At 40.4% G+C, this 144,179-nt stretch overlaps 1 protein-coding gene across 4 annotated transcripts; it reads left to right on the top strand.

Moving 5' to 3' along the window:
- The first annotated feature begins 55,187 nt into the window (after positions 1–55,187).
- On the top strand, positions 55,188–142,806 carry shisa6a (shisa family member 6a). Of its 4 annotated transcripts, XM_084925122.1 has the most exons (9): positions 55,189–55,446; positions 55,884–56,822; positions 62,005–62,162; positions 68,908–69,003; positions 69,431–69,499; positions 129,154–129,216; positions 130,121–130,141; positions 132,514–132,642; positions 138,998–142,806. In XM_084925122.1, exons 2-9 carry the CDS (start codon positions 56,254–56,256, stop codon positions 139,627–139,629), a joined length of 1,737 nt encoding a protein of 578 aa, XP_084781248.1. In that variant the 5' UTR covers positions 55,189–55,446; positions 55,884–56,253; the 3' UTR covers positions 139,630–142,806. The 4 variants fall into 4 exon arrangements, with proteins under 4 accessions (XP_084781249.1, XP_084781250.1, XP_084781251.1 ...); XM_084925123.1 differs by lacking the exon at positions 130,121–130,141 and having other exon boundaries at positions 55,188–55,446; XM_084925124.1 differs by lacking the exon at positions 132,514–132,642 and having other exon boundaries at positions 55,188–55,446.
- Positions 142,807–144,179: the final 1,373 nt, after the last annotated feature.

Here is a 144,179-nt window from a genome sequence, read left to right as displayed (position 1 = left end):
TTAAGTCTAGGGTTGTTTTTAAGATGGGGTAAGGTCAACATTTTCACCACAAAAGTTTAGAGAATTCCAAAAGAACAAATTCCAAAAACTATTGCGACTGCACATTTTAGGGAGTGAGTGGCACTAACAGAAGGTGTAAGCAGCTGGTAGTTATCTGCATTAAACACTCAAGATCGCTGGTCCATTAAAAGAGACTGTCATTTGAACGTTAACATACAGTAAATCGTTCTGGGGAATTGGTTTTGATGAATCATGCTGTTTATCGTGAAATGATTGTGTTATGTTTCAGTTTGGACTGCTCTAATAAAAAGAAGTAACTTGAGTTCAGTAGTTTGGCTCTGTTCTGGAACCACCAGTGAGATACCAGCATAGCGGGCATCAGCAATGGCTGACAGTGATGTCAGATACAGTGTGATAGAAGGGGTTGGAATGGGAGAGGGTTGCAAAGCGGTTTGTAGATCTGCAGCAATTGCGGTTGTGCTAAAGCAGCAGAGAGCACATGTTGTGTAAGATCACCTAATCTGCTGGGAATGTGCAGTTCCTCTAATGGTCAGTTAGGGTTGGTAGTAAAAGCGAGTCAGCCTCACCGTGTGTTTGTGTGAAGCCAGCGTGGAATGCCTTCAACCTTCCAGTAGGAAGCATCTTCTCTGTTTCCAAAAAGTTCAACTACATGGGAAAACAGCCTGCTTCATTTCTGTTCAGACTCTGTAAGAAGGTTTCTGATTGCTAGTAGTCAAACCAAGTCCATTGCACTACTTTTAAGCACTTTGCAACCTGTTCTCTAATCTGTGCCTTCCTCCTGTTTTGTATATACACCTCATCTCTGTTATTTATTCTTGCTGTCCTACTATTTATGTTTTTATACCATGCACAGTTGGTGTGGAGCACCCACAATTGTACAAAGACTTCTCTATTCTTTTCTATTCTATTTCAGGTAATATTAAATTAAACCACGAGTTCCTGTTGTAAATTATCATCACTATTAGAGTTACCAATTCCATTGTATCTTCACTTTTTACTGATAAGTTGCCAGCCAATAAGAATGAGGTGTCCACACAATCAGATCCCCCTCAGCTCTGTCTGGTTTGTTGTGGTTTTAACTCTCTACAAGTCCACGATAGCCAATCAGACATTGTTTCTGCTTTTCAGCCAGATCACCTGCGTTGCATCAGCTTCATCAGCTTCATCAGCAACAGTACTAAAGGACTGTCTCCAAAGTATGGTAAAATCCTGAGCTCTTTGGTGAAATCTCTTCCTCGCTGTGTAAAGGTGTTTTCATACCTGCAGTGTTTAGTCTGTTTAAATCGAACTCTTGTTCATTTCCCCCTTGGTGCCGTTCGTTTGTGCAGGTGTGAACGTAGTAACTTGGGTGCAACCCAAAACAACCACACGGAGACCCTTTTGAGGAGATGGTCTTGGGGCCTCGATCCAACCAAACTACCAGGTGTACGTTGCAAGTTTGAGTTAAAAAATTTAGCAGTGAAATGAACGTAAATTCTCAGTGTTCTCCTATAGTCCAGAACTGAACACCTTCTTCCTGTGTTTACTTTTGTTTCTCGTTCCTCAGACACATCTGGCCAACAAGTGGATTGAATGGTCACACGTCGTTTGTAGTGGCACATTTTGGTTCGCTTGCCGTTGACTTGGAATTTTTCTCGGAGTGAAAACAATCAAGCCTTGCAAAAAACTGCAAGTTTACAAACTCATCAACTGATTTGGACGAGAGTAAGTGCCTCGTTCTAGTGCCTCACAGCTGGCTGTAAGAGTGGGTCCCGTTTCTCTCAAAGCCCTCCTCTGGAATACTCACCTTCTCTTCCTCACCTGCCTGCTCACCCTCCGATGGCCATCACCTCCTGAAACAAACCACTGGACCCCCTCCTCATTTTAAACTCCACCTGTAACTCAAGAAAGTGCACTAAATCAACCCCTTTTTGTCTATGTAGAAATTCTCTGTGGATTCATTGGAAATAGGCTCACGTGTCTCCTTTCCCTCAGAAAGCTTATATACAGATTCCTTGTGTCTGTTAAACCTCACTTGTTTTTCTTATTCATTCTGCCTTTCAGTCCACCAGTAACTGGACTAATCATTCGTGACATGCTCATCATGTCCAAAAATACCAAGAAGGTGATGACAAAAATGTTAACAAGGCTTTATTAAATGATGGTGATGTCATGGTGGCTGTACCCATCTTTTATACGGTTTATGGAGCTAAAACTAAGGCTGAACAAAATCTGAGGCAGTTTCACAGAATTGAGGCCTTTACATGTGTTTATTGTGTGATCATTGTTATACGTGAAAAAGAAGTAATATGCTACAAGTCAGTGATCAAAAACGTAACGCCATGTCTCACAGTCCTCATAATTAATCCTCTTTAGTAATATTAATGAACCTGCACAGACATTAACTTCTCAATTTACTGTAGCTTGCCTTCACCAGTGTATGAATGTGAGAGTGAATGAATAGTGGTATTGTATAGCACTTTGAGGGGTCCCGAAAAGCGCTATATAAATGCAATCCATTATTAATTTACCCAGTCTTATTTCCTTGTTCTGCTAAATGTTATACCTGGGGTGAATATTTTAGCTCACAGCTGTGCCTCCTGCGGTCTGTTGATGCTCTTTTTGCTGTAATTTCAAACCAAAAATGCAATAAAGTTAATAAAGCTGAGGTTAGCAAAAGTTCTTTAACTGCACTTCTCACACTGTTTTTATCTTATCTATCTCATCACTGACTCCTGCAACAGCACTAGAGAAGATAAAGTGCACTGATGCTGTGTTTTTTGTACTTCACTGGTACACTGAAGAGTTAGTAACTAAATTGTGGGGAGCTAATTGCTCCGCGAGGTCCAAGGAATAATGGCTGCTTCAGCACACACCGCCTCAAAAGCTCTAATAGGCTCTTTTGATGTGGATTAGAAACAAGCATTTATTAATTACAGCAGAAATACTGCAGGCAGTTGTCGTTTTTTTAAACACATTTCTTGATTATTTTCTCTTCGTCTTCTCTTCATTAACCATTTTCACTGCTTCAGACCCCGTCACACGTTTTCCTAACAGTTTCCTCTTCAAGTGTGCAAGTTCCTTTTGACAGCAGCCACATATTTAATTTAACACAAGTCTCTGGGGAGCAGTTAAGAAAGCTGAAGAAAAAGGTGTTTGTTTACACATGCTGAGGCTGAAACAGCTGTTGGCAGGGTAAATAAAGTGTCAGCAACCAGTGACAAGCCAATTCAAATAAGAAAAGAAGCTAATTAAGCTAATGTCATTTCAATAGCTCGATTGCTCCGGGTTTAGCTGCTTTTCAATAAATTCCCGACCCTGTTGAAATAACATGAACCCTATTTAAAAACTCAATAATAATCAAACTAAATGAGCTTTCTGGAATAGCCATTAATCACACAGCCAATTAGCAAACATTACATCCACTTTCACTTTGCACAGAACTATTTATTATTAAATGATCCAATTTAGTGAAATTAACTCTCAAAAGGAGTCAGGTGCTTTTCCACTGATGTCGGAGACAAACGTGCAATAAACTAGATAGAAATTTCACACATCAGCGCTCAAAAATATCTCGAAAAACTTTTCTGTGTGTTTGGATGACGAGAGGAAAGAGAGGAGTTACTGTATGTCTCAAACAGAGCCAGAAAAAGCTGTTTCAGTGCAGCTGAAATGGCCTGTTTGTGTCAGAGATATTTGCTGTCCTTCAGCTGATTGCACCTCTGTTTTTTGGTTTTGCAATGTGCTCCAGCTCTGATGTTTCTCAGGTCGCCTGCTGTGCCTCCTGCTCTGATTTGGTGTCACTGGGAGAGGATCCCAATATTACAAGAGCCTTTATTTATTTATTTGTCACTGTGTGTCTACCTGCCCTTTCTTCCATGCTGCTGCTTTGTTTCCCAAACTGACAAACGTATTACGGCTAATTGAATATGACCCGCTGACAGCTGTCTGAAATAATGAAGCCTCTTTTCCCTTGCATTTTCTCCCCCAGGATGGCCTCTCTCTTCAGCACTTCAGTCCACATCAAAGTGCCTAATCAGTGTGGAATCTGGGGCTGAAGGAAATATTGATCACACTGAGAGCCCGAGCGTCCATATTTACTGCTTCTGCACTGAGGGAGAGGTGGCATTATGGAGCCCAAAGCTACGCTTTCAGACTCGGGAGACGATATTATTTGGTGTAAAGATGCTTTTTGGTTTGTTTGTTAGAAACAAAGTTGAATTTAAACATCGGGGTGTCTGAAAAGGGGCTCCAAAAGTAATCCACAACCTGTGGGCGATAATAGAATATTTTGACTGAAAACGACTCAACCTTAGAGCTCTTTAGTTTTGTGAAGTGATTTTTGTTTGGCTTCTGTTCTTGGTTCCTTTTGAAAATCAGCAGCTGTTTATATTTTTTGTGTTTCTCAGTATGCCTCCCCAGGGGCACTTTTTGCTAATTAGTCAAGCCTTGGATTGTAGGTTATCTTTGTTTTTTGGGGGTTTCTGTGTGTTTTGGTCGGTGTTTAGTTTTCTATTATAAAATATGTTTCATTCTCTTCCTCCTGTAGCATCTCTGGTTATCTTTCGTCTTTTGGTGTTTCTCAGGCTTTAGTGTGAGTGTCCTTATGTCACATTCAGTCTTTCTCCTTGTCGCACTCGTATTGTCTGTGTCTGGTCCAAAGGGGGGGCATCGGGGCTACACATAATTACAAACATACATGCATAGTACAGTCACAGAAAAATGTAGCCACAGCAATGAAAGTGTAAAAATATCTGCATTAGACTGTGGAGGAAAAGCAAGAGACAAAGAGGAGAGACATTTTCTCTCTGTGGACATCAAAGAACTCCCCACACGACGACAGTTGACATATTTTCATGTGTTTTGCAGTTTTTGAGTAGGATACGATCCTGCATGTGTCCATCGCCTCGGTGTCCTCCTCATTCATGCTGGTGACCATGACTGCTGCAGAAGCACTACGCTACCGAAAAATTAAACCGACTTAATAATAACATTTTTGCTGACAAACTGTATGAATTTGTCTAAACTATAACTGAAGTATATCAGCTGAGTGTTTACAATGACTTCACTGATTGGTTCTGCTTTCCTCCTTGTTTTGTTGTTTCACTTCCTTTTTCCGCTGTCCCTGATTTCCTGATTGTTTTTAGCTGCGTTTAGTTCCTCACTTGTGTATATATGCTCTCAGTTGTCTCTTGTCCTTTTGTCAAATCATCTGCATATTTGTGTGTCCTCTTGGGTATTTAACAATATATTTAGCTGAAGAATCAGTAACTGCCTAAAATGAAATAAGTATTCTTTGGTAATGACACACTAAAATGTTAATCATTAGGAGTCTTTTTCATCCACAAATTCACCCAGTGACTCACAATGCTGCTCACAGACTACTTGTATACTTAAACAGCAGCTGCTGTGAAATGTATGTCTGCACATATAATGTGAACTTACACAGGTGACAGAGCACGCAAGAAATGACAATGCAGACACATTTTAGGGCGAAGTAGAGACGGTTGTCTACCAATCGGAGCGCTGGCAGTTTGGAAGGTCAGAGTGTCCTTGGGAAAGAGCTCCACTGGACTCTTGTGGACCGTGTGTGTGTGTGTGTGTGTGCGTGTGAATGTTAGGATAAAAGCATTTTGTATAAATGTGCATGTGAATGAGTGAATGAGGCTTATAGTAAGAAAGTGGTTTGAGTGTTAAAATAGAATAGAAAAGGGCTTTATGAGTGTGAGGCTATTTACCATAAAACAGCAGCTGTGCATCAATATTTCAGTTTAAGTACTTAATTAGAAGATTTTTCCAGACAAAATATACCTTTTAAATTTGTTACGATTATTTATTTCATCTTAAATCAAGTTTGATCTCCAGTTAACGATGCAACTGTCAGAAGCTTGGGAAGTGACTAAAGATACATAATAAACTTGATTCACACAAAACTAGTTACAAAGTGTTACACGTATGGAGTCCCTATTTATGGTTAAGGACACAGAACCTGAAGTTGATTCTGTAAATGAGAACAGCCAGAATTTCTAATGCTCTCCTAAGATGAAGGGCAAGCAGGGTCAAAAAACAAGAGTGTAAACTCGCATAAAGGTTTTCACTTGAAAAAGCAGCTAGTTGTGTTTATTGTGTAGAGCTGACATTTGGCAGTTTCAGTGTGGAAGGAGTTGACACTATTAAACACCGTTAATGACTCTAGAGAAAATAAAACATCAATAAAACAACATCTGTGAGCTCTTAATGAAGATCTGAAGACAACATGCTCCTAATGTGGCTTATGCTATCAAACAGACGTTCAATAATTAACAGATAATCCAGCGTGGTGATGAATGGTCGTCGCTGCTTGATAAAAAAGGACGAGAAAAAAAAAATACAAAAATGTTAAAACATTTCTGCACAACCAACTCTCGGTATTTTAAAACCAAATGACCAGACTTGTAGATAATTTGCATTAATTAATTGAATATTCATGGCCTCAAGAGGACAACTCATGACGTTTGGTCAACCCTCTGACCTTTTCCTCATGACTGTGGTCTGCAGCTCATTCAAACTTCCTCGCAAACTCATCAAAATTAAAATGACATATTGCAGTAACACATTCATGATCCCACGTGGTTAAACCATCTTTTGTGAGCACTTCATTTAATTCCTAATTTCAGCACCTCTAGTCTGGCCCAGACTAATGAATCCATTTCAGTATGAGCGGCTCTTTAAGGCAGAGCGACCCCCATCTATTCAGTGGCAGGAATACTCTGGGGATAAAGCGCTGCCTCTAAATGGGAATTTAACTTGGATGTATAAAATCAAATTAACCGATGAAAGCATTTAATGCTATATTTGTAATCTAGAGACCACTTGGCAAAGTTCACAATGCAGATATGTATTCATTAATCATTTGGCCAAGGATCTCTACTTGCCAAATAGGGGTCAGTGAATTGTCTGTATTCTTAATGATACTAATCAATGTGTACGTTTATATTCAGGATCAGCTTACTGTTTACCAGCAGAGATTCACACAAGAGGCCCTTGACAGTGTAATGAAAATGTAAAGCTGCACATGATTATCCATACTATGTGCTGACATGGTATTATAATGGCCTTTGGGCAATAATGAGGTTGTGTTAATAGACTCAAGTAAAGCAACAAAGGGACCGATACTAAAGATTTGTTTTGCTATAGTATCCCAGTGCAATCAGAGAAACAGTTCTTTTCCCAAAACAATAAAAATGTAAATGTATTTACATTTTGTATTTTATTTATGATAAAACACTTAATTATTAGAGTTTATAGAAAACTGCCATATATCACTTCACAAAGCAGTTATTACGCATATAAAAAAGGTCAAACTATGAATCCTGATTTTACTAATCTAGTACTGTTTGTATTATGAATCATACAGAAAAAAAGAGGCTAAAAGTCAAATGAAGCAAAACTAAATCTAGTTCTAATAAAATGTGCCACAAACTTAAATCACACAGCCTGACTAAACTAATAACAGCCACACATTTCTTTAGTAGCAGCAGCTTCCACTACAGGACTGAGGAAGCTATGTGGGGTTGTTCCTGCCTGGACATTCACAGTCCATTTATATTTCTTAACTGACCCTAACTCAACTCTGAGTGAAGCTACAGCATGCAAACCTTTTGTCAACCCTTCAGTTGTCTGTTAACTTTGTGTTTTGGGTCATTTGAAATGCCTTGATACTGCTTAGAAATGAGTGTCCCCTGAAAGTTTGCAAGATGTTCAGAATCTGAGGAAGCGAAGCAGCTTTAAACTGTGCACAGTTGGGCAAAGGGTTTCTTCAAACATAGCATTGTGCAGGTGTGGCCTGGGTGAATCCAGGAGGTAGCAAACTTTAAAGTCTCATTATATTTGTTGTAGAGCAGTTGGTTCCTTTGTGCTGTCCTTCCATTAGCACTATACTTATTCAGTGTTTTCCTCTTTGGATGCATGAACACAGATTGATTTCTAAATGTTGTATCGTTTTGAGCTCTTTTTGACATCATCATTAGCATATTGCACTTTTTCAGGATTCCCACTCTTATAGGAGCAGCAGTACTCCTGAAATTCTTGATCATTTGTCTCATGTGGACTGAAGAAGCTCAGACTCCTTAGATTTGCTATAATGGGTCATGTTGTGATACCAGCTTATCATTCTGAAGTGAAACAGATTGTTAGTAGTTCGCTACACTCTCATGTCCTTAGCATAAAACACCTGACTCCATTCAGCTTTTGGAGAAGGTTTATTTCCACTTTCCAGTCTGGGTTGTGATGATTCAACTCGTCCTGTTTTGGCCTGTCATAGCTCATATTCTGTAAATGAAAACTATCTTCAAAATAATCATCAACAGTAATCTCCAGACCAAAGACGAGGACTTGTGCTTTTAGATATTTGAGACCATATCATATAAGATGATGTATTTATGTAGTGTTTTATTGGATTATGTTGTCGAATATGTTGGATTGTTTGTGTTTTCTCCTCAATATTTATAAAATATTTGATTATGACATTGTTTTTCCATCCAAAAATTCATAATCCTTGCATTTTTAATATTAGGTTTTAAGTTTTGTGTTCTTCCATCTATCTTTTTAACCTTATTATTCTTCATATTGACCTCGCTTCATAAAGTTTTAATGTCACCGTGAGAAAACACACAATACATATACATGCCAGACACTCGTCTAACCCAAGGCCGGCACACGCTCACCCTCCACCTTGCTGTTTCAATGCCAAACTAGTTCCCGTCTCTAGCTGTGCTGTCTCTCACTTTCTGTGGACAGAACATGTATTTGCATCTTAAGATGTGCTTATTCCATCAAACATTCATGAGTCTAGACTGACTGTTCACACAGAATTCAGAGGACTTTGGCTCAGACAGACATTAACAGTCCCAGACATTTTGTCCACATAATATGACATCTTTTAATAAGGGATGGGATCCATATTGGAAACAGGGGAATTTGAGTCAGGATAGCACGGTGTTTAAAAAAGAACATCAGGAAAAAATATCACGCAGCATTTCGCCCTCATTTTTTCTCTGTTGTGTAGAAGTATTTTATTTATGGCCACTCTGGGTGAGAGAGAAAAAACATACAAGCTCATTCATTACCCGTAAAACGTGAGAAATTTCCTCTGCCGTGCAGCAGAATTACAGCGCTACAGAGCATGAACAGTGTCAGAACGAACAGCAGACGGTTTCTCACACTGTAGCTTATTTTATTGATATACAATAAGACAAATCATTGGACAATCAACTTGCCTTTCCACTGCCTTCATGCCTTGTGTGCTCAATAGGACAAACCTCGCATCAGTCCAGATAATAGTCCCAAAATATCATCATGTTCCCCTTGTAACTCACTTTGCTTTCCACCCAAATTATTTTCCTCCCCAGATGATAACTTGTGCAGAGGGAAAGCAGGGAGGCAGGAGCATTCTCTGAAGCACATGTCAGCAAACATGGCAGTGAACTTTAAAAGTAATTTATTCAGCAGACGGGAGCTGAGGAAGATTGATGTTCATATTTCATCCATCAATGGTTTTCATAATTCACTAGCCTGGTGGACGGGTGCTAGTCAGAACTTGTCAAGCAAGCTATGGCAAGTACATTCTCAATTCAGCCAGCTTATTGATAATCAAATCTTGCCAGTGAGCATGTCTTGTTTTACATGATGATCAGAGCAAACGTTGCTCTCCGGAGACCGCAGAGGGGAAAAGGCAGCAATGCCGGCCCTGCAGTCAGTGACTGCACAACAGCCGAATCGGGAGGCTGAGACATCAAACTCCACAAACCTGTCACAAGTCACAGAATAAGTTTTCTTTAAAGATAGGGGCCGTGTTATGCTGGGAGACCCTCTTCAGAAAATCTCTTCTGTTCCTGAACTCTAGTGATTTTTTTAATGCAGAACCAAATTTAATTTACATCTTATTAAGTGAAGATAAATCAATGAAGGGATGTAATAAACAAAATGAATGGGATAGCTTGATGTTGATCTTAAAGCCAGAGTTTTCAGTGTCACAAAAAAGTCACTTTATAGGACAGCAACCTCTTTGCAACTAGTAAAAAATCATTAGTTGCCTGGTGACTGAATTTAATTCTTTTGCATTCAGTGACAAATTGCAAGTAGCAACTGGTCATCCTTTTATTTGCTGTTGACTGCACAGGTCACCTGGTGGGAGTCAACATGTCTCCAGACAATCTAACCTGACAGACTGCAATCACTCAGTGCAGCTTTGAAAATCAGTGGCTAATTTGTCTAATGTCTATGTTGGGTCTGTGTTTCCACAAGCACCGCTAGTTTAGAAAATTATTCTCGTTAACGACAAAAACAAGACGAACATCTTTTACTTGCTAGCAAGGGCGGCCCCGGCCGGTGTCTCAGAAAGCACTCTGAATCCTACTGCAGACTGACCCCAACGACGGCCTCCGCTTGCTGCCTTTTATTGGGAAAACAGTTACCACAATACACATCACAGCAAAAGCACCTCCCACCGTAAAACCCCCAAATGCTTCTAAGACAAGGCACTATGTGTGTGTGTGTGTAAACATCTGTATGCATGTGAGAATCTCCAGCTGCCTCCCTCTTCCCGCTCCACCACAATCACCCACACATGCAGGGCCTTGGGGTAAAGGTGTGTCACCAGGGTGCAGGGGAGGCATCCCCCCCTCTGTCCCCTTCTGGCTGCCTGTGCCTCAATTTTATCCCACAACTTAGATATTCACATTACTCACACTCTCATAACACATACATATAGGATCTTGGGGGTGGGCACGCTACACGGACTCCAAAAGACCATCAGGGTGTACACCTCACCCCTGGCGTCGTTGCCCACCTCTCAATTTTAAATACACGTAGACATTGAGGGCTATCAGGAGGGGCTATGCGCTTACCTGCTGCTCTCTGGCAGGTAGCTCCATGCCCTCCTGGGTTTTAAATGCACCTTAGAACACACATGCATCAACACTACATATGAGCGGGCGGAGGGAGGTTTGGAGTCTTCACACACCCCCGTTCTCTGCGACCTGCTGGAGCAGGGGGGCCAGGAGGAGGAGTTGGCCGTCCGATTGGGGTCTGGAGTGTGGGGCCTCCCTGCTGCTGCGGAGTCGGGACGGTCTGCTTCTCCCCACCGCAGGGAAAAGGGTAACACCACCTGGGTCTGGGTGCAGTTTCCCCCTCCAGGGGCAAGGGTACCTAGACCCGCTTCTTAGAGTACGCTTGGGGAGTGTGATTGTGTGTACAGTGTCTCTCTATGTCTGTCTCCACGCTGGTTGAGTGTTGAGTAATTGCATATGAGAGCATGAGGGTGGGAATGGATGTTTGTATCTATGTGTGCCTGTATGTCTGTGTCTATATGTCAGGTTGGGTACCAGACGCCACCTCTCTGGGGACATCTCAGGCCCTCTAAGGTATGGAGGCCTATCTCCCCCTGCCAGTGGCAGACGCCCTCAGACATCGGTGCGTTGGTGGTTCTTTGTGTCCGGGGATGGGCACCCAGGTACACACCGGCTCACTCCTTGGTGGCTGCTTATCGGGGCTTGGAGCCTGGGGCTCGCTCGGGCCACTTCGGGGGTGGGGTGCCCTCGGCCTCTCGGCCTGGGGCTCGGTCACTCTGGCGCAGCTGGCTGCCGACGGAGCTCACGGGCACGACACTGCAACCCCCCCTGGCTTCTGCTCCGCGGCTGCTGAGTGACCCCTCATCTGGGGCTCTCCTCACCTCCTTCTGGGATAGTGGCGCAGCTGCCCCTCTGTTGGTCTTCCTTGGTCTCTTGTGTTCTGGGGGCCTCTGGATGTCTGGAGTCTTGATCTCCGCCATACCTGCTTCATGCCCTGGAGGACGGGGCTGTGGCTCCCCACACCCTCTAGCAGATCATTACATGAAGGAACCTTTTAAAAACAAGCGCGTCCATGCTCACAGGTGTACACACGGGTGCTCACACACACAAACTACACCCTTTTTGGCTCCTACCTCAAAGCACACTGTGCGCTGTCGATATTACATGCTGCACAATAATATTTAGTATTTACTGTTATATTCCCATAGATCATCGTGATGTTGTTTATTATATTGCTCTCGTTTTCTTCTGCTTGTTTTCTTTTTTCTTTCTCAACAGGTGATTGATATATGTATTTTTTTTTTGTCTGCTTATTTAGTTGGTTTTAGTTTTTTTGCCCTTTATCCCCGTCCCTCTTCTCCGCTGTTTTTCCCCCTCTTCCTTTCTCCCTTTTCTTTTCCTCATTCAAGTCTGTCCCGTATCTAGCAAGTGAAAATAAAAAATAAATAAAATAAACAATAAAAGGTGAATCAAATAGACCATTACGGCCTGGGATGGTCAATTTGGTAAAGTAAATCCGTTGGGCATCTTTCCTCGCCTTTAGACAATAATTCTGACGGCAAAAGAACCAAACGGGACAGGCAAAAAAAAAAAAAAAAAAAAAAGAGAATGTGTGTGTGTTTGAGTGAGTGTGTGAGAATGTGTGTCTCTCTGTGTCCATGTGTCTCTGTATGCATGATAACTATCCGCTGATAGCTGCCAACATCTGCAAACAAATATAATTCTGTAAAGTGGTTCTATATATTGTGTATATTGTGTTCATACAGAGCGTTATTAAATTTATTGCTAATGCAATCATATGCCACACTGACTTCTGAGGAAATTTTAAGTGGCACTCGCCATCAGAAAGGTTGCCTACCCCTGCTATAGATTGAACTCAGACGGTACTAATTTAAGAAGCACAATGACAACATTCAACAATTAGACTTTAACAGTCTAATTTATAGATGCCAACAAATTGCCAACACATTTCTCTTTAAAATACAGAATTTGATTCAGCTGGCTTCTACATGGTTGCATTTATAATCTTATATAAAAACACATGCCATTTCCCTTTTCAATTGCCCTCCAGTAGCAAACACGTCACTATGTGCAGAGGAATTTCTGAATTTCACTGTATTTTTTCTTTCAGATCTTAGGTTCTGGCTAGTCTGTAGCTTATTGCAGAAGATTCACAATAAGCAGCGACAGATTGCTGATTTTTCACAGTTAACACATTGTATTCCCATCACAAACAGATCGAATGTAACTGCCAACTCGGACCCCGTTCAATCCCAGACTGATTGCATGCTGACTCTGTGTTATTGCTCTTTTATCGCCATCTTGACACAGCAGAGTCACTTTGTAGATGGTTGCAGATGTGGTCCCCGTCTTCAAAGCAACTGTTTCAAAAGCAAAGTTAATTACCCACAATCAGTCGGTAATTGTGGTCACGCTGTGGTCTCCAGGATAACTGTTTTCTTTAGTTTGACTGCATTAGCCTGGCTAAAGATTACTATGGTACGTTATTCTTTAATTATAACCTGGTCTGAAGGTACTTGTGTCAAAGTTTCAGTTTAAAGTTGTCAGTAAGTGCCATATTTTCATTAATTACTTTGATGAAAATATTCTCCAAGGGCATTATAATTTGTCCGCCGAGGGAGAGAGAAAGCCTGGCAATGCCATAACAGTTCATATGTTATAATATATTGCATTAAGTCTCTTAAGTATTGCTCTCAAAAGATTATCACCGTGGCTGTGTTTGCCATGGTGTTGTTTTTTTTCTAAGTATTTGTAGAAATCCCTTTTCCCTGTGCATCTTTTGTTTACTTACTTTCCGTCCTTGTCTGTTTCCCTCATTGGATTCACCTGTGTGAAATGCTACGCTAACGAAGACTTCCAGCGCATTCAACCGTGGTGGAAGGTGGTGGAGAAAGCAGGAGAAATATGAGACTGCAGAGGGCACAGGCTAAACCAAAACTGACCGGAGGGAATCATAGCAGGGTTTGCATGCAGATAGTAGGGTTAGAATCTGGCATCAGCAACACGAATCCATGAACCCAATCTGCCTTGTGTCTACAGGGCAGGCTGCTGGTGACACATGGTACTTATGCAGAAATGTGTGGCTGTGGAAAGAAACCCACTAAAACCAGTAACTGACTTTTCCTCCACTTTTTTCAAAGACATTTCTGATTCAGAAATAGTTGCATCAAAATCTGTTTGATGCAACGCCACAAAGTCAAATATGTACAAAGCAAAACAATCTTATCTGTGCATCCTATTCAATGCTAATCAGCTAATTATGCTAACATACTGAACAAGGAAAGTGAATATTGTACCCACTAAGCATCTGCATATTAAAATTGTCATTGCGAACATAAGATCCAAACCTTTTATGTATTCATGGGTGACAAAACAGTTTCAGCTCTGTTAGATTGTCATTCTCTTCAGTTTTCAACCGGAAAAATTAGAAAACTGAAAAATGTGTTGGGAAACACTGGGGTAATGTTTTACATTTGAATAATTGAGTTCGGGATATTATTTATTTAATTATCAGTTTGACTAATCAGAACTAAATGGATGCCAACTGAAGGACTTCGTACTACCTACAGCCCTGACTACATCTTTTAGTCAAAAAGGAATAGTTTTAGGTCGACTTATTGTAATCTTTTAATATTGAGGGAAAGAAATCTCATTAGATGTTCTTAGCTTTCCAATTTGCATCAGGTGAAATGCTCTTATTGAAATTCTCTCAACTGTCTTAACCTGTCAGCCATAAATAATTATATATAGATATGTAAAAAAAAAATCCCAATCAAAATGCAAGGAAGTGCATGCCTGTCAGTTAATATTTAATGAGCAATATGCAGTTTGCGATGAGGGAAATGGAATTACTGATGGAATTGTTTTCCTCGCTCTAATTTCATAAAGGGCATAGAAAGGAGGCAGGAAATGGCTCCCCTCTGCTGAACCTGGATGCTGTAAAAATTATAAAACTTTCCAGGTAACTTTTTCCACACAACAGTGACGCAGAGGTAATCAGAGGTTACTGTTCAAACTCGAGCTGTCATTGTTTTGGCAGTGTCACGGCAGAGGCAGCCTGGACTTCAGCTTCATATGTTCACCATCGGCCTGTTTGCAACAACCAGCAGGTTTCCAGCTGCCTGGGGAGTCTCGCACATAAAGCCGCCTTGATGCAATTCTCCCTGACGTTACATGACTAATTGCTTCCCAAATGTTCTGCCTAGACGCTTGTTTCGATTTGTAACAGGCCTGATAAATTCTCTCTCAATGGTCGTCTCAGACAGAGCACTACCTCTAGATGACCATGGCTGACAGCTTATCATGGCCCACGAGTTTTGTTTTCTTCATTGTTTGGAGTTTCGACAGGGATGGATGTCTCAGTAAGGCATGGAAGACAAATGATGACAAATCCTGTACACAACACTGAATATCCTGGATGCTGCCTGGGACTCTGTGGAGTTCCTACTGAGCCATTTTATTTTATTTTATTTATTTTCTCTGCTTGCAGACATTTTATCTCTGCGTTCTTTTTAATTTATTTGATACATGGAGATGTCAACTGTGGATAAAGAGTGGTGGAAGCAGTATTGATATACTTTGGTAAAAACTGCCAATATGACGGCGTAAAAATACCACAGTGTAAAAATGAATACAGATTAGTTCCCTTATTGTGTTCCCTTTAAATTACAATGTACTCATAAATATAAAAGCATTTGCTTTGCGGGGGGGGGGGGGAGGAGTATTCCCAGCACTAAATAATAGGGAGTTCTAACACTAATAGGGCCATTTGAAATAATATAGCAGTCACATTGGATTTTAAGTGTTTTGTGTAGTTACAGAAGCAAAATCTAGAGCTTCCCAACCTATTTGTTAAGACCCTAACAAAGGCATTTAAGATAAATGTGAGGTGTCCTGATGGGGGAATAACCAAACATATTCTGCTTCACTCTTTTTAATCTTATATTCATACTTAAAGCAGCTGATATAGCTGCTTACAGTCCAGCAGTGGCAACTAAGAGGCCAACAGGAGCTATTTCTCATCACTGAAAACCAGTAAGTTTCATTCTTTGACTCGTCAGCTTGATCTGTCTTTCTAAAGGACATTATTGATTATTTAAATAAACTTTATAAACTGTAGGTGTAGAGAGTGTGTGAGAGTTTCCCCTTCATTTGATAAGATTTCACTATTTTGAGTAGGACTAAAACGATCAGCCTGCTGAGGACATCTTCTGTTTCTTGCCATTTGTTTTGTTTTGCAAAGGGCCTGAAGGACAGCTAAGCTACATCGTGATAACACAGACTGCATACAAATGATAGAAGTCGTCACCTCAGTGTTACTCACTGGTTTTTTGGACTCTGCGGGTTGAAGCTTTCGTCATTTAGCCACTGCCAGGCTAGATTTTTAGAGCCAGCCGTTGCCATATTTGGATGAGAGGGTGGAGTGCTACGCTGTTAGCTAATGCTATCAAGCTTGGTTAGCAATAACTCATAAGTAGCCTAAGAAAATAATTAATTAAATAACAAATTAACAGTTAGTAAGTTTTCTTCAGTCATCTAGGCTGTTTAGTTCCCCCTTAAGATCATGTATGTTTTCACAATGTTCCCTTAATTTTTTTTGCAGTGTATATTTTGGCTTTGGTGAATTTATATCTTTGATGAACTCTACTTTGTGACAGGCTAAATTATTTTTAAGATAAGCCCATTAGCCCAAAGACTTCAAAATGGGCCTTGAGTTGTGATGAAAGGGTAAATAACACAGTTCTTGTGCCAAGCAAAGTTCTGCTTTTTTAACACCTTAGTCTATGGAGACAACTGCAGTTCCACTAGTGGAACTGCAGTTCTTGAGCGAGATTGCCACTCTGTTAAAAGTACAGTTCTCTTATACCTATGGTAATACTGACTAAAACACATGTATATATTTGACACTTTTAATTTGTGTCTGCTGAAAGATGAGGAACAAGCTTTACTAACCTCATTAAGGTTAGAAAGGTAACCTCACTTTACTTCTGCCATTTCTGTCTCTGGCACACAGCCTGTGTTGTATCTAAAAAGTTTAAAAACAAAATCTGTCTTGCAACATTTCAAATGTTTAAAATATAAGATCATAATTTAATAAATGTGTAATTTTTCCATTTGAAAGCTAAAGTAAAAGCAAGAAGGAGTGGTAATAGCCAAGTAAAGTGGAGATGTCATTGCAACATTCCTTCCCATGTTTACTTGTGTTTACTAAAGTGTAAAAAAAAAAAAGCCGTTTATTTTGTTGTAGCCCAAATCTTCTTCAGCACTAAATCTGCTGCAAGCCGGCTGTGATAACAAAGGGGTCCAGGCTGAGGGCATGATGAGTTTCAGCTGCAGTGTGATTGTGCTCGTTCTGGACGGAGAGCCTCTGTTACAATGCACCCAAGAGCATTTTGCATTAGACCTGTGAAAGAAGCCTAAAGCAACTTCTCAACGCTTAATTTGCACATTAATTCTTGCTGACAGGCGTTCAGATAGCCGACGAGAAATGGCTCTGAAAATTAACCTGGTGAATTTCTTAATGGCCCACGAGTGTGTAAAAATATTACAAGTTAATAGGACATTACTGCTGTGATTTGTGTTCCTTTTAGATATCCCAAAGACTTATAGCTATGCAGAGTTTTAGCAGTATATCGTCGTGAACATGTCAAAATCGATAAGTTGCTTTTGTCTAACATCATAATAGTTACTAAAGTTTATTCCTCACCTATTTTTAAGGCTTTAAGTACTGTGCCAGCAAATAAAAGGTGAAATTTGTTTATTTCACAAATAATATTCTCAAATTGTGACATGTTATTTTTGGCCTTTCCTTTATTTTTACCTGTATTCTTTAATCTGTTTCATTCTCATTGCCGATAGTGAAACTGATGGAGCCTGCAGTAGCAGGTTGATGGTGGCAGCATGTGTCAGATTAGAAGACTTTAACTCAGGAAACTTTTTTGAAGTTAAGTTGTTCACTTTCTCTTTATTCAGGCCAATTTTCTGAAGGTTAGTTTTTTCCAGGCAGTTTTAAGTGTTTTCACTTCCTGCCTTTGTTCTTTTCTCCTTCTTGTTACTGTGGACGTTCATGTGTTCCTTATCCGTCTTCATGAAGTGTATTTAGTCTTTGTTCCCTCTGTTTCTCTGTGTTTCTGAATTTACCCAAGTTGCCAATTTGACAAGTTTTTTCTTGCCATCACTGTACAGAGCTTTGTGTTTGTTTTAAGTTGTTAATTAAAGTTCTTAAAGAGTTTTTCACTCTCTGCAAATATAACCTAATTTTGTGTGACAGTTTTAACCTTTCTTATAAAAAAATGCATTGTTTTTGTGCAGCAGTGGACAAAAATACCTATTGCACAGTTTGCTAAGTGGCCATAATCATTACCTTACATTTTGCCATTTAGTTTTTACTGCCTATACTAAATCTCATAAATAACAGCAACTGCTCAGAACATTGTAACGCACTAATAATCATGTTTTTCAAGGCAATCGCATTTTCTTCCTTTCTTCCTTAGTGATTCGATTGAAAGACTTGGAAAAACAATCAATCTAGACTCTTGGATTTGTCTGTTTTCGAACTTCTAAGCTTCGATGAAAACATATTTCCTTCAACTGACAGAAAAAGTAAATAAAAAAATAAACCAGCATGATTAAGTCTTCATGTGCCCAACAGAAGTTAGCTACAGCTTCCTAACTTGCAGCTAAAGTTAAAAGCTGCTGAATATCTTGTTTTTTTTTGCTCACCCTGCTGCATGATGCATGAGTACTCCAGTTCAGATGCTGGTCAGAGGCAAAACACTGCTCTTTAGCATGCTAGGAAAAACATGAAAAAGTAATTGACAATCTCATGCGGGCTTTTTATAAAATCTATACTATAATCATTTTATCTCTAAAGTACTGTTGAAAAGTTGTTACTCCAAACAGGTGTGTGTGGAAAAGGACTTTGACAGTGTTATTTAAATGCTAATTCAGTGCAAGTTAAGGACATTTTAAACTACATAGTTTATGTAATATTTCTTCAGCAAACAATTACTGTTAGCTGCTTTTATTTTGGAATCAAATTGGTTGCAAATTGATAAAATAAATATAATTTTCGTACTCTAAATGTCTGAGAGCTCATTTTACACATTTAATTTTAATTTTATGGATTAATTAATTATGAAAGTCTTTACAAAAAAAGATAAATTACATTTATCTAATATTACTCTCTTCCACCTACCACCATAATCTGAATCAGCTGCAGTTGCTTTTATTTATGTGTTAACACAGTGACTGGCCGACTCGTGACCTGCAGAAAGGTAATAAAACTATTGTTTCATGCTGAATGTGTAATGTAGTGTTTTTTCTTTTTCTTTTCAAATTGAAACTAATTCATACAGGGAGGCACATACTGTGCAAAAAGTCATTGTATTAGCTATGCTTATTACACCCACACATTGCTCATTCATAATTAAACTGCATATCTTAATAGCTCCAGCTGAATTGTCTCACTTTACCGTGTGGATTTTTTATGAGCAGGGTTTGTGGGCTTCCTTCATGTTTCATCCGTTATTTGTGTATTTGATAACTTCTATTAGCTGGGATAAAAAATTAGAAAAGACAGTGGTTAATAGAGTTAGAAAAATAAACAGAATTGCGCGTGAATGCAACAAAAAAATCACTTTACTTACTCAAAATAATAGTTGTTAAAAAATCATTCTTCAGTTGGTTGAACTGTTAAATAAATCAAGATGTTTTTTTCCTCCCTGGTGCTCTGAATTCTGTGCTGCACACAAAAAAGTCAAAACCCCTATTGTAAATATGAGGCATTTAGGAAATCCTCCTTTTATTTCCTTCTGGTTAAAAATTTATCCAGTGCTTGTTTGTGCTTCTACCTCCAAAGTCACCCCAAACAGGCTCTACTTCAGCCTGGCAGCTTCAGATGCTTCAAGGCAGCAGCGCATAAATGCAATGAATGAAGTCGGGAGAGGAGTAATGGTGTTAAGAGGAGGGGGGGAGCACCTCGGGCCCTCGTCCCGGCATTCATCTGCCTGCTATCAGTCTGAGGAAGTTGCCCTTCAAAGCTCTCAGAGGGTGAAGCTTGGAAGACATGCCGATAGATAAAGCCGGCAGCTCTATTGCGCCTGTCATCCAACGCCCATCACCATGTGCTTCCTGGAGCAGCGATAAAGATGGATGAGGTTGCCGTGCGATCCCAGCCAGCCAAATCGCACATCGGAATGACGCTGATGGAGCGCTTGTTAAGGAGGATAGGAATTCTCTCTGTCTTACTCAGGTGCGTTTTACTTACCCAGTTCTCCATATGGATCCTTTACCAGGTTGGAAATAGCACTACACCTTACACAACGCTTTCTCACTCCCAGCTCTTATTGATGATTGATCAAGATCCATTCTCATCATTCTTTAACCTTCGGAGAGCTAAGGTTGATAACAGCAAAATAACACAATACAGAGAAGGTCAAAATCTTGGAAATGTCCATCACGCTGGTGATTACTTTATATTGTTTTGCTGTTGGAGACCAATTGCAAGTAGCTGAAACAACCGCTTTTTATCACAAGACATCTCCAAACATTTGGATCGACTTCAATCACTCTCAGAAAATTCGGTGAAGACTTGCAAATAACTGGCATCTAATTTCTAAATGCAGATTGCCAACATGGTGCAATCTGAGTCTGTCTGTGCAGACGGCAGCAACCATACTTTAAGGTGTCTCTTTGCAATAGAGGAGTCACTTTGAAGATGGCAACTGACTGGTCACAGACCTGGTCTGACTTTTAAAGGCAACCAGGCAAGTTCAGTGCACCATAGTTTTGTTCTTGCTGTGGTCTCGAACACACAGGAATACCCCTATATGGTCTGTTTCCACCACAAGGTAAAAAAAGGTTTATGCTAAAACTACCTGCTGCAGTTTAAAATTGTTAAACATTAAAAGGCAAAATTCTATCTGCAACAACTTCTGCCTCTCTGACATGTCCTTGCACCAAAGTAGTTCCAGTATGATCGTGTCATTTCTACTTTGGCTGCCAAAGGCTCATTGGTGAAAATGAGGTACATCTTTACAGACTCAATACATGCAACAAGATGTTCCTCTCTGCTGCAGCACCAATTTGAGGTGTAATTTCACATAAATGTCCTAGTGCACCTGTAATTGACCATACTATTTTTCTGAGGCCTTCTGAGGCAGCCCCTGGTTTCCATTCATTCAATTATTGGTACAAATGGTAATGCACAACAATGAGCCTCATTTCTGCTAAAACATTATGAAACATCACTGTGCTGCAGGGTTCGGACTTTGACCAGAAAACTATTAGTGGGAAAGGCAAGTATGGTAAATGTGGTTTCTACTGGTCTCCAGTTATAGACAGTATTCATTGAAATTTCTTGACATATAGATGCTGGTAATACACAGTTGTTATTGTACAGTCAAGACCTCTGCCCACTATCTTTTTTATTACTGTGGCTGTCAGTGTGGACAGCTCGGCCAGCTAACTAAACATCTTCACATCGAAGAGGTGACTGCATGCTATTAACGCTAAATATGAAAAATCCTTCCCTCTTCACGGTGTTGTTTGTCTTCAGCTTATCAGTAATCTAGTTTAACACAATAAACCTTCATCAACCTCTCAGCTTAATTGTTAGTTGATTAACTGAGCCAGCAGTAATTTTCCACTTTTACTGTCATCTGTAAAATTACCTCCCAGAGCACCAAGTGGGTCTAGAAGTGCTGAACGACTCCAGTGTGGGCGTTAAAATGTGTTCTGACATCGTCAGGACAAATATTTTGAATATGATTTTATAGAATTAAGCCAAAGAATAACAGTTTAAACTTATTCCTTTACATTTGGGAGTTGGCCAGCACGCTCACACATCTTTGTAATGGAATTAGTTTGTTTACATTGTGGTGCTACTATACGCAATCTTTACACCACTTGCTCACAGCCTCATTAAAACACAGAACTGCTACTGTTAACTTGACCCAACTGACAACCCCCACACATTATTTCATTTACGAATTATTAAAATGATTCTTCTCGCTTTGTGTACAGAAATATAGCTACGCATATGTGCTTTGCTGTAACGTCAAGGAAGATAAATTCAAGTTTTTACTATGAATTTTCTTTTGGAAATATTTTCTAGAGTGCATAACATGAACAAAAAGAGATTAATATTCAGTTTGCTGACGACATGGCCTGGTGTGTGTGTGCGTGCGTGCCCAGCACATTTCTGCCTAATAATGAGGGTGCAACAGTATTTATAAGCTGCTTTCTGTCCACAGAACATCTGGCCTAACCTTGTATTGCAGAGCCAACCAAATAAGACTGAGTGTTAATGATGTTTTTACTGGCCCCAGCGCCCACATTAATCTCTATGAGCAGGTGTCCACAAAGGCAGGCCTGTGTTTACCTTTGGTTTGTTAGCATTGTGCTAGTCATCTAACTGCTGTCATGGGAAAGCACTGTTTATTCTCCTCAGATAATATGCTGTGAAAGCTGCAGTGTGGCCCTTTGCAACAAGCAGGATAGAAGTTTATTCCTCATATATCTTCATCACATCCAAAACGTTAAAGAACCTCAAACCTAGTTTTGTTTTTGTTTTGTTTTTTCAAGGGAAGGGTAGCCATTAAAAAAAGCGATTAATAATAATAATAATGGATTGCATTTATATAGCGCTTTTCGAGACCCTCAAACCGCTTTACAATTCCACTATTCATTCACTCTCACATTCACACACTGGTGGAGGCAGCTACAGTTGTAGCCACAGCCACCCTGGGGCAGACTGACAGAGGCGAGGCTGCCATATCGCGCCATCGGCCCCTCTGGCCATCACCAGTAGGCAGTAGGTGAAGTGTCTTGCCCAAGGACAAAACGACCGAGACTGTCCGAGCCGGGGCTCGAACCGGCAACCTTCCGGTTACAAGACGAACTCCCAACTCTTTGAGCCACGATCGCCCAAAAAAAAAAACAAAAGCAGAAACAATTTGGACAAATAGGTTTTGGAAGATTTCCCAGCTCATAACCACTTCTATTTGCATGTCACAAAAGTTCTTTTTCTTGTTCATTATCTCAGCAGTTTTCATGACGTACAGTAAACAAACACAGACCAGAGGGTGCATTTCAGTACATCAACATTCATGAGGTGCTTTGCATTAAGCACAGGCAGCATTGTTTACAGATGTATGTGTGCGAAAGCTGTTAGTCATTTGTCATATTTGCTGAAGTAAAAATCCCATCCATATTCTTCAGGGATTTTGATTATGAGCTTTAATGTTATCACCATCCATCATTGTGAAATGAAGGCATGTGCTCCTGTAGAAGCCACAAGTCTGTATGATACCAACCTCGTTTTAACAAAATAAAGCATTTTATTCATGATGTCTACCTGCAATCGTAAACTGAAACAGCAATGTTTGCGATTGGTGGAGGTCACTGTTACGATGGAAATGTTAAAATCTGTCAGATTGGTTATTGAGAACAAAACTTCAGAAACCATGGGAGCAGTAATTGCAGTGAGGAGGAGCAAAGTTTACTGAAGCCATACTGATAACTATGCAACGCTTTGCTACACAAGCTAAACAAAAACAACAGTCATGGAAAACAACAATCATCACTTTGAGAAAGTTGGATATTGTTTGCTGTGGAATCTGGAGTTTGCAATACTTTGTGGAATGAACTGTTATTCAATTCAGTTTAATTCAGTTTATTTATATTGCACCAAATCACAACACAGTTGCCTCGAGGCACTTTATACTGTACAGTAAAGACCCTACAATAAAACAGAGAACACCCCAACTATAGATAACCCGCTTTTAAAGGGAGGAAAACTTCCAGCAGAACCAGGCTCATGGAGTGGAAGAGAGCCAGAGATTATAATTCACTGCGAAAACTATTTATTAGTGCTGTCTCGTTAAAATGACGTTAACGCCATAACCGCATTAACCCGGCAAATCTCCGTTAGCAGGTTAACACGGAGTCAATGCGTTAGCACAGTTAGCTTGTTTACACAATTTCCCTAGTGATTACTAAAGTATTCTGATTCTGATTAACGTGTTAGCACTGTGCAGCCCCATGCATGGGGCGAGCCGCGTTAACTCGCTAACAGAGATTTGCTGCGTTAATGCGGTTATGGCGTTAACGTCATTTTAACGAGATTAACGCTGACAGCACTGCTATTTATGTATGCAGTTTTGTAGCTTTGTACCTTATTTTTTTATCCAAATCATCTTGTGATTCTTCTTGTAGCTATGTTATGTTATGTTATGTTATGTTATGTTATGTTATGTTATGTTATGTTTGCTATTTGTTCTGAAATGCTAATGGGGAAAATTTAACTTGAACCAGTGTTACTGGGCCACAGTGGTCTTTTGTGTGGAGCCATTTCCCTCATTCCTGGCTTTCAAAAATGACGGGTTTGATTTTTGTAAGGAGTCGCTCTCATGTCTTATCGAGTGACGCCACTGACTGACTAGTTCGTGGCGGGCAGTCTTTTGACGTCATATTTTCAGATTGACCCAGATTGCTTTGAACTCTGGCCAAGTATATGCTACAATTACCCTATACCACCTAATGGAAAAGCCTAAAAACCGAGTTGAGTGGAGATGAGTAGTCGAGGAAAAGAGCTACAGGGGACCCAAAGTCGCTTTTCAACTGTAAGGGTTGCCCCTGGTGGCTATTAAAAGAATGCAGGTTTTAGGCTCATGTTCAATTCAATTCAATTTTATTTATATAGCGCCAAATCACAACAAAAGTCGCCTCAAGGCGCTTCATAGATACAGAGAAAAACCCAACAATCATATGACCCCCTATGAGCAAGCACTTTGGCGACAGTGGGAAGGAAAAACTCCCTTTTAACAGGAAGAAACCTCCGGCACCTCATTGGTGTCACTTTGCAGACTGGACATTACGCCCATCTTTCATGACTGAAATCTGGCTGTTTGTTGACTTTGATGGTGTGGCTTACATTTCTAAGCTTACTTTAGCCAGTGTTTTTCACTGTCACACTGTGGGCCCTTGGTAATGAGCTCAAATGTCACATCCTTTCAATGTTTGTTGCACATATTAAGTATTTCAGAAAGAAACCCGTGCAGAAACTGAAAAGGACAACTGCAGAGTCTCTGGAATTTCCAAATTGTGTTCCAATCTGTTGACCCATCAACACTAAGTGTTCATAATGCATGAACAAAGCAGAAGATTTTATTATTGCACAACATACCTACTCTCTCTTTGACTTCTCACTGTTTCTTATAACTGCTTACAGTCCACATATTGTCATTCATATTTTTGTTTCTGTTGTCATGACAACTGAAAAACCAGATCTCACAGCTGCTGAGAAGTGAGAGCAGGGTGGAAATCTGTGCCTGTCCTGGTTCTGCCAGCTCACTGTGACGAGGAGCCACATTAATCAACCCCATCCAGTGGACAAGGGGAGAGTCCAAAATTAACATGTCACCAATTTTAGCCTGTTTTGATGACAAAGAGGTTACCGCCCCCCTCCACAGGAATACCCTGGCCCAAATATCCGTCTCTTTGTCAGCAAAGAAGCTAGAAATCTTTCACCGATGTTAAAGGTTGAGCGATAATAAAAAAAATAATCAGGCTGCAGAGAATTGTTTGGGCTATTTCAATTGAAACATATTGCTGAGCTTGTATAATTTTAGGAAGGTCAAATTAATCTATTATGGAAAGCTAATTAAACTGACATTAATCTCTTATAGGCAGTTTTACTGACTGGTTGCTTCAGGCAGATAAGAGCCAGACACCTCTGCAGGAAAAAAAGGCTTCTTTTCATACGAGACTATGGAGCTCGCCATATTGATTGGGTATTGATTCAAGGTTCAAGACACAGAGAGATCTCCACCCTCAGCTCCATGCTTTTTTATTTCTGGGAGAGAATTGCAGCAAATCAGATAACACTGTTAGAGAGCGAGACGGGAAGATAACCCAGTTAGAATGCAGGGAGGCAGTATTTTGTACCGGCGATGCTGTGATTTGGCTCTCATCTGCAGGCCCCTGCTCTCATCCCACTGGCCAATATGAGATGTAATTTGGTCACACCAGATTGAGCACCTCTCCGTCGACCCTGAGGGCAGCAGGCACTCTGTTAGTTATGGTGACAGAGAGTGCGGCTATTTATCAGCCCGGGCGATTTCTTAAATGAGGACGTATTGGCAGGTGCCCAAGCAGGATGAGAGGGGACGAGGGCTTCAGGACGGCTGCAGCCAAGAGTGCTGAGGTGACAGCGGACGTCTTCTCTAGTTTTAAAGTGGCAAAGAAGCTGAGCGCCGGTGGTCGCAGACAGGAAGTCGATTATTTGCATTCACTGCATTGTCGCAACGCTCGATGCATTTTAATTGGACACAAAAACGAGGCTGTGAGTTGCAGACACAGTAGAAATACAAATGATAAACAAGCACTGCGGTGTAGAAATATTTCAGAGGCTGTCTGTTTAAATAAGATAACAAGACATTTTTCTGTATAAATCAATAAGCTTGGCCTGCTATCAATTATCTTTTTTTTTTTTTTTTTTTTGCTAAGAATGCAGTTTAGCTGCAGTCAGATGCCACCACGTAGGCTGCATAATGAGAAATGGGACAAGCTCACTGATTAATTTATAACAAAAGAGTCAACAAAGGAAGGAGTATTGTATATCACCTGGTGCAGACAAGATAAGTGCAGGGTCTAAATTATATTTGTTCAGATACAAACATAGATGGATTACCTCCGTGCCCAAACAGTAAATTAAAATGCAGCACCTTCACCTCAGCAGGCGTCTCGTCCTGCTGCAAAAACTTTTTTTTCTTCTTTTAATTTATTTGCTTATTTATTTATTTTTCATTTAAGTGGGCAGCAGGATGGAATAATAAATCCTCCTCTTTGGTGACTGGTTAAGACTCATTAAAAATCGCTATAAAGCATCGCAGCCAACTGTGGCTCTGTACCATGTGAATTGCTTGCAAAGTAAATATTATGCCTCGGCCATACTTTCTTTCAGGGATTTACATTAATAAGATAGTGGGTGTGCAGTAATCAGCTAATGGCAAGCCTGGCCACGCAGGGCTAATAGCAGCGAGGTTGTGCTACAATTAGCCAGTGATTGCAGGCAACAGCTGAGACGCCGTGTTTCTTCTGGGGGAAAAAAGAAGAAGTTTCCTTAACGAGAAAGCTTTTTTTTAAGGATTGCTTTGTTTTAAAATGTAACGCTTTCCCCAATTTGTAAGCAAAATGCGGCACAATCTGCAATTACTATAATCCCCGACAGCTCAGTTTCTCAACAGCAACGACTCTATTAAATCCAGAAACAAGATATCCAAGAATCTCCTTTGTTTTCCAGACTATCACAAAAGAACACGCTGCGCAGTTGCTTTTCTTTACAGCTACTTGCTCATCCCTTTAACGCAGCAGATGAAGAACCTAAATGTGAACAGAGGACCTGACCTCTATTCAAAAGAACGTAATGTAACCTCTGCAAGAGAACCGAGGGTAAAAATAGCAGCCTCCTGGTTTAGAAGTTTTTAATCTCACAGTGCTGCATTTCCACACAAGTTTAACTGGAGACGGATGGAGAAAGGGATGAAAACCAAAGCAGGAATGTCACTGAGCTTACTGCTGACCTGGTTGCCAGTGTTTAGCAGGGATGTCCCTGGCGAACAAAAACAAAATCAGAAAATGCTCCGAAATGAGCACAATCAAATGAGAAACGTCAAACGCGTTTATACCAATATTGTGTTTAAGAGGCATCCCAACTCAGTAATCGTGTGCATTTTAAAGAGTCATGTGACAGACCTGGACAGATCAGACTCTTTAAGCAGTGTCTCTCAGTTACTTGGTTTTTGGGAAGCTTTCAGTACACACCGATACCATGAAGGGCTGTAGTCACTTTCATTGATATTGTTTACGTCACCTGTCTCTTGTCATCTCCTCTCCACATGCGCTCCATGTGTGTGAGCAGGTGGACTCACAGCAAGCTCAATGTGAAATAAATGAGCTGAATAATGCATTTTTTTAATTTCTTTTTTTTAATTTTTATCTTGGCCCTGTTGTCATTTATCTTACTATTATATAAATAATCCTCAGGAAAAGTACTTTTGAGAGGTCCATTTTTCTTATCAAGCTGGTGTAGTAAATACATTACCCAGAGAAATGAGGAGTACTATTACTTTCTTTCTCTATATTTATGACACAGTCGTTACTGAATACTCAAACATGTTGTCATGATTGAAAGTTGTGCCTCTGAAAGTCGTTGATTCTAGTGTTTTTTTTGCCCTGTATGCTTATTCTCCTAAGACCTGAACTCTTCCATGGCAAACATTTTTAATTTCTCTTTGATATTTGGACATATTTGTACCCGATGAATGTAAAAACAAAGAATTACCCAGGACCCTGAGCAGTTATGAATTATATTGTTATTGTATGTATATTTGGTGTTGCTGTCCCTCTTCTCCCTGTTTGCGGATGTGTGTGTGTGTATATGTGTTTCTGTGAGCGCTGGTTTGCGGGCGCCTTCAGGCCTGGTGGGTGTGGCCCTGCTGGCGGACTGGACACACCCGAAGCCACACACCTGCTGCTGATCAGGCCTCGTCTGGGGAGCTACTTAGGAGAGTCTTGGAGCTCCAACCGACGTGGGATCATTGCGTTAGACTCCCAAGTCAGTGTGCGTTTAGGAAGTGCAGATCGTGTGTGCCCGCGGGGGTCAGTGATTAACGGCTGCCTCTATTGTTTTCCTACAGGAGGAACGTGGAGAGGAAGGACAGCACGCACAGGGTGTGCAGAGTCTCGAAAGCGGGGAGCACGAATACGGACGCCACTAGAAGACACACACGGGAGTCTTGGGGAGCACGGGGATCAACTGTGCATCAATATTTACCTTCACTGTAAATAAACGCACTGTCTTAATTCAGAGCTCTGCCACATCCCCACGGTCTGCCACCCAGACCGTGACAACTGGAGATGAAAATTATCATGTGCAGCTAACTCTGGCAAACTTGCTTGATGAATTTAAGTGCTCGTGTTAATTAATATGCATTGTCCCTTTTTAAAGAAACATAAATGTTGCAAAAGAAAACAAAGTGGAGCAGGATCTTATGAATAAATAAAGAATACAGCTTTTTATTTTAATAATGCCATCAGACTAAAACTTAGTATCAGCAGAAGCAAATACCTGATATATCAGAAATGTTAATGATTCTTAACATTTTTTATAAATGGAGGTTCATTTTTATACCTTTTCAAGATTTCATGAACTCTCAAGAACTACAGCTGTGACTTCAAGTCTGTGAAGGTTTAGTGGTTGGAGCTCAGTGTGGATGTGTGTCCTTGTAGTAGCCTTGAAGCTCGAGGTTTTTGTGAGAGGAGAGAAGCTGCCACACTTATTGCATTTCAATTTTCATACATTTCTTTGCATGTTGAGTAGGTTTGTATTATTGATGCAGTATTTGGGTTAGAGTGGCCAGAAAGACATGCTGGCTTGCATACTGCAAAATGCGACCTCACGCAGTAAAACACTGAGGTACTTTGGCTGTATTTGAAATACAATGGTAGTATGAGTATTGTAACCACATCCAGTCTCGCTCAGCTCCTCCGTGATGTCTTATTGTTGTTTATTTTTCTGCTTTTCCTTTGGTGGTTTTCAGCATTCTTCACTCGTCCAGGCGCACATCTACACGGCTAATTTCACCCCTTTGTTTTCCCAACCTAGGAGGGCTGAAATTTATCTTATCTAATTTCAAGGTCCAAGTACAGAGAGTGTCCGTCTTAGATAAATTTATGATACTGGGCCGTAAAAACATAACCAAGAGTAGATGAATCAAAACAAGCCCTGCAGGTGTGTGGAAATGAGAAACCAAGAAAGAAGGACAAACCAGATAAAGAGAAAACATGCACAAGATAAATAAGGATGCACCTTTTGGTAAAATGAAGCTGAATCACATTGCAGGAGGATGTCACAGCAGGACTCTACCTCCTGCCAGCAGGGAGGCAAACTGATTCCCATCTTTTCAAATCTTCAATTTGACTTCAAAGACCTTTTGGACCTGACCTTTTTAGACCCTCGCATTAATACCAGACATGAAGATCTCTAAAAACTTTGCAGGTATGCAGTCGGGCTTTATTACAATGAACGCATGAGAGCGTGTTTTAATGACAGCGTGTGCCAACAGAGTTATAGATTATACAAATTTATAACCTGGGCATCTGCGTTGCTTCTGCTCTGATTCAGTGATCTTTTTTCCCTTTGGTAATCGAGGGCAAGACAAAGTCATTTAATGCCAGACCTTTAATTCACAAGAGTCGAGGCTGAAAGGGAATTAAATCTAAGAATTTTGCATGTATGAATTAATACATTGTTAAATTCACCTTATCAGGATTTAATGTTAATTTTTTAAATGTTTTTCTGCTTAAAAATGCCTTTTTTTTTAGAAATACACAATGAATGTGCAGCAGAAGGTTTCTGATCAAACTCCAGTGCTTAAAGAAACAACGATTAGAAGGTGTTCAGTTTAGCCTTCCTCAGCTCTTCGAAAACTATTTTGTTGTTACTGCTGATCTCCAGACTGTGTTTTCTTGTTTCTGTCTTTCTCCAGAAGGCCGTAGCGTAGCCGTAGCGAGGTGGCAGACGTACAGGCTGCGCTGCCATACATCCACATCGCTTTTAAAAGACAGAGAGAGGTTGCCTTTCTCCCAACTGCCTTTATGGTGAATTAATGATTTATTGCTTCGGCTTCTTGCTCTTCTCATCTTACTTGGAGGGGGGGGGGCAGTTTAACAAGCATGCTCATTTTCACTCCCAGCCTTCACAACGTCCTCACTCACAGAGAAATGTGCCACGGTGCTGCTGTGTGCTGCACAGCTGTGACCCAGTTCAGACACTTTTTCACCACAACAACCTCAGCGGGGAACAAGAAAACCCAAACCCGGCGGCACGGCTCACGGTGCACGCTGCTCCAAAAACTCAAACCGGCTTCTCTGCATATCAGGCAGCCACGTTCACCACGACGGGCAATCTGATGCACCCACTGCGTAGGAGTGGACTTCATTACAGCACACTTTGTAATGTCTGAGCTTAAAGCTGCTTTCCAATTACTGTCTGCAAACGTAAGGAGAAAATAATTTTCTTACCTGTTATCCAGCAGCAGGATGCATCTTCAAAAGTAGTTTTAAGGTCCAACAGGTGTCTGAGGGTGGGTTGAAAAAAAAGATAGGCAAAAAATAAATAAATAAATAAATAAATAAAACAGGAGCCAATACCCCCCCCCCCCGCGGTATGCATGGACTGCATTCATAAAGCACCTTTTCTACTTTAACTTAGCAAACGCTGTGTTTTTAACTCATGATGGCACTTTGAATAAGTTTGTGATTACTGTGCAGCAGCTCAATAGCTGCTATCTTGTTGCTAAACTCCTAGTGTTTTGAAGCATTTAATTGTAAATATTTGATAAACAAAATAGATTGATTTGTAGTTAATATCTCTTTAAAGCTTGTTTAAGATATCTGTGCTCCAGTTTTGCTCCTAATCACTAATTAGCATCCATGAATGTGCTTCGCTAACCAAGCTCGCTAGTATTAGCTGATAGTTTAGCACCAGGGTTATTATAGTTAACTAAACTAAAAACTTAAAGTAGATGTGAAAAAATGTAGTTAACTAAAATAAAAATTGGTAAAAAAAATAAATGAAAAGAAAAAAAGAAACACATAATGAGAGTTTGATGGATGTGTTTATTGAGACTCTGGATATCTGCAGGATGTCTTCAAAAAGTTCATTTTCTTTTTTTACATTTTAAATACCTGTCCTAATTTTCCTAAATCGTGCCTCTGGCCTAAAGCCCTCCACAAAACAATAATAAAATATAAAAAGACTAAAGCTAATACTGAAACTCAAAACTAAACTGAAGTAAGAAAAACTACAGTCAAAATGAAATAAAAATCAAAACATATTAGTAAATACAAAACCCCAGTGGATGATTTCTAAGTGGATATGTCCCTCTTTTATACACGATCTTGTTTAAGGACACTTGGACGTGTAGAAAGCTGTAGTTGGAGATTGAACCAACAACCTTGTGATTAGATAAGTTGCTTTGTTCAGCTTCACCTTCTACTTTAAACCGAGGGAAAAATAAATGGAAAAGGACTTTCAGGACAGTTTCATGAGAGAAACTGTTAAATATATGAGCTGAAAGCTGGTAGGACAGAGACAGAAACATGATTTTTAGTTGATGTGGAGGAACAGTGTAGATTTAACAGTTCTCTTCATCCATGGAAAGCTGTTATATCTGTCCGCTCAGACCACAAAGGTGAATTTGGTATAAAATGCATTTAGAGAGCCAAAAAAGTACTTTGTGGGATGTGTTCTCTTGCTAGCTTTCCTATGTTTATATGACATCTACTTGTGACTTTATTTTTATATGTTTACTACTTAGGAGAAAACTTTTTAGAGCACACTCAGACTTCTCCCACCATTGTATTAAAGCTGCAATAACCTTCAGGATGTTCTCTGTGATTATGGTGCTGCACCAGCATCCTCGCCATAATCCCAGGCAAGAACACCCTCCTGGGTATTTTTGCTAGAGGCATAGCAAACTCATAATCAATACACCTTGAGTTTACACCACTTAGTTGCCTGACGATAATGGAAGGGAAAAAAAGTATATACATCTACTTTTAGATAGGGCGAATATCTGGTCTGTACTGCCATTCAAATGGGCATGTTTAGGTGACGGAGCTCAGCCATGTTACTTCTATCCTCCACCCTGATTCTGTGAAGAAACTAGAAATTCATAACAGAAGCATCATTTTTAAGTGTTTTTATTTTTCAACTTTTATCATTTATACAACAGCAAAATAAACAAGCACATCAGAATGTGAGGTGATGTACAAACACAGAGCACCTTTAACTGTAACACTTGATAACCACCATTTTTTTCTTCAAAGCCAGCGGGCTGTTTTACATTTCACGTTTTGCCCCCTTATTTTTCTCTGGCTCTGTATGTTGGCATGCAGTTTTTATGTCTTTCTGCAACATTACAGGCTCTGACGTTTCTGTAAGTTTTATTTCTTCTATTATCGTGTTGATTGAACCTACGATAACCTCCACACGTCGACACATCGGCCTTAAATTGTTACTTATGTGAAAAAATGTAGTTTTGATAGATTTTGCCATCAGTGCCTTAATTTGCAAAGTCATTTTACTCCTCATGCGTCCCAGTTATAAAGACTCCTACTACTGAATGTTCAGCAGTGCTTTACAATTGGGTTCAGAAAAATACAAGCAGTTTCCTTTCTAGCCATGTGAAATAAATATATAATAAAACGTAAAAATGAAGCCGTGTTATATATGTACATCTACAGAACTGTTATTTAAAGAACTGTTGTAAGGTTTGAGAAGTAGTCTGGACAACTATCGGGTGCGGTGAAATGACATTTTTGGAGCACACAAGATCTCCTCTATCTCCGCCATCTTCGGGAAGAGTTACATTTACAGAGATGTTTTTTAGTTTTACTGGCTGTATTCACATTATTTCTGAAAATATTCATCGCTTAGCCTAAAAATAAATAAATAATGGAGTCCTGCTATATGACTCTGTCCAAGAAATAACTATCAGCAGTGTTGCTTTAAGAAGTAATGAGCAGTATTGCTTTGTGAGAAAAGTGAAATTAGAGCGCTATTAGTCTGTGCTTGCTGTGTATATCTTTCAAAAACTTGTATTTTGGTGTATAAATACTTCTGAATGACACTGAGTCATTTAATAGTGACCATCATATAACCAGAGTAATCTGGTAGTTTCAGCCACATTAAAAGCTTGCTGTTGCTGTTTGGGTGAATTATTTCCTCCTCAGAAGCGACATCAGTATCCTTGAGCTGCTGTGCTAAGCTAACAGGTGCTTCTTCAGATGTGAAGAAGAGCTTGCAGCTGATAGGTTGAAAAACACAAGAAAAGGATCACAATGGAATGCAAACTATGCTTGAGTCCATAGTTTGCATTCCATTGTGATCCTTTTCTTGTGTTTTTCAACCAGAAATTAGGAACACTATGCAATTTTTATGATGTCTGAGTTGTCCTTTGTGCTATAAAGTTTAAATTTCTATTATTTTGTGTTATTTTGAAGAAAAAAAAGGAACAGGAATTTGTACATTAACATTTTAAAATGTAACAGACGGATCATTTGAAAAGCAGCTAAATAATAAAGTGGGTTTTTTTCTCCTTTTATTTTTTTTCGGCATCACATTATTTATCCACAAGAACTAAAGTCTAGAAACTACCTTCAGCTGCTCCCTTATTCACAAGGGTCACCACAGCGGGTAGCTCTGCATGTTTGATTTGGCAGATTTTTATGCCGGATGCCCTCGCTGATGCAGTCCCCAAAGGATTTGTGTTTCCTCTCTGGATTAAATCTTCCACTTGTTAGGCAAACGTGCAAACCACTACACTATGGAGCCACTCCACAAGAAATCGAAACAATATAAACATAACTAAACATTAAAATTTTACAACTTTGTCCCACGAGTCTTTGTGCTTTCCAGCTCAAAAGTGTCAAGTATAGTAGACCCTTACTGCTTCCATTTCAGAGTGTAAGCAGCAGCAAGGTGCTGCTAATCAGATGCACTTAATTAGCTAATCATCATGAAGTGAAAGCACTTCTTTAAAAGCAGAAAGCTTTGGCAGTTTGCTGGTCTGGAGCATTTATGTGTGTGTTAACAGAATAACTTAATATCCCTGGAGTGTAGCACATTCACCCCATGGTCAGACCGTGCAACGAGCCAAAGAGCTCAGACCTCAGATAACATGTTAAATCTCAGAGTTTATGACAGTACAAACAGAAAAAGCTTATTCAGTTGCCTGGAGAAAGCCTCGCAGGTTTGCAAAGTTGCATCTGAACAAACCACAAGTCTTGTGGTTTGCCCAACACGGGCATCTCCACTTCTACAACATGCCCGTGTTGTAGAAGTGGAGATGTTTGGCCATATTTAGACAAAACCAAACACAGCATATCAGCACAAACAACTGTCAGCACAGTGGTGGAGGGTCATGATTTTGGCTTGTTTTCAGTCGTAGGACCTGGAAAGTTGCAGTACTTGAGTCAACCATGAGCTAAAGTATTTTAGAGTCAAGCGTGAAGACATCTGTCTGACAGCTAAAGCTTGGACCAAGACAGGAAACCTCCAACAGAATGGCTGAAACAGCCCAGTTAAAGTCCGGACCCACTACAGCATCTCAAGATGACTGAAAGAGGTTTAAAGAGATGTGTTGCTGTAGTCACACTACTGAATGATGGGTTGTACACGGGACTTTGGAAAACTTTTTCACAAGTAAACTTCAAAAACTAATATAAATGAATGTAAAAATATGAGTAAAACAATTTTAGTAAAATATCCTTTGAATCACCAACATATCTGAGGCCATTTTTGGGACTGGCGAAAGCCCACCGGGGATGTGAGCTTAGCTGAACCAAGCTGGTCAAATAAAAGGGTAAAAAAAACCTTCCCTTGCTGATAGACCTGTTTGTGACTGTCACACGTCCAGCCCACCTGGGAATGAAGCCATCAGCGGGGGATGTCCTGGTTAGGATTCTTGTTCAATCTCTGCTCCTGGCCGCCGCTCGTGTTGCCTGTGGCATTTTGATTGAATGTTTTCTATTCACACACAGAGCTCCCTTTAATGGCCCTCTTCATGTGACAGTGATCTATATGCAGGTAATTACAATTGGCTATGATGGATAGTGCTGTCAGATTTACCATGATTATCCTGAGATTAAACGTGTTTCAGAAATTCCAAATGTCAAAAACTATTACAAGGTCACTGGAAGAGTTGGTTTTCCAGTTCTTCAGATAATTTATGTGAAATTATATGGTGGGCACACTCACCGTGAGATCATGCATGCTCTGTGTTATATAATCAGACCATTCGCTGTATAGGTTTGTTTTCAAGTTTATGCAGAAAAGATATAAAGAATCATTTTTTAATTCATTCAATCATTATTTCATCCGAGTCCTATTTTTAGCCCTTTTTTCTGCACTTGGACCATGTATCTTTTAATGAGGAGTATTAAACTCTTAAAAATTACAAAAGGCACAAAGTGGAGAAAGTCATGCCAATTTTTGTGAGTGATTTAATCGCCTTGCTGGCATACACCTCTCTTATGAGTTCTTTTGTTTTACCCCAAGTCCCTTTTAGAGCCCCAAGAGACATTTATCTTCGCTGTCATCGTGAGAAACAATTTGTTGTTAATTGACCTCCCTTGTTAAATAAAGGTTATGTAGAATATAAAACTGCTCAAGGTTGTTCTCTGGAAGCTCGGTTGGGAATCTGCCAGACAGGCAGGAGGAAGCCAAAAGAGTTTCCTGAACTAAGAGGACACTCGCCAGAAAGACAAGTCCTTAAACTATAATTGGTCTGATTAGAGGGTCTCCTAAGCCAGCACTTCTGATTAAGTGGAGTGATGGAGGTTATAAAGGCTGACTGGCAGGTGGCGCTGGACCATTAAGTGGGCAAAATGAAGCAAAGTTCTTGCCAGGTTGGACGGGGATCCTTTCCTTATATTTTATCCTTTTGTGAGCAGCGAGATGTGACCGTATCAGTCATCATCTTATGCCGGTGCCGTCTCCATGCATCTTCCTGCCGCAGCCATTCATAGACTGACACATGCTCAGAGTGTGAACAAAAGCAAGGGCACAGGCAGAAACATTTCTGCTTCAAGAGTTTTACATTTTCCTCCTCAGTCGAGGTTTAATCATCTCATTCTTTGTCTTTTCTTCCTCTGTTTGTGCTGCTGGACCCAAACATTTCTTTGCACCTTCTTCAATATGCACAATTCAATGTTTGTACTTACTGTGTGTGTGTATATGTGTAATAAGCAGATTAGATTTCATTTTCCCTCTGAGACACACCAACAAGTTAAAATTTAGTTTAAAAACAATAACTGGGGAAAGGAGAACGCACGGCCCATAACTCAGTTTGCAAACCACAGGAAAAAAATTGCTCTTTTCTTCCATTCTTGGTGACTTATGGCTTTTTTGTTCCCCACAAAGGTGGCAGGTGCCTCCGTTTGTTCACACTGGTATCTTGAATGAACACACTTTACTACTGTCAACGTGTTGCTGAATGCATACAGTGATATATGCAGGGCTAAATATGAAAAAGAAGGAATGCAGCCCTTTGCTCACAAGTGCATTTGTTGGAAATTTTTGCTCGTGCCCTGGAGCGAGCATAGCCTTTTCCTTTTGCTTTGTTTATTTGTGTGGGACTGCAACAAGTTCATCTCAAGGATATCAGAAAAATAGGGAAAGCTGCTCAAAAACCAGATAATTCAGATTCAGATTATACCTGCCCAACAGTCAGAACTCAAAATATATTATCTCCAAAAAATGACAAAAAGCATTAACCATCAATCATTGCAGCTTAACCTTTGATGCCAGGTTAGTCTTTCTGTCTGCTAATCCACTGGTGAGTCTCAGGTGATGACAACATTTCAGATCTTTTGTTGTAACAAGTGGTTATCGGGTGTAAGAATTCCTATTCCAACCCTTGGTTATCATTTATGAATGCAGCTGAAAGAAAAAAAAGTCATCAGATGATAGGTGGTGGTTTAAAGGTTGAGTTTTTCTAACACTTTGTGCTCTGTGCATGGACTGTTTACCTGCATGCAACCAAAGCCTGTTCAAACATCAGCCTGGAATAGCGGACTACAAACGATAACCAGAAAGCTTCCTGTACCAAAAATCTTGTCCCTTGCCTACAGATTACATTTAAATGCAGATATCTGTTTATAGAGATTACCAGGCTTTTATCTGGTCAGTTACACCAGGCTCAGCACAGCAGGGGCTGGCTCTGATAACATACTTGGCAGAGGAGACGGGCAGATGTGAGGTGGAGTACAACGCAGGTTTTTGCAGTTGTGTTTCGGTGAACTTTGTAAGGGGATGAACAAATGAGTCAAAGACAGCAAAGGGATTTTTTCAGTCAGTTTTTATATGTTTGTTATTTTCTCTTCTTTTGCAGATAAGAAGTCTGTTATTTTTAAAAAAAAAAAAATGCAATTCACTGTTCCTTTATAATACCCAAAATTCATGCAGCTTTGCTAGTGAGGTAGTAGAGAGGTCAGACTTTACATTATTATGAGTTTGTGAATAAAAAAAGAAAAGAGCATCACAGTGAAATTGCAAAATGGATCTTAATCATAAGTATTTCCAAAGAGTTCTGCTTCAAATTTGTGGAAGTACCTGCTAGGTAAGCAAAGTAGCTCCAGAACACTGGTGGCCCATTGAAGAGGGAAATTATGCTGGCGATAAGCTCTGAGTCAGCATTTTTTAGGTTTAGTTTGGCTTAAAGTGTTGCGAGAGTCAGCTCTCTTTGATGGAACCAGGCAGAACACTCCTAACACTACATGTGTGTGATTTTTACCATTTAGCAAGTTCTGATCTGGTCATCGCTTGCAAGGATGAACTAAGCAGGGTACAGTACAGCAGGGAACTGGGAGTGACCAGCAGACTGCAAGACCCTGCATAACATAAAACACAGTAAGAACAGCTGCAATGGGAGCAGCAGAGCTTGGAGAATGAAAGTGGTGAATTCTGTACCGTAGTGCCTGCAGAATTACACACTACAGCATCTCCGTGTAGGGAAAAACCTCTGAGCCAAACGTCTCCCACCTCTCCTTACACGGGGTTTCTTAATGAATCCACTGTGATGTCCTGAAGTGACATTACAGAATGGTGCACTTAAGCTATATGCTGTCAGCACAAGAAATGTTTGCAGAGATGTTTAAGAGAAGAGCATAGCACTGCCTGAACGGGACACAGTTATGCAGCGGGTGCCTGGAATACAGTACGTGTTGGGTATGACAACATGTGTTTGTGTTGCGTAAAAAAGACACAACCACAAAACCCTGGAAGATCCAGGAGCTGCACAGCTACATGGCATTATAGTAAGATAAGGCTGACAGGCCTTCATTTCTGATTCAGAGAAATGACTCTTAGACTGAGCCTAAGCCTGGTCTGTTTAAAAAAAAAAACTGGCCACTAACCAGAAAGAAGGCTTAAGAGATTCCTCTTCTCATAATACACGTCAAGTCCTTATTGCCTCCAGGTTATTAAAAGTAAATGTTATATTGACATTTCAATCACTCAGCCTTATTGCTTTCTCCAAGACACTGACAGCGAACACTTGCATCTGAGGACATTTTCTTTTGGACTTTTGTTTCGGCTACAAGCAAACCTTATGCTGTCTAAGCAAAGGTCACGTGCAGAGTTGCAAATGTTGTTGTGGTCCACCTTTGCTGCGGATAACAGGGTCTTCACAACGACGACTAGAGCGCTCCCTTCAGAGTGTCTTTTCGGGTTAAAGCAGCCTACTGTAAATTCCAGCTGGTGGTTTTCCTGCACACGCACAGTGTTGAAGAGTTTAATGCAACAATGCGACCAGCGATATTTTTCATTTCCTATTTTCGCAACATATCCAAGTGTAAGATGATAGTTTAATTGAAAATATGTCACTTTTTTCACCAGCAAGAATGTGTTTATGAAACCCTGAGCATCTATGCCATCCGTAATAAACCAGCAGTTCCTTTCAGTCTGTGCCCAGTGACAGTTTCCAAAGCTGTGACATTTATATCCAAATGGTAATTGATTCAGAGGAAGCTGTTAGTATGCAGCTACAATTTAACAATTCTCCTCTTGAGGGGGGAGGGGATCAAGGCCCGGAAAGCAAAGAAAGGATTCTCTCTTTTCTTTTTTTCCTTTTTGCCATTGGAGGTTGTTGTTTTCTGTGTTTAAGACAGCCCACCCAGCCCCCTCCATCCCCACCCAGCCCCCTCCATCCCCACCCAGACCCCCTGAGAAGGCAGAGACGACTGGAAAGAGAGAGGTGGCTTGTTTTCCACATTTTGCTTCCTAACTTGACACACACACACACACACACACAGAGCTTGTATGGAGGGATGCTGCTGAGGTTGTTATTGATTGGATGCCACTGACAGAATGGACTTTGTCACAGGCAGTCCTCCCCACTCGGGCTGCAGGCTGTGTTTACTGGTGCGTCTTACCGGCGAAGTCGAGGCACCACCACCAACAACAACAACAGCAACACAAGGGACAGACAAGCAGCAGTAATCCTCCCAGATATGGTAAAGCCTGCTGAACAGAAATAATGGCATCGCGTCCAGCGTGTTGACTGCATGCAGGCCCTGCAAAATTGCCAGCGCTGTCACTCATGATTACCACTCGTGAGCACTAGCCACGGACAGTTACAATTATGACACGCTTAACGAGAACAAATGAAGCGATGATTGGCCATATAATGTGACCTCCAGCTACTGACGGCCGGGTTCATCGCGTGTCCTCGCTCTTATTGTTCAGCAGCTGTTAACGCAGATGAAAGCCATCACTTATCATGAGCCAGGCTGTTAACAACAAAAAAAAAACCACCAAAAACTTTAGTGCACCTGTGGCTCGTTTTACACTCCGAGGACTTTTCCCTTCATTGCAACCATCCACGGCTTCTCTGTAAGCTGTTGCCCCCAACATTCAATTTGAGGTCGGGTTGGAACAAAGGTAAAATGAGTTTAGCACGACAATCTTAGCTAAATAAGACAAATTAACTGTGTTTTTCAGTTTGCTCTAATCTGATTTATCCCCTCCCCCACCTCCTACCCCGTCATTCATTAGTGTTGCGCGAGTGATGAAAAGAAGGAAATCATCAGCTCTCTCAGTTGTAAGGCCTTTATTTCCCCGGCTTCTTTCCTTCCACTCCATTTTCTCTCAGAGGCACACAAAATGAATGTCATTCGAATTTAGGAAATGTGCTCTCCTTGAGCTTGGTCGGGAAAATGGAAGCAAAGGTTGCTGCCTTCTAATATTTGGTGGTTGTTGTTAACCCCAAAGCACCACCTTTGCCTGAAGTCGAACAAAAAGTGACTGAGAATAAAAAGTCAAAAAGAAGACTTGAAAGTGTGCAGCCATAAACTACATCAGAGTGAAGCTCTCCAGATGGTTTTGTATGCTGGAGTAAAATTTGACTGTACGTTTTTTACATTCATCATTCCATCAATTTTAACAGGATCTCCAACACCACAAATGCAGCTGTAAACCCTGACAGAGTCTCCACCGTGTACAGATGACTGTAGATGCTCACTGTTGTCTCCTGATCTCCTCCTCTGAACACACTGACAATGATTTGAACCAAAAGTCTCAAGTTTGGATTCATCACTCCAGCAAACCTGTTGCCAATGAGTTTCAGTCCGGGATACAGTCCCTTCCTAAGGAATTGCTTCTTGGCGGCCACACTTCCGCTGAGACTATTTCGAATGGTTTAGGTCAGGGGTGGGGAACTCCGGGCCTCACGGGCTGGTGTCCTGCAGATTTTAGATCTCACCCTGGGTCAGCACACCTGAATCAAAGGATTAGTTCATTAGCAGGCCTCTGGAGAACTTCAAGACATGTTGAGGAGGTAATTTAGCCATTTAAATCAGCTGTGTTGAATCAAGGACACATTTAAAACCTGCAGGACACCGGCCCTCGAGACCTGGAGTTTCCCACCCCTGTTTTAGGTGAACAGTCGCTGTATCTGCTGAAGGTCCAGATGCACCTATTTCCTGGTTTTTTTCTTTCCTTATTTCTTAAGGACACAACGTTCAGATCTGCTGTAGATATTTATTTTTTAGGCCTGGCACTTCTTCTTTTATCCTCCATTTGCCCAGTTTCCTCAAATTTCATAATTTTCCACAACATGCCACATGCCAGGTTTTCAGCTAGTAGCTCTTTGGACATCACCTTGTATGTGCAAAAGTATTGTTTTATTTATGTCAAATAATGTCGACCAGTGTTGGGCACATGAGGCATTTTTTCAGATATTCAAGTAAAAAAACAAAAGAGAAAGAACAAATGATGTGTGTTTGTGACAGGCTCCTGGTAACAAAGTGCCTGAAGTTGGTTCTTGGTGATGTTGTGTCATGGTCCTGGGTTATTTTGACCCAGCGCTCTCAGTTTTCTTGTGTTTCTGTATCATGTTAAGTTCATTTGTTGTTCTAAGGATTCTATGGTTCCTAGGTTGTTCTGTTTAGTTTAGTCTATTAGATTCCCCCTTCTGTCTTTGCCCCCTGTCTCCCTCTGTGTGTCTGTTTATTTAATTGTGAGTTCTTGTGCCTTGTTTCATCACGTTCCCCAGCCCGTCATGTCTGCTTTCTCCCTCGTGTTCCCTCGTTTCCTCTCGTCTGCCTCTCCACTCCGGTATCATGTTTCCTGTTTTATTGTGAAGGTCCTGTGTTTCTATGTTTGGTCTAGCTTCCCTGTCTCGTTATGGTTATTCGTGTCAGCTGTGTTCCTCGTGTGTCCTCACCTCCCTGTTATACTTCTGTGTATTCATGTCTGCGTCTCCCTCAGTCCCGTGTCGCGTCCTCCCTCTTGGCTGTGTTTCCTCGTGTGCCTCTTCGCAGTATTAGTTATTAATTTCCCAGTTTAGTGTTGTACCGCCTTTTCCCCCATTCAGCAAATAAAGCTGCATTTTGAGTTGAAATCCAGTTTTCAGTGAGTTTGCATTTGGGTCCAATTCCTGCCTGCACACAGCTAGTTCATGACATGTTGTTTGTTATGTGTGGGCACGAGGGGTTTGTTATTTATTTATTTAGACTGAATGATTTGTGGGAAAATGGTCAGGTGTAAGGACAGGACTAAAGATGAGTGAAAAAGCAACCAGTGTCCAAAGATAAAGTTTGAAAGACCTTCAGAAATCCTGCAGATTTATTGAGACCACCTAAAAAAATAAGAGTCTCGCTACTTGGATGCAAAATATAGAGAAATGAGGTATAGCTCAAGACTTTTGCACGTACTGTATACAGTCTTCGAGATCTATACCTCAGAGTGCAATAATAACTATTTATTACATAGATATTTGTTCCTAACTGTGCAGAGCAGAAACGTATCAGCGCCTTCTTCTTGACTAGAGTGCTTGACATTAAAACTCTACTTTGTTTTCCCACCAGCTGATGGCCAGATGTCTTCTCATAAATACTCATTTGTTCGTTGCAAAACAGCTGTGACGGTGTGATACACACACACACACACACACACACGCACACACACAGCTGCTGCTCGACTTTCTGTTTTGATTTTGACTTTGCAATCATTGATCTCCTCTGAGAAAACTCCCTGAGCCTTTTTCTCTCCTTCCCAGACGTGAGAAAAACAAGATATGGACTTAAGGTAAAGAACCAAACACAGAGGCTAAGAGTTTTAATTTCCCTCAACCCTAGTTTGCATTCTTTACGAAGTCATTAAGTATTCTTTAAAGTGTAACTCATCCAGTCACCGAGGTCCAAATTAGAAGTTTTAGTGTAGCTTATAATCCCCTTCTATGCATCATAGAGCAGTGAGATGTGTCAAATTGAAACAAATTACAGGAATCAGCGCACCAAGAAGTCTCTCTGGCCGTGCAGCTTTAGTTCATTTGATGAAAAAAAGATTGAAATGCACTTCTTAAATGTTCTGCGCCATTCTGTTAGCTGCTCCCCTGTTATCATAAACTCCACATCTACAGAAGAACTTATTCAAGCATAGAGCTCCTGTCAAAACAACAAACAAAAAAAATGTAACACTCACTTAACCTTTTACTAACACTGTTTCAATGTAACCACTTAGAACATGGAGAAAGTGCTGGAACTCTGAGAAGTTCTCTTTTTCAAGGGGATGAAAAACTCTTCAACTCAATTCAGTTTTATTTATATAGTGTCAAATGACAACAGATGGTCAACTCAAGGTGCTTTATATTGTAAGCTAAACACCCTAAAATATTACAGAGAAAACCCCAACAATCAAACAACCCCATATGAGTGAACATGGTGACAGTGGGAAGGAAAAACTCCCTTTTAACAGGAAGAAACCTCCAGCAGAACCAGACTGAGGGAGGGGCGTCCAGCTGCTGTGACTGGTTGGGGGTGAGGGGGAAACACATTGTGGAAGAGATCAATAATAACTAATGATTAAATTATTATGTGTAAACACATAGTGAGTGAATAAAGGTGAGTGAAGAAGAAGCAGGAAGGACTCAGGGTCACCTGATCAAGCTCTAACTTTATGCCAAGTCAAACAAGAAAGTAAGTATTCTGGTTAGATTGCACGGTGGGGCTCTTACAAATAACCGTCTGGCGCTCACCTCTCATTGGTTAAATTTAGAAAAAGTACACTTTTTGCTTTGTTTGAAATGTGTTTTGTCCAATATCCAAAGTGCCTGAAATGAAATCCTAAGACTCGACTTTGTTCTTTTGACTGAAATAAGATGTTGAGTCATCTTCTTGGATCCACAGTGGATCCTTTCTCTCAGTCACTGCCATCAACAGGTTGAAATTTGGTGTAGAGGTGGACACAGCAGCCATCTTAGTTCACTTCTGTTGTTGTTTCCTTTTTATTTGACATATCACATGATGTTTGAAACTACAGAAGTATTACATCCCTGTGTTATTGTGGTCAAAGCCAAAATGTGAAGGCAGGCCAATCAGATTGCGGCTTCTGTACACATCAACTCCACCTTATACTTTTCCAAAGTTCCTCAAAGTGGTCGAATGATGCAGAATATTCAATTTATTTTGATTTCTTTGGATCTTAAAATACTTAGAGTGCTCAGACTTTCTATAAGCTGTTTAATAACAGTGGAAAGAAAAGGCTTGATACTCTAACAGCCGATGTCCTTTATCATTTTTAAGGTCAAACATCTCTCAGCCTTAGCTTGTGCTAAACCAATACCTTCATCATCAATCTGTTTGTGCTTTTCATGGATTGGATCCAGCTGAGTGGTGCTTTTCCCCAATATCGTGATTGTTATTGCTTTCACCACCAGTGTATGACCTGTGATGGCCTGCAGCCAAGTGTAAAGCAGTAACCTTTGCCCTTTCTTTATTGTATTTTCTTGACCAACCATAACAAATTTGATCAATCTGGATTTTCAGGTAATTTCTCCTGGAAGACACTCTTAGTACACTTAGTACGACTGCTCATTCGTGTGAAAAATGACCAAAACAGTTGTGTCAACTGCGAAAAAAGACAGCAGTGGAGTGAAGTTAAAACCCCCGACTCCTTTCTAACCTCTGAACACCTGGCTGGCTGTGCATCGGTCGTGAAAATTGGTTTGTTGGGATTGGATAATTGAAGAAATAGCTGCACGCACTGCCCTCTCCAAGTACTGGAACGGTCTGTGGATCCATTTGACCATGGAACAATCCCTTTTGAATGACTATACTGCAAGCTTGACTCATTTAACAACACTGATTCCTTCACGCCCTCTAACATAGAAACATCCCCTTAAACCAGAAAAAGGATGAGATTCTACATCTGCGGTTCGAATCTCAACTAATTTCGTCTTTGTTTTAATGCCACTCACTGTATCATTTATTTTAGACTATGCATTTTAACCATGAATAAACAGAACATACAGTAGTTCTTGAGGACATACTTGCTGCTTGCTGCAGTTGCAGAGACACGTTGTGTTTCCTTATCGAGAGAGTTGCTGTAGGGTGCAAACCTGGATCCATAATTTCCATAACATTTCTTGGATATGCTTTAACACTAACTCCAAGTCTGACTCATTGTTAATCTTTTGGAAAACAAAATACAAGTTCATATATTCAATAAAGACTGAGACTGACAGGAAGTGGTGATGGTGGAAGGTGAACATCAAAATTAATCTCATGGATTTCAAGAACCTGGACAGGGGAGATACTGATATCTCTTTCACACTAAATCCTAACATACTGATTTTAATAAACATTATAACATGGCGGCAGTGTGAAAAAGTCTTGAGTCACTAGGAAAATAGTTAAGAAGTTCAGGGATTTATTGAAACATCTGCAAACATTCATGGAAATATTACATGACAGACTAAATGTTCTTACAATTCTAATCAGCTTCAAAGTCAGTATTTGGCATGACCACCTTTATTCTTAAACACAGCCTGAACTCTCTTAGCCAGCTTTCTTGTACTTTCTTGAAACAAAAATTCAAAGGTGGATTCATCATTCCTTTAAAGCTGTTGATGGTGATTTTCATACCTCAGCCTTTTCTCCTGGCTTTTAACAGCCGCCCTTCCACTGAGACCATTTCTGATGAGCCTTCAGTGAACGGCTGAAGGTCCAGATGCATCTCTCAGATCCTGTGTCAGGTCATTGCTGGATTTCTTTTTCCAGCTTATTAAAGACATGACTTTTAGATAGTGTTCATCTGCTGTAGAGTTTCAGGCCTAACACTTTTTTTTGTCCATACTGCGAACTGATCTGATCACAAGAAACAAGTCACAACAATGAAAGTGGCTCCCTGGAAACAAAATAAAAAGAAATGAGGGGTGACTGCAGACTTTCACAGTTCTGCATAGGGACAAAAGTACTGGGCCACCTACACATGACATCTACATGACCTGCTTGGCTATGGAAACCACTGCCTTGAAGCTCCTGGCACTCAGTTTTTGTACAGATGTTAGTGCTGGATGATGTTTGGAGCTCTGCAGTTATATAAATGCAGTGGGTTGGCCACACTTGCACACTATGTGTCTCAGCACCCTACTCTAACTTTATGTGGTCTGTCACTTTGTGAGTGAGTGCTGTAGTTCCTCAGTGCTTCCACCTACAGCACTTATAGCCGACAGTGGAATATCTAGGAGAGTGGAAATTTCCCAGACTGACATGTTGCAACAGCAGCATCGAACAGACCATCCTTTCACAAATATTTGTAAAGGCAGGCTGCATAGCGAGGTGCCTGATATTATACACCTGTGGCAACGGGACTCAAAGATGAAGAGATGTGACTCAGTAGGTTTTCCCTTATAGCGTAAATCGGAGGAGTAACAACTACACTGAGAAAACTTCATCAGTTTTCTCAAAATTGGTTTGTTCCCCGCAGAGCTCAAGGAGCACTCTTTATGAAACAGGGGGAAAAAGCTGCTATTTCCCTCATTTGCATGATATTTGGTAAATAATTCATCAGATCAGCGGGATCTCTTCCACATGGGAACAAAAGTTTTGATGACAGAGTGTCGATGCTCTCCGAGTTCACCCCACCTGTCATCAACATTATCTGTTAGCTGCACTCTTTTACTCTCTCTCAAGAAGGATTTGAAGTTAATTATGCCAAAGAAAGGAAAAAATGTCAATCTGAATTATTATTATTAATATTGTTTATTTATTTATTACTTATTACTGTTCACCCATAGAGTTAAAAGAAACAATAAGTTTCATCATTGTTGCATATTTCATGAAAAAACGACCTCATGTCTTCAATTTAGGGAAATATTGAGCGAGATTCTTTGATATAGGATAAAGAGACATAGCAGAAAATATACCATTGCAAAATAAAACTGACTTATTTATTCATATATTATTTATAAATGTGAATTATGAGATAAAATTTACTCATAACTTATTTATGCCTCTTTAACACTGAAATGCCACATATTCAAAATAATAATTTTTGATTACATGCAATACATAATTCTGTTACTTCAGTACAGTTTAAAATATTAAATTGAATCTGGTCAAATAAAATTTCCTCAACTGTTATATACTCGGTTCATGATTAGCATATTTTCTTTAATAATTAATTATTTGAATAATATAAATTGAATAAATTCAACATATGTTAACTGACAGATTCTGAGGAATAAATTGTTTAGCATACATCAGTGACTTTGAATGTGTGGATATTTCTAATTAGCATTGGGGGGATTTTAAATTGTTTTATGGAAACTCAAACACCTGCCAGGTGGGTAGATATGAGCAGCCGGCTCTCTTTGGTGGCGCACATCAAACCAGCTTTTAAGTTTTCAATTCACATCCAACGTCAAGCTTGTGAAAGATGTCGGGTCAGTCTGGCTCATTAACAAAGGCAACAGAATGGACCCTTGAACAGGACTGATGTCAAAGGAGAGCAATTCCCTCCTGCACCAGAAGTGGGGCAGACATTTTGGATGGTGCTCTGAGCTCAGTCAAATCAAGACCCACATAAAATCCCTGATTGAAAGACAAAATATAGACCAGCTGGATACTAGAGAGTGAATATGGAAGCAAATATCTGTGATACTAATCAACATAACAATTACCAGGCGAGCGCTTTCAAGATTATCCCCTCTGTGGGGTGAAAGGCGATTATTTTTACAGCGTGATTGTTTAGCGCTCGTGGTGTGGAAAGCCGGCACAGAGCTCGAGAGCTCCTCGGTGTCATTTATTATTATTTATTTCATTTGTCTGTGGAAATACGGTCTCATTATTCTTCAGCGAATTCCGACCCCGTCGTTACCTGTCAGCTCTTTTTGCTGAAACTAGCTTTGCACACTAGAAGCTGTTTAACACTAATAGACAATCCCTCTTGCTTTTGTGCTCAACATGCCATCTGATGTGCCATTTTGACTGACAGAGGAATGGAGGGCCAATTTGCAAATGCCGCCTTCCAGAGCATCCACTGTGGAAAGACATTCATCAAAAGCTCTGTGCCCTTTTTCTTGTCTTCTTGTCATATTATCTGTACAGTGCTGTCAGGGGCACTGCAGAGTTGATCATACCATATATCAAAGGCCTGCATGGTTAGATCACTTGAATGATGTAAAGGATGGGTGGGCAATTAACTTCTTCTTCTCTCTTTTTTTATTCTTTTATCTGGAACTTGGAGTTAGCGGTGTGGGATAAAGTGCTTTAGACAACTGACAAGTCAAGTAGGGGCACGGAATTAAACACCACCACTAACACGGTGCAACGTGTGCAGGTTTTAATATCTGCTCAGGTATCTTAGCAAAAGACACAGTCGAGCTGCTACATTTATAAGAGGTTACTGTAGTTATATTTATTGGCTGTAATAATTGTGAAAATGATAGGCACTGCCCTGAGAATTAAATTTCAACAATATCATTAAACTTTAAATAGAAAAATTAAAAAATATAAATCAGGTGATTTATGAAACCATTTGTACTCGACTGTAAAATGTTGATTTTAGAGCTCAAGTGGAAACTTTTAACATGGGAGTTCACCGATGTGACTCGCTTTTGGACCCAGACTCAGGTGGCCACTAGAGGGACAACTGATTTTTGGCTTCATTTTTTTGGCCTGGTAGCAGCCAAATGCTAATGTGTTCCCTGCATAATCATCTAATTTACTCTGAAGGGGATGCTAGTTTACAAAATAAACATCATGTTGCTTCAAAGAAGACTTTAAAGTAGAAACTGAGACCAGAAACACATCGGGGAAATGTTTACCGAAGTGAACAGTGGAGCCATTTTTCCCACAGACTTCTATAAACGTATACTTCTTTTTGCTCTCAGGGTAGCTGCCCTCTGCTGGCCAGCAGAGAGAATGCAGGTTTCAGGCGCTTCTTCACTTCTTCACAAGTCAGCTGCCTCCAAATTTTACATACAATTACAGCTCAAATATTTTGTTTTGTGATTTTTATATCTTAATTTTTAAACAATATTCATGATATATAAAGTCAAATATTTCAAGACTTTAAAAAATAATAATTTTGATAATTATAGCTTATAGATTATGACAATCAGATATATCTTGTTTGAGTAAGTTACTGTTCAGACGGTATCAGTACCTCTTAGTCTGTGTCAGTACACACAAACATAACCATGGGGTTGTCAGCTCACCTGACAGCTGTCTGGATGAAGATGATCGACACCACAAAGAGGCTAAGCCACAGGTCATTGCTGAAAAGTCTGGCTGTTCACAGTGTGCTGTACCGAAGCATATTAATGGAAAAATTGACTAGAAGGGGAAAAATGTGGTGCACAAGCAGGAAAAAGCACACCAGCATATAGGACATCAGCAACTTTGACAGGACTGTTAAGCAAAGTCGATTCAAGAGTGCGGACAGCTTCACAAAGAGAGGACTGAGGCGGGTATCAGAGCATCAAGAGCAACAGCATCCATCCATTTTCAGAAAGAAGTGGCAATCATGAACCAGAGACAACAACAGAACCATCTTAATTGAACTAAGAAGAAACAGAACTGAACAGCTGCTCAGTGTCTGAAGGAAGAGTTTAGTGTTTAACGTTTCAGCAGTCTGTGATGATTTGGGATGTCACGTCATCTTCTGGTGTTGGTGGTGGTTGAACAACTGTGTCCATGTGCAAAGCCAATGCCACATCTACCAGGAAACTTTAGAGCACTTCATAGGACCATCTGACGACACTGAGTTCTTTTTCCACAGTGCCAAAACTACCACCAGATTGTTTGCTGATCATACTGTGCTAATTCAACTGACCTGAACCCCACAGAGACTCTACTATCAAAAATAAGGTGAGAAATGTCGAATGCAAAACTGTAGACAAGCCGAAGGCTTCATGGTAATGGAAGATGTTCAGAAGCTCAGAAATATTATTTTTGAATGATCATGGGAAGTATTTGAATAATTTGAGATATGGGATTTGTGAGATACAGCCATGGTACAATAAAAAGGTAAAAGACATAATAAAATGATCTACTGGGTCTTTAAATTGAGTAAATAAAACCTGAGCTTTATTGAGGTGAACAAAAACTAGGCTTTTTAGGACCAGAACCCAAGTGCTTGAAACAGGAAGCAGAATGAATGATCTATTTATTTAGGCTAATGGACAGAGTCTAAAACAAAGTCCATATCATGAAGCACAAAATCCAAAATAACTTAGAAGGAAAACACCTCAGCAGGATAACAGACATCCCGACAAAGGGAAAACAGCACTATTTATACACACACCGGATAATCAGGTAAGCGACCGCATCTGGGAAAACGAGACAATCAGGGAAAATGACAGACAGAAGATAAAACTTGAGACAAGACACAAGAGACACAAAGTAAAACAAGCAGTGACAAAACACTAAGTCAAAATACTCATACAGCAACTTGACACTAAGGAATACTGCTGGCTGGGGAAATAACTCAAAATAACAAACTCACAGCTCATGATAAAATTTCAGAAGCAGTGTCTGGGAGAACTAAGAAGATGCTCTGATTGGGTATCTTGTAGTATGAGTCTCCAAAGCAATAACTTGATGTAATCTCCATTCTTCTTTAGTGTTGCTTCAATTCATTGAGGTTTGCAGGTAGCTCTTTTAATGCCCGTCAGGCTGAAGCCTGGACTCTGGTTGGGACTTTGAAACACTTTGATTCCTTTCTTTTTCAGCCCTTCTTTTGCAGATTTGGCGATGTGCTTGGGATTGCTGTCATGTTATATGATCAGTTTTGCCAAGCTTTTCACTGAAAGATCACTTTGTTATACAGTGGAGCTCATGGACAACTCGGTGATTGTAAGGTGCCCACGTCCAAGTCAATACGCCTCCACCACTATGCTCACAGTTGGTAGGAGGTGTTTGTGCTCATATTCATCATGACCAAACATCTGCATTGTTAAAGAAATCTTTTGGTTCCCTTCCAAACAAACTATACTGGTTCAGTCTTTTCCTAATTGTGATGAACTTTAACATTTAACATGTCAGCTGAGGCATGTAGTGTATGACACTTGAATTCTTGAATTTTCAGTCTTTCTGACTGTAGAGTGATGGATTTCAAGTTGTTTGAAAATTGCCTTAATACCTTTCCCGGATTGATGGGCAGCAACAATTCCTTCTCTATTATTGCTGATGTATTTCCTCTTTGGCACGTTGTTAAAACACACCTAAATGCTTCCGACTAGCAAACTGCCCAAACTTCACACTTGCCCATAATCAAGTGCAGCACCTGGCTGCTTCTTACCCTCTTTGTTCTCACAGAAGCTGTATATGTCTGCTTAGTGTTTTTACATTCTGCTTTTGATTGTTGCTCATTTTTTGTTTTGTTTTGTTTTTTTAAAGATAAATAAAAACACAGTGTAATATATCACACCTAATCCTAAGATCTGCGAAGGACCAGATGATTTTTGAAGTCCTGATATGTAAAACTTTAGAAGTGACAAAAGGGTGTACTTTCTAATCATCAAAATTAAACCAAAAAAGCATGAAATGGTGTGTACTGAATATAGGATACACAAAAAGTATTGCTTGTCACAATATTCTAATGTTATGAGATGGTGCAGTTCATGAAAACAAAAACTGTTTTACATTTAAAAACAACAAAAACCCACAAAAAAATGTTATTTGTCCTAAAATATCAAATCTAATCTCCCTATCCTGAAAATGAAATCTGTCACCCTAAGATTCACATGTAATAATTCCACTATGGCTGACAGTAATTCACTCACACATAAAATAAATGGTAACAACTTTTGTTGTGGATTTAACATTAATAATACTACAAGAATGCACCAGTGATATCAGTTTTATAACTTAGGTGCATTAAATGTTGCAGAGGACCCCATAAATATCATCACCTTGCTATGTGAAAAATAGAATTGCTGTAAAAGTAATAACAGCAGACCTTGGTCAAACAGCATTCACCTTGATCAAATGGCACTAGAGCTGGCTAAAACAAATAAATCTTGGCAGTAGTTTTAGCCTGCACACCAGATGGATGAGCTTTGACATGCAGGATAATAACTGAGTGAATGAGGACAGCAGACTTCATGCAATGACAGCAAAGTATTTGAAAGTCAATTTGATACGGTTTCCTTTTGCTGTCAAATTACCTGTCTGGATGTTTTAATGTGGTAATGCTCACCATCTGCTCTGTCAGATTTGGCCAGAATAAAGCACATATTTTAAAACGATTAAACCTTTGAGAAAATGGGAAAGGCTAAGTTTAAAAAAAAATAATTCTATTAACTATGTCCCACTCCTGATATTTCTCCTTTTGAGTGATCTGTTCATAAAAAATGTTTGCAATATGTTTGTAATAAAACCCTGCTATCGGGAGATGTAGTATATGTACAATTCACTGACTACATAAAGAAGATGGACACAAACTCTGTGACAGTAGCCGTACTCTTATCGTGAAACTGAGGCGATGTTGGTGTTTTGAAACTAGATGAAATCAGATGCAGTGTGGGTCTTACTGAGACACTGTATGGTCCAGCTCAATATGACTTTCACTGATACTTCTGATTTAGTGACCTTTTTAAGCAAAAATGACCATCTTTTTTTTTGTTAAGGTTTAGTCTAGTCCATGCTGTCATCAAGGTCATTTTAGTTTTGAGTCTTTGTCTGCTCTCATGTGTCTCTCCTTGTGTTCTGTGTCTCCCCAGTTTGTCGTGTGTCTCCTGTGTTACATGTTGTCAAGCTCTTGTTGTCTATGTCCCGTTTCCTGTTTTATTTTGAAGAATCTTGTGTTCCATGTTCAGTGTGTTTAGTTTTGCTTCTCCTGTGGCGTCATGTTGATTTGTATCAGCTGTGTTTCCCCAGATGTTTCCACTTCCCTCATTACCCTTCTGTATATTTAAGTCCTCTGTCTCCCTCTGTTCATTGTCAGGTTATCTGCTTATCTCGCCTCATGTCTATGGATTATTTGTGTTTCCACAAGTAGGGATGGGTATCTTTTAGGTTTTATCTGATACCAGTACCAAACCGGTACTTTTGAAACGGTGCCGGTGCTTAAAGAATGGAGAACACAAAATTGGTCCAAAAACCTCTCATGTTCAGCTGTTTTTTTGTAAAAAGATAACAATGTTAGCCTTTTCTGCAGCTATAGGGGATTTATGGCATCACTCTTGGCTGGAAGCAGTGCTTAATCAAAGGAAAAAAACACAAACTTTGTCCAAAAACCTCTCATGTTTAGCTGTTTTCCACTTTTTCTTTGGTCATTTTAGCCTTTTTGGCCAGGGTGAAGGGAGCATCTGCCATCAAACAAGAAGACAGCCGCATGTAACTACGACGGTGTTTGCTAGTTCACCTTACATGCATCAATGTAATAACGTGGTTAGCCTACTCAACGTAAATTACACACGACCAACATTAAGCTACTCACGCAGAGAAGAACGGCTGCTGCCATCATCATCATCCTCATCATTTCTGCTACACTGGCAGGGCTAGGGGCCAGGACTCTCCTCTTCAGGTTTTTGGGGGATGTTGCTAACTCCGGGTCAGATAACATGCACCACACCCGCAGAAGATGTGCTCGATGTGAGGTCTTGCAGCAAGCTATCAAATACGGCGCATTTCTCGGCTTTAACAAAATGCTATACGTCGCCAGGTGTTTCATCAGATTCGAGGAGTTACCTCCTTTGCACAGAATCACCTTAAAGCACTTGTAGCAGGCTGCTGAGTTTGCATCTTTTGCTGTGAAGTACAGCCAGACTTTGCCATAATGGCACCGGATATCGGTACCCATCCCTATCCACAAGTCTCCATTTTTCATGCTTCTTTTCAGGTTCATGTTAATGTCATACTTTTCTTGTCTCATTCTAGCTGTTCTCAGTTTAGGTTATCATTTAGTCTTTTCCTCAGTTCGTCTTTGCCTTTGTTTTTGTTTTTACCATCAGCCTAAATAAACGGTGCGCTTTTTGTTATACTTTGTTTTCTTTCCTGTGTCTGCTTTTGGGTCCACTCCACAACACACTGGCCATCCTGGCTGTGACAGGATTCAGGTGTCATCACCTTTATAAGGGGACAAAATTGGCACTCTGGAAACACAGAAAGCAGCACACGATCAGGTGTTATGACCTAGAACATAATCGTTCCCTAACAATAAGTAGTTACCAAGTATCATATGATGTAAACGTGAAATTATCAGTAAGTGAGAAGTTACATTTTTTTGATAGTAGTGTAGAAAACACTGAGCTTAGAGTCATCAAGACAAATACACAAAAGATCACTTAACATTGGTATCGCCAGAAATTTGAAATAAAGTAAATGACTTCAATGGGAAAATGATTTTAGGAAAATCTTTAACACTGAAATTAAATAGCAGCCCAAAGCATGATTCCCAAAAGCCATATTTAGTAAAACATTCTCAAGTTTGACTTTAAATTGTCAGATCTGTGAAGCATATCCTGAAAATCAAGTCAGCATTTGTAGAAAATATTTTCTGGGAGCTGCAGTGAACTGAGAAAATGTAATCTTAAAGTCATTTGTTTCCCATCAGTGTACAGAATATTCAAATATGTCAGTCAGATGTTGACATTAAAGTGAAGGGATGAGTAATCTGATTGCAAAAGCAGGATTTCTGAAATACTCTCATATGTATGTGCTTAATATTAACCTTTCTTAAAGTAGTCCTTTCCCTAAATTCAGCTTTTACTCTGAACGTCAAATTAAAACTTCCTCCCCGCTTCAAGATATTTCTGCAGCGCCCAAATCCGTCTCACCTCCCCCTCCACTTGGATGGGCTTTGATTTATAATTCTAAAGTAAACCAGCTGGGGCATGTTTGCATAGACACGCGCGCGCGCACACGCGCGCGCACAGCTTGTGTGCGCACTGATGCGTGAATATACACCAACAGCAGCGCCTCGCCTCTGCAGACAACTTCTAATACACTGTTATCTTTGTGTTTTTTCCACCTCGCGACTTATCGAGTGCAGCCTGCAGGCATATGACCAAAGGAGAGGGGAGCAGAGATGATTGATAATTAAGTGAAGTACCTGTATCGGTGACGTGGGTGGGGAAGACAGAGAGCGAGAGAGAGAGAGAGAGAGAGAGAGAGAAAGAGCGATGGAAGGAGGCGGGCCGGAGAGGAGAGAGAGGTCTTGCCTCTTGTCTTGCCGAGGCTCTTTGATTCAGTGGCAGTGGCTGAGACAACCCTGTTACCGGCCACTGTTAACCTGGTAAGTCCTCATGTTCTTCTTCTCTCTCTTTAAATCAGACCATTTACCATTTATCTCTCTTTAGAAACGAGCAGAAGTTACTTTACAGGTCAGGAAGTCGGAAGAAATAAAGTTTGCGCATAAAATGGAAACAGATGAGGCGACACAACGCAACGCAGCGGCATATTTGGGATCTCCGTGCAAGTCAAGATTAAGAATTGGTTCTTTTTTTAACCAAAGTAGCCGATATTGGTGTTTTGAATTATATGAATATAGAAACGGGTCGGTGTTTTTTTTACTTTCCGGGTGCTGAAGCGCTCCAGCAAACCAAAGGGAAACTTGGGCGCTGTCCACGGTGCTGAAAGTGATCGCGCGTTTAAAGACGGTCCGGTTGTCGCAGCTTTATCTCTGTCTGTATTGACAAAGTTTCTCATGGATAACCCCTCTCTTCTCCACAGTGTAACTAAGAGCCCCGATCATACTCGAGACCAACAGCTCGTGGCAAAGCAAAGACAGATTCCCCTGAAGGACTCTGTGTATTTATCGGGTATCTGTGTCCAGATATAAATCCAGACCTTTGGTCAGACCCAACTTTAGAAGAAAAACACGCTCTTTATTGGATGACCACGACGTGTGAAGATGCATTGCGTGTCCGATGAGTGCAAAATCTGCCAGTTAAAGTCCGTGATCAAGAGCTCGGCGCAGACAGGAGTACCCGCGGTGAAGAAACCCGCAAGAAGCTCCACCCGGTAAGAAGTGGAAGAGTGATATTCAGTGAAGAAAGAGAAGAGAGTGGGGGCCAGCAAACAAACACCAGCGCGTCATCAAATGATGGGGATAAAGCACCTTCTGCTTCTTTTGGTTTACTTAGACCCTCTGAATGTCCTGTGCGCCGCCACCGCCAACAAAAAGAACAAAACCCCGCTGAGGAGGATCCCAAAGGTGAAGGAGGTCAACGGCAGCACCACCGCGGTCCCCGGAGCCGCCGCCGTCCCGGGGAAGATCACCCAGGTCCAGGCTCCGCCGCTCGTCGCGTTCCAGCACGACACCTGTAAGGGCTACTACGACGTTAGCGGTCAGTTCGACAACGCGTTCGCCTGCAACAATACCGATCACCGCTTCTGCTGCGGCAGCTGCTTTCTGCGCTTCTGCTGCGCGGACCGGGGTAAGCGGCTGGAGCAGAACAGCTGCAACAACTACATCACCCCGGACTGGATCAAAACCCAGCCCCCGTCACCGGCGCCAACAGGTGACACGTACGACCCCGCGCTGGACCAGACCAACACCACAGTGTACATCACCTGCGGGGTCATTGCGCTCATCATTGCCATTGGGATTTCTGCAAAAGTTGCCTACGATAAAGCCACGAAGCCCCCTCAGGAAATGAACGTGCACAGGTGAGATCTTTTTTTCTTTTTTAATGTTGTCACAATCCAATCTGGGAAATTATAAATTTTAAAAGATGTCCTTTATGTAATTTCAGTTTTACACTTGTGTTCCTGTCTGGACTCTTTCAGTGCCGTTTACTCATATAAATCTGAACCTGTTTTCATGTGTCAGAGTAATTAAGACTAATTCTTAAAACTACAGTTTATCAAATGATCAGATGGGGAAGCCTTTTTTGCAGATTGACACAGACTTCAGCTCACAATCAGATTTTTTGCAGTCAATTCCTTCCAATAGATTTAAAACCCAATCTATATAGTTGCTCTCATGGGGAATCAACTAATCTACAGTAACGCACATAACTTACACCTTCAGTATCATGGGTTCAGTCTACTCCATGACCTTTTAACATGTACCATTACTCTTTTCCCCAGAGATTTGCTTTAAAAAAAATCATAGATACCTTTACAGGACACACATCCCATTCTCTGGCAATCCTTGAAGGCGGGTGGTGGTATTTTATGTCCGTCAAACCTCCAGGGAATAAAGCAAATGCCACTGAAAACCATTATAAGTGATCACGTTCATCGTGATGGGAGTGGTCTCTTCTGCAATGACATTTTTTTTAAGTCCTCGAGGCACCAGTAGTGGTCACTGAATTGCTCAGTGAATATTAAAGCCACATAAAAACACATCCTGTAGCCATTTCAGTCACAAGCTGAACAAATTGCTGTATGATGTGTGGAACAGGCCAAAGGCAATGTTTGCCCCCCCCACACACACATCATCATCATCATCATCAGAAAGTCAATTATAAGATATTTTCCATGCAAATGACTTCTGTTTCCATCCTTATGTCCTGAATCAGACCTCTTTGTCTATTTTTTCAGCTTCAAGGCATTTTTTGTTGCCTAAAAATAATTCTGCTGACCAAATTATGGGCACCGTTGTGCATTTGAAAGTCTGCTGTGCTAAACACTGCAAATGGTGTGCTGTTGTATAGAAAGCTTTTACCTGGGTGTAAAATCTTGCAGTTTCTTATAATTTGAAAAATTTATGACTGTCAATTTGAAAGCTTGGAGTATTGCAGTTAGACTCTTAATAAATTACAAAGAATAACTGATCTTTCAGGACTGTATTGTCTGCAGCCCAGAAATAGCCAGATAACTGTGGAAAATTTCAGACTGTGGTTCATTTCAGCAGGATATATCATTTCCAAATTTCTCATTTATTTTCTGTGCAGTGCAGTCTGGAGGCTTTGCATTGCATTCTAAGTGATAAAACATGCAGGACCCTACTCCCTATTTGAATAAAACTGAGAACTTTGGTACTTTATGCAAATCAAAGGCCAGATGCAAGATCATTGGGAGCTTATTTCTCACTTCAAGTGTTGTCACTGTCTGTCTATCCATCCATCCATAGAACCCTAAAGCGACTGAAAACTTTATCTTTCTTATCTTTAATAACAAAGGGATTACAGATAAAGTAAATCTAAATTTTAATCATCCTCTTTGGCACGATAGCTCAAAATGCCACACTAGTTGTTCATGTTTGCTACCAAATGTGTACAGCTGTGGTTTCAAATATGGCTCTTTCACTGTCTGTAGCTTTAAATGGAAGTGAGCCACTGTGGCCACCCCATCTTTCTGGAAGAGGTCTGTGAAATGGCAGCGCACAGATCGCATGTCACCTGACACAGACTGAATGATACTTCGAATGGAAAAAATTACGCCTATTCTGCCTTTCTGAACTATTATTTTACAATGAACTATAATGTGATAATAATAATGATGATGATAGGAAACATTTTAGAAGCAACTTTATGCCAAATGGTAGCACAAAAGTCATCATGGAAAAACACCAAACGATCGAATAGTTATGTCCTTGTTATTTGGCTTCACAGTTTTGACATGCATTGTGCTGACATTAAAGATAAAAGAAATAAACTTGTTCAGTTCCTCAGATACCAGCAAAAGACCACGTGGCCTACTTTGCTCATGGCTGAAACATTTTAGGTAACAGAGGATCTGATGGTGGACTGTTCTGAAGATTTAGCAGAGTGTGGTGACTGTAACTGTGATGCCATAATGTTACAGAAGTCTTTATAGGTTGCTTTCATCCACAGGAATGACTTTTATGGTATCGTAGTATATCAGCTCATGCTGTTATAGAGTAAATTTCTACAGTAGGGGTTCTTTTATTGTTCGTGTGGTGTGTGGTTAGATAGAATTTCTTGTGTTGTTTTGAATTTTGGTTTCCACCTTGAGATTAAAAAAATATTTTTAGATGCATCTCCGTCTGCATTCCTGCAGAAAAGGTAAACTGGAAAACCACTGTCTGTTTTACTGTTTGATAGACATTTTGCACGTAGCTGATTGCTTCCATGTCTGATGGATATTCCGTCGTCACTGAAGCAGGTATTAAAAGGATAATTAAGGATAGTGTTTAATTAGGCGTAGGTTTGACTAAAATTGCATTTTCCACCCACAATTAAAGAAAAATTATAGTCAGTTAGTCACTGCTGTTGTTCAATAGTCTCTGGAGTCACCTCCTATTATCCATAGTTGACTCTGGACAGAGCAGTAGAGGATGTCTTGTTTCTCTCCAGAGCCCAGAAGTTGACTTAATGATAACTGCGCATTGTTATGCTCGGGTCATGAAGCTTTGTTGCCTGCTGATTTGAAAATGTCGAGGGAGATTACTCAGCTCTCTTTCTTAGAGAAACACAGTAACAAGTTCTTGATAGAAAATGTCCAAATTCAAGCTCTGACAAACAACACAAAGAAACCTTTTCAGCAAATCAATTATAGATTCAATTTAAGCTAGAGTGTTGGCTTTCTCCTTTCAAAAGCTGGCACAGCAAGCTTTTAATATCCATATGGACTTTATAATATAGTGTTTTGTTTGTAATGGACACAAAAATAACAACAAATATCACGATGCAGATTTTTTTAGTCTGTACTCTGAAAAGTGAAGCAACATTTAGATTTATGCCTTCGTACTGCTTTTCCATCCTAGCCATGGGGTGTACTTTCAAGTGGATCTGCTTAATGTCACCACTTCAATATGAGGGCTGGTGTCGAGAGTTTAGAGAGAGGACAATTAAACGAGGAGGCACGTCCTGCTGGGTGCTCAGTAGCATTTTCCCTCTTTTTATGATTTATTTATTTTCACCAACCATTTGGCACATAGAGCTGTTGTAATGATGTCTGCTGGAATAGACCTCAGAGGCTGGCAGCAGACATTCATGCTGACAGCCGTGACCACGAAGAAGTAGTGGAACATGGGATTAGCTTTATATTTGGCAAGGGCCTGCTCCTGAAAAGTGTGAGCATCTCTCTTAATTTCCGGTGCTTCTCCAAAGTGATTTAGACTCCTACCTCTGTGACTGAGGGAGGAATGTGAGCAGAATATTGAGCTGTTGGCAGACCTTTGCTGTTTGGTCTGTGACCTTCACCGAAACACAAGAAATGTGAGTGAGAGCTAAAGTTTTATTGATCGCTTTTCTCAGAAAAAAAACAAAAAACAAGATGCAATTTATGCTAGTTACACATTTGGTGCTTGTGAGCGTTTGGGGCAGCGCGGTGCAGGGCGGTTGGTTTGACTTCCCTCTTCACATCCACCAGGACACGGAAGACCACATCTAGGGTTAGGGAGCGGAGTCTGGTTAATGTTCAAACCCTTTATATGAAAGTTTTATCAGAAAACGTATAACATCAATAAGGATGAGACTTCATTTGAAATGTAAAAGCTCCAAGTTTCCATAATTTTTACTATTTAGCATGTGGCTAAACACATTCTTATTCAAATCTAACCCTGCACAGCTCACCTGTAACTTTGTCGATGTTCAAAGACAAATGAAAGGCGTCTTGCAACAGTTCGACTCACTCACGTTCACGTAAATCACTGAAATTGGAGGATTTTTGGTTTCAGTTCAGTTCAACAAGAAAACATATGCAATATTACACCTATCCTTTATATTAAAGTTGTTACATAAACAGTGTTGCTATTAGATCTCTAACAACAGTAGGTGAGTTTAATTGCGGTGTTCCCCAAGGATCGATTCTTGGCCCTTTGTAATTACTATTGTAAAACTTGGTTTACCACACTAATTACTTTTCTCAGTTCATTTTGAGGCTGCCTTCATTTTAAAATCTCTAATGTTCTGACTGTAAAATATGATCACATTGGATTATGCATCTTTGACTGATTATTCTTGCTTCAAATTTTTTTCTTATTGTATCCTAAAAGATTCTTCTTTACACAAGCTTTTATGAATATTGTATATAGCCTAGCTCGTGTAATTATGGCACAAAGTTTATCTAAACTTGTAACTTACTTTTAGGACTTTATTTTTACCAAGTACTTTTTTACATATTGAGTCTTCTTCTTTGTAAATAACATAGCTAGATAGAATAAATTCTATCTATTTAATAGATTTAATTAAAGGATTATGCAATAAAATTCCATATAAACAGTAATCACATTTATAACAGCTGCTCCTACAGTCTTGAAGAAGCTGTGTGAAACTTGCTTCCTTCACAATTTGCAGTTTTATACCTGATTAAAGTTGGGTCAGTTCCTGCAAACTATACAGGATGTGCTCCTGCTGCACGCAATGAGGTATCAACTGGGACAATGCAAAATCAGGTCGCCTCTGTCTGTGAAAACGAAACAGCTAAAGTGTGCTCATCCTGGAAGGGAAATGCTATTAATATACAGTATATCTCCCAAAGTCACAGAGTTATGGAAAAGTGGACTATGTGGTTCCTTTAGGTTGACATTGACACAGTTAAATTGCTCTTTCATTTCTTCTAAGAAAGCGCACTGCTGGCACTCCGTGTCAGAGACAGACACTGAGCCTCCAAAAGTTGGAAGCAGAATTAGTGAAATATCACTTTTATTTTGCGGCTGCAAAGAAAAGACACAGATTTAACGCTTTGCAAACAGGCCTCGAGCTTGAGTCCGGTACAAATAACACTCTGCATCGTGTGCATTGCTTTATTGACCACCTGACTCCCTCGTGATTGTGGATGTAATTAGGATTTCCTTTTCGCCTTGCCCCAAACCTCTGTGGCTCAAATTGAAGCTGCAGCTAAACAAATTAAGAAGAGCTAAGAAAAGAAAATGTTGGCAGTTGGAAACGAGAACATATCAGTTCATGTTTTTAACATCACTGCGGTTTCCTTTCAGAGCCCTGGCTGACATTTTGAGACAACAAGGACCGGTTCCCATATCTCAGTATGAGCACGAAAACATCGCAGCGCTTGACGGGTCCCCCAAAGATGAGACACCGGTCAGAACCTTGAAGAATCATTACACACCTGTTCACACCAAGGCAGCAAACCACGGTAGGTGACACTGCTCTGCTTTTATTGGGATCAATAAGTCAGACTGTAAAATAGAGTGTGTGTGTGTGTGAAGGCCAAATAACTGGCTTCATGTGTAGCTCTCACCGTACGTCCATTTACAAATCCAGCTTTACGATGTTGTGACGTGCAGGCGTAAACAGAGACATCCTTTGCTCTGGTTAATCTGCCACAGCGTCCTGTGATTGGCATCCAGTGAAACAGATCCTTTTTCTTGAGTTGCTCTGTAGAGCCAGCACTTACAGAGGTGCATAAATGAAGCACAATCCTCTGTCTGAGTTCTCCTCTTCCTCATGCTAAGGTTGCATAAGCCTACTCAGCATTGGCTAAAAATTGAGACGTAAACTATTATGTTCTGCGGGATTACGCCAGCTTTTTGTCCAGAGATAATTCCGGTGTAACGCTGTTCCTGCTACTTTTATCTGGTTGGTCTCCAGATCCCTGCTCCAGGGATCAGCTTGTTTGCTAAGTGCCCTAGTATGGTGTCCCAGATTCCGTAGTGTTATGTTTTACTCTGGTGTCATTCTGCCTTCACCATTTTCTCCATCAGCACCACCACCCAACATGAAGTGTCAGAGGTGAGCTCATACTGAGTAGCAGGATATCAGAGCATGACTCATTTTCTGCTACAGAATGACTTGATTTCATTGGCATATATGATTGAAATGGAACTGCTCCAACAGACAGGAGAAGCAACACAAGCCTATAAGTTTGTGTTTTACCAAAGAAAAGCAAACAAGAAAGAAAAGTAAATCATGTCTCACATAATCACCAACTCACATGGTCGAAAATAATACAGTGTACGTTCTTTTCCATCATTTTCCTATAATTTGTTGCCATTTTGCACTGCTTTGGGATTCAAAGGTGAACTTCATAAACTCTCAAAACAAGAGCCGAGACCCAGGGGGATGTTTTCTGAGATATTGCCTTTGCTACTGGAACTTATAACTGAATTAGTGAGTGTATCTTTAAAGTAATAAACTGTATTTTATTTGTCAAGGTTGAGCTAATACAATCACTTTCTGATGCAGTAGTAATTTGGCGTATAAGCTGCAGCACTGGTTCAAAAAGTTGTGAAAGCCAGGACGTTTGCGGGAGGGGCACACTTACACACATGCATGTCTGTTTGACAATCTTTATTGGCAATAATGCATTCTTTAAACATCACAACCAAGCCTGAGACTATTACCTAAACCATAAACCAATTCTAGGTTTATCCCTGGCGATCGTGGCTCAAGAGTTGGGAGTTCGCCTTGTAATCGGAAGGTTGCCAGTTCGAGCCCCGGCTTGGACAGTCTCGGTCGTTGTGTCCTTGGGCGAGACACTTCACCCGTTGTCTACTGGTGGTGGTCAGAGGGCCCGGTGGCGCCAGTGTCTGGCAGCCTCGCCTCTGTCAGTGCGCCCCAGGGTGGCTGTGGCTACAATGTAGCTGCCATCACCAGTGTGTGAATGTGTGGATGACTGGTTGTGTAAAGCGCTTTGGGGTCCTTAGGGACTAGAAAAGCGCTACACAAATACAGGCCATTTACCAACCCTTAACCTGAAACAGGCTGAAGTGACGCCAAAGTAGCAGAAATGCACTAAGGGGAAGTTTAAAAGCTCATCCGCTTTGATAAAACATTGAAGCAGCTTTTAGAATAAGCTTCAGTGTCTGTTTGTGTGAGTACAAACACCGTGTAAGGACTAGTCTGTGTGTGATTCACAAAGTGACACATAACTTTCTTCAGTATATGGTAACACCCACAGAAAAGATGTTGGTAAATTATGAAACCCATGTTTTATTACCCGGCTATTGTTTGCTGTGTGAACAGAAGACCTCCCAGTGAACGGGTGAATGGTGACCTTAAGGAGGATGACGGATGTTGAGATGGCTGAAATTTTGGACAGTGATGGGAATTTAAAATGAGGAAAACTATCTCTTTTAAGTATTACAGTGTTAGTGCGAGCATTTACACGATGTATTGCAACATATTATTACTACTACTGTTAAGTATGTGGATTTGTGAGCCCACTCACAAACACCAGAAGAATGGGGAGAGTTTGTTGCTGCTTGGCAGCATGCGGCTTTATTTTCATTATCATAATTATTGTTAGTTTTACAGAACATTATAAAGACAGATCAGTTTATGCACAAAACACACACGTCTCATAAGACTGTGTTTGGTTTTCATTATATCGAGAAACTGAGGAAATGTAAGTTTTTATGAGGGCGACAACAAAACACTGCAGTAATTTTAAAGTAGCAGAAGAGGTCTGAGCTAAAGAGGACATGTTTATGTTTTAGTTCTATATTTTTATCCTTGGACTCTATTGGAGCGATTTACATTTCATGTTTCTTCACTGCTCGTCTGTTTCAAACAGTAGATGAATCGAATTCCTGCTTCATCCTTTCCTTGAACTCATGGTGTTTACTATTTAAGCCAGCTATTTAAGCAGAAAAAGAAAGAAAGATGTCGATGATCCCACAGGTGCAGTATTCTTTTGGCAGCCTCAAACCATCCTCTGGATTGCTGCAACAAATCAGAGTTAATGGGCAGAGAGAATGAAGACAGATTTGAATAGACTTCTGTGAAACACTGATATACAACCATGAAAGAGAATAAAATATACTCAGAAGAAGCTACACTCAGCGGATGGGCTCTAACAGTATGAAGCTCATTCTCTCTTCTTAATCTTTTTTATCACTTGTCTTTATATGTTGTGATTAAAAAATAGCCCTTCAAAGAATTATAAGCCTACAAGAGCCAAGTCATATCTGCCAAAAAAAGGACAGAGTTAGAAAATGAGGAAATCGCACTTGCTGTTCCGGAGGAGAAACTGTATTATAGCCTATCAAGATATGATGCTGATGGAGTGTGTCTTCTGGTGAGGATAGTACCCCTCCAGAACTGTCCCAGAGTGAGCATTATCACTTCAATTTCCTGAAGTTTTGTTCTCTACTCTCATTTTGTCCTCTAAAGTTTCTATGTTGCTGTGAAAATAGGCGACAAATGTCTTCCACACTTTCCACACGGAGAATGAAATCATCCTTTCAGGACACTTACAGCAACTGGGTTCATCTTAGTTTTGATGGAAACAACTTTGGGCTGAAACTTTCAAAAGATGATGTCATTGCATCAGTTTGCTTGAAGAGTCTGTATTATATGTATTATACTTATACTCCGTTATTTTACTTGACATTCAGATATAACTGTATATGGGAGGGAACCCACTGTGGTGAATACAAAAGACATTAATCGTCTGTTTAACAGCTTTCACTCCCCCGAGAAAACGTTGCACCGCATTTTTAACCCTGGCTGGAGGGATTTGTTCACATTCAGCCACAAGAGAATTAGTGTGGCCCAGCACTGATATGGGCTAATAAGGCCTGGCTCACTGTCAGCGCTCCAAAGGTGGTGAATGGGACTGCTACCTGACAAAACTGTCAACACCTTGCACTCTGTTTCCATCTTCAGTCTGTTATTGCCTCCTCTCTGAAGGATTTCTGTAGGTGAGGGACATTTGATTTTTGCTCATATGGGTAATTGTACGTCCTCCTGCAGGACTAATGAGCACAATCACTTTTTCAAACTAGAAACCTCAGTGTCAGGTCAAGATGCCAGATGAATCGGCTGTCCTGGTGAGCAGATTCAGAGGCTTTGAACAATGCAAGAGAAAACATTTTCTGCACGCAGCTGGTTTTTGAGGAAAAAGACAAATGCTGCTCTGAATAAAGAGTTTGATTTTGTCTGTTTATTTGTTTAATCAGGTGACTGATACCATTTTCATCTGTTTATATAGGATATCAATCTCTGCAACCAGCATCCAGTTAGATTAGCTTAGCAAACTGGGGGAAATAGTCTGTTTATTTCTGTCCAGTGGTAACAAAATCTGAAATGTCCCTAGAATTTTGACCTAGAACTATTTGGAGCAAAACTGGAACATGATAACAGCAAGAAGCTGGCCTGAAGACTAATATTAAAACATTGTATATTTAGTGCATTATCTGTAGCAGTAACATATGTCCAAAGGATACAAGGTTAACCTTAGTTTTTGGCCAGAACACACCTTAAAGCAACATTTTTTTAAACTTCCCAGCAGCTGCAGTGCAGCTTAACATGTGGATGCCCTTTTATGCTTCTCTATATTTCATGGAGGTGAAATGTCACACTTTTAGGTCCTGCCACACTCCATCTCAGTTTCAGGAATAATTAACAATTGTAAAAAATGAGGATACCACTATATTTGGTATTCCAAGTATAACAAATGTGTGGGAACCATTTTGCTTTGGTGACACTCATATGGATCCTGCTGCTGTAAGTAACCCTTTAAAGCTAAATAACAGTAAGCCAAACTATTTCAGGCTGGAGTTTCATATAAATAGAGGGAGTCATACAGTGTTTTCCTCAAAGTTTGCAAACACATCAAGTAGAAATAAAATAAAATAATAAATCGAAGCGGCTATAGGCTCAGGCTGCCTCGCAGGAGCAATTTATATCATGGTGAGCATCTCCAGCTCATGGTTTTAGGTGTTTTCCTTTGAGTGTACAGAGCTTATGAATCATCAACATTTCACCCTGTGAGAAAAAATAAACAGCTATAGTACAGCATTCATATCTGCACAGAGAGAGCAGTATTAAAAATCAGGCACTAAAAGGAGTGAAAAATGCTGCCTCCCATCCTCGGATATTTCCTGATTTCTTTCAAGGTCTCAAACTAACAGTGGTGGTCAAAGTGCGTCAGTAATCAGGCTTTAGTCATCCTCTGGGTTTGATAAAAGGAAACAAACGAGCTGTGTTGCCGAGGCGTGATGAAGACCAGGCCTAATGCTCCCACTTGTTTCTTCCCATTATGATAATTTGAAATGCTGTTCGATCTCGGCTTCCCCTGGCCCAAAGGTCTGAGTGATGTTATTGACTTTGAAGTGGCTCTTTGGAGAAATAGGCATTTAACTCTTTGCTAGTTAATGCAGAGAGGTGCGAACAGAGAGCAGAGAGAAGGAGGAGGAGAAGCTGTTTGATGAACCACCTCTATGAGTTTGCATGTTTTTTTAAAAACGTTTTCATCTGTTAATTAATGCTGCCGTTTTTAATTTTCTTTTAGGCAGCTTTGTGGGAGACAGGAACACTCAACACTGGCACAGTGCTGGCAGACACCTTGTGTTGCTCCTTTGCGTTCACACCAGGCTCTCAGTTACACCCGTGTTCATCCTGATGAGGGGAAATCACTGATTACAGATCTTTTAACACAAACAGGGTTTACACATAAGCTTTAACATTGGTCATTCTTACACATACGCCTCCAAAAGTCTTAAAGACTTTAATCTATTCTGAATTATATGAAAACCCAGTTCTGTCCTTACTAAGGTTCCAAAACCTCTGCAGTTTTATCAAAGGGTTTCAGCTACTTCAGAAAAAACAAAGGGCCACTGAAAAAGAGGAAATATGAAACCTTGAAATCTGCTGATTTCATTTCTGGCATCCTTAAGCAATGCATATTGACAAGCTAATCAACCCACCTGAGAGTCAGTTTTGCCAGTTTTGCCATTTTATCCCTGTTTAGTATTCTTGTCATCTGCGGCTGCTCTTTTATAAAATGGCAGGAACAGCTGGGAATTCACTGCAGACTCTCCTTAGTTCAGAAGCGGAGCCACACCAGCATTTAAAATGGTGAAATGTTTCGGTTAAATTCTTTCCATTAGAGCGGTTTTAATCAATGGATTTACCTGAGGGGGTCAAGTAAATTCAGGTGAGTTGAACTTTGGCGATGTTGCTCTGGTAGCCAATAGCAAACTGTCTTGAGAGCACTGATCTGTGAAGGACTGAGCGACTGACTCTGAAGAGGAAAAGTGTGTTTCGGCATTCGCCGGTCCAATTTATCTGACTTCAGTCATTTTAATTATCTCGAGTAACATTGTTCCCATTTTATCTATAAGTTTGGCTCGAAATAGGTTCACATAAATGTGATGTCAGTGAGACTCGGCTGTCATTGCTGCTCACAAAGCAGAACCAGAATTCAAAAGTTGTTTGGGATTTTTTTTGTAGATTTTCAGATGGCTCTCAAAATTAAATGACATTTTAAACTAAAGTACGGTCTTTTAGTTCACGTGCATGTACAAATATTAGAAAGATTTCAAATATTTTACCATTTTTTTTGGTTCCGTTTTTGCATCGATGTAATCTGCAGGATTTCTGTTGGCCAAGGTTTTCAACTTGTGAGTCTCGTAATGTTATTAGAGGAAAAATGAATGAGACTTCACAGCACACTTGCAGCTATGAATACTAAAAAGTCACCATTGTCACAATATGAATGTTTTGAATGCCAGCTGGCCTAAGAAGTGCACAATAATCCATTTTTTTCCTTTACTTTTCATGTAACTTTTCATAATCTTTGGAAAATCCAGGATATTGAGCAGCTCTGCTGCTCCAACAGTGACGACAAACTTGGAAAATAACTGAATGTGAAATATGTCAGACACTTTGTGTATCTTCCTTAGGTCCACCGAACACTAAGATATTCACCAGTAGTGGATCAAACATATGAAGAGATCAGTAACAGCAGGGAAGGATTCACTTAACAGTTGTCAGTCTTAACATGATGATGCAACTGCCTTTTGAGTTGTGAAACAGATGATGTCAGCTTATCTGAGTCTGCATCATCTCAACTTGAGGCACAGTACACAGCACGTCCTTTAAACTCTCAAATTTGTTGCTGAAATATTAATTTTCCACAATCTTTGTCTCACCAGGACATTACGGAAAAGAGAACCTGCGCAGCGGAGGCCAAGACATGCACAACTTCATCTCCTCTGGGTTTGTCACACTTGGACGTGGCCACTTGAAAGGTAGTCCATCCTCATTATCTGTTTTTCACTTCACAGTACAGTGAAGTGCAGAATAACAATCATTTCACTCGCTGTGCCGTGCTGTCGAGCTCTTTCTGCCAAATGACTGTGTGCAGGACTGCGCAGTAAAAAAAAAAGTCAAAGAATGTGACTTTTGTTTCAGCTCAGTGGAAACTGGACGCTACAATTCATAATGGCTTTAAGTGACATCTTGCAAAGTTCCCACACAGACACACATTTCTTATCTATGATTAAATCCACACTTCCAATGACAAAGTAACACTTTCCAACTCTGTAGGCAGCCAGTGTGAACGTAGCATGGCACAGTTGTAGATTTCCCTCCTATTGTCCTCTGAAATTCAAATAAATCAAAGGAGCATTACTTTAAGAATGAGCCGTAAACAAGAGGCCTGTTGTGTTTTTATAGCGCAGCACTCCATAGACGAATCGGGGCAGATGTCCTGGCAGGGCGATCTGGACATCCCCATGTCCTACGGTATGTTCTCTAAATCTTCCATTTTCCAGCCACACAACCTGTTTTCTGCTCACACCTGATAAGAGAAGTTGCTCACACTTCACACACACACACACGGATCAGTGGAGTGCCCTTGGCCGATAATCACAGCTCAGTCACCGGGTGTACAGTGCCAGAGTTGTAATATTTTATTTATTCTATGGGAGGTGGTTCTCAGAGCCCTTGCATTTCTGCTGGTGGGTGTTTGACAGCAGCTCTGAATGAATACACTGGTCGGCTCTATTTGTATGACCTCTACGCACAGGTGAGGATGTCAGACATTAACAGGGCTGCTTTGATGCTTATAAGTGAGAGTCTAGCCAGGGGTTAACACTTTTCAGCAGTCGGGAAGGTAAGTGAAAGGTTCACAGTCTGAAGTTTGTTTGTTTTTCCTTCTTTTGTTGAGTTAACGTGTGATAGAATCTTATCTTTGGTCATAAACATGTGATTAGTTGTTTTCACATGTGAATTCCTGGAGAATCAGGTTGAAACATCATCAGAAATGGTCATTTCTCAGCTGTATCACGCAGCAGATGATTCTCTGTATCAGATGTTTTATTACTACTGGAAATACTGAATTTGCTTATGGCGATGAGTCGCATGTCACCCACTTCCTGACTGTGAGTTATCCAGATAATTACCTGCTCTATTTGCACGAGGGAGCTGGGAGGGTGAAGTGTGCTTAATGTCCAACGTGACTCATTCGGACATTCGGTTTCTGACACACAGCTCTGCTGGGTAACGTTTAGAGAAGATCGGGGCTGCAGGACGTGATGAGTGACTTTTATGTGACTTTGATCGGGAAAATACTTGCTTCTTTATCGTGTCTTTAGTCTTATGTTCTATTATTGAATGTTGAATCTGCTATTGAATCCTTTCCAGTTCTTAAACCTAAAATGTGTGGTTTATCTTTAAAATTCTCACTTTTAACATCATAACTGATCCGAATTCTCAGGAGACTGTGATTCAGACCCATGAAGAACATTTTGTTGCAAGCTTGTCTTTTTAAGTGACAATGATGTGCCAAGAGGTGTTTCTCCTTTAGAAAGTGTGGTGGCAGGAGGACTGGTGATTGAACTGATGATTGTAACCTGACAGGTTTCGAGTCGCAGTGATAGAGAGCGACAGTCGCTCTGAGTGGAAGCTGTGCAGTGAAAATGGCTTTGTGAGATAAAAAAAAAGTCTAGTGTCGTTAAAAAGGGGAGAACATTTCTGGATCATTCAGCTTCACACAACCTGAACGAGTTAAATTTGGACCAGTCGAGTTGACCAGCTCGCAGTCCTAACATGTCATCTGAGAAACCGCTGTAACTCGTCTCGGTTATGTCTGCACAGACTCTCACTGAGCTAAAACCAGCGAATAAGTGTGTCTCTGTCTGGAAAACAATCACATAGGTTACATTTGGATTATTGTAAAATTATTGATTGTTGTAAAAATACCCAGAAAAACTCAGTACTCAACATAAAGAAAAGCTCAAGAAAGGACTTCAAATTGCAAATTGTTTGCAACTTCACTCGATGTATGTGAACATTTATCTCTGAACCTTAATATACATACGTAAAAGATACGCTTTTTCAATAAAACCCAGATATAAAGATGAGAGATGATAATTAATCAATTTAAAAATGATATTTTTAAATGTATTAATGACCACTGAATGTTTTATGTACAGGACTGTGCAAGAGGTTTGAGCCACTCCTCATTTCTTTATATTTTGCTAGAAAAATGGGAAATGTGTGCAGGATATTATTGTACATTTTTTTTCAGTTTTTTAAGGGCACATTGCACACTGTGCTGATACATTTCAGCTAATGACAAAATGCAATTTCATTCTTATGAAGCTGGATTATTTTCTTTAGCAAAAAAACTAACAAATCATGTGTTTAAGCATCAGGCTGTTAGCAACAATGTGCCTAAATAGCTGTTTTAAAGTTGGTTCTTTGCCGTCTGTGTGAACTCAATACTATCTTTCCTTGACTTAAGTGGCTTTTTAATGCTTAAATGACTAATAGGCAAAAAAACAAACAAACAAACAAATAAACAGTGTCCACAGAATATTTTGGAAACACCTTCAGAAAGCCTGTAGATCTCCTGCTGGAGAGCACTAAAAAAATACAACAACGTCCGGCTCTTTGGAAGCAAAAAAATAAATAAATGAGGGGTGGCTCAAGACTTTTGCATAGTACAGTATTTCCCCTGAGGCTAACTTCAGATATGAAGGACTTGCTCCGAAGCAACAGAACCAATACCAAATAAAATATAGCAGAATGCGTAAAAGCTTTTCATTTAACAGACACAGAAAAAACTTAAAATCTAAGAGTAAAGCGAAATTGTTGCCACCGATAATGAATTTGCTGACATTTACTGTTGAGAGCTGGCAAAATCTCAGCCTTGAAGCTCCTTTACAGTAACACACTGAAGAAGTTGGAGGTAATGCAGAAACTCGACTTGGAAATATTATGAAAGAAGCAAATCGATTTCAAAAGACACAAAACGAGTCTACAGAAATGCTGAAAGTGAAGCTAGCATGCGCATGTCATTAAAGCAAATACTGAACAGCAGTTCTGAAAGCTGGAAACGTCAGCTTTCATGAACTGGATGAATCCCTCTAACTAAAGACTAACACTTCAGCTGTTGTCTGAGGCAGCGACCCTCTCCTGACTGTACCTGTCACCCTCTCACTGCACCTATTAGCTGACACGCTTTAGCAGCCTGATGGCGGTAGCTGTCACTTCAAAGCGGAGGTCCTGTCAGCTTCCATCATACGTGTCTTCGTTTAACAGCTGGCTGTCGGCGGGATCCCCCCCCCCCCTCCACACACACACACACTTCCCGAACACACAGCTACTGTCAGGAGGAAGTAGACTGACAGATGTGCACGTGTCACAGCTGACTGCATCCTGCCCTGGCTCCAAATCTGCTCCAAAAACATTTATTTATTTATTTATTTTTAGCAAAGATCATCCACAGCGAACATCTGCACAGGTCAGCTGTTCCAGGCAGACATCAAGTCCTTAATTCTGGTTCATGTGAAGAGGTGGAAAGTTCATTTACTCAAGTTCTGTTGTAGTCAGAGACCGTTTGGAGGAATTTTACACATTTCATTCTTTACTTCCTCCCTTTTCTTTCTGTTCTCCTTACCTTCCTTTTCTGGTCTTGTTTCCTTCATTGCATCCTCTCTCCCTTTCTCCCTTGTGTTATTCTTCCTGTATTCCTCCTTTAGTTTTCTGTTTGTTCCTTTCTTTCACTCTTTCTAGATTGTCACGGTGCATTCTCCATTACTTTTCTCCTTCCTTTATTTATCTTTTACTCCATTTATTATAGTTTTTGTCCTTCCTGCTTCACCTTCGATGGATCAGTTACCATTAAACACACCGGTGTTGGAGATACAAGGCTTTGGTCACATAGACCAGGTTCAGTAGTTGAACACATTATATCAGTGAAAGAAGAACTATTTCATTAGAAGTCCATTTTCTATTCAGGTACATCCTGGGTGCGTTTATTGGCCTAAAAGGCTGGATGAGACATTCACAATCACTCCATTAGACAATATCTAAGCATGAATACTTTGACCTTACGCCCCATATTGTGTGTGTGTGTGTGTGCAGCATTGTTTTGTTTGTGTGGGGGTGCTATAGTGACAGGAACAGTACAAACAGTACAGATTTGAATGTACGTCAGTCCTACCAAGCTGTTAAACAAAGATCCAAATAATGTCATTAATATTCATGCACCTGTGATATAACATGACTCTCTGAGCTTTGAGTGCATCCACAGAGAGACACGAGCATCTCTGGTTTGCCTGCAGGAGTGCTCGGATCAGGTGGTAAAGTGACTAAGTGAGGCTGGATGGATTATATGTAGCGATGCTGCTTAACAGCTCCAGATATCAGTTTATGTGGAAGTCAAGCAGATGCAAACAGCTGATGTTTCTAAATATTTTAACTGAACAAAACTGGTTGAGATGCTCCGTGTTTTGGTTTATCCAGAAGTGTGATTACTGTATTTGTTTCGTATAAGGTCTGGTTATGAAATAAGGGAGGAGAAAGCAGGGTGAGTGGTTTATTTTAAGGCCAAAAGTAACATAATTCAATTTATTTGATTTTTCCTGTTTAACTCCATCATAATTACAAGAGGGTCTACTGTTAAATTGTTGATTTAGAAAAGCTTCCTTTAGTAAAAACGCTTGCGCTCCCTTTTGCAAGTCAAGGAATGTCAGTTTAATCAAAGTAGCACAGATTTTAAGAGGTTTGTCTAAGAACATGTTCCCAAAGGAAAGGAAAATTCAAAATAAGATCTCTTCTTTGTTCAGCCTGTTTCTCTGAGTTTAATTTGACATCAAAATGACATTCAGGGCATTTTCCTTCTTTCTTTTATCTGAATTAATTAATCAGCAGCGCTTTAGATAACAGTACGATTCAAAGAAAGCTTGACTGGCTTGTGCATCAGTATCAGAAATTTGACTCAGTGATGGAATTAAAGGCTCAGCTTTGTTCTCAGAGTTCTTAGATCTACATCTAAACTTCAGATTGTCATTGATGTGACACAAATCTGTCTATTCTGGTTGGTCCAGCACATTTTTAGGTAGATTTTTCAAGTTTTTATTGCTATTTAATTTTTTTAAAATGTCTTTCTACCATCCATGGATGGATGGATGTACACGACCGGTGTTACACAAGTTAGCTACAGAGGCAGCTTCTTTCGCTGCGTCCTCAGTCAAACCTGTTTGCACTGGCTGTTGGATGGTTTTATGGACAGAATTTCTAGGCAGAGCCAAGAGGCTGAAGATCACCTCTTTTTGCTGCTGGTGCGGTCCTTCATCAGGCGCTGGCCTTTAGCTCTCACTGGGGTGGTTTGCAGCTTGAAGTGTGAAGCGCCAAGAATGAAAATTAGCAGCTCCAAGTCTGAGACCATTGTTCTCAGCTGGAAAAGGGTGGAGTGCCCACTCTGGGTTGGTAATTAGAGGAGAAACCCCAGGGCAGACCCATGACATGCCTGAGTGATTGTCTCTTTCAGCTGGCTTGGAAAGGCCTCAGTGGCTCCCTGAAAGAGTTGGTGTAGGTGACAGGAATCGGGGTTTCTGGGCATCTCTGGTTGGACTGCTGCCCCCACATCCTGGACCCAGATAGGGAGCAGAATGTAGATGGATGGACTTCTTTCAAAAGTAGTTATATGACTTTACCAATTATTACACATACATTAGTTTTTCTGTAGTTTTAAATGTCTATTTTGAAACAGAGAACGTTGCTACAGTATTTTATTGTTGCGACTACAAAGAAAAGGATGCCGTAAACAGCAAGAGTTTTCCTCCAGATGTTGACATTTAAAAACAATTAGCAATCATTTTCTACTAGTAAAGTAAAATCTGCAGCTTTAAAATACTGTTTAATGGAGTAAATCAGCCACAAAAGCCGTGCAGTAACACGGTCCGGTCATGTTTGAGAAGCAGGAACTAAAATATGCTCGCTGCTGTTACCCGCATAGTTGTCGACTCACAGTAACTCTGAGGCTAACGTGTAATATCTCTGAGGTTAAACAGTCCCAATGTGTGCATTTAGCGAACATCTCCCAGACATCTTGTGTACAAACATCCCCCTCGTCCTCGGGGCTTATTCATCTCTCTCCTTGCTTTCCCCGCCTGTGGCATCCACTGATGTGCATCCTGCTTAATTACTTTTTCATGAGTTGCTCCCTGTTTTCATCCTGAGGGAATTGTCTTCCAACCTCCCCAACCCCCCCACCCCGTCATCCCAATCCACTTAAGGTGACCTTGTCTTATTGGGACGCACTGCTGCAGCGCTCCCACCTCCCCTTGCTTTAATCCCTCCAGGCCTACAGTGTGTCTGTGCCTATGCATGTATGGGGCTGCGTAGCTGAGTGTGAGTGCAAATGGAGGGGTGTCAAATTTAGCCAAGTAGGTTTCACTTTCCAGTTTGCCTCCTTATATAGGCTCGTCTTTACAGATGCTCGTAGCGGCTGAAAATCTGAGCATGCTGTAACTGAAGACTTCAAACGTGAGAATCACTGATCAATAAAATCCTGTAAGGTGACATCAGCCAATTGCATACTCATGTTTACCAAACTAGACTATGACGCTTTATATTGATTCAAAGGGATCAGTGGTGAGTCAAGCTCCTTCTGGATCCAGTGACGGCTCCCTGCTGCTGCTGCTGCTTGAAATTCTTTCTTTCTTTCTTCCCAGTGTGTACCGTTTCAGCTACCTGCTAAACCAAAACAGCCTTTTATTGCTCAACCAAGCTTTCAATTTTCTGGCAGATTTCATGCTCAGTGAGGGTCACAGGCACTAATCAAAATGTTGCTGGTATCATTTTTCGATAGCTACTACATTGTGCATCGACACTAAACTCATAATGATAAGCAAAAGTGATGCTGCCTATTTACATAAGACTGTCCAAATAACAACAACAAGAACATTTCATTCAGTGCCGGCCTTCAGACTGGTGTGCAGGGTGGTAAAAGAAAACAAGACTGTGCTCACATTTTGGTAAATGACTCAGTTTTTATTGACTTTGCAGTTATTTTTCATCAATCATTACATGCTTTGACCACAGTTTGTGCCACAATTAGTCTTTTCCCAACATTAATTTAACAATAGTGCATGCCTATGCTCTGTTGTTAGGAGGTTACAAGCAACATTAATATCATAAAATTCAAGTTATGTGAATATAAATATTATTATCATGAAATTAAGTACAATATTATGCCTATATAAGCTGTCGTATGTGCAAAAATGAGTTGTTTCAGCCCATAGGTAGGCGGTTGCTAGGCAATGTGATGATGTCATCATTTCTGGCATAGATAAATATCTTCAGGAGCCCTAACATGTACCTGTGTTTGTGTGTTTGGTTACTGAATTCCTCACCTTGTAGAGCGACATCATGGACAACAAGATGTGGTTTGTTACAGTAAGATTAAATTAAATAATTTGTCTTGAAACAGTAAAAAGATCACTGCAAATTGTTTGACAACATGGCTAAGCCTTTTGATAAGAGCTACTGTTTCTTTCAAATGATTAATATGCTTCCTTCCAGTCTTCATATTTATTATTTTATAAAAGATACAAGATCTGAGATGTTCCACGACCACTATATGTCACAGAGTTACTGAGTTTACAGAGCTACAGGACTTCTATTACAAGGGCAGGGAAGTCTGTGATAGACCCGCTGTGTTCTGCCCACACAGACCAGTTCCCATCCCAACACTTATCTAAAACCAGCAGGGCTACCAGTAGCATCTGATGTATAGTCTTCACAGGTGGTGAAACAGAGCACAGCAATGCTGCTGGTTTTCTACAGGAAATACGACTAGATTTAAAAAAAAAAAAGAAGAAGCTGTTTTGTTTTTCATCAAGTCTCGTCTTCTGCACACTTACTTACAAGCCACAGCTCATCTCCCAGCTGGTCACATCTATACAAATGGCAGACGTGGCGTGGGATCCAGGTGTAGACGCAGCATCAAACCTGCTGCATTAAGATGATCAGAGCATTCAAAGGGCTGAGACTCAAAGGCAAGGCATCACATCGGGCGAAATACAAGTGCCTTATCCCTGCAGCGTTTCATCCTGCTCTGCTTTACATATGAAACTAAACGCACAAATCTAGTAAAGGCAAACTGCGCTACTCTCACTATCAGACACCTTTTTTTCAGCATAGTGGGGTGGAATAAAATATTCAACATGATGTCAGGGTCATACGGCCTTTGCTGCGGTTGTTTACTGAGATGAGAGGAGCAGGTGGTAACAAGGTTAAATGGACTATTTTTGCATTGTGTATTTATGCAGAAAAATGAATCTGCTTTTATTCCAAAGAGTAATTGGTTTATTTGCATAATATTGCTGGGCCACCATGGGATTATATTGTCATAGAAACTCCATTTTTAAAAGAAGAGCCCATTAGAAACATTTGTCTGTGAGAGACACTTACACTGTCAGCTATTATTTTAACTCAGTTTAAATGCACTATATTTACATGTTGGATTGAGAAATGAGGTAAAAGCTGCAGTCTTCTGCAGTTAATTTGGAAGTAAAGTCACAGGAACATAAATAAGTCTTTCTCGCTATAATAATATTTGTCTGTCTTAATTATTAACATTAAGATTTTTTAAAAGCATTTATTATAAATTTCAGTTCTTTTGATTCTCCTATATATTGTCTTGATTTCATCATTTCCCTGTGGATGCGATGTTACGTTCTTCGTTGTGTTAACTTCGCCCACACCGTCACCAAAATTTGTATAAGCGATAAAATTTGGTTTGAGTCACCAAGAAATATGAAATTAAGAATTTGGAAAAACACCACAGGCCTGGTTGTCGCTAGCCTATAGCGACAACCAGGCCTGTGGTGTTTAAGTTTTTTCATTTAAGTTTTTGGTATACCAAAAACTTAAATGCGAAGAGGGCTACAAGTCTCTGAGTTTTATGACCACTGGCATTGATGAAAAACAAGGTACAACTTACTGGAAGATGGTCAGTATAAGGGAGTGCTAAGCTTAATACAAGCCCATGGTACAGTCATGTTAGGCCGCTGTCACACAGGCCTCGAGAGTGGTCGCTGACTGCCTGGCAACCACCTGTTGCTAGGGGAAAATGTGCATTTGAGTGGTTGCTGGCTGTTGCTAGGTGACACTGGTTACAGAGAGACTGCAGACTGCCAGCAGCAGTTTGCATGGAAGATGCCAACTTATCTGCAAACACTCAGCAACTACTCACTGAGTGAAAGTGAAACTGAAGAGTGTGACTCAAAAACCAGAAACAGAGACCAATGATTCAAAGCAGGGTTGCCCTCAAGGCCTGTGTTACCGAAGCATCATTCATGTCTTCCACAACATTGGCTACTGGATCTGAGTCTGCATGTGGATATGAAATTATAAATATGATGTTGGTAAAAAACATTGTACACACAGACCTCTAAAGCTCTAAAAATTATGTGAGAGAAGCTGTAGTTTGTAACTTGCGTACCCTCAACAGTGTGATGCTGCTATGCAAAATTTCCTAAAACTTCATGTACAGAGTGCAAAGCCAAATGTATGCAGATATCTGTAGCAAGTGAATCACGTTTTCGTTGCACCAAAATATAAAAACGTTCACAAATATTTAGCAATAACAAACCTTAATAACTTAAAGGTCACTGCATTTATTGCAGTGTCTGTATGCTAAAACCTTAAGAAGTTCATTTCTGGTGCAACTCTTAAAATCATTCATGTAAACCAGTCTCCAGATAAACCTGGTACGTGACCTTTTTGATTTGTAATAACATATATGAGTGTTTCTGTGCAATTTTCAGGCAGCATCAGTCTGTGATTGGTCTTTATCAAGTCATTTCAAGTCAGCGTAGCATTTTCCTAACCCGCAACTTTCTCAATGAGCGTGATTCCAAACAGCAGGGAGATGGTGCAGTCTCCGTGCAGAGATCTGCGGCTGCCAAATGCACAATATGAATTGATTTGTCTCCTTATCTCCCCTGTCCATTAAATAGGAGGCTAATGAGCCTGATTAGAGTGGTTAGATGAAACTCACACTCGGAGAATCCCACAAGTCTTTCCAACCACATGGCCGAGAACTGAATATTGAGACTCATTCATGCATCCTGACACACACACAGATAGCCTTTTAACACCTCGTCTGATCCAGCCTCTCCTCATGAATTATGTAGCGCTTGTTTGTACACTGAAATAACATCTCGAGAGCTCACCAAATGGAAGGTCAACCCGAGCTCTCGCCGTATCTTTTCCTGACACTGTTTATCTGAAATTGGAAATATATATTGTCCTTTTTGATATCGAGGCTAGTGCATATCTGTCTGAACATATTTATGTATAACATTTTGTATATCGCTTTGAATTCTAATATCAGGTTTAGTATTCAATGTTTCAATTAAGAGTATGTCATTTTATAAGTGCAGAAAAAAGTCAAAGTAGTGACTGAATGTAGGTAAAAGATGCCACCTCAGATAGTTTGAGTCATATTACATATTTTTCTTCAGACTGTGGGTTTTTGTTTAATTACAGATTTTCCCTACAAGTAAAAGATAAAAGGCAAAGGAAGGAAAATGTCTTTACACAGAAGGGCTATTTCAAAGTGCTTCACAAACATTTAAACTGAAAAAATAACCAAGAACTGCCTCATACAGGCGGCTTTAAGAGTATTATGAAAAATGTGAATCCAAATTTCAATGTAATCCCAAAGACATACGAGAGTGAGAAAAATACCTTCCACGGGCACTTTCTGCAGTGCAGTTGTACTGGATTTCACCACACGCCTTTCTTTTATCAATACTGTGAGTTTCTGCAAACATGAATCATTAGTTAACACAGTTCATTAACAGTCCCTAAAAGCTCAAATTAAACTTGATTTATTATGGCTTCCACTAATTTTCTATTCTATTTTGAAGTCTGAATCATGGAAAACTACCCTAGAGGAGAATCTAAATATGGAGCTGGAAAACAGGGGCCCTTTAAACGATTACTCCACGAATGCTGTGCTGCAGTTCCATCATATGAAGCAGCTCGCTGTGACAGGATATGAACTCACATTCACTGCTCAGACACAAACACTCTGACGGTAAAAGGTGATAAGGAGAAAAAAGGAGAGAAGAAAGCAGCAGGGCCCCCATGGTTGAAGTGGCACAAAGATGATCCGACAATGGCTGAAGGACACGTGGCAGCAGGTGGGTGTGGAGGTCATATGGAAAGGTGGACACCCACTGAGGACAACAGGAAGGGAATGGCTGGTTATATTTGTAATAGTAGCAAGAGAAGGGGAAGAAAGAGAAAGCTGGCTATGGTATTTATACATTTGGGATTTTCAGAAGAAACTAGAATCTTGTGAAAAAGGAATAGAGCTGATAAAAGTTATGATCTTCAAATCTAATTTGAGATCATTCCAATTATCTTAGCTGTTTAAAGGTTTTAAGAAAATCCACTAAAAAGCGTCACAGTGTTGTTTTCCTTCTGATCGTTGAGCTGAAATGAAAGAAAAATGCTCTTTAAGATAATATAATATCTCTCGTTGAAGGACTAAATCTCTCACTGATGCATTTTAATGACATGTTTTTTTATCGCGACTGTTAATGGACCATATGCTGAGTCCAATAAGCATTAATTCATCTGCTCAGACAGCAAACCTGTGAATGAGTCAGACTCCACTTTCACATCCTTGCCTTTGAAGGCCGGAGGCTGTGCCACCGTAATGCTATTAGCCGCATAACAAAGTTGTGAATTGAATGCCGTGGTGACGAGAAAGCACTCTATGACATGTAAAATCCTATTAGGATGCAGATTAGTGTTATCTGCGCCGCACCTGTCAATATCTATTATGAGTGGGGGGCAAGGACACGGCAGAGCTGGACATGGAAATGCTTCAGTCAGCACACTGTCCACAAGCAAATACCAAGAGGACTGCTTGTATTGGTATGCAAAGAATTAGCTATCGTACAGTAGGCAGGCAAGCTCGAGGCAGCGTTGTTTTTATCATGCGGGACGTATTCTCCCTTTACAATGATGAGGGACTGCATGGGACCAGAGAGCTGCCAGAGCGATAGAATAATTAAAGCGAGAAAAAAGCTGACAACCAAGGATAAAGAAAAAGAGTTTCAGTGTTGTGAGGAGAGGCTGAATGTTAATGTCTCTGTTGTGAAGGACAATATGCTCATTTGGAAAACAAATGGGACTCCATTTCGTAATAGTTACTCTCGTTTGACCAGCAGAGACGCGCACGCTGACATTGTAATGATGGGCTTTTGGCTAAACGTCAAAACTAAGCTTTGGGGAAACAGAGAACGGCCTTAGTCGAGATGAGAAGTGTGTGTTTTGAATCTTGAGAACATCGCTGTGGCAAATAGGGAAAAAGGTAAAAAGAAAAGGAACTACCCTGATGTAAGTAAATGGAAAAATATAAGGTAAGAAGCACAAGTAGCAGGAAAAAATCAGAGATGAGATAAATAATGTAGAGGATGCATTTAAGGATCGATGGCTTTTGGATCTTTCATCATTAAATTCCCTCATAATTAGTATAAATGTAAAAGAATGTGCAGAGCTTTTTGCAATATGTGAATGAACACCAATTAGGGACCTGGTTAATATTGTGTCGATCCCCTATTTGCTGCCTTAACAGCTCTAACCCTCCACTAGACCCCTGAGGATGTGCTGTGGTATCTCGCACCAAGATATTAGCATCACATCCTTCAAGTCCTTGATGTTGTGAGGTGGGACCACAGTTTCATTGGACATATACTGACTTGTTTGTCCAGCACGCACCACAGATGCTGGATCACTGGTTCGCCACTGCTCCTTCCTTGGACCCCTTTTGATAGATACTGACCACTTCAGCCTGGAAACATCCCACAAGAGCTGCAGGTTTGGCGGCCAGTTATCTAGCTATCACATTGTTCCTGCTTGCAAAATGTTCACTTGCTCCCTGATAGATCCCGCCCACTAACTGGTGCCATGATGAAGAGATAATCAGTGTTATTCACCTCACCTGTTAGCGGTCATAATGTTATGCCTGACTCAGTGTAATAGATGTGAGGTTACAGCTCTCGCATTGAAATATGGTCACTGTCCAACCTACCTGATATATTGGCTGAGGTCAAAACTGGTTTTTGTGGCTGTGCTGTAAAATTGCTTTTTAATGCTGTCAAGTTGGGCAATTTAACAAGGGAATATATAGAGACTGACCGCCAACCTCAAGTGGCCATTAAAGACACTTTTATTGAGCTGTTTTGTGCATCGGATAGCAACCCAGCTGCATAAGGTGGTGCGATTTCAAACCACCTTCCCCATTTTAAGTGTAGCTGTGTCTTATATTGCTTACCCATCCATCCATCCATCCATCCATCCATCTTCTTCCGCTTATCCGGGGCCAGGTCACAGGGGCAGCAGCCCAAGCAGAGAAGCCCAGACCTCCCTCTCCCCAGCCACCTCCTCCAGCTTATCCGGGGGAACACCAAGGCGTTCCCAGGCCAGCCGAGAGATATAATCTCTCCAGCGTGTCCTGGGTCTGCCCTGGGGCCTCCTCCCGGTGGGACATGCCCGGAAAACCTCGCTCAGGAGGCACTCAGGGGGCATCCTTGTCAGATGCCCGAACCACCTCAACTGGCTCCTTTCGATGTGGAGCAGCAGCGGCTCTACTCTGAGCCCCTCCCGAATGGCTGAACTTCTCACCCTATCTCTAAGGGAGAGGCCAGCCACCCTTCGAAGGAAGCTCATTTCTGCCGCTTGTATTCGCGATCTCGTTCTTTCGGTCACTACCCACAGCTCGTGACCATAGGTGAGGGTAACGGCGTAGATCGACCGGTAAATTGAGAGCTTCGCTTTTACACTCAGCTCTCTCTTCACCACAACAGACCGGTGCAGCGTCCGCATCACTGCAGCCACTGCACCAATCCGTCTGTCGATCTCCCGCTCCCTTCTCCCATCACTCGTGAATAAGACCCCGAGATACTTAAACTCCTCCACTTGCGGCAGGGTCTCGCCCCATATTGCTTACCTCCAGATGATATCCAAAATTTGCCAAATATAACTGATGGGAAAAAGAGTGAATGCTCAAATTATCAGAGGGAACAGCTGAGTCTGTTCACCTCAGGACATTTTGAGGGAAGTCCTAGAAATGACCTTGGAACACCTTCAGTAGAAGCTGATAGTGTACTTTAAGATGTATGTAGGATTTAAGTATTATTAATATCCTTCTTAGACAACATAAAGCATTTGAGATGCATAATTGACCCAGGACAGTGTTAAAATGCAACTTTGGTCGACTGAAGTATCTATGTAGAAGCACAAGTGTTTTCTGATAGGCGTTCGCACACATTACATAAACAGCTTTGTTAAAGCGCGCTGAACTCATCAGAGACAAATCCTGTCCAAACAAATCAGCCTGCAGTTGGGCAGAGATGTGATTCGTGTTCGTGAAATCTTCCCACTCTTCCCGCTCCTCGCTCGTTTTACTGGTGCTTCTTGTCAAATTGCGACCAGTGGCTAGCTTTCATAAATTGATGCTAATTGTATGTAAATCATCATCAGAAATTACATTTGCAGCTCGTCTTCAGGTTGAGTCTTCTGCTCTAAATGCTTCGTTAGTCAGTGCCTCTGCATGTTTTGTGTGAACAGAGCTGCCCACAGATTTCCCGTGACCCTTTGGGCAAACCTAACTTGAATAACTTGAGTGATACAACCCCCACACACATGCACTCACACATGCACGCACGAAGACTCGCTCACAGACCAGGCTTCATTCATAAATCCAGCTCTTTAAAAAGCACAGATGTGAAGCAGCATGAAAAATTCAGCTGCCGTACTGCAGCACACTGTGACAGAGAGTTCAAGGCTTACTACACAGCAAATCTGAGGTGTATAAGCTGTGAGTGGGTAGCACTGAGAGGTCTGCGATTAGTATCATCCCTTGTGTGTTGTCCTGGAAAAGCAACCAGCACACACAGCCCTGCATGACAGAGAGGCTAAGAGACAGAATGAGAAATGTTAAAGAAGGAAACCAAAGGGGAGCAGGGTGAATTCACTTCTACTAAAGGTGGCCTTTTTGCCCATAATGCAATGCATCTATCAGGGGTGTTTCAACAAGCCGTGTGGCCACTTTTCCGAGTGCTCATTAGAGTCGACGCCAGCTGGGTGCCTGCAGGAATGCATGATGGTTCATTACAATATTTACGGATGTTGGACTCATTCATCATTGAGTGTAATGTGGTTTGCAGAGAGCTATCAGCATTAGTGTTAATTTAAGTGCGTGCCACTGAGCTGATGCGCAGCCCACGGCATCGCAGTAAAAAGGTTGGGGACAGGTCCAGCTGGGGTTTTGTCTGGATTCAGGTCCTGTTAAAGAGCCCTGTCCAGGGAGTGCCCTTGTGCCTCATGGGTAGGCTCCAATGCCACAAGAGGACAGTTCACAGAGGACACAGAGGTTTAAGGCCATATCTGCATTTTTTTTTAACTAGCACTATAGATATGCAAAGGAAAAGTGAAACCAGGTCACCCTTAAAATAAGTCTGTCTCAAGTCATAAGCAGTATGCATATAGACTCATGCAATGACATTTTTAGACCCAAGTGTTTTTCAATAACTCTTTTAAAAGCCAACCAGTGATGAGACAGAGTCTCCATCTATCACTCTGTATTTTTTCTTGTTTTTGTCTGAAGTTTTCTGATCACACACACTTGCAAATCAGTGCTTACACAAGTGTGAAGTTTTGTTTGTGAGAGTGTGAGTGCCGCTGATACAGTTGCAGTGATTAAGCGTGCAGCTGAAGGCCAAAAGCCTGTCGAAAGAAGTAAACACAAGTGTAATTCAGTTTTCTTGTTCCAAGCAGGGCTGTCATGGTGTCTGCTTTCCACTTCATCATTACTGTGGCAAAAGAAAAAAACACAATAATATTGTTCTCCCAGTATCAACAGATCATTTTTAAATGGCAAGAATGCTGTGGCCATTCACGTATTGCATAAAATAACAATATTTATTACTTATTTATCATATTATCATATGTGCCTTATTGACACAATATCCATACTTAATTTTTAATTAATACTTAACAATTACGGATTAATTATTAAGAAGATTGATTACCTCGAATGCAGCCCCCAAACTGACGGCACCATCAACAGCGAGCCACTGACCAAAGTCACCCAATTCAAATACCTCGGGTCCCTCGTCACCTCGGACTGCGAAACTGGTGGCATCAGGTCACTGGAGTCCTGTGCGACAAGAGAATGCCAATCTATCTCAAGACGAAAGTCTACAAGTCAGCCGTGCACCCAGTGGCACACAAAGTCAAAGTGCTGGCCAGCGGCGACCTGGTTCTCAAACGACTTGGCCGAGTGATGAGCGAAGACATCAGGAAACGATGGGGAGTGGTGCTGATCACGGACAAGATGCGAGAGTCGAGGATTTGATGGTACAGCCATGTTGTCCGTTGCAATGAGAACTCAGCCCAACGGTTAGAAACGGGCGGCAACAGCCCGTGAGGAAGGCCAAAAAAGCGCCGACAGGACCGAATCAAAGACAATATGAAGGCTGCGAAAGGCACACCGGAAGATGCTCTGGATAGGAAGAAGAGGAAGGCGTGCAAAATAGCGGACTCTGCATTGAGCAGGACAGAATTACGGATGAATAATTATTAACTAATAATACAAAATTAACACTTTAACAAATACTTATTTACTAATAGTTACATAACCTTTGTTAGCTGTTAAACTCAATCTGCTAATTTTCTGTACTAAGCTGACTTCAAATCTCATAAAATAGTCAAAAATTTAAATCGCAGTGCACAAAGAGACATCTTTAGGTGGTTTAGCTTGCCAAACAATTATCTAAACCTAGTGATTTTCTACATGTGAAGCTCCAATTATCAAATGTTTGGCATTTTTAATCATTTGCAATTGATTATCAATATGGTTGCAATTACGTTTTGCCAGTAAACCAGTCAAGTAATCCTCGCAGCTCTGACACATTTGACCTTTGCCAATAGGAGCGTCTACGTGAAGCTGTAATTATGCAGTGATTTCTGTATTGATAGGTGCTAGTTATACCCCTTTCACTCATAGGTGTCTTGTGAATGTAGTCATTCATAATAACTAAGTGCAAATCGGAGCCTCACACTCCTGATGAAAACATTTCTGTGAGACCATGTTTGCTTTGATGAATAAAATGGTAAACTGAGGGCAGCATATCGAGCTGTTTTGGGTGTCTGCAGTGGAGCTATTCCACTATATTGCTTCTTAAATGTTTGTGTTATGATGCAGAGTTTACGTGACCTCCATTCACGTCTGAAGCAGTCGCTGGTTTATTTATTTGTGTGAGAATCCAACAGCCATTTGATCCAGCAGACTGTGAATTAGCTCAAACTCCTTAATGAACTGCATTTTTTCTCCTAAATTCCAACATTTCTGCTGTATGAGATGGAAAAGAGATGTCTTTACAGAGTAGTAATGATGCATGAATCCGTCTCATCTCCCCTTATCGTCGTGATATGAGCTTTAATATGCTGCACAGCCGTGGCACTATCTGATAAGATGTGGCTCCGGGCGATTGGAGCCTTCATGGGTGCAGTGGATAGAGAGGAGGAGGAGAAGGCGCTGAGCGGCTGAGCAGCTGAGCGGCTTTGACTCTGGGCGCATCATATTCTTCCCATTTTTCTCCAGTACCAGACAACAGGCCCCGGTGAAATGACTGCGGGTGCCGCCGACTGTGAAATTAATTGAACTTGTGATCCGAAGGGTAGAGACCAGCATCCGGCCTGAGGAGGCGAGTGTACATTCGTGCTTACATTAGCCCACGACAAAGGAACAGCCAAGGCCACGGGCGACGACTGGATCTGCGGTCAGTTTCCCCGACGAGATGTCTCGAGTAATGGCTGAGCAGCACTTGACTCGTATGACATTGTGATCGTGTGAGACGTGCTGCCACGCTGCTGGCTCTTGTTAGAGGCATTAATTTGGAGAGAAATTGGATTTGTTCACAGATCCACCATGTCAAGTTAGTGATGAGCGTGTAGATAATGATTTTGTGTCTTCTTGGCCAGAGATGCAGCTCAGATTGCCAGATTCAGAGCTGAGCTTTGGTGAAAAGTAGATGCACACGAGCTATAAAACGTCTCCACAAATTGTAATGATAAACTAACTACAGCTAACATATGGTTTTTGAGAGGGGACTCTCTCCCAGTTCATCATGTACAGAAGCTCGGTCAGAATCAGTTGGCGGTGCATCTTAACACTTGTCACTTTTAGTTTCATTTCCATGTTGACAGGTAGTCTGATTTAACTAAATCTGTCTTCTTAGATGTGGTTAGTGATGTGAAATGATATATTTATCCCAAAGCATAAACCTCACTCAAGTAGTTCAGTCGCCGTCACCACCAAGAGCTAAAAACAAAATACCAGAATGTTATTATGTCAGCTACTGATTTAAGCCTCCACCAGGCTGCTGTTCTGTGTTGCAGGATCTTTATACTTCCCACTTTCAGCACAAACTGCTTCTAACAGTACTTAACAAGCCTTGTCCAGAACGTGTAACTTTCTGAAACACCGTCTGCTGCAGTGCGAAGGCAGGCAAGGTGTGGACTCCTTCTCCAGCTCTCCCTTGTAATGTCCCTCACTTGTGGATCTTCTGTAGGTACAATTAAGTGCAACACAACAGACAGCTCTGACAAGACTGTCTGACAGTGTGCGCTGACGCCTCGCTCTTCTATTCTGTACTTGAGAGCAGACTTTTTGTGATGCACTCAAGTGTGACTGTTTGACCACACATAAAGATGCTTCTCTTTACACACAATTGTACAATGACCTCATCTGGTGTAGAGAGGTCCTCCGAGCTCCTTTGATTTGTCCTGATCCTCAGCGTAATCCAGGCCAAATTGGATTTTTATACTGTTAGCAGAGAGCACAATAAACTTTAGCCTGGCATCAGCATCGGCATCAGGGGTGGAGGTTTTGTTGCTATTAAAGCCTTTGGTTGCACCTGTTGGATGATTATCTGAACCATAGCAGTATTTTCATGACTTTTTTTTAAAATTTTCATTGCTCGTCCAACTCCACAAAAGATGAGTTTTAAAATTTGCTTCAGTTTATATAACTTGCCTGAAGCCGCTGCTGTACACATGTACCACCATTACCAAGGATCATCATTACAGGTGGCGGTAATTCACCTCATTTAACTTCTGGACTCCACTCAAAAATGAGCAAGCACAAAGTTATGTTGTTTTTTCTGAAATTTATTGTGAAAGACAATTTAATTTTCCCCAGTAGTGACCATTGCCAAAGGGGTCAAATTAAACAACAAAAAGGTAACTAATTGTTGTGACATAAAAGTTCTTGGCTTAAACGAATCAGTTACATGTTTCCATTTTTTCATTTAGCCTCAGACCAGAGGCTAAGCCGAACAGGCTGGAGACTGGTCTTCTCTGTAAGAGATCTGCTTTCAGCGCTTTGTGTCCCTGAGGTTTCTCAGAACTGTGGTCCCTGGCCCTGTGGACACAATGCAATCTGTGCCGCCCCACATTAGATAAGTCTCCTCCAACTCTCATCCAGGTCACATTGCACCACAGAGTGCAGCAGGGCTTCCAAGACTCTGCTGCCTCCGCTGATGCTCAGGCGGAGAGAAGACTGCATACGTGACAAAACGATGGGTGAGTGTTTCAGGTCAGCTGAATCCACAGCTCCAAACAGACCTGATTTCTTTATCAACAGGTCACCTTTAGGTTCAAACTAGTTTAGCACGAAGCCCGCCTCTGATGTGACCAAGGTTCTTTTGTGAGTCCTGTGGCAGAGATCTCTCACAATCTGTGAAATCTGAAGTAAAAAGTTTTATATGAAGCTAGAAACCATAATATTTCAGCTCCATGCAGTTAAACAGCAGACCTTTTGCTTTTGGTGCAGGACACATCCATAATGTTTTAAATCCTATCTAGTCTTGTTTACAGAGTTTTGACTTTTTGAAAGTAAATCTGGATTCAAGTGACTGACCTTCATCCTCTCCAATTTTTTTTTATATCTACATGTTTAAGCAGCCACATCTTTTGTGATGCCGTATACATTTTTAACCTTAGTGCTGTTTTCACACAGAAAATCTGCAAACGCACTGCAGAAATCTGCATAACAACTTTGCACTTATCACCACATATGCTACAAATGTCCCCCTACTTGATATTGATTGACCTTTACCCTGGCATGTATCTAACATCAGCATATTGCCGGTCATAGATTATCTTCCTTTAGCCACACGACCTGGATGAGCAACGAAACTCGAGCGTGGCTCACAACATGATGCCTTTTTTCCGTGTGATACGACACAGCAAGAAAACCCAGTAAAAAGATGTCGTGACTCTCATATCAACTTCGTAACCAGTATTTTTCACACAGTGCAGGCTATAATTATAATGATTAAATTAAAGATTATTTTACATCTGTGTGTTGGCGCTTGTTAGTGAGAACGCCTGCAGACTTCACTGTCACAGGAGACTTCACTGTCCAGGCCTCGAAGGAGGGCTTCGAGGCCTGGACCTGGAGCTGGAAGTTTAAAACACAGCGAGACAAGACGACTTGATCCTGCACATCATGCTCACGTTCAACAAAAGTGCAGTTACATCAGACAGTTACACAACTCAAGGAAAGACATCAGAAGATGCATTTCGTCAGCAGACGTCAGTGTCTAAATTCATTCATTTAAACGACAAACTTGAGCCACTGTAACCGAGACACAATTTCAAAAATGAAGCTAATCAGCAGAAGTATAAATATTACTCCCACAACGTATTCATCTGTTTAAAAAATAGAAAAGCACTTCATAACTCTCAGTTTAGAATAACTAACTAAGCGAATTAGAGATAATGTAGTAGATGTGAGAAACAGGCTATAGAAGCAGTTTTAAAACTAAATGAATTTATATTTTCAATCACAAATGTCCACTGCTAGATCTAAATCTAGACACGAGGCTGCACTGAATAACATCTCTCTCTTTTTTGTTTTTTTTGTATTTTCTCAGCTCTTTTCACACATTTCCCTGTTTGACATTCTGTCTGTTTGCATGAGAAAGAATTACAAAACTCATGAATAAGTTATGAACAAAACGCCTTTAAATGCGAGGCACGCTCAATGCATTTCACAAGAAAGTGCACAGTGCGTGATAAATGATTATTTTCTGACTTTTTGTGCTTAAAACTAAACTGACGTTTCTGTCAAACAAAATGCCAACTACTTCGATGAAGTATATTCGAGTCTCTTCTCGTGCCAGAGGACCATCTGATTATTCAATAAAAACACAAAGTTTGTCCTTTAACAGATAATCGTCACACTGAAACCTTGACAACAGAAACACATCTTGAAAATGGAGTTTAATGAAACAGTGCTGGTTGGAAAAGAACACGTCCAAGGCCCTGAGTCACTCGAGAAAAGGTCATTTTTCTCTTTCCTCTTTGCACCTTTTTGTCAAAGAGGTAGCAGACGACGTGTTTTATGTGTTACATTTCAGCCTGCTGTCAGTGATGGGCAGATAGCACAGATGCCACATATGGTTGGATGTGCGTTCATGCTTGGAATGACTCAGACCAGCTTCAATTTCACACAGTGTCTGGTTTCTCTGTCGCAGCCTCCCTGTCTCCTCTCACCATTTGTTTCTTTTTTCCTCCTCGGCCCCTCGGAAGGATAAATTACAAATGATAAAAGTGTGTTTTGCAGCCAATCTCCCTAACACAATGCTGACGCCTCCAGTAATGAGGTCATTATTATGCATATCGCAGATATCAAGAGGAATGAGCTTAAGAGCTTACACATTTAATTGATTAGGACAAGCAGGCAGCCATGTTATTTGTAACAAAGACAGCTGGTTTTTTTTTTTTTTCGAAGGTCATGATTTCTGAACAACATATCTAACAAGTTCTAATAAAATATTGCTCTCTTTTGGCTGGATAAATAAACGAGTGTCATACTGAGGTTATTCCCTGATGAGGAACCATCTGTTTGGTTTTTATAACGGTCAGCCTTTCTGGGCAGCTGTGATTGATACCAATCAGTGTTTTTATAGCACATAGCTGTGATTAGGAAGGTTTGTGGTTTAAAATATAAACTACTGTAATAATCCTTAAAATTCAATAAAAATTCAAACCTCTGGTGTTTAACATTTTTCATGATGGCCATCATTCTCGCCCTGAACGAAGGGAGCATGTAATCGACTGTTTGTTAGGAGTCCACAAATTTCAAGATATACTTTTCAAATTTTGTGTGATGGTGGAGACCAATAACAGCTCAAGCTGACTGGATAAAGGACAAGGCCACGTCAAATGTGAAAACCAGTAAAAACTTTATATTACCCACATTTTTCAATGGATTGTCTTCAAGCTTCACAAAAATATGCTTGACCTTTGGTTAGGTTAGCATTTGGCCTTCATTGTTAAATGGACTGAGGCACTCAGATCGCTTTATACAACATACCACATTCACCTTTTTCTATGCGTTTAAGTGCTTCCATACTCCGATGGATGCATCGGAGAGCAACTTGGGGTTAGTATCGTGCCCAAGGATATTTGGCAGACTGGGGGAGCCAGGAATCAAACCACCAGCCTTGAAATCAGCAGAGTACCTGCTCTACCTCCTGAGCTACAGCCAGTCCCACTGTTAGTGCTCAAGGTCAAAGTTAATTTTGGAAAGCTCAGGAGGTAGAGCAGGTCACCTACTGATCGGAAGGTTGGTGGTTTGATCCCCGGCTCCTCCAGTCTGCATGCCAAGTATCCTTGGGCAAGGTACTAACCCCAAGTTGCTCTCCGATGCGTCTATCGGAGTGTGAATGTGTGTGAATGTTGTTAGAAAAAGCACTTTAGTGTTTAGTGTCAGTGCTTGTGAGAATGGGTATGATTGGGTGAATGTGGCATGTTGTATACAGAGCTTTGAGCACTCCGGGAGAGTAGAAAAGCGCTATATAAGAATCAGTCCATTTACCAAAAAAAAGTCAAGAATCAATACTGAGTAGTACATTATGGAGAGAGCATGAATATATCTTAAAATCTCACGTTTTTACAGCCTGTAGAACCAAAGATGTCATCCAGTTCTGCTCTAATCATAAGGGTAAAGAAGATAATAACATACGTCATTTTAGTACGTCATGCATGAAGGTCATAGGTCAAAGGTCAAGCATAAGCATGTTGTATTAAAAGCAGGCTGACATTAGTGTGTGGTAATAAAAATGACATAAAACATGAACGTTTTAATATAACTCTGGCCCTCCTTTGGGAACTGCGCTCTCTGAGTGCTTTTGTTTTTGTATGAGTTTTCTTCTTCTTTTTTTTTTTAATACAGTATTCATGAAATATCTGAATTAATTTTAGGAGCTTTGTATTTCAGAGCTGGACGCTCAAGACTTAAACTCGAGAGTTTAATTTGAGCTTAATTTTGCCCTGAGACTGTTTTACTTAAGACCAAAATCTGAACACAAGACAGTGATCGTGTCGTGTTTTTAACAGATTAAAAACAAGTAACCTTAAATAACTAAGCAAGAGCGAGGTCCTTAGAGCTTTGAGGCTTTTATGTTTAAATATTTACCTGCAGCTGTTTCTACACAATATTAATAGAGATCTGAAAGCCAAGACAGATGTAAGTGCAAATGACATCAGAACTTTCTCAGGGACTTAAATGAATAGAATATGAATTGTCTTCAAGTTTGACTTGTTTGTAAGTGATTATATAGATTTATTTATATAGAAATAATAGAAATAAGTTGTTGGACTGAAGAGTTATTTTGTGAACCTGCAACTGAAAACTTAGCTGGACTTGGATATCTTGTTCACGACAACATAGCACTAAACCAACTAGTGTGTTGTGCATTTAGACTAAACTTAGAACTTAGAACTTTTATTGCCATTGTACAGTTGTTTGCACAATGAAGGTGCGAAAGTAAAGAAAAAACAATATACAAGAAAAGAAGAAGATAAACAATATAGGAACACTGTGTGCAGTGTATACACGATGTTTGGGTTACAGGAAGCGTTGTGGGGGTGTGTACAAGGACATCGTAATAAAATATAAATGATAAATAAGGGTGGAAGTGCTATAGTTGTTAAGGGATGACATTGCACATCTGCTGAAATATTGCACAGGAACAAAATATTGCACAAAATGGCAGCAAAATAATAAATAGCAAACAAACGCTGATGTCATTCTAGGAGCGTTTTCACGCCTATAGTTGATGTATCAGTTGATCAGTTTGCAAACTTGTAGCCTTCTTCTGTTTCTTTCTTTTCTTTTTTCTTTTTGTACACAGAGAAAATTCCACGTGAACCAAAAGGCATCACTACAAACCAAAACGTTTATGCTGCCTGCTGAGCGACAAAAGCAGATAAAGAAAGAAAATTTCACGTCTAACATTCATATCAATACGTGTTCGCACTTTGTGACCTCTGCGTGTTTCTGGTATTCTGCTGCATCCCAGAATGCTATGGGAAGCCGTTTAGCTCAAACGCCTGCTAGTTGAGTTGGCTCGAGGTCGAATTATATTCTCGCCATGAACAAACTGCTCTGGAGTTTGTTTAGAATCAGACAGAGAAACCATTAGAGAGCTTTCTTTTCAGTTATCTCCAGCCTGAGTGTAGAAGTGTGAAACCTTTCCTGGACCACAGTCAGCTACAAATAGCCCCGAGCCTTTGAATAGAGCTGATCTCAGTCTATAAGAAACTGAACCATGATTCTTATCAATTCTAGTGTGAAAATATTTAAATCAATGACAAAAAATAATTTTTCAGTTATTTTTCACAAGAGAGGAATTATGAAAATATGGAAACCAATTGGTGTGAGATCCAGCCAAAGTATCCCCTGGACATAAATCAAGATGATATCTCTCTCTTACAATTCTTAGGACAAGAATTCCTCTGAAACCTTTACAAAAAAAAATTTGTTTTTAGTGGACAGGTCTTTTTTTTACCTTTCACTGGACTGATTGGAAATTCAGGACACTGCTAGTGTGGTCTAACCTCGTGGCCTCTGGTCCCATCCCACTACTTTTTCCCACTGAGATCATTTGAGAGCTGCCACTCCACACAGCAGCAATAACTTCCTCCAGAGGTGCATCACCTCACCTCGCCACAAAACCTTCAATCAACAAGAGACTGACCTTAGAGCAGTCTCTGTTTTTACTGGGCTGACAACTCAATTAAATGCTCACGCCGGGACTTTAACAGAAAGCGCAGTCTGTCGCTGAGGTCATTTGGACACCTTTTGTCACATACGGTGGCCGGAGTGGCTCGGCTTCAAACGCTTGTACCATCCGATAATTTAGTCTTCAGTTAACCGCTCCGTGATCTTTGTGCTTCATAAAGCAGCACGCCGTCATTTTGATTTTGGTGTCACAAATCTGCACGTTTAGATATTATGCACCTCATCGCATGCTTCTGACTTACTGCTGTAATTCTAGCCAGTGACGCGCATGCCATTGCTTCTCTGTTGCATTTCTCAGTTGAAATATAGAGTTCTACAACTTGTATCACTATACTGTGCATAAACATAGAAAAATAGAACAGCAGTCTAAATTTAAGAAGTGAACTGTTTCTCCTTTATAGTTGTTCCATATGTACACCGTCCTCCAACTAAACTCGTGTTCCCGAAACCTCATAATTTAGGAGTGTTTAAAAGAAAGAAAAAGTCTACATTGGAAGGTATGTGGGCCACACAAACGCTCTGTTTGGGTTAGGCAAGGAAACCCTCAGTGTGGCCTAACACATACACAAATTTAAAGTGTTCGAAAGCTCACTTTTCTTCCACCTTTCTATCTAAAGGTGAAAAACCAGTGTGAATTTTACATACACTTTGCTTGTCATCTAAAATAGATCATAATAACAGCTTGCACAACCAGCCTGTGGGTTTTTACTTACACGGAGCGTTTGATGTTGGTATAAAAGTTCTGTGATCAACAGGAACCTAAAGGTTTGATTCACTAAAAATAAATCTTTCATCTCAGAGTGAAGCCTTTGTGTTATTAAAACTTCAAAAATGCAGAAGCTCTAATGGAAAGCTGCTGTGGGATCTGTGGTGACACTTACCTCCAGTTTGACAACCATAAATATGGTATCACCTGAGACCTGATGCTGTGCAGGTTTAAAATGTAAGCAGAACACTGAGTATTCGGGATTTAGCGCTTTTTCTTCCTGGAAAAAATAACCTTAAAGAGCAACCAGCATGAGCATAAGAGAATAATTCAACTTTTCTCAAGTTTTAAAAGACAAACTGTGATTGTTTTCACTGGTTGTTACTTAGTTAAGAGCATCCTCGTCTGTTGTTTGTCTGTGAATGCTGGGGTTAGACAATCTGAACATAATCCTGATGTCAGTCTTTCTGAATGCTGCAGTTGTTGTCCTGACAGGCTTGGCTGCTGTGCACAGATGGTGTTTCCTCTCTGACACCATCAGGGATCATTGCTGGCATGAAAAATGTCTTTGTTCGTGAGAGTTTCACAACAGCTACAAACACATTTACCTTCAAATTCAGTCCAAAACATTAAAGCAACAGTAAATATATTAAACACTATAAAATGTAACTTCCTGTTGCATAAAATCTCTATAAACAGTTTGGCAGCTGTCTTCCTGATGTAGCAGGTCCTTAAAATTAAATGCCAGATAAAGGCAACTTCATATGAATTACAAAACATGATATATTATGATGTGTAACTATTCATTTAACTAAAAGGAAGCCAAAATACAAAAACAGTCCTGTCAACAACTACAAAGACCATCAGTGTGTTTATAGGAGTTATAAGGGTAAGTAACAGAGAGGATAATCACATGCACTCTTAACTGATCACTAAGATTTAGCATTAGCTCTATAAAAGCAGAAGTGTTGACAGTTTGCTGTCCTGAGGCATTCAGGTGTGTAATCACAAGACCAAAGAGGAAAGGCATTAGCAATGATCTTAAAAAAGACAGAAAATGATCAGTCTGGGAAGAATCTTAAGGCCATCAGCTACTCTGAGAAAGATCATACACAAGTGGAAAACAAAGCTGCCAGCCTTCTCAGGACGCTCCAGTAAATTCACCCCACCGTCAAACGGTGCTGTGCTCAGTTAGCATGTTAAATGTTACAGTTCACAACAGTAGAAATAGACTGAAGAGGTATGGCTTGTTTGGAAGGAAAACGTCTTCTGTCTGAGAAGAACATGGCAGCATGGCTTAGATCTGCAAAGCTGCATCTGAACAAACCACAAAACCTCAATAATGTCCTTTGAACAGACAAGGTCAGCGTAGAGATGAATGGCCACAATGCAAAGCACCAAGTCTGGAAAAAACATTCACCATTTTCGCCTCGTACCGACTGTCAGCAGAGTGGAGGAGGGCTGGTTTTTGGGGCTTTTTTTTTTTTTGCACAAACAGGAATTTGGCACCTTGTAGTTACCAACTTTACCATGAAATCCTCTGTATACCAAAACATTCTCGAGTCAGACGTGAGGCCATCTGTCCAACAGCAAAATCTTGGACCAGTTTGGGTCATATAAGAGGGCAATGAGTTTGTGGTGCTGTGGTGGCACCATGAGAGAGCTGTGCATGAATGAATGCTGCACATTTCAATGAACTGAAAGGATGCAGTAAAGAACTGTGTGCTAACATTCCTCCACAACAAGTGAGAAACTGATAAAGTCTCAAAATCACTACCAGCAAAATAATATATCAATTTCAAACAGCACAAAGTTATTGCTGCTAAAACTGGTTCTACGAGCTAATGTGTGTTTCACACATTGCTTCTGGTAAGAACCAAATGATGTTTTCTTATGTCCTGAGACATGAAACTTGACAGAGGGTCTACTTTTTTGTGTGATTGCTTCCAGTGTCCATGTGAGGACACAAACTGACACCAAGTGATGCAAACAGAGACTAATGTGTCTGTTTAAATATTTTAACACAATCTCCTTTCTGGGTTTTCACTGTTTGGGTTTTTAAATATAAGTGTCACTATTTTAAAGCAATGCTGCTTCCCAGCATGACAATCAAGATAATGACTTTTGATTCTGATGATTATTAGCATAGTTTGTTTTTCCAGCGTTGAACAGGTTGTTGTTGCCAAAGACAGTTTGGGATGATTTTTCTTATTATTTTTATTACCAGAAAATCTTTGTCATTTCCTTCTGTTGCTTGTAAATCATGTCCATCCAGGTTACAAGCCAATAGTGGACCTGTGGTATTTGTATATGTGTATACATCCTACTTGTGGTATTTTGTCAGGCTAATAACTTTTTCAGTAATATAGTAAATTACATATTGAAAAAGGAGCACTATAATGCATGTGTTTTGATTCCCACAGACTCAGTGTAATTATTTTCTTCCCCAGGTATATTACAAAGAGCTCTCTGCGGAGAGTGATGAAGGTTTTATGTGACCAGCAGCTACATGTGCGGCGCTTGCACTCGATCATCAGAAATGTTATGTGAATTAATGTGCTGGTGATTTTTATGGTGGGCACATTGATCTGTTTTCTTTTCAGCAGAAGTGAACCACACATTAAGCACGTCATGAGAAAATAATAAAGCTAATATCGGTGGTGATGTTAGGAGGATGACACTGGCTTCTCTCTCAGCCTGAAAAGAGAAACTTCTCCAAAACTCTGGCGGTATGGCAGCAGATACTTGGGTATCGCTTGCCAGATGGCAGAAGGGTGAACAGGCTGTGGCTCGGGTGGGTATTAACTTCTAGTATCCTTTGGGCTCTTCCTCACCTCTGCGATTTATCAGCATTAAGACTCTGCTGCATCAGTGCTAGGCTCAGACAGGACATATGATTGTAATTCACCACATAAATCAGTCATCAGCTGCAGGTTTCTAATTGTTCCTCGCGTACCTTCAAAGTAAGACAAAAACACAAGTGAGGGAACTGTGGAGCAGGAGATTTTACACACTGTCTGCAGTGGTGCTGATGCTGTCCCGCTCTGCTGTGAAGGTGAAGCTGCCAATTTACTAGTTAAACTATGTTTCTGCTCTCGCCTATGGTCACAGGCTGTGGTTAGTGACCTAAAAAATTACATTGTGGAAATTAGTTTCTTCCGAAGGATGTTTGGGCTTACCCTCAAAGACCTTCAAAGGATGAGGAGGCTCAGTGATTTAGGAAAGGCTGAGAGGAGAGCAGCTCCTCCTCTGCATCAAACGCACTGAGATGAAGTGATTTGAGGTTCTTGATCCCTACAGGTGAGGTTGGGTGTTGTGTAGCTTGAGAACTCCTCAGTATACCCCTGAAAGAGTTGGAGGCAATGGTTGGAGAGAAGGCTTCTCTACTTAGGCAAGAGCCTGATAAGCAGAAGATGGATGGACGTGCAGCCACAACAGAAAACCTGGCAAAATATATATTTATGATCTTAGTAACACCCCCTCAGGACCTAAACAATCTACCTTCTCGTATTAACTACAAATGCATCTTTGATTATCACCATAAGGCCACCCTATAGCACAAGCACGCCCACCGCGTTTAATGATAGAATTTATCGTATCTCATTTAAAAATCCAACATCTGCATAAAGTTATTTTTAAAAGTGCTACTTTCATTGAGTATTAACAAACTTAATATTCAAATAACATTAAAAGATACAGAAATATAGGGATAAGGCTGGTCAATCCAAGACTAGGAGAATCACAGCTCACTTAAAAAACAAGAGAGACATTCAGTCACTGCACTAAAAATGACGAATACTAAACACACGTAAAAGCCAAGCATGCAAATAAGAAGCAAGAAAAACTGAAAGCCACTTATGATAATGCGCTCCGAGATTTAAAGTAACTGCACCCACCTTTAGGAGGATTCACTGTAATCCAATCCAACACTTAAGGTAAAATCCTTCCTGGAATAAATTAATTAAAAAAAAGAATAAATGATAAAATCTACTATTTATCAAAGACTTCAATAAAAACATGCAGCTGTACAATAAAACTGTAAAAACGTCAGGATTCTGTGAAATTGCATTGTTAATGCTGCTTTCTGGTTTTACCTTACAACAGTTTGTTTCACCAGCAGAATTAATTGTACAGTCTTTAAACAAAGGTACACCTCCACAAACACCCCGAGCCCGTATCCACTGGAGCTGGTGACCTTTCTGTGGGGTGTGCCACAAACAAGGCAGCCTTCACCTGTTTAGACCGGAGACATGTTTTCAGTGGAAGACGAAGTTCCAGGTTTGGTCAACAGATATTTAAGACCGACGGTTTAACATCCTCCGTGTTCCTGCCGGTTAGAGCTGGATGGATCTACAGCTTTTTTTAGACATGTTCATGACTTTATCTCACATTCAGCACTTAATATTCGCAGAAAACTAAACAAAATCCCTCTAAAGGCATCACCCTGCACTAAATTTTCTTCATATTTCTCGTGTTGACTCTTCAGAGGCTTAACAAGACACCGTGTCATTAATATGAAATGAGATTTATTCACTGAACACAGATCTTCCATATAAAACTACCTCGAGACAGTGCAGACAGTCCTGAAACACTCCTCCATTAATTCTTTAAAAGCTTCCTTTTGATAAAACGCGCATGAACATTTAATAAAACTGCATACTCCATGTATCACACGCAGTGAGATCAGTTCCTTTCTTCCTACCAAACCTCTCAGTTGTACAGCAGCCTCTTTAAATATTCACAAAATATCATCTTCCTGCCCCTAGATGTACATTTTCATCATAAACTGTGACTAAATATAAATAAATATTCTACATTTCTAATATTTGTCGTGATCCACCGAGGCTCAGATGCGTTTCCACGGAGGAAAATGATATTAACTGAGCAGTGAAAAGCCGCATCTTTGACGAGTTCATTAGATTTCAGGGAAATGCAATGGAGGAAAACACTGATAAAGAGCTGCTGTATGTGCAGCTAACAAAACAAAATGGGCACAGAGTGATTAAAACATATCTGAAGAGGGATTAGAGAGGTTAACAAATGCTTTATTGGCTCTTACAAGATCAATGAGACACTTCATTTTGTGTCGGAGACTCACGACAGGAAAAATGTCCTCTAGGTATTAATATAACCGGCTTCCTTATTTCACATTTCTCTCACATCAAACCTTTGCAGTCGCTCTTCATTTCTACTTGGTTTACTGATGGCTTTGATGTTCCTTTGTGATGATTTAACTTAATTGTGATGATTCACTAACTGGCAGGATTTACACGAGCAGCTATTGTGGCAATTGAAATGTCACCGGGAGAGTAAAAGCTTAAGAATACAGACGTAGATCAGAGAGAGAGATCAGAGCGGAAGTGAAATTCACTCCGAGAGGCGGCATATTTAATGCTTGACCTCATTATGGAGTTCGAGCAGAGAGGTGTGTCTCTGCTTTATTGGCCTTTGCACTGACGATGTTCATTTCAGAAAATTACATGATCTTTGGCTGGAATTGGTGGCCTACTTTCTGCTATGATAAGCACTCTGTCGAGATCAGACACTGAATTAATAACAACCGCGCTTATTATATTGCTCTGCAATCCTTCCTGCTATATTAAATCTCTTTTTTTGGTCGTATTCTTTTCTGGGTTTATTTCACAATGTAGCCTTAACACAAAGGCATTGTTCAAAACACTGTAAGTCGTTCTCTAATGCACTTAATCCACCTGAGAATTTCAGGAAATGAGTCTAAAAAGTGACGGGTATTAGCTAAATATTCTCCTCTGTGCTACAATCACAGTAGCAAGGCACAAGAGTAAATTAGCTCTTTAAGCTTTTTAATTTGAACATGTGTTTTGTTAAAGATGCTGAATCTGCAATATGATGATTTATAGGTTTGGTCCTTGAAGACTAAATGTGCTTTGTCAGCGGACAAAACAAAAGTGTGCAAATATTTTGCTTTTTTTTTGGCTTTGTGTCACATACTTTGCCACAGGTCATTCCTACACTGTACAGGTAAAACCACTTGGTGCATTGTTGCTTGAGAAGGAGCCACACGAGGAGAGCAAGAACATAAATTGCAAAAATATCCGTGAAAGGTTACAAACAAAAGTTAACTGGGAGAAAAATTGTTTCCCTTCAAAACATAATTGAGAAGGGAGAGCAGTTGTAAGGGAAGGTCATTTCTTAGAAGCTGCACTAACAGGACAAAACACAACTTCAATTGATCGCTGATGGCAACACAAATCACAGCAACCTTTGATTATATGGTTACAGTTCAGTGCATTATTTTACATGCCTTAAAAGTTAAGTGTGCACAGTTCTCATGCTTATTTAGATGTTATAATAGTTAGAAACCACTTCTTAAATTACCAAACTGTTGTTTTCTGATTATGATTAAAGCATATCTGCTTAATTAGACACATACAAATGATAACGTGGTTTAATGAGTGAAGCCGAAGGTAAACTTATCTCGCTCCTCTCACTTCTTTGTACACTAACAAACTGCTGTGAAAACACAGTAATGCACAGTTATTTGTGAATGCTGTGGAATATTATAAATGCTGATGCCTTTCAGGAAAAACTAATTAACAGCAATCCACTCTGCATTTTTATAATTAGCTATTCTCCAGTGACACTTTGATTGCTGTTGTTTCCATTGTCTGCGTGACTGAGAACAGCGTAAAGATTTCACTGGCAAAGGGCCGTTGTGACCAAGACTGCTGTAGCTAATAAACTGTTTATGGGGAATACAGTAGGAACACTAAAATAGCAATAATACAGCAAACAAACATCAGGACCGGTGTTTTATTTTTGCATGAAGGAAAATGACATCACAACTGTTATTAGTAAAGTTTACAGCTTTAATTCTCAATTTAGTGGTTTAATATTGTAGCTGGAAAAAAATGAGTTGATTTATTTAATGCAATACACTTTACAGTCAAAAAAAAAAAGATACGTTAAATATCTTTGCCATCACTTATGCATCCAGTTCACAGAAAAAGTTTGTCTTTTTTTAATATCCTTCATATGCTTTTATTTTTGTGTATGCTGCAGGTAAGACTGGGGCACAAAACCTAAAACAACGAACTCTAAAAAGCTCCACAGAGCTGAAGGGAAGTGCAGGCTTGAGTAATAACTGAGGATTTGTCATCTGAAAATATTTTAACTAATATTTAATTAATTTAATTTAAATGCTTCTTTTACAGATCGTATGCTGGGCTATATTTTGTAGCCATGGCGACTCTTTTTTTGTAACTGCCTTTGCCTGTAGTGTGCAGCACTGGAGGAGGAGGTTTGATATGACCGCACACAGTGTGATACGGACACGAGCTTCAAACTCTGCGTGCATGCTAATGCCCCAGCCCGGCTGGAGATGCAGGGTGGCCCCGAGGCATTCTGTCAGTCTGTCAGCTGACAAGCTGGATTCTTATGAAGCTGAAGGACTTAGGAGTAAAAACAAAAGTGGGGAGGTGAGCATGGGTCCCTTAACACCACTGCAGAAAATAAAGGTTTTACGGTCAGATAGTTTTAGGTTGTTTGTGGCTGGATTTACCCGGCAGTGCAGGGAAAATCCAGGGTGAATTGCTGAGCAAGACGCTGTCCTCTGGGTGGCTGAAAATGTGAAAAAATGCCTCTGGGTTTAATGGAAATGGAATGAACTAGACTTTTTTTAAAGACCCACAGACATTTGATTTAATACAATTGCAAATCTAACATTTGATTTCTAGACGTGTATAAACGACGGGTTTATCAGAAATATGACTGATCCTAGATTTCACTCAGTGTGACAGTACCCCTGTAAACTTTCAGTAAAAACATATAAAAAGATGCTAGTGATGGACATTTTGGAGAAATTATTTGTCAGAGGGGAGTCTGAGATTGCAAGTTCCTTCAAGAAAAGACAAAATGGATTTGACAGTGTGATCACACACGCTGTCGACTGCAACTCGAACCATTTAGATTTTTATTCAAATGTTTGGAAAATCAGAAACATTAAATGTATGCTGAATTATCCATTAGTAATTCCTGCCTCCAGTGAACCTGTGAATGCTTTAGAAAACTAAGAACTGCACTGATTGTAAGGCAAAGCCCAGACTGGTTGCCTGGAGCAAACAGAGGGAACATGGGCTGAAAGAATCACGATCTATAAACCAGCACATGGTGTCACATAGCTAATGAACTGCAACAGAACATAAAGACTGTAGTTTTAACTTTGGATGTGTTCATGCTGAAAAAAATCTTTTTAAAAACAAAGATTTAAACGAAAAAAAAAACACAACCAGAAGAGTATGATAGGTTTCTGCAGAAAGATGCTGGGACCATCACAAAGCCGCTCAGTCATGCCTTTATTCACTCCGCTCAGGTGTGACAATTACAAAATTAACCCCCATTTACCTTTAAGGCTTCTGAACTGCCACTGCACGGCTGGTAGGGGAGTGCTGACACCTGGAACAAAGAGATCATTCGTACTCAGGTCAGCTTCAATCTGCTTCCTACAATATCTCCATACAAACTTTGTGCGTTCATGTGAAGGGTCTGCCACATTTAGCCTTGGTCCCAACCAGCTGGCCTAAAGCTGAAGTAGGTTAAAACACTGAGTCTACACGTGTGAAGGTGCCGAACCTGCTTTGTGTCGGATAAAGAAAAAACTCCACTCACGTTGTTTTCCTTGGCCACACATGGATGCAGAAACTGAGACTGAACATGCACGTTTAGGTAAAATCGCTTTGTCTGGTACGTAAACACCTTTATTGTTCTGGCGTTGTCGATAGTTTAACAGGGGTAGGAGGAAAGAAACTGACATTACAACCCACCCCTTCATTTTAATATTATTACCGGGGAATTTTAAAGACACAACTGGGAACTTAAGCAGTTAATTGAAGACAGAGTTAATAGAAGTAACACTATTGTTTGTTTTTCACTGTCTGAATGAGGCGCTTTTGGCAATGATTCAGGTGCTGGGCAAGAACAATTCCATTTGAAGTCTCCAATTAGTTGAATTGATTCCATGTTAAGCTCGGTCACCAGAGACAGCCAGCGCAAATAGAAAATGAGGTGATTGTACCTCTAATATTTGGGTCAGTGCTGCGACTCAGAAATAAAATACATCTGCTCCATTTCAGCTTTTCTTTTTCCATCTTTTTGTTGTATAATTGCCTTAATCCTTTTACTTTTTGTTTCCTCGAACTAATATTAATGCTTTCAGAGTGTGATACATACAGAGAAGAATCAAAGGAAAGGGATAGAAAATAGCTGGTGTTGCATTGTATAATGCCGACCATTACCTGCGCCTGCAGGAGCCAAAGAGACTATCATGACTCACTTTAGATTAGACCAGGCTTCTTTCATTGTTCCCCAGGGCAACATTCATCTTGTGGCAGTCACCAAATATTGACTGTAATAGTGACAAATGTGGTCTGCATAGTACAACGCTTTACAGCTCCTGTATAAGGCGGTTCATTACTAGAATTCATTATATGCGCAGGACAGACCGGGCAATGCTGCGAAATTTGAAAGGCACCAATTTACTTTTAACAATATGCAAGGCCTCCCTAATCCCTCACTATGCACCTCATCAGTGAAACGGATGGCTGTGAATATAGAGCCTATGAATCTTTAACCACCTCTGCTCCTTTCATTTGTTTTAGAACACCCCAGTTGTACAAGTTGCTTCGCTGGCAGAGCTGAAATTCAAAGTATAAGTTCTGGAGTTAATCCCCGGCTGGGTGCCGTACCTGCGCAGTCATCTGGGTCGCCGTGCAGCAGGTGACATTTCGGTCCCGATCGCTCGCAGGGCCCTCAACGCTCCCTTTCATTATCAGGAGCTCCAGTTAGCTGGATCCCGCGGTGTCTCGTGTCGGTTTATGTAACTCGTGTCCTGTCTGCGTGGACGGGCTCGCCGTACAGCGTGCTACACCCCGAGCCTCTTGCGCTGCCCTATTTAAGGGGGTATTTTAAGACTTCCCACACGGGTTCATTTGCCCTTATCTCCTTTTCAAGTTCAGCTGTTTTCCTCTTGAAGCATTCTTCAGTGTCAGACCACAGGAAGGAGCCCGAGGTAATTTACACACCATTGTTATAATGAATTAGGAGCTGCGTGTTAGAAATGGGATGGGTTTCCTGGTGTATTGTAAAAGGCGCTCCAACGAGTCATCAAACGGCAAATAGGTCATCGGGCTTGTACAGGTAAAGGTTGGGTGCGAGACTGTCATATTGTTCAAGTAACGGAGACGGATAAGCATCGGTTTCAAACATGTTGGAAGTTGTTGGTAGGAAATGAAACTGTTTTCATTTAAATTTGGTCAGAGCTGCTGGCGTCCCAGATATGTGTACAAGGTGTCCTTTGGTGTCAGTGCTGTAAGGGATGACACCTCCAACTCCTCACGTGTACACTGCATGTTTTATCAGGGTCCCTTGAATCCACTGGATACCCCAAAGTGTTAAATTCTGCACCTACTGTGTTCGCCTCCATCTCAGTGTTGTCTCTGTCAGCTTATTATTGGTCCCTCTTGCTTACTTTTTGATTTCATTTGAACTCGTCTCCATTGTTCTCTTCCTTTAGTTCATCTGTTCGACATGACCCTTCTCTTCCTGGTGTCTGTATTTAGTCAGCGTATTCTCCCTCAGTGTATGTCAGGTCAGAGTCTCTACTCCTTCCCTGTTGTCTTTCATCCATTTGTGTCATCTTTTTATCGCGACTCTTGAAGTCTTTGCGTACCGCAGATTTTGGGTCGTTATTTTGAACAAAGTCCTGACGGTTTTGTGCTGTGTGGATTGTGACAGCCTGGACAGGCTCGTTCCACCGATGCCCACAATTCCCCTCGGTGGCTGTTTTTTGCTCGCTGCGATGGATCTGCAGGGAAACCTTGTTTGTCCCTGTGATGCCACTCGTTTTGTGTGGAACATGAAGACGTTTGAAGACGGTCTGTGTGGCACTTTCTGACAACAACTTTAAAGATTGTAAAAGAATAAATGTAAAATTCTTTGAAAACTAACATTTGAGATTTTTTCCCTTAATTATTTGACAGATTGATAGTTTGAGAGACACATCCACGTGTTCACCACTATTGATTTATTGGTCAGTGTTAAGCAGTGATTACATGATGCAGCTGATAATTTGCTTTTCTTTCCTTCCTAGCTCCTTTCCTTTCTTACTTGTATTCTTTTAGCATTTATTTCATTCCTCACTTCTTTGTATCTTCTTTCCTTTCTTCTTCAGCTTCCTTCATTTGTTCATTCCCTCTATCATCATGCCTTTTCTCAGTTTTCCTTTGTTCCTTCCTACTCCTGGTCTCCCTTCTTGTCTTTCTTTCATCTTACACTTTTTTTCTGCCGTTCTTCCTTTGTTTATTGCTTCCATCTTCCTCCATTCATTTGTTCCTTCTTGTTTGGCTTATTTCCTTTCTCCCTTCCTTCCTCTCTCTCTTCCTTCCTTCTTTTCAGTCTTCTCCCTTTCACCTCCTTTTCCTAACTTTCTTCCTTTTTTTTTATTCCTTCTTTTCTGGCTGTCTTCATCCTTCCTTCCTCCCAGACTCTAACACTGACCTCTGACATGCATGCAGAAAATCTGGTTTCGTGTTGTTGTGGACCATGCATGAGTGAAGTTATGTTGGACGAGTTGATATTCGGTTGAGTGGAGCTGAGCAGTGAAACCTGGATGTAATGACGTGACCCAGCAGTGGCTCTGGATTTTTCTTCCCTTACAGCCATTTTTATGTCTTTATGTTCTTCGCATGAAGGCAATTTCAATAATGCTCCACTCAAACGGCAATGAAATCATTTTAATGGCTTTTGCTCAACTTTCAGAGAAATATAATTAGCAGAACATTATTTGAAAACACATTTCACTCTGCGACGTGTTATTTGTGCCTCTCTTCACAACCTGGTGTAACAACTTCTAAAACTGGCTTTACTCGCACGATGATCTCCGCTCAGATTTCATTCATCACAAACTGCACACTAGGAAATGATGACGAACTCTGAAATGTTTGTGCTTGATTATTTTAATCTGCAGAGATGATGATAGGTTTCCAACCCTGTCAGCAATAAAGGGGACGTGCCTACCACTTCATAATGGAGCCTCTATTTCACACGGTGCTGATCAGCATTTCTGGCAAGTTGGTGGAGACCTTTTTATGACTGCATTTAAATCTCCACCTTCAGCTGCTTGAAATCCATCAGTCTTATTGATTTGTCAGACACTTTTGGCTGTAGACACTCTCTTAATTAGAAAAAATTAGTCTCTGCTTCAGTTTGAGTCATACTTTGTATAAATTTACAGAATTTAATAAAAGCATCTGCTAACTTGAAATCAAAAGCGATGCTCATTAAAGAAGATTTTCATGCTCACCATCATTTTATTCTTAGATTCTACAAGCGCGATATGATTGATTGTGCCTCCAGATTGTGTGAAACAATCTCTTCCCCCCTTTAAGGTCACCTTCCTTTTAATGGCGCAGGTACACTAAAGTAAAAATAACACAGCAACCTCTTTACAACTCATCTGCAACACATCTGTTTGCAACAAAGAACTCGGCTCAGCTGGTTGCCGACTGGTTGTAGTCTGGTTACATTCTCATAGAAAAGCAAGGCTGCCAAGCGTACGTGTCACCACGTCACCATTTGTGGAGGATTTTCTGTTTCAGGTCTATGACCCTCTCGTGAAATTGTTGCATGAGCCAAAGTTTTTCTGACTGACTAAAGGTTATACCTTGACCTTGAGGTCGAGGTCCATTAGATTCAAATTCGTCCGAGATTTTTAGCAGATACAACTTTTATATCAATTTGAAACTCCTACGCCGCTTTGTTCTTGACTTATCGCATTCACAAACTTGAGTATCCACCTCGCCCACCTGGCGGGGTCACAACAATAACCCATAAGCCTTTTATGGCTGAGGGGTAAAAACTTAGGTTACTTCTACACTAATCTGGATAAATTTGAATACGGCATTTTAGTCTAAAAATGCTCCACGTCCACACTACAGTTTTCAATCATTTCCGAAAAGTTGCGCATCCACACTGAAACAACTGAAAACGTAAGACGATTCCACTTTCCTCATTTCTTTCTGCCGTTTATTTCCTTTCCGGCTCTTTGAAACGTCGCGGCAAAATGTTGAGGAAAAGCACCAAGTTTTTTAAATGAACTAACAATGAGGTGGAGTTGTTGCTGCAAGTAACACAAAAGTACAAAGTTGCAAAAGCGAGTGAGAGTTAAAGAATTTGAAGAAAAGCTACCTGGAGCATGTACAGGCTGATATTAATCTTTAACAGGGCTGTCAAAACTGAGAGCAAACAAAACAACCGCTGTATAATGCCCTCAGCTATCGTAGTTTAATTGGTCACATGACTGCTTCATATGACTAAAACGTCTCATCGTTTTCGAAAAGGCTCCGGGTTCGCTGTCCACAGTGCGACGCGAAAACGGCGTTTTCCCAAATGTATCCTCTTTGGAGAGCGTTTGGACCAACAACGTCGTCTCAGTGTGGACGGAAGGTGGAGAGAAAAATATGCTTTTTCAAACAAAAACATATTAATTTTGACGTAGCCTGAGCATGTAGGGCAGTCTGAACCTCCCATGGATGATTTTTACATATACCGACCTCGTGATTTGAAACTTTGGCCAAAGTAATATGAATTCACTGCTGTTTATATATGACAGTGCATAAGGGAAAGCATAATAGGTCCACAATAATGTGTTATTATAAAAGCAGTCAGGGTTTCCACCAGTTGTTGGACTCTTTCAGCTCCCATTTACCCACAAAAGCACCTGTAATACCGACATGTTGAAGCAGAGAAAGGGTGCTCCCCAAGCCATTTTACAAGCTGTGTGGTCTAGTGTTAAGATTTCTCCTGCCCAAAACCATTCAAGCAGACTTGAAGTACACTAAACTGTACTTTTTCCAAGAGTTGAAATAGTTTCAAGCTGAAATAAAATATCCTGCTGCTCAGTCATAGCAGAGACCTTCATCATGGAGTAGTTAAAAATGCAAGGCATTGGCAGGAGTTCATTAGTATCAACTAATCAATCCCCTGCAGACACTCTGATTTATGCTTGATATATTTTGCTCTGTTGCACTGGTGCCTCCACCCGGATTTGAACACACTCGTTTATCATCAGCAGCTCTCACGCCTCCAAAGCGCTTGTTTTGTTATTAGGTTTGCTTGTCAGGAGCAACAGCAGACACTGATAGACACCTGAATCTCTATGTGGATTCCAGTCATGCAATGCCCACCAGGATTTCATCTCCGAGCAGTCATAACCTTTTCAGGCTCGTAGACAGATGTGTCTGGCACCCAAAATGACCAGAAACAGCAAGAGGTGGAAAAACGAGGCACTCTGAGAGCTTGTTAGTGCATCACTCTGTCTTGTGGGAAGCGGCTGGACGTTGTTTGTTCCCATATTCACAGACTTACGTGTGGGTGTGTGTGTTTTTAAACTCCTTTACACCCCAATTTTTCAAGTCTTTTCATCTCTCACTTTTGTCTAGTTTCAGTTTTTATTTAGTTTTCAGGCCATCAAAATGCAATTTCCTGCTTTTTTTTATATATATATATATATATATATATATAAGTGCTGTCTGTGCGATCGTCACGCTGTGTTATCCACAGGCACATATTTGCAGTAAACACATAAAGAAATCTTTGCCTCTGCTAATGCAATCTTCTTTCTGAGTAAATAATATATTTTAGGTTCAAGTTTTGAAAGAAAAAACAGATGAAAAGTGAAGCAGCTTCTTTCTGAGTCTAATTAAAACACATGTTTGGTTAGAGGCGAGACAAAGCATTGAGAGACATAAAAGCAAAGATCAAAATGTGGCTGGTGGAGGCTCCCTGACAGCAGGAGTCTTCGGATAGATGACAAGAGGTTGCAGAAATTTAATTTACACCCCCCAAGATACCTGAAGGCACAATGCAAATCAGTCTTACAAACTGTCGCTTGACTCTAGTTTTCTCTTAATTTGCATCTTTGAATGGATACCCTCATGCTTATCGTGTCTTGACTTTTGTGTGACTATACACTTGGCATTTAAGGTATTAAACTGAACAAAGCGAGTAGCTGTTTGTAAGGGGAGGAGGTTGAGGGCAGCGAGACTTAGTATTGGTTTTGCAAATGTCACTACAGAGGGAGGCATAGATGTTTTTCATTTACTACCACTCGGGAAAACGAGCCTTTGCAGATGGATCTGATGTCTGATCGATTTGGTGAATAAAAGAAGAAATGAGAGCCACTCAACTTGTTTGAGGTTTTGGTAAGGCTTAAAATTAGCTTGTCCACATCATTGTATTGAGAACATCTGGGTTACTGACTATACCATAGGTTAGGAGAGATATCTTCTTTTTTTTCCTTAGATGTTGCTAAATTTTCTTTTACTAGATAAAAGAAAACCTAGTGTAGGACCACAGCAGTGCATTAGCCATGGCATAAACACCAAACACACCCTTTAGGTATGTCTATGCCACACCTTTAACCCTGAATTTCCATGAAAGAAAAGCAATATGAGCAAATTCTACCATTATTTCTCTAGTTTGAACAGAAAGAGCAGCACATCAAGGTCCTAGTCTATTTTACCTTTCTACATCATCACCTCTTTGTTATCGCCTAGGTCAGAAAATGTCTGGCATCCCTTGGAGGATGCATCCATCCTTCATTCTCACCTGTGTTTTCCATTCTCTTTTATTTGGCAGTGTGGGATTTCTTCACCTGTGCATATGGCAGACCACCCATTCTACCCTTATCTGTTCACTGACCCTTCCTTTTGTAAGAACCAGACATGTCTTCAAAAGCTCTGACACAAACCTTCATAGACATTCATTCTCTTTCAATCCTTCCTTTCATCTCCGGCCTCTCACCTGCTCCTTATCTTCCCTTGTTTCCTTTACTTCTTATCTTATCTCAGCCTTTTGAAATTCAGCCTTTCAGATTTTGGGTAGAAAAGTATTTTGAATCCCCTGAAATGTTCAATTAGTTGTGTAATTTTTATTTTGTTCTGATTTCACTTGGCGTATTTCTGTCCTGACAGGTAGCAACATTGCAGCTGATGAGTTTTCATTTCCTCTGTATATTTGACACCTGCCTCAGGTCAGGATCATATTTCAAGCAAAAGATTACGCATGAAAAAAGACACATAAAGAAGCAGTTTGTAAAGTCAAGTTATATAGCAATACCATTTTACTGTACACATCCCTGCTGTTGTCTAATTAGTAGTCACTCCTGCAGTCAGCACCACGGGGGGTGCTTTGAGCGTGGGGTAGACAACCAAATGCTGTGGAGACACAGAGTATAAAAAGACCTCCTAAGAAGAGAGTCAATTAACTTGCTTTATAAAAGGACTGCCGTGTTGTTACTTGGCATTGTAATTGTCAAATTGTTAATGCCATATGTTTACCTTTGTACTAGTGGCAAAACTGCAGGGTACAGGCTGCGGTTATACAAACACTGAGCACGGTGAGGAGCGCCTTTTTTGTAACAGAATAACTGTTTTCACTCGAGGAAATCTTGAGCGGGCTGATACAGTGGATTCAGAAAGTACATATTTGAGTTTTCCACTTATTAAATTGATAAAACTGATGGTTTTCGATATCAATCATCATATTCTCCATATATTTATATTTGACATATATCATGTATTTGAACATAGTGTATTCATTTCATTTCGGTGCTGAGAAATGTGTCATTGCTGAGAAATCTCTCAAAGTCGTAGCTCAAGGAGTCACACAGGGTTCATGTTCATGTGTCAGTTACCGAGCGTTCACATCTGAAAAGTGGAGCCAGTGGGAATAATGTTCATTTTGTATTTTCATATTTACAGTCAAATGGATTATAAAACAGGCTCTGCTCTAAGGCAGGACAGCCTGTGACTGCTAAGTGGGTGCGCAGTGACCCTCAGCTTTTCTGTAAGATCCACTCCTCAACTGTCACGCCCAACTTTAAAATATCAGAGATGACAATCTTCAGGCTAAGGCTTCAAACAGACGTCTCAAACTGATAGGTGACAGTACATTCAACTTTTATCCCATATGGAAAAGAAATAGAAAAAAAACTTATAAAGACTTGCATCAGATGTGGCCTACTTCATATAGTGAATCATATAAGGCTTATATGATTTACTCATGAAAGTGGCCACTTTCTCATTACTTTCATATATTGTTTTAGTAAGTATCCAAAACATACAAGTTTCATTTATATAATTTTTCAAGGGATCTTATATCTGTTTTCACTCTTGTGTGCTTTTCATACAAGTTTCACACAAGACCGATACAAACTTTATAAGATTTATATATATCTTTTCCATATGGGATGTTAAACCTGCCAACAGGACTTGAAGTGTGCATTTGGAAACTTCTATATAATTTTGTTCTTTTAAATAATGAATGGATGGATGGTTACCATATAGTCTTAAGGCCATTACACACCGAGTGAGTTGCAAAAAAGTGACACAAACTTTTCGTGTAATCCAATAAAAACATCAAAATGCACTTAGAAAAGAAGTTTATCAACATCAAGCGATGATGAGCTGATGTTTCTAAACAAGAGAAGGAAGAAAATGAGATTCTGGGTTTATTCACTTCTCACGACAAAGAAGCAGCTGGACATAATTCATAACTCATCTGAGGAAGCAGAGGAATCATTTCAGAGAGCTGATGTCTTGTTTTGTGTCTGAGGTACAACGGTAACATTTTCCTGTTTGTGTATCACTGTATATTAAGTACCAGTGCACGTTGCACCTGTTGCAACATGCAGTGGTCTGATTGGTCCAATCTGTTCATTTGGATCCGAAAAATCAAGCTTGGTTTGGAAAAAATAGACCCTACACTCTAAAGACCCTTCTGTCCAGAGATGCATGCTTCTTTTCAGTTCAATTTCCAAAGCCTCCGTTTCCTCTCTGTGGATGGATATATATATATATATATATATATATATATATATATATATATATATATATATATATATACATACATATACACACACACACTCTGGCTGGATTTTGTTCAAGTGTTATATATTGATGAAGTATATCCCAAAACCTGAGAACAAATCCACTAGAGGAGACAAACATATGTTAAAAATTTACATGACATCACCTAAAAAAGATTCCACACCTAAAACTAATAGATATTGATCGTCATGGCAGGTGTAAAAGAAAACAAGCTGGTCATCTTCATAGATGTGTCCTCTAAGGTTGGTTTATTTTACCTCTTTGTTTGAGCCTTTCCAAACTGTGTAATTCCTGCACTGAGGATAATGCCAATTACTAAAACAGAACCCCTGACATTTTTAAAAAAGGGTTGGCACATTCAGTGTGCATAATACTAACACTAACGGGCAACATGGATATGCCACTGATGTCTTGCATAAAGTTGAGACTTTATAGATGCAACAGTGCCACTGACTCGTCATAAAAAGTCACTGTTTTGAATTTTGATTAGAATTTTGATGGGGCTGAAGTTAAACTGGATTTCTGCTGGACTTTCACATATCTCACTCTTTCCAGGTGATGGTGCGGAGGCACTGAATGTATTCAGTTTGGCCTTACAGTTGTGGAGATGTTACTGATAAATGAAATTACAAAACATAGCCTAGAGCATCGGGAGTTAAGGTCAGCGAAGATCACCTTGCTTGCTTTAAATAAAGCAGTGTTAGTTCAACTCTGAGAGAGGCCGAGAAGTGAACCACATTCTTTGTTGTCATGTGTGGCTTATATTCATCTCAACCTCCTGAAAGGGTTTATTCAGACTAAATATTTTCAAGGGTTTTCAAAGGCTCATTTTTAAGGTATAGATTGGTGAGGAATGCAAACTACAGCTGTAGTCTTTAAATATCAAAGCTCAGGATGTATTGGGTATTATTAAATGCCCCATATTACTAGCAGCTGTCTGATAGAGGCCTGTGAAACAAGTTGTCATTGTTTTGCTTGACACTTTGAGTCATTCAGGCCTGGAAACCAGTAAGTGATCCCCTGCAAAACTCCAGCTGTTAGGGAAAAATGTGTGTTCCCTCGCTGGTTGGTGAGTGGCTGCTGGAGGTTGCTAGCTGTCACCGCGTGACATTAGCTTCACCAAAAACCTCCTGGGGATTGCTTTGGTCACTAGTACACTAGTCACGGTCACCAGTAGTTTGCAAGTAAATTGCAGACTTGGTGCAGCACTTTATACTTATTTCCAACAATATCACCAGTTGCATTGAGCAACCCCCCATGACCCAGTCAGGGAACATACATTTTGTCCTTACAGTCGGTCAAGCTTGCAAGGAAAGCCTGTGAGCTTCATAAACTGACCATGCTGTAGATATATGACACCTAAACTTTGTGAAGATAGCCTTTCTTTAAATAGTGAGAGGATTATGTGCACCAAACTGTTCATGGAAAGGCTGTACGAGGCATACATCAGTCAACTTTATACTGCGTGTGTATAAGATCATCTCACGAATGTGACAGGTGCTACACCGAAATCCTCAGCAGCTAATGAGTAAAAGTTGACAGTACGTCAAAGGAAATCAAGGATCATTTTGACCCCAGGTCAAACCTCCTGCCAGCCGCATTTTGCACCTGCAGCCAAGTGGCAAGCTGCCGACCTTTTGGGCTTAAAGCCAACATTTTAATAAGTAATCTGACTATGTACCTGTTGAGGCGCGACCTGACTGCCGGGCATGTTTGACACAAGGCTGCACAGGGTGAGCAAATGGTCTCTTCAGGCAGGGCCAGTAAAAATTAAAAAGCACAGCAGGGAGAAAGAACAGAATTTTGATCTGAAAATTATGAATGCACAATCAAGATATTGTTGCTCGTTGTTATGAAAATGGGGTTTGTGGCATCTATTTTAAAAGGTCCTCCTGTTTTGAAACCATTTGGGTTTGTCTTGACATTTCTGAAAGTCCCACTGCGCTCAGATTTTAACGAGTGCTGGCATTATCGCTGGAGTGTTCATTTGAGATTCTTATGAGGGTGGTCGATATTGTGGATGACAGCACTTCATCAATTAAGCCTGTGGCCTCTGCAGTCACTCTGAGTATGCAACTGAGAAAACACAACATCTGACTCCTTATAATCACAAGTCTTCGAATAAACAGTGTGAGATGCCATAGCAGCGTCTCTCCACACATACGGCCTCGCAGCGTTGCGCCGTCATTAATTAGCGTCATCATCTCCGATTGTTTACTTGTCACGAATGATCATTTAATTAGGTAACTTCAGATGGAGGATCCAAATATTATGGATAGATTATAACAAGATCAGTGCCAAACGTCTCTGGCAGCAGCTTAAAGAAGCTGAAGCTCTGTAGGAAAAATATCAATCACATTTATATGTAAATAGATGTAATTATCTGTTGTAATCATCGCACATTACTCAGGAGGCAGCGGGCGTTTGTTGCTTTAATTCTGTGAATGTGACAGAAGTGTGAAGGAGACAAAGCAACTCAAAGACATGCAGGGAGCCAGAAAGGCTGTAAAATAACACCCACTTACACTGAAGCCTCCCGGAAAAAGATCATCTCAGTAGTCAGTAAATGGCAAGACACTGATGCTGCTTTTCAAGGTTAGCCTGGGAAATAAATGGCCTAACATATACACAGAGTAAAAGCCTCACAATGCTAGTGTATATACATTAATATACTCAAATATTTATTGTTCCTCTGACACATTTAGAAAAAATGTAAAGTTTTAATATTAACAAATATCAGCAATGGTTGAAATCGTGTGAACTTTCAATGTTAAGCTGTCGTGACCCATCGAAGAGCATCCTTGAGTATAAATATGTAAATATATAGATATGTAAGAAAATTGTGTATGTTTCTGTTCTGTGTCCTGTGTACTGTTTGTTTGTATATGTGTCTTTTTGGCTGCTGTTACAACCAAATTTCCCCTTGTGGGACAATTAAAGGATTATTCTATTCTATTCTATAATTAATTAACTCTGTTTTCTGAGCAAAACCTCTAAAAACCCATTGCAGTCGAAATGCACAGCACTAAACTGGTGACCATAAAGCAGCAGATAGCAGCTAAAGAATCAGATGGAGGGGACCAAAAACAGAGCTAAAAACGGGAGATAGTGTTAACCTTAATAATGCCACATGAATGGTTTTTCTCTCTTTGGATATCTGAAAAGGCAGATGCTGAACTTATCATCTTGCAGTACACAGTAAAGCACCTATTCCCAACCTTCATGCTGTAAACTGAAACCTTCTGCTGATCGACCAAACCTTTCACAACAACGATGAACAGACGAAACTGAGAATTTGTGATTTAAGGTCAACAGCGGTCTAAGAAGACCTCCCGGTCACCAGACTCCACCTCCTCCAGCTCACACTTGATTAAAACAGTAGCCACATATTGAAGATGAGATTTAGGTGTTACTCTAGAAATTGTAGCTGATTATAGCTGAATGATCTTGAAGCTTTAATCTTGAATTTATTTATAATTTGTTGTGTGATAAGTAGAATAGAGATGGGAGAGCCTATTATTAAAGAGCCTTGATTCCTTCAGATATCCCACAAAATGCAAAGTACAGAGCACATTCCCAGAATGGGAGCACAGCCTTGGCACAGAAAGAAATATTGTGCATAAACACAGCTTAGGTTTGTCCCTTCACACCTATGTGTTACTGCTTTTTGCCCTGCAGGGTCTGCAGGTATTTTCTTCTTTCTGTTAAAAAGTCACAAGGTCACAGGAGGAGAGGGAAAAACAACAGGCTGCGCCTCCTCTTCACTGGAAAAAGCATGTCAGGAGCACATGATGCATCCAAGAGCTGTGACACACAATCCCTAATCGATACTGGAGAAACAAAGATCCTCAGCCTCGCGGGCCCCTGGTGGGAAGCCATCATGTAATGCCAAGACAGTCGTCTCGGTTCTCCGGTCTGTTCTTTTCGGCAAAGAGGGAGAGCTCTTTGAAAACAGACCAACATCTGTCAGAACTGTGGGCACAACTGACAGACTGACAAACAACTAAAAACATACTAAATCACTGGAAACAGTGACTGCACTCGTCTGTTTTCAGAGTGTGGAAGTGCACATCAGAGACTAAACAAAGAGCATTCTTCAGCTGTTTGTTCAGAGTGATTTTCTAGTTCACTCTGAAGCTTGCGTGACGCCTGACTGCGCAGTCGTCACTGATAAAAGTCTAAACTTGCACGAACTCCAATTAGCTGTAACTAAAATGAAATGCATTCCCAAATTGAAGGGAAAGACGTAAACATTTAATTTTAGTATTCCGTGAGCTCTCTGTTAAATGCCAACGAGCAGATGAGGCTGCCTCATAATTACAAAGTCATTAAAAGATCCCAGTTGCAATTTTCCAGTTTGTGGTGTCTTGACAAAACCTGCCCATTTCTCCTTCATTTCATCGTTTCATCAGTCTGCTTATCAACAGTTGCTCTGTGCCAAACGACCAATGTAATTACGGGAAAACACGGAGCGCAATTATGGAAAATAACTTACTGGATAATTTGTTTTTTGAATACTCTCCTGTCTTTCCTTTACATCAATGATTTCCTTTACATCTATAATGAGAATTAAAACGCTTTGCCAGTTTTTACTCATTTGCTTCTGTTCATGCAATGAGGCTTATTAAATTCAGCTTTTTGCTTGAGCTATAATCTGTCTTGGTTACACACAAAAAGTCTGTAAACATATTCTTTGGCATTAAAAAAATAAAATCAGCAAAAAGCAATGGGCCAAAAAGTTCAATCTAAAAATGGTAAAACAACAACTACTGAACTGAAGAGCTGCAACAAGTAGGTTTGTTACTAATATAACTACAATTTTTTTGTGAAATATGATGTTTTTTATTTTAATACAGAAGAAGAACTTAGCTCCAGGGATTTGCCTTAATTCTGACAAAATTGTAGCAATCAGGTCTCGCCAATTAAAAGATCGATGGACCTTCTGAAAAGTGAAGGCAGTGCAGTGCAATTCCTTCCAATGGCCACCAGGGGGAAACAGCACAAGTCTGTGGGAAAGTTAGCATTTGTTTCACTTGCTTAAAATCCTCTGTTAACACTTTACTGGTCTCAGTCACAGGTTTGAAGGATAAAGCAGGTTATGACCAGTGTTGGGTAAGTTACTTTAAATTAGTAACTTAGTTACATTACTAGTTACTTCTATCAAAAGTAACTCAGTTACTTCAAGTTACTCGTTACTTTCAGAGTAACTAGTTACTAGGGAAAGTAACTTTGGTTTTACTCAGAATTCTCTTGTTAATGTGTTGCTTCCATAACTTTGCCAGTCTTCTAGCTTGCTTATTGCCACAAGTGCACTGTGCCACCTACCAATAGAAAGGAAAAAAATAATGTGCACATTTCCACAAGAGAAATCCCACACCTGGACCGTCGTTGACCGCCGCATGATTCTAGACTGCTTTTTACATCCAACACAAAAACTGCAGTCGTGGTGCTTTCGATTGTACTCAGAACTCGGAAATTCTGCCTTCTGACTAGGAAGATGTAGGTAACACCAGACTGCAGATGAGCTGCTTACAGAGCTGGACTGGGACAAAAAAAATAGTCCCGGGGAATTTGACTAGAGACCGGCCCTCCATTATAGGAAAAATCATAAAGACTTTGAATGAAAATAAACACTGTTGTGACAGTGATGTTCACTGTTCTGATGGTATATATGTATCAATCTATCAATCGTTTGTTGTAAGACTCAGATAATTATTTTTTAAAAGCGAGACATTTTAAATGAGAATAAGAAAGAAAAGTATTTCTTTGTGCCCCCCTCTCCCTGTTAATGCCCTACCTGGGCCCCTGACAAAACTTTGCTAGACCCACCCCTGCACAGTTACCAGCTGTTGGCTACTTAGAAAAGGATCCTGGTGTTATTTCTCTCTCAGAAACAGTTCATAACTTCCCTTCAACTCATTCATGTCACCTAAAAGGTAAACCTGTTTCTCCATCACCTGTTCAGCTCTGATGATTCAGTAAGGACATCTCCTGGTTTCATCTTCATGTTTCCCTCTCACCAGATAACCAAACAATATCCTGACCAGCAGCTTTTATGGCCCTGGCTCCAACAAACATCAGCTGATACTAGAAATTAATATTAAATAAATTCTAACAACAGCTGATCAAGCTTAAACGTGCTGCTGCTGTTTAGCGCGACATCCGCTGGTTTCCTCTTTCTGGCGCAAAGTGGGCGATAAATAAACAAGAGAGAAAAGCCAATCAGCTGATCACTGATCAGTTTCATGATTGAAGTAGAAACGGGAGAGGGAGGGGGAGAGGATGAGAGAAGAAGAGGCAGCTGTGCAGCATAAACACAGAATAACTCCAGCTTTGTGTCTTTTTCATTGTAGCTGAAGTCCGGGACAAAATGTTCCTTTTCACCTCAATACGAAACGCGCAATATTTTCTCTGAATACGAGACGATTCCGTTTTTTACGGGACGGTTGGCAAATCTAATAATTAACCATATGAACAAAATAAAGTTCAACATCATTAACATCATAGCACCCACCCAGCTGTATAGAAACTCCGTCATGCTAGCTAGTACGCGGTACGAAAAAGTCAGCATAACGAAAATAAACTCCACCTAAACTTGGTTCATATCTGACCCAGATGGACTCCAGGTCATAACTTCTTACCTGAAGTTCAGTTCACCTGATACTCGGACCGGCGGCCGCTTCGGGTCTCTGCTCCTCCTGCCTCCCTTTTCCTTCATCCACCTGCTGGCCTCCACCACTTGCTAATGTTATTGAATCTGTGGAAGCTCCGCGATAGCCACCACACGAAGTAACGAATAACGAGCCTATTTAAATCCCAGTAACGAGTAACGCGTTCCTGGTTTTGGCATAATAACTAGTTACTGTGCTCGTTACCACAATAATAACGTAGTTACTGTAACGCGTTACTTAATAATGCGTTAGTCCCAACACTGGTTATGACTGACAGGTTGCAAGCCCATGAGTCTGCAGTGTGCTTCAGTCTCTCAGTCTACCATTCGTCGATCATTACACCTGGTTTAAAACAGCAAATAGAAAATCAGCTTGGGACTGTCACAGTGGCTACATCCATCTTTTACATACAGTCTGTGAGTCTGACAGCGAAGGCTGTATTTTAACTAATACTGCATTAAAAAAAATCTTTCAGGAGCACAGAATATAGTTTCATCTGAACCAATGAGCACGTGTGTTTTACAAGTATGATCACAGAGTTCTGGGGTTTTCCTTTAATACTGAGCAGCTTGTCTATGTTCTCGCTTCCTCTCCTTCAGCCTGCCCAACTTTCCACAGACAGAAGACGCTAGAACAGGAATTCAGCGTTGCTCATTAATTACAGCTCTCATTAAATGTGGTCATTTAATGAGAGCTACTCTGAAATGAATGCAGAGTTGTCGGCATTCTTGCTTCTGAGAGGACACTGCATGGATGCGAAGAAAAAGTTCTAATAAAAAGAAATCTTTTGGCAGAGTCATTAACGATATGTGCACATTCTCGTTGTTTTTAATGAGGTCAGTGGCTGAGTGACGGTTCAGGTACTCATGTTCAGTTTGTTGCTATGCTGACACGTCGAGCACACTTTTATGGAACATAAGACGTCGGTGACTTCACGATGTCGCTAATTTCGATTCGCCCAGTGTCAGCGCTGTGGGACTACCATCCAGCAAAGAAGGAGTTAGTATCATAGCTGTGGCGTCCAGAGTTTGGTGTCTATCCCCTGTGGGGAGTGAAAAGGTCAGTCTGCTTTCCAAATATCAAAAGCTGCACATATTATATATTTCTATTATAATCCATTACACATTGGATAGCTGACTTAAATTTGCTTAAATCTACTGTGAACCTTGTGAACCTTCATGGATCTTTTGCTAAAATGGATTTTCCTGGAACGTCTGCACTTTAAACACTCACACTAAAGGAGGACTTTTGTGTATTTCTGTAAAAGCATTGCACTTTTTGCTCCATTAAAGCTGGACATTCTGTTTCCAGTTCATCCCTAAAGTGTTGGATGGGGTGAAGGTCAGAGCTGTGTGTACACAAGTTGAGCTTCTCCACACTAAAGTGGGAAAAGCATTTGTTTACAGGGCTGGCTTTATTGAAACAGGGAGAACAGCTAACAAAAAGATCCCCCAAAAAACACTGGAGGATGTAGCAGAGATTTCTCTGCAGTGGAGGAAAGGATGCTCCTAAACCAAGAAAAACAGAGCCGAACTATAAGTGGATGGAAAGGCGTGTCGAAGGAGAACGCTTTAGATAAATCTTTGGGGTGGGGGGACGGTTTGTGAATATGTTCTTCAGTAATCCGTTTCACTTTTGGCCAGTTGCAAGCCTGCTTTTGTTTTTTATAAATCTGTTTGTTCCAACTTCAGCTGCTTACTTGGATTCTTCAGGTTTCCTATCCTTTTTCAGCCTTCTGGTTCATGGAGTCCTCTATTTCACGGCAAGGATAACGGCAGCTTTGTGTGATGTGACTTCTGACATATCGAAGAAGACATCAGATAAATCTGTGCTTATCCTTGTTAGTAATTCACAGACTCCAAGAAGCCGTGCTCCCCGAAACACCATCGGTCAAGCTCGTGGCAGCGTGTGGGTAAGGCTCTGAGACTTGTGTGGATCGCGTTAATGTTAGACACCGGCGTTTAAATAAGCAAAATGAAGCAACTTTCCTTTTCACCACAGCACCATGTGAGATGGAAAAGGATGAAAGGATTGGTGAAAGGATTTCTTTCCTGTTTTTTTCAAATCCTGGTCTTTACAGAATGAGATGATTTCAGTCAGATGTGGTTTACTTGTAGAACGAAATAAGATGAAGTCATGTGCACAGAGAAATGCTATAATTACGCTGAGTGCAGAAAGTGAAAAATGACACTGACAATTTTTAAATACCCGGTACGCTGAGATGAGCAACAACCTTCCAAAACTCATCAAAGATGGGCTGCAGCCAATAAACGACTGAACGTTGCATGCCTTATCTAAAGTCATTCCCCTTAATGTTCATGAAGTCAAACTCTTTGTAACTTCATGTGTGTCCTCCAAGAAAATGTCTGATTAATAAGTAGCAAGTAATTTATTTTTTGGTGAAAGAAAGAAGGGAAAAAAATCGTTTGCACCACCAGCTGGTGTTGTGAAACCATAAAAGATGGATGTTGCTTCCGAGTCTGAAAAGTGAAGCTGGGAGTGCAGATTTAAAGCAGGGGGGCCTTAAGTCTGTGTTCTTTTAATAGCTGCCAGGGGGTGGAGCCTGTTCCTATAGAAATCTTGACCTATAAATGCTTTTGTGATAATATTATAGATGCAATCAGTCATTTTGGGTCATATCTAAAAGTAGATTACAGTCACTCCAAGAGTAAGTAAGGAGGATTTTTCAGGGCATGCGTAGGATTTACCCCTTTGTTCATACTGTCTATGCTTGGAAAGGACAACAGTTAAATAATAATGGTAACACGTTCCTGTGCCATAGCCTAAAATTAGCAGTCGAAAGAAATATCATCGAGTGAGATCACAGTTAATTAGACAAGTGTAGTCCAAAGTCATACAGGATGTCCTTGTCATTGTTTTTTAAAATGTTTGTTTGTTCTAGTAGCTCGTGAGCTTTCTGTCTCACATTTTCTCTTCTCTGAATCTGTGTTTTAATTTTTGTCTACATTTTTCAGAGTACAGTAGTTGTTTTAGTTTCCTCGGTGTTTCCATGTCTATTCCCTCTGTCTTATCTTTCTATGTCTGTCCCCCTGTTTCAGTTAAATTGTCGTTTTCCTACTTTCTGGTTCATTTTAAAGGTTTACTTTCCTTCAGTGTAGTTTCACCTTGTTTCAGGTATGGGTGTTCTTTCCTGTTTTATTCTGTTAGTCTGTTTGCTTCTGTCTTGCTTTGCCCCTCCCCCTGTGTGCTTGTCTTGAGTAACTTCACCTGTGACTCGTTCCCCACCAGTCTCCACTCAGCCCTGAGTATTAAATGGTCCTGATCATATGCTCTTCTTTGTTCTTGTTGAGTCAGCTGTTTTTATCCCTCTTGTTTCTCTCAGTTTTCTAAGTTTAGGTCCTGCTTTTTTCTCCCCTTCCTATTTTCTTTGCCCGCGATTGACTTTTTTTAAATTTAGTTTGTTTTTTCCATCTCTTTGGGTTACACAGTTTTTCCTTCCATTTCTGATGAGCCCCCTGGGGAAACTGTTAAGATATTCATTGTGTGTACTCATGGTGTACAGTGTGTTTAACTGCATTATGGTAACATGTTTATGTTTAACAGAGAGACAGTATTATAGTTGTCACCACAAGGAGGCACTGTTTCATTGTAAGGGCACGTATGCTGAGTCGTCATGCCCCTGAGGGGAAAAAAAGTATACCACAACAAAAATGGCACCCATGAGGAAAAGTTTTGCTGCATGTTGATGTGGAATAAAGTTCCCAAAATATTAAGGACATTTTTGCCTCCGTCGTCATTTTCCTTCGAGTTGATCGCTGTCGATGCTGCAATACTCAACAGAAACAAAAAACAGCACTTTACGCAACAATTTTTTACCTATATAACTTTTAAATATTTCTACCTTGTCAGTATTTTCCAACCTGCCTCAATTTCCTTAGTGTAGTGGAAGTAGCAGTGCCTGTCTAAAAAGTTGCTGTGCAGAGAAGGCATTCATGTATATAATGTATATAATCGTCTATTTTAGGCCATCGGAGTGATGTTATTGTAAGAGTCTCAATTTTTCCATCCCGTTTAAAGGCTTATTAACAGTTTGTTTTAGGGTCACTGTTAGAATCGGGTTTAGACTAGACACGTATTTGTAATGGGTAAGCCTAGGGTGAAAATGTCAATGAATAATCTGACACAGATGTCAAAATTTAAATGTCTATATGCGTGTGTTTGGCCTTCCTCCTACACACAGAGTGGAACAGGTAGTGGAAACATTGGTAACAGCTTTCAGCCACAGTATGAGAACAGCTCCAACTGATCTCAGCATCTGAAATACACCTACTCAGGTCTCCAGCAACACAACCGCCAGGTTTAAAGCACGCTGGATGAATCAAATAATGAGATTTATGGACAGACAAAGATTCCTGTGACTCCTGAAGGACATACCCAGTTACAGCATTATCTTCCTACTGGTCTTGTACTGTATCTTTGTCAAAAGACACTGGCATCACAAAGAGTGGTCATTGCAATATTGGATCTAAGAACTATCAAGCCAGTTTTAAAGTCTGCATAGAGGCAGCTTTTAGTGACCGTAAACTGTGGTTTGCTTGTGCCATGACCTGGGGTGTCGTGACACCAGTGCCCAAGAACACCTTGTGTATCTTTCTACAAAGTCAAACACAGTCCTGCCTTTGACAAAACAGCAGAGAACCAGCCGGCAACTTAAATGTAAGCTGTAGTGATAGTTGAGTCACATTAGGGTTTTTAGGTTGACCAAAGTTGCTAATTAAAATGTGTCATTTCTTTAGTTCAGCTTTGACGAAGGTTGTAGAGGAAATCTGATAAATAGCATCTGCAGAATTATGTAATTGTCGTCAGTATAGCAGAGGAGTAAACATGACTGCTGAATTTAATATCCAAAGCATCTCATCTTGTCTGGTGTCACGTTAAATTTTAGTTTTCAGTTTCTGTATACACTTTTTTCAGTTCATTTTGGTTTGATTTGGGCATTTATTCCATTTTTTTTCCACCAACATTAACAAATAACACAAGTGGGCTCCCACAAGTAGTGCTCTATTCATGTGTTGCGTTATGTGGTTAGTCAAATTGCCTCACTTCACTTTTCCAGTTCAAAAAAGCGACATTAATTTATTATATATCATAAATTTGTAGTTGTCAAATACACAAAATGTCTCTAAACTGCTTTTTTTTTTTTTTTTACAGATTTAATTTCTCTGTGTCAGATTGTAAAGTGTTAGTAATAATTCAATGTATCCGTCATACCTTCCCTTTACAGATACATGAGAGCTTAAAATCCTGAATGGCTCTAGTAAAGAGAAACTCGTCTTCCTCTGTAAACTGGCCTCTCCATAACACATGCATATGTAGAAGGGCAAAATGAGGTGATCTGTCCCACCAAGTCCACATGGTACTTCACACTCTGCCAGCATAATGACATAGCATGGGCTGTCTCGGTAGCCAGCGTCTGTCCATCAGCTTCCCCCAGAGCGAGGCGTTTAAAATGGATCTGGGTCACAGTGGGATCCCCTCTGTCCACCCGCCGGAACCTGGAAGCATTCAGTTCATTTGTGACAGATCTGCCTGAATTACTACAGCCAATCCATGTGACACACTTTACTGACAGTGAGAGCTGCTGCATTATGTATTAACACCTAGATGGTGTGTTCTTTTTCAGTACACGCTGATGCATTCAACATGCCACTATCTCTGTGTGAATGACAAAACTGACATTTGCTCCACTTTTTTGATTCCGTACTCAAATCAAAAAAGTACTGTTATTAAAGTGTTATTAAAGTGCTAAACAGCAGTTTAGCACTTTAATAATAGGTGCTGTAATGGGTTTGAGGATTGCTGGAGATAAAACCTGAGAATTTCCTGTTTAAAAGTGACACATGGATTTATTTTTTATACATGTACAAGCTTTTGCATACAACGAAAAACCCAAAAACCATATGAACCCCTGTGAGCAAGCACTTTGGCGATAGTGGGAAGGAAAAACTCCCTTTTAACAGGAAGAAACCTCCAGCAGAACCAGGCTCAGGGAGGGGCGGGGCCATCTGCTGCGACCGGTTGGGGTGAAAGAAGGAAGGCAGGATCAAAGACATGCTGTGGAAGAGAGACAGAGATTAATAGCAAGTATGATTTAATGCAGAGAGGTCTATTAACACATAGTGAGTGAGAAAGGTGACTGAAGAAGAAAACCTCTATGCATCATGGGAATCCCCCAGCAGCCTACACCTATTGCAGCATAACTAACTTTGGGTTTCATTTGCTTAAACATTTTTTAATGGTCTGTGATCTTTTGCTGATATTCTATTTCTCCTCCTCATTTTGAGAGATGGCAAATTAAAAAAAATGCAAACACAGGGCAGTGAGACACTGAAATGACAAGAGAAGAAAAATCAAAATCCACAAGAGACTAATCGTGAAAAGTAAGAGAGGCGCTGTTAACACCAGGCTAATAAGATGAAACATAAAGTGAAAGCTGACACAAGAGTTGGTAGAAACACTGGAATTATTTTAAGTTACTAAACAACTTAAACTAAAAATGACATCCTAGAGCATGAAGGCACGAAGTGGTTCTGCCCCAAACCAACCTCAAGCACACTTTTTTGACCATACCTTGTCAGGTGTAGACAACTGGGAATTAAGCCTTGGCAACCCCGAAAGACTCTGCTGTAACTCCAATTGCAAGGCGAGTGGGGGTTGCAGAGGGGTGTAACACCCTATAATGGAGTACAACAACACCACGCCCATGGGTGAAAATGAAAAAAAGTTATTAACTCTATATTGTCAGTACAACACAAGGAGACATTCCCAAACCTACCCACGCAGATGAACTGACAGCATCCACTGGCCGTGGAAGAAAGATTACGTTTGTGCTTTTAGAAGCTGTTAAATACAGCAACGAGTGCAGTGCTCATATTTTACTTAGCAATTTTATGTATTCATATTTAATATTGAGTAAATGCACCTTCAGTAATAAATTCTTTTATCTGTATTATTCTCTCATTCTACCTTTAGTCTGAGGCTCTTCTCTTGTTAAGGCTCATTAGTTCCAGTAAAGGGAAACTTTCATACAAGATCATTTTCAACTCTGGTGACAGTCGCAGTAAAAACCTGGGTACATAAAGAATGTTTTTATTTATTTTTACATTTTGGTTTAGAAGAACTCGACTGGTCGGCACAGTCTCAATCTGAATCTGAGCTTTGCTAAAAGCATCGACTGTCAGCTGAGCTTTAACATTCAGTGGTTAAATAAGAGCAAATCCCTGCAGTCTTTTCCAAAAGCCTGACGGCATTCAGCCCTGTGGCCGCTGGGATAGGCTCCAACCCTCCCATGACCCTGAATTGGATAAGCAGAAGAAAATGGATGGATAGATGTATGGTTGGATAGACTAATGGCAATACCTTTGCAGATGGATGAAGGCTATTAATTATACCCACATGTTTCAGTATATTTCAGTAGTGCATTAAACTGCCAGGTTTTGTATGTAAAACAGTGTTAAGCATTATCTATGTAACGCATCTGTAGTGCATCTGTGCACTGCTGTTGCAGCAGACTGCATAGCCCTAAGAGTTTTGATGTGTTGCCGTCCTGCTGGGTTTCAGGCTTTCGTAAAAGAGGACATCTTTTAAAAGGCTCGGCTTTGCATGACGCACTTGATGTTCTCTAGTGGGGGAGATTTTCTTCTTACTTTTAAAAACAAAACACTTTTTGCATCAAGTTACCTTCACTTCATTTGGTAATCCCCTGTAATTCTTAATATGTAGCAGGATTCTTTAGCTGTCAGTTTATTTGAAGGCACAGACTTTAAATTTCATATATTTGATGTGAAATGTCAGCTTGCTGACCAAACACATCTAAAGAAATAGAGACTCCAGCCTCATGAGTAACTGAGTTTGGTGTGAATGAGCTCCATGCTCCATGTTGCCATGCATTTTAATATTTTTTAGGTCTCCAATATGTGCTCATTTTAGTACCAGAGTCACTGCACAATGCTGGTGATCCCATTCATATGTATATAAAGGGATCACACACATGCATACTCTGAACCGGAGATTACCTCAAAGGGAAACCATCTTTGCCGGGTGATAAGCTTTTGAACCTTGGCTAAACATTTGTGGTACATTTTAATGTGTGAAATTTATCTAGAGGTCTGTTTTTCTGCTCTGGGGAAAAAGCAGTTTCCCCAATTACTCAGATAGAAAAAGGTTATTTACTCGGTACAAAACCTCTGTTCATAGAAGGGTAATTTAACTGGGTTTTCTATAGCTGCTATAATTGGCCCCTTGATCAAACCTGTGTGACTGGAAAACAGAGTACAGCTGCAGGGAGGACGGACCGAAAACATGCTTTATAATGATGCAACGCACCTAGTCAAAATAGTCAAAACCGTTTAACTCTCAAAGCCTTTACATTCAAAATATGACTGAATGTAAAAGAGACTCCACCAACTCCACATTAAGGATGTTAGCAAAAGTCAACATTTGTCTGAAATGTCACAAACTCCCACCGGCAAATCAGCGTCGGTGACCTACGGGCACCGATCTTTCACAAAGGCAGAACTCAAGCCACTGTCATCAGCTCAAAGCCTCTTAAAGAGCTCACACGCAGCTATCAGAGCTGTGCTTTTACTGCCTTATTGAATGATAGATGAACATATTTAAATGGAAATAAGCCACAACTGCATAACCATGAGTTGTATGTTGTTCAGGGGGGAAAAAAGAAGATATAATTGAATAAAGGCAATATTTTCACTTATTGGAATTCCCAGTGCTTCTCAGTGACAGAGGTCTCACAACATTGCTTTGTTCTATAGCCAACAAAACAACACATTACAATATTAGCGCAACATCAAATGACACACCCGCCGCAAAGATGGATCACCGCGAGGTGCAGCCGCTTCCACGTACCCAGACAAAGTGACTATAATCAATCATCTTGGTAAAGCGCTGCTAAACAGTGGATTCTGTCAAATGGAAGAAACACTTACAGGCTCATAACTGAGCAGTGGCAGTTTACTGCTCACTTGAGACACTGAACAAATCAAAGCTTTCATGTCTGGGGATATAGCAAATACTGACTTGAGTGGATGGAAGGGCTGACTGATACTCTGCTGAAATAGAGAACAACATTTGTCACATTATTATAGAAGAGCCAGTCGTGCCGAACTCATAAAGGTCAGTTTTTCACTACTTCAACACTGCGGCATGGATAATGCATAAAGTGTAGTGACTGTCAAGGCAAAGCAAGGTTATTTGTATTGCACAGCAGCTATGGATGGCCTGTATAACATAGGTGAATAATGTATTGAATAGGACCGATAGAAGAATCTGTTCTCAGATTCTGAGTCTTCGAAAAACCCCGAAAACAAAAATTGGACCCTTGAGCCATGAGATACGTTGACATTTTTCATAAGCTGTTGTCAAACAGGCATATTAACAGTATTATAACAGTAATTAGATTCCAGTTATAACCATCTTATTTTTATTTGGGCTGTATACCTCATGTTTGCTGTGCTGCTGACTGGTTTAGTTTAACTTGGCTTTGTAATATGTTTTTATTTATTAATTACTTTTGAGTCGGGTCAGTTATTCTATATAATAATGCAGTCTGAATAAATCAAAAAGGGGCTGCTTTTTTTATTGCCTTTCTTTGTGTCTGCTGATGTTGACACACTTATTTGCTTTTGTTCTTCTTGTAACAGGAAACCACCACTATGACTACCAGCATAGCCACCTGGACCTGACCGCCCTGACACCTAAAATGGGTAAGAAACTGCTTGACTGCTGATGTGTAGTTACAGGCAGAGTCCAATTCACTGTGTAACCCTAGACTGATAACGTGATATACTCTTTTTAGTTTAGCCTGATTTCATGGCAGTCATTGGCTTCATTTTCCAAAATGATATGCATTATTATCTCTAAGTGATAGAAAGCCGAGCAATTTCTGTGATAGACTATTTCCAATTTCAAAAACAAAAGTATGCCTTTCACAGGGAATTTAAAGTACAAGGAGCTGATAAAGAAATCCTCGGAGAAAATGAAAAGCAAAAAGTGTGATAATCAAAGGATCGCCTGTGCAGTTTGCTCGAGTTATTGAAAACCCAGTTACTCTCATAGCATCCCATCTATTTTTCTAAATGTGATTTTCTGTGAAAGGGGAACAGCTCTTCACTGTGGAATTACTGAACGGTTCTGCATCTAAATGGCTGTGAAATGAAAGAGGGATCCTGGATTTTTAATTACTTACAAAAATCCCCTCTGTGATATTCTAAAACTGCAGAGGCCAGTGTTTTGTGTCACTGTTTCGGGTTAAAGTTATCATCATTGAGTCATTAAACAAAGTTTTTTACCATTAACGGAGCGCTGCCATCCACATCCTGCCTGCGCTTGTCTGCCTCTTAAACAGGGCGGCTTTTCATGGGAAAATGGGTTTCGAAAGTGCTTTCAGAACCAAATAAAACTCTTCAAACAGCACTTTTGAAGTCTATTTAGCTTCTGATGAGGATCATAGCTGCAATGCATAATTCAAGAGTTGCTGGTTTGGACGTTTTTGTTAACCCTTGGCAGCATTCCTGCAATATTGTTTTTGACCAAGGGCAACCTCTAGTTTGAAACATACTGTGCACATTGATTGTTATTGATCCTTTCTTTCTCACTTGGATTTGTTAGCCCACAGACAAATGAGATACGGTAAGTAATACACATACACATGGTGTTTATGTGTATCTTTTCATCAGTTTTTCTTTAACATAATTCATGTATAGTAGCAACTGAATTCTTTTCCTGCACACTGAGGGTCATTATTCTCCTTTTCTTTCCTTTTGTTCAAGCACTTGTGTATTTTTTGCAGTTGCAAAACTTCACATTGCTGCATTACAATCCATGACCTTTACTCCAACCTTAAAATCTTTTCTACACACATTTTTTTCTTTCCTCTTCCTTCACTCAACCTAACTGGCTCTATCTACCCCACAAACCCCCACACACACTTTCTGATTCTGTGAATGTCTCCCCTCTACACCATATGTTCCTTGGTGTTGTGTGTCCCTATCCTCCTTGCTGCAGTAGTCGCCCGGTCCTATTTTTAAATCCAGCACCCGCGTCCCTGCCTGAATCCCAGCCCGAATCCCAGCCCTTTCCGCCCACCGTGCCTCGTGACCCATGACTGGGCGTCCTAAATTCTGAAGCCACAGGAGCTCTGTGCAGTGCAGGGAGCTGTAATGGTGTTATACATATCACAGATATCCCCAGATGAACTGTTAAAGGCATGCAAAATGATCTGTCGTTTGAGCTGCTTAGATGCAGTTGAGTGACGCAGTTTCCTGCTGACTCAGAACTGCAAAGAAGACAAATTAGTGATTTCATTGAAGCTGCAACTTCAGTAAATAATATCCTTGAAATGCCTTGACACAAAATCCTTAGCCTTAGCAAGCAAAGCGCTCTTTGTTAAGCATAGTCCTTTCTAAAATACAGCCTATTCTGACTTTTTCATTTTTAGTTCAGTTCAGTCTAACATGTTATCTCTTCTTTTTAAAGTTCTGAGTATGTTTCTGTCCAGCAAAGAATTAAAATTACATCTTCCAAACTGGGATCCCAGTCTGAGAAGTTCTTAGAGCCAGAAGTAGCCATGTTTAGACAAAAGGTTGAAGTGTAAACTATCAAGCTTGGTTCACATTGTGCATCCATAGATTGTATGGTCAAAAGTACTGAGCTACCTTTACATTACCTACAGAAGCTGCTCGGCAATGGAAATCTATACCATGAAGCTCCCCAGTGCACACTTTTTGTGCTGATGTTAATCCCAGAGGAGTTTTGGAAGTCTGGAATTACTGGTGAATTTCATGCACCATGTGCCTCAGCACTGGTTGAGATGCTGTGGTTTCTAAATGTTTCCATTTTGCAAAAATACATTTTACAGTTGACTGTGGAATATCTAGTAGGAAGGAAATGTTGTTGCAAGAGTGGCATCGTATGAGAATTCCATGCTCGAATTCACTGAGTTCTTTAGAGCACAACATTCTTTCACAAATATTTGGAAAGGCAGAGTGCATGCCTTGATATATGCATACTTGATTTTTTTCCACCAGTGGCAGTGGGACTTTTGTCCATAAAGTAGTTAAGGCTGACGCACTGGTAGCTGTTGGTCAACAAATGTTGAAATGAAAAACAAGGATTTGTAAAGTTTTTTTGCAGAACTGTTCATCTTGAAAATGAAATACGTGTAGAGATGTTTGCCTGGCCATGCCAGATTCCAAAAAGCAGGACATCACAAGCTGAAATGACGCCGAAGTTCACCGCTCAGTTGTGACTATTTTTAACAAGCACCACAGTTCAGAAGAAAAATGACAGTGATCATTTGGAGCGAGCCCCAAGTTTTTGGCATTTCTAAGAGAACTAATGCAAATATCTTAAGGATATATACACATATGCCCAAAATAAACTATCCAAATGTCACAAAGGAAAAGATTTTCTCATCTGAATGGAGCCATGTACCAGGCTTAAATATAAAAGGGTGAGAGTGACTTTGAAAACAAAGGGAAAGAACCAAGAAAAAGTTGCAGACGGACGCAAGGAATAGGCAAAAACTTTCGTCATGGTTCAGAAGAAAGATACAAAAAACATCTGAAATCTGTGTAACATCATTTCATGAGTGGATGGAGGAGGAACAAGGAGCATATGGAGGATAAGAACAGAAACAACTGGCCTTTTCTGTTACTTCTGACTTTAAAACAGCTCAAAATCTGACCAGCATGCACATAAGATATGGTGGGTGTAGTTACAGTGGTTACCCCAGTTACCCGTGCCCACATTCACATTTTTAATACTCTAACTTGCTGTTCAGTGTCTCAGTTATTTATTAATTTTTTTACCAAAAGTTGAAAAAATGTGTAAAACAGCCCCTAAATGCTCTGTAGTCCTGCTCAATCATTCTCAACACACATTTCCCACTGCATCACTTCCCTTTCCTTTTCCCTCAAGTAAAGACTCCCAGTGTAGAGCCCATCCTTTTGACTGACTGTGTGCTGACTGCAGTGCACCACTTCCTCCCCTGTCCCCTGTAGAGCGACCCCAGCGGATGAACAACATCCTGACCTCAGCCACGGAAGCCTACGACCTGTCCCTGTCCAGATCCTTCCAGAACCTGAGCCATCTGCTGCCTTCCTACGAGCTGGCCCTCAAGTCTGACTTAAGTAAATACTTTCCACAGATCCAGCAAGTGGTCCTTCAGTCGTCCTCCATCACTGTGTCATACCTGATACGCTGCAAAAACACAGGCGATGACATCACCCTCATGTCGGGCCTGTGCATTGGAGGTTTTACTCGATTCACCGCGCCGGGCCCGATGAAACCTCTCAATGTCCATTACAGAGACATGCATCATGATAACTACCTCCAGATGTTTGTTGGCTCATCATAGATAGTACTCTCACTTTTCACCTTTTTAGGGAAATAAACTTTTTAAAATGCATGACAGCACGCTCAGAGGCTCCACACTCATTCCCATCCACTCATCTATCGGCTCATAGACTGACATCTAATTGGCGTGTAATTTAGTTCCATCTGTGGCCCATGTCATGTTGCTAATGTCTCTTAATGACATATTAAGAACCATATTTTTTTTTCAGCTGAATGGCTTCTATACAACAACTGGATGGCACTTTAATGTCTCGCCAATACTACAGTTCATTATCCTCATGGTGACATTTTCAGTTTGATGATAACGTGGATGCTGCTGCTTTAACCTCCTGACTGGTGCATCGTCCACTGGTTCGTAGAATGGTTTCATGTGATGAGTCAAGTTTTTCTTCATTTATTTAACTTTCATTAAAGCCACAAGTTTCCTGAGGTATGCTCCATCTGTGTGGGTGGTCTTTCCTAAATGACAGTAAATTATTTTACTTTATTGCACAGCAAGATGGGACATGAGGCATGAACAAGAAAACAAATAGGAAATATCAACTATTTATGAATTAAAAAATGTTTTAATGCGATCTTTAAATTAAGCTGTTTATTTAATGTTATGTTTATCTTGTGAATTAATTCAATCCCAGGTCATTAAACTGCAGCTTTGCTAATTTCTAGGCTGGGCACGTGGATTGTTAGGGTCCATTGAGTTGACATATTTAGTGAGATTTTATAATTAAATATTGATTGCATATAGCCTTATTCATGCTTGACGTTTCTGGGGCATGTTTCCATGTAGCCAAAATTAATCAAACTCAACAACTGCATTAAAAGTACCTCAACAAATTTGTATCAACATAAAGTATAAATGTTTTTCTATTGCGTTAAAAAGAATACACATGCATCGTCCATACAAAATGCAGGCATCCAGTGTAATGATAAGGAGGTTTTTGTTCCAGCAGCATATACCTATTCCCTACCAAACACCAAGCAATCACTTTCCAATCTGTCGAGGAAGACACATTTTTCCTTACTCACTGAGTCACTGGCAGATCTTTAGGTCTGTGTGTCCTTGGCTTTGCAGACAATTTCACAGCAACCGCCTATAACCTCCAGCAACTGCTTTTTCTCTAGCAACTGGTGGTTGCCAGGCAGTTGCCAACCAGTATCTAGGCCTGTGTGAGTGGGGCATTAAATAGTTCAATTCAATTCAATTCAATTTTATTTATACAGCCCCAAATCACAACAAGAGTTGCCTCAAGGCGCTTTATATTATAAGGTAGACCCTACAATAACACATGCAGAGAAAAACCCAACAATCATACGACCCCCTATGAGCAAACACTTTGGCGACAGTAGGAAGGAAAAACTCCCTTTTTAAATAGTATGCTCTAAATCAGCGGTCCCCAACCTTTTTTGCGCCACGGACCGGTTTATGCCCGACAATATTTTTCATGGACCGGCCTTTAAGGTGTCGCGGATAAATACAACAAAATAAAACTAGTACCGGTACCGAAAAAAAGAAGACTTATTCATAACACACGTGAAAAGACCCAGGAAAACCGAGTTAACGATAAAAACGATAACAAAATAACACTGAAAACCGATAAAAACCACGAAAACCATACATTTCACACCTGAGCCTCAACTCTCGTGGCCCGGTACCAAACGACTCACGGACCGGTACCGGTCTGAGGCCCGGGGGTTGGGGACCGCTGCTCTAAATGCTCTAAAGTCCACAAAACATATAAAGCTGAAGCAGATCAGTCATTCCAGCAGCTGATGTGGGCTGGTATGACTGTTAACAACTGGCATATATATTATATGTATATATAAAATTGCTTTTATCCTACTCGCTTATAGCTTTAGCACCCAGAAAGTACACATTTCATCGCTGACTTCTGGGTGTATTTTAGTTTTCCCTTAAGCTCAGAAAGAGCTCCACAAGAGTTTGCAAAAATGGTTCAAATAAAACCTTCAAAGCATCAGGAGCAATCTTAAGGCAAGGTACGCACACAGAGAAAGCCACTTAAACATGTCACTGGTCCTTTTTTACACTGTGTGGTTATGTGATAGAAAAACATGCATCAGAGCAATCTCCTCTCAGCGCATTCCACATTTGTCTTTTATAAGTTTGTCTTTTCTTTCATTTATCAACTCAGGGCTTTGCTCTTATCTTGCCAGAGTCCTGTACAAACACAGAAAATCACAGAGATGAATCATGTTGAACTACAAAGAAGCTTTTTGAATTTGAGACAGGGGCTCGGCAGAATTTGTCAAACACGCAAGGAAAGTCATCCCTTGAAGAAAAAAGAAGTTCTAGCATGAGTGAGATCTTTGGAAACAAGCCTAAAAGTAATATAATTAGTTGCAATTTTAATGAAACCATCTGGAGAGACGATGATTAGTAAATTAAATTAGCATGGTTTATTTGCAATTTAAAATTGGCAATTATAAATCATTTCTGGTGTGTAGTTTTTGTGTGTGTATGAGAGAGAGAGCGAGAGCGGCACTTCCATCCTCTCCGTCCTTCAACGATGTCAACGACGCGGGGATTGAGGACGCAGCTCTAAAATAACCCGCTTAGCTCCTCCAAGGAGGCGGCACAATGAAGGAGAAACCAATCATATTTGGCTCTGCTGTTTTCCCCTTAATCACCCTTAAAAGGGATTAAAACACCTTTTAGAACAAATAAGCCACCTTTAATCCGCCCAAAAAGAAATACCTAAATGATATTACTCTATCTCCCTTTTACATTCTACCACTCCTACTCCAAACCTCTGAATATCACTTTATAATTGATGTTCCACCAATTTCACGAGTGTTAGCGCATTATATGATTACGGTGTTCTGTGATCAATAGCTGACACATAAATACACTGGCTATACTGAATGTAATCTAGCAAAGTGGGAGCTGGGGTTTAATTAGCAGTTGTTAGCAATTTCCTGTGTTGTAGCTCTGCTTCACATTTGGGACCCTTCAGCCTCTCGCAATCATTTTAACAGTAAAGTGCTGCGTTTTATCTGAGCCGCAGTGATGAGATCAAGTAATTTCCATTGCCCTTCTTAAATCATTTCAGCCACTTACACTGTAAACAGTGGAACATGTGTACATCCATAAAGAATAAGACCTAAATCAAATGGAAGCGGAGGCAGTTATAGAGGAGCAGGCCATTTCGAGGATGACTTTACTTATCTCAGTGGCAGAAAGGAAGAAATTGCTCATTTCAGCTGATTGTAACAAAAAGCATCTCTTGTTTTCTGATCTGTTCTTGTCCTGTCCTATGAAAACTTTGACTTCAAATATAAAAGTAAACAATGTGTAAGAATTTGTAGAAAGTGGGGGACGTTGCTACATTTTACTACATCGCTATCTCTGTGTTGAGAAACTGAAAACACTGCAGTAGTGATGTGTCAATAGCAAAGCATCCAACCCTAAAGAATGGCATCCTTCAGCATCCATCTAAATGGGATCATAATTTCCAAGATAAATACTGAGTTATATAAAGAAAAAGTAGAGAGTGAGACAATAAACTGAATAGAAAAGTGGTTACTGAGGTCATTTTCCCATAGACTTCTATACTAAAACAGGCGTTTTGCACCACAGTCGAGACAGTACAAAAGATAGATGTAGTTACTGTGACGTCACCTGTTGGTTTGCAAATTCCTGTTTTCAAGCCTGAAGATGAGCTTTTCAGGCATCTTGACTGCAAAAAATATATGTGGGGAGGAGTTGGGAAGACTTAAACTGCTTGCTCATTAGCTAAGGACTGACAATTCGTTAGCAAACAAGTTCGCAGAAAATACCACAGATGGTCATCCTTTTGGAAACGAAATCAGAAAGTTGCTTCTCATAGACTTTTTATGAGACTTTTTGCAACCTTAGATATCCCCACGGTGGTGTTCACATAGACAACAGTTTACGACATTTTACCACGAGGAATGAATGCTAATTTAATCTTTAATCTTCCCTTTTCAGACCCTAAGGTTACATAGACTCTGCTCCGTGTTGTGGGTTTTTTTCTTATTTATGCCATATCATTATCTGAGTGTAACTCTTGAGATCTTATTGACTGGAAACTTTACTTTGACCTGTCATTAGAGATATGAGCCACAGCTTGTCAGTTGTGTCTATACTTGTAGTTCGGTTGACATTTCCCGCCGTAATGTCATATCTAAACCAACCCTTCGGGGAAGAATGCTAGACCGCATCGCCACAGGCAAGAGTTGGGCTTCCCTCATTAGGAATGCACAGACTAGTGGACATTAAAACCTCAGAGTGGGAGAAAATAAGGTGACCTTCTGCATCCAGGCGTGACATCTCTCCCAGAGAGACGAGCATCCAGACAAACAATTCCCATCATCCCCTTTCTCCACGACCTGGTGAAGCGTGATATAGTCCTAAAGCGCCAATTCAACCTCTGTGTTCTGCAGTAATTAACTACTGCAGAGGTAACAACTGCTCAGCACAATAGTTAATCAGGCAGGCTCCTTGGTAGCCTTCCCCTTTTTGCGAGCACGGCCAAAAACCAGGTAGACAGAAGTCTGCTGAGAGCTACCTGTGGCTAATACTGCGGTAATGATTTTACCATTAGGAGTGTGTGCACACAGCGGAGCGGCGGTCTGCTTTCTGGCAGAGGATTAAATGACTGGTTGCCCGTTCAGGCACCACCCGCGCATGAACTGTTGAGTACTGTGGTTTGCTGATGAGTGTTCTCAATGCTGAAGGACAAATACATTGACAAGAGCTTGGAGTTATCCTGTTTTTCACGAAGGGGAAGGACAAAACAATTCAAACTGCTTTGAATAGCACTTTCCAGCTGGTGTGGGATTATATTATCAGTCCTTACTGCCACTATTACCGTGGGGATCGCGTTTTTGTGAAAGACCGTGTTAATCTGCCGCCGCAGCTGAGTGTTTTGTTATTTGACTTAATGATGTCGCGAGACGCACTACGCAACCGTCATCTGTACTGAGCCACACAAATGGCACGAGCCTGGCCTTCAGTAATAGTAGATAGAATGCTTCTAATACCCAAATAGCCACAGAAAAGAGATTTTATGCTCAGTAAGGAGTCTCCTTAGAGGTGGACACCAAGACTGGGGAGAGATTTTATTTTTCTGATGCAGGTACAGGCTCTTGCTTGTGCAATAATTTGTTTTGATTAGTAAAACGTATCAGAATGAATATGCTGCAAAGCACAACTTGCCCAGGAAACATTTTGGCAATGAGCAACCATTGCTTTAATATTCATTCAACACATTGTGTCATGATTGGACCAAATTTAGACTTTCTAGCAACGGGGCCTTATTACCCAGAATTCTTTGCAAATCAAATGGAAATAAGATAATTTTTAATTCACGAGCTACAAGGTGGGATTATTCTCGCAACCTTTGATTCCTAACACACTGACTTATACTGCTGACAGTCCAGGGTTAGACACGACTGGATTATATTACTCATACCAAAAGAGCAGAGTGATGATCGTCGGGCATTATGTGACAGTCTGAAGGTCAGTACAGCTAAGCTCACCATGATGTTCCTGTGTACATAAACGACATAAACATGTTTATTCAGTGTTCCCTGATTTACCGGTGCCTTTCTGTATATGCATGTTCTCCTAGTACTCTCTTAGTTTTCCTCCTACAGTTTAAAGACTTGGCCATAGGTATGAATGTGTGATTGTCTGCCTTTCTCTGTTTGTTCTGGACTTGTGACTTGCCCAGGGTGTATCCTTCCTTTTGCCCTATGAGAGGGGAGACAGGATCAGGCTGCCCCTGATCATAAGCTGGATAAACAGTTAAGAAACTGGGTGGATGCTCATAATTTCCTGGTTTATAAGAAAGGTTCCTGACTCCCGCTGTTGAGCATGGAAACGGCACCCCCACCCCCCATCTGTCTTTCCACCTCATAAGCCACACTGCAGTTTTTGCCAGTGTACTGCAGCTATTTTTGACCAGGGATGCAATGTTGCTGTTTCAGTGATTGATGGGTGCATTTTGCTAATTTGTTGTAATAAAGCTAGCTGTGGAGAGATGTGTCATAAGCCAAGCTATCCAAAATTACAGCCATTCAAAGCAAAGCCATTAAGACTCAATGCGCTTGCCTCTCCCTGATGATCTTTGTCTTCTAACTCCCCAGGTGATAAAGACATAGATGACTACTACGCCAGGAAGCATCATCCTGACTTTGGTGGACGGGGACCAACCCACATGGTGAAGCTGAACGCAGAACCCCAGCAACACCAGCAACACCAGCAGCACCAGCAGCACCAGCAGCGGCAACGTCCTCGTCGAGTCCAAAGGGCCATGTCGCAGGACCACGTCCTGTCTCCTCCCAGGACGCCGCGACGTGGAGAGTACGGCCTGTCTTCATATGGTGTGATGGCGGCTGCAGCATATGGAAGCAGCCGCCACCTCTCGGAAGAGCAGCTGCTCTCAGCGGACCGCCTCCATTCCCAGGATCCGCTGTTGCTGTCCCCAGCAATGAGGCGTGACAAGTTCCGGGAGAAGGCCATGGCGAGGGCGATGTCTCATGCTGACATGCTGATACCCACCACGCCAGTTATGGACCGCCACAAGGTGACCAAGATGTACTCTCAACCCAGTGCCTCTACTGACTCCTACAACACGCTGACGGTCAACCACCAAGTGACCACGTCTAAGAGGCAGGCGTTTGCTTCCCGACGAACACACACGGTGGACCACCTGCAGTACATTCCCGGCCACCACCACACATACCACACTGCCAGTAAGAACGAGGTAACTGTTTAACTCCGGGGTTGAAGCATTCCTGAGACCCACCACCAACATCGACAGAAGGATACTCAGCAGAACTGTTCAGTCTTCTCATCAAAACAACCTCCTGCATTTAAGAAAAGAGAACAAAAAAATAACTCTTCCGGCTTTTTAGCACAAGCTTTCTGTGTCATCCAGATTTTGGATAATTAGAATCAAACCCTGGCAAAGACATTTCTCTTTTAGAGCATCATAAGGGCTTTGCGCAGCGACACAAAGATCCTTCATGTCGGACATTAGACAATGTGAAGAAAATATTTTTTAAACTGGATTTGGGACTGGAAGGGAATTGTATCAACTTTATAAATATATAAATATAATATATTTACTATTTGTATTTTCAGTCCTTGTTATAGCTTTAGAGATTCTCATTAACTGATGTAAGCACTTCAGATGGTGCCTCTTGAATTGTCCCATTTCAACGATGAAGTGGATTTGTGGGTTAAAAAGCACAATTAATGACTTCCCTTTTTTTCGATTAAGTTTTCTCTTCTTCTTCTTCTTCTTCTTCTTCTTGTTCGGTGAATGGCCAGAACATATCAGCTTATTAGTGAAAAACGAGGCTATTTTTGTTGCATATAATAGGAGATTGTAAATAGGCTACATTAGCAGCATTAACCTAGAAAAGCTGGCCCTCCGGCATTATTTTTTTCTCCCACCTGGAATCCTTGATTCCTACTTTAAAATTTTGTTTTAGATAAGGTGAATTCCCCCAAATAGCATTATTTCCACAGATGTCGGCAAAATATGTGGATTTAATATATATCTGGGGGGTATTTTTTTTCTTTTCTAACTGTGCTTGTAGCATAGAATGATTGTGTGTGAAAAAAACTTTTGCCAGTGTTGACTGGCAGCTTCAGTCTGCAGAAATAAATCTACAGGTGAAAACGGAGCCTGATGGTCATTCAAATTTGCTGAATTTCCATATCCTTGCTTTGTCATCCGTAACCCCATCCATCCATAATTCTCAGTTTGTGATTGGTCAGCTGCTTCCATCTCTACATATCAAGCACTCCGTGTTAAGAAGTGCACAGGTTGTGTAATAGTTTGTCGATGTGATGGACCAATCAGTACTAAAGAGGACATCACAATCGCCTGTCAGTGAAGCATTGATTAAAATGTTTGAGATATTTTCATTAAAGCAATGCCTTATTGTATGGAATCCCATATGCTCTTAACTGAACAATCATGCTTGTTGTCTTTGCTTTCTGTGCAATATTATTGACTATAATTTACCAGCAGAGCCAGCAGCGAAAACCTATATGGTGAGAGATGTTACAGTATATATACCTCAAAAATTCAATTGAAGAAGTCTCAAACTTTGCAGGCAAAACAACCATTAGGTATATCAATCTTCCAATTCTTATTGAAAGTTGTTTAAACTTTACTCGACGAAGATTTATTAAAGTTTTATGGGCTTACAGGTATGTGAAAATACTGTGCTTCTGTTTTCAGTTGACCTGGGGGGTGGGAAAGGTTTTCTCGGTTGCTATATGAAGATCCAGTCCAGGAAGTGAGACAGTCGGGGTCCAGATTTTATACTATTAATAGAAGCGTGGCTGTTAGGATTTGTGTAATTCCTTCAGGGCTTGGGTTTTCTACATGGACTCGCCACAGTGTGTCATAAAGATTGCCAAAGGCAGTTTTTTAAGGCAAATTTCTATTAAGTGCAGGAAAATTTAAGCGTGCCATTGCACTTTTTAACTACAGGTGGAGTGTCATGCTGCTTCCTGCCAATCTAGTCCCTATTTAAGTCCCAATTCAAATCCCAAGGAAAGCCAGTTAAGCACCTCCTTTAGGAAATGGTCACATGTCCAAAAAAATAGCTTTCTCACTAAGACAAGTCCCATCTTAATTTAAGCCTAGACTGAATATAAAAGATGGACGTAGCCACCAACTTAAGCATTTCTGCTGAAGCGGTGTGTCTGATGGAGAATCCAAAAACACTTTCACACCCTTTAGAAATAAACATCCTGCTAAATTAAAGAGAATTTGTAACTAACAATTGAAACTATGAACTCATACAGAAAGTGTCACACATCAAGTGAGCAGTACAGTCATTTTCTGATAGACTTTTATAAAATTAGAGATTTAAAGCTACATCCAACTTTTATATTGTAGCTCAGTTTATGGTATAAAGGCCAGAAATGACATTATGTTTTCATTAAAGGTCAGGAAATGCTCCTCAGAATAACCTTTGTATTTCTACAGACTTGCTATTTCCATTCCCAAAATATCAGGAAATAAGAAATTGAAATTGTGTCTCTTTGCGACAACTCTCAGCAGACTGGACAAGTAAGATATCAGGAAAATTGTTGTTTCTTTAGATATTTGAGTGGTCAGCCACTGTATATACAACTTGGATACAATGTTACTTATGATTTCGACTGTGCAATTTAAATGGAAAACTTCAAAGGAAAGCAATGACTCATTCCATTCAATTCTGTGATTATGCTCAAGTACGCTCATGCATTGTTGCACGTTTTCCTTAAGTGTGCTTCATTTCTTGTCATAACAATACATTTAAAATTGATTTACGTTGTGGAGCATGAAAGGTTGGCCAAATGTATCTTAAGTTCAAGAAATGTATTTCTTTGTTTTAATGTCAGATATGCATTTAATGATGTCAGTTTGAGGTTGTCTTTTTTCCAACTTTACTGTCTTTGTACACTATTTTTTTCTTCCTATATTGGAAAGTGCTTGCACAAATGAGGGCCATTTGAAGAAGGCGTGATTAATAGACTGCTTTAGACAGATATGTGTTCATCCAACTCGCTCGACTAATTTCACAAAATTCTGCTCCTTCTTTTCACTTAATTAATAATGATGTCATCCCAAGAGCCTTTTCTCTATGTGCAATATTTCCTGTTCATGCAGTATAGCTCTATAGCTCTATTACTCTTTTTAACAAGTTGTGAAGTTCATTGGCTGCCATACAGGCTTTGTTGTCCTTTTTATTTAGGATTGTATTGTCTTTCATAGTCAAAGAGGAGTTTTTATAATACAGATAAATGTGGTATGAATGAAAACACGTCTATGTAACTGCACAAATAACCGGAGACTAACTTAAAGGCTTCAACAAACAAATTATGACTGTTCTTGTGCATTTTTCTGTTTGTTTACAAATTATTAAAGCAAACCATGTGTGTTGTATATATGCGTTTAATAATGTGTGCTTATATTAGTCCAAGATAACAAACCTCCGAAACCCGTAGCGTGAACCTGGGGAGGACTTGGATATTATGCAGATGCAGAAGCACCAAAAACTGCAGTTCCTCAAATGGCCACAGGAGTTTTCCTCCAAAAGCCAGTAAAAAACAAAGTAAGGTCTCTGCCACATAGGCCTGGTCACTAACCTTACTGCTTACGGCTGGGAAAAATGTGAATTCGGGCCAGTTGGTAAGTGTTTGCAGGAGGTTGCTTGCTGTTGCTAGGTGAAATTAGTCACAAAGAAAGATATGATGCTGCAGCAAAAACCTCCTTGCAATTGCTTTTGTTGCTAGCAGATTGCCCTGACAGTCAGTACTTTGTATTGAACTCTCGCCAACTACTCACTAAGAGGTTGCAAAACTGTGAAGCTTGCAATGCAAACCTTTGGAAACATGATGGTTTCAGCAGTGAGACACAATTGTTGTTTTTGTTTGTGGTTTGAGCGTTTGACGTTTCACTACCCTCGTCTGATAGCCTTTTTACAAAAAAGTGGGCGATCTACTGAAACACTCTTCGATGCACTATCCTAGCCAAGCTTGCTAATGTTACCTGAAAACGTTTCCAGACACCTATGTCTCCAGAAACTATGATCAAAATGGTGAAACACTTCAAAATCCAGTCCACATACCAATTTATAATGTGTGTCACGATGCATGTCTCTGTCTTTTATATACAGTCTAATAGTTGGGCCAAGGGTTGTGTTCAGGAAATGACTGTGCTTTGGGTTAAAATGCACTCCTTCACTAATTAATCCTTCACAGGTGGCATACTTGGTCAAAACTGGAGCCTCCCAGCAAGTTTCCTGGTTTGAAACCTGGTGGGTTCACTTCTATGTGCTTTCCATGGATACTCTAGCTTCCTAACACAGTCCAGTGCATGTCAGGTTAGCTGGTGATTCGAAATTGGCCATAAATATACTCTAGATCAGTGGTTCCCAAACTTTTATGCTAGGCCCCCCTTTGTTTTACAAGAAAAATGTTCACGTCACACTGTGCGCCACGTTATTGTTTACATGAGATGAATTGCAGAATGGCAGATAGTCAGATTAACAGTATTTCGTCTCTATCTTCAGGTTTTACACGCTTACATACACACACGCAGTTACTGTTCCTCCATTTACAAAGGCAGAGGCGTCACGGTGTAATTATTTTACGTGTAGTTGTTTTTTTCCTGTGTAATAATATTCAACATTGCTGTCAATACATTTTTCAAAAAATGCCTCTCTGTGCAAAATGGGTTCAAAAACATAAACAGCTGTGGGATCCTGTTTGTCCGTGATATGAAGAGCCCAGCGCTGCTCCCAACGAAGGAAAGAC

This window comes from Perissodus microlepis, chromosome 4 (genome assembly GCF_051167445.1).
Source record: "Perissodus microlepis isolate ML-2025 ecotype Zambia chromosome 4, ASM5116744v1, whole genome shotgun sequence".
Classification (NCBI taxonomy): Eukaryota; Metazoa; Chordata; class Actinopteri; order Cichliformes; family Cichlidae; genus Perissodus; species Perissodus microlepis.
This window is presented reverse-complemented; position numbering and strand designations above follow the sequence as displayed.

Excerpts from the sequence above, each read along its gene's own strand:
- shisa6a (XM_084925122.1), top strand. The coding sequence starts at position 56,254 with ATGATGGGGATAAAGCACCTTCTGCTTCTTTTGGTTTACTTAGACCCT. Across the intron at positions 69,500-129,153 it reads GGACATCCCCATGTCCTACG|GAAACCACCACTATGACTAC; the intron begins GTATGTTCTCTA and ends TTCTTGTAACAG. Across the intron at positions 129,217-130,120 it reads CGCCCTGACACCTAAAATGG|CCCACAGACAAATGAGATAC; the intron begins GTAAGAAACTGC and ends TGGATTTGTTAG.